Below are 144179 nucleotides of genomic sequence, written 5' to 3' on the forward strand. Positions count from 1 at the left end.
AGGCCCACGGTGGGCTCCCTGGGCACCTGGAGGAGGTTGTTCCAGGGTTAAATCAGGTAGGGCCAAGCTTGGGTAAAAGGGATTGAGACAGGCAAAGCCAGAGCCCAGGCTAGGAGTCAAGAGGTGCCCACACGTGGTGGTGAAGGGTTAACAGAGCCCAAGTGTGGCTTTTTGTGTGCGCTCGAGGGCAAGGTGGCGTGTGCGAAGGCGCACGTCTCCCCTCGTGTGTGTGGGAGCTACGGCCCAGGACGGCAGGCCAGCCTGGGAGAGAGGTGCCACCGTGTCCTGAGATGAATGGGCCTCTGTCTTCAAGGCTGTGTGAGCCTCTGTGTGTGCAGGTCCCATTAACTCGCCCTCGGCCACACGTGGAAGGAGGAGGAGAGGCCTGGAGAAGCCCAAACCACTCAGAGTCCTGATTTTAGAATGAAGCAGAAGATGCCGAAGAAAGAAAATTATACTGATCCTAACTCACATATTACTAGAGCTGCCGGGCGCACACACACACTCACATGCTCTGGTGCCCTGTCATAACCTCCTCTTCTCAACCCTATTGTCATCCTCCTGTTGCCCAGCTGAGTCCTTTGTCTGCTCATAACACTTTAAAACAGATTCTAGAGAGCTGACCCTATTTGCTTTTGTGGTGGTTTCAGTTTTGTATGGTGTGTGTCTGTCTTCTCCTTGTGAGTCTGGGCTTCTCTTTCCCCTGTCTCACCTGCAGCTCCCACGATGCACGCCCAGACCTCCAACCTAGCCCGCAGGCCTCACTTGCACCATTGTGCTTGTGATGGACAGGTTTGGTCCGAGTCCTGTCCTGAGCCCCATGTTCCCGCCCTCCCCCGCTTCCAGTCCTCCCTGGGCCCTTGTTGCCCTTGGCTGTGGTTTGTGCAATAGAGTGACTCCTGTCTGGGAGCAACCCAGAGCTCAGGACACAGGGAGACCCTTGTCAAAACTTGCTATTTTTTCACCAAAAGAGCCAGACCACAGTGATGGGCTCAGTGGCCTGGCTGGGAGCCTTCCTCATCCCTCCAACCACTAACCTGGCCTCCATTCCCCTTGCTGGCCCCGATTACCTTTGGTTCAGGACTTCTAGTTAGCCACTGGGACAACTCCTCAGTAGGTGTTTGGCTTCTTATGTGAGGGGAGGAGGGAGATCTGGGTTCCATGTGGAAACAGCTGAGGCTGAGAGAGATGCCCTGGGGACCAAGGAATAGGACCACAGAGACCAATGACCAGCCATATTCATCCCTCTCTCCCCAGTGCCTGGCCCAGAGTAGGTCCTAAAAGAATAAGTGAGTGAATGTTGGATGGATGAAGGGATAGATAAGCAGATGTGTAGATGGGTGAATGGGTAGAAAGATAAATAAACAAGTGAAGACTTTTAGATCCAAGTCGACATTCTGATAAAACTAACCAGGGTTTTTGGTCCAAATGTGGGAAAGAAGAAATCTGGGTCTAGAAGTTGCAGCCAACTTCTTCCTGAGTCTCAAGGAAATCTCTCCTCCCAGACCCTTTATAGCATGTCCTTGAGACACTCCTGGAGGGCTGGGTTGGGTGAAACTGGCCTTTTCTCCAACTTCATGTTTTTCTTCAGGCCCCTTCTTGCAGAGGCTTCTCTGCCCACCAGGAAAGGTGCTCTGCAGCTGGGTAAAGTGGCTTAGAGTCTGGGAGGAGGTGGATGGAGAGACGAGGCTCAGGCTGATCGGGCTGCCATGAAACAGGGCCCCAGGGACAAAATGTTTCTAGGCTGCGGCTAGAGAAGTATTACGTGCTGGGACCAGGAGTTGGACAAAATTTTCTAGAACCCAACACAGAGGTCTGATGTAGGTCACTTGTAATTTTTGAATGAATGAATAAAACATTTCTATGTCCTCTTTACTCTGGATAATACCCCCAAGTCCTTTCCCAAAATGTATACAGAATTCTCAAGAGTGCTAGACCACTAAGGACATCTCTGCCCCCATTTGAACTCTTCTCACCACCCCCTCCAATACCCATGGTCCCACTCCCTCATCTTCCTCCTCCAGTCCCACCACTAGCTACTGTGGTATTGATCCAGAAGCTGGGGGTGACAGGAGGGAGCTACACAAAGCCTCCAAGTGTACCTGTGTGCATGCATGAGTGACTGTGATGAGCTCAAGCTTCAGCAAAGGGCTTCCTCAGTCCACTCAGGACGGGGCTGAGGGTTGTGGGGGACGGGCGCCCTTGGTCCTCTGGTGGAGAGGGAGCTTGACTGATGAGATGGCCAGCTCCACACCACCAAAAGCTGGCGCTATGGGGCTCAGAGACACCTTTCAAGGGTTCTGCCCCTGGCCAGATCCAGTAGATCTCTGGTGCTGAGATCTCCATGAAAGGAAGTACTCCGAGCTCCTCAGGGGCTCTTGTGGCTGGAACAGACTCCTGAAGTTTAATCACTATTCCCTGCTGCAGTTTGCCTTGAGAGAGTCGAGTGGAGCCTTCCCTTAAAAGTTTATCCATGGTCAAATCTGTCCTCTGAATTAGACCTAGAAAGTCTGAGTTTTGAGGCCCGAGAGGGCTTGCCTCTGGCCTGTGCTAAGCCCATTTTCTGAGCAGACACAGAACTGTTGGTTCAGGGCTGGCGAGAAAAGGCCTAGTGCGCCAAGGGAAAACAATTAGGAGTAATTACCATCAAGAGCGGCCCCCAGTGAGGGGTGAGGGTGGGAAAGGCCGTCTGTTTTAAGAGGAAGCTGAAAGTGGCAGACAGATTTTGGGGAAAAAATCAGGGAGAGAGAGGGTGGGAGGAAGGTTTAAGTGTGTGTTGTCTTTCTTCTCCGGGAAGACAGGAGGGCCCCTCCCCCTCGGCCTCGACAGGGGCTCTGTGTCCGGAGGCTGGAGGGGAGAGCAGGAGGGCACCAGGCTCCACATTCCTGAGATTCTCAAACCAGTCGGGAGAGGAAACTCCATACTGAGGGGACAGAGCCTGAGACGCACTCAGGAGCGAAAAGATAAAATGGAGTGCCCTGTGCTGCGCTCAGTCATGTCCAACTCTTTGTGACATGTATTCTTGCCTCGACAATCCCTAAGGACAGAGGAGCCTGGCGAGGTACAGTCCATGGGGGTTCTCGAGGCAAGAATACTGGAGTGGGTTACCATGCCCTCCTCCAGGGGATCTTCCCAACCCAGGGATCAAACCCAGGTCTCCTGCATTGCAGGCGGATTCTTTACCATCTGAGCCACCAGGGAAGCCCAAGGATACTGGAGTGGGTAGATTATCTTCAGTGGGTCTTCCTGATGCAGGAATTGAACCAGGGTCTCCAGCGTTGCAGGTGGATTCTTTACCAGCTGAGCTACCAGGGAAGCACAGAGCACTCAGAATGCCTCCAAATGTCCCCCCACACATACCCCCTTGATCCCCAAGCCCTGGTAGGTATACATGGGGTCTGCTTGGTATCTCCCTACTTATTACCCTCCAATAATATGGGTGATCTAGGGTTGGGGATGAGAGTCGGGGTCAGAAAGAAGGGCAGGTGGGGAAAGAGCTATCAAAGGAGGGGTGAGGAAATTCCTTAGTACTTTTTCTAAAGAAGGGGAAATGAACCCCAGAAGAGAGGTGCCATTCCCCTTGACCCTCCTAAGGTGAGGAGACAAGTAAGGGCCTCAACCCTGCTCCTGAAGGAAACAAGGACGGATTGGCCTGAGCGGACCTCATCAATGGAGGCTCTCCTTGGCTTCACGCTGGTGGAGCCCGTGAACCCTCCTGAGATGGAGCAGTGGCAGGCCACAGGCTTCTGGAACTCAGGCTCTTGGCTTGGAGTCCCTGTTTCTGTCAGTGACAATCTGTGCGACTTTGGGCAAGCTATTCACTCTCTACACTCCTCATCTTCTCATCTGAGAAATGAGGATAACAGAACCTACATCATACACTTGTAAGGATTAAATGAGGTAATATATATAAAAATTTGGTGTATAAGGCTGGGGCCAGGCCTCAGTAAATGCTCACTCTTATTATTATCATTGGAAGAAGACAGCTCTAAGTACTAAGTGGATGATAAATTGGAAGCCAGAGGCCCTGGGGAGGGTGCACTGTTGACCACAAAGGAGGAAGTGAGTGAGGACTTGAATAGGGTGGAGGCTCTCAATACATAAGAGAAGCCCTGCCCTGAGATGCTCAATAACTGTAACTCATTCACTCCTTCAACAGTTCTCTCCTGCAGCTGTTCTAGGCACCTGGGATACAGCATAAACAGAAGAGACATTTTAGTGAGAGGCTGACAAAGCAAATGAGTAAACGATAGAGGCAGATATGCAATGCTACAGAGAAAAGATGAAGGGAGCTAGGGAGTGTGAGAACTGGGGTGCGGGGATGATGGAGGAAGTAGGGGAGTGATTCAAGGAGAAGGATGTCTGGGGACAAGCCCTCTAGCTATAGGAAGCTACAAGAAGAACCACCATGAGAGAGTAGCAAGGTGGGTTTGTTAGACAAACACCAAGGAGGCCGTGCAGCCTGTGTGGTAGGGGAAGCTGTAGGAGAGGTGGCGAGCTGAACACGCAGGCTTCATGAGCCGTGGCAGGCAGAGATAAATTGGCTGGTGACAGGCTGATGGGAAATGGGGCACAGGTGTACAAGGAAGTGAAACTTTTTTCTGGGGTTCAGAAGAGCATCTGGTACAAACACTATATATAAAATGAACAAGGTCCTACTACCTAGCACAGGGCATTTAATATCTTGTCATAAATTACAATGGAAAAGAGTTTGAAAAATAAAAAATAAAAAGAGCATCTGGAACACAAGTTCATTAAGGAATGTGACTCCCATTCCCACTTCCTTTTTTAACTTTTTGCAGTGCCCAAGACCAATCCCAGCACCTGCTGGCAGAGGCTGACTGACCACTGTCAGGCCCAGGTCCCCGCTGTGACGGAGTCTTCTCCCTATGTAGACCCAGGTAATCATCAGCTATCTTTAACCACACTGGGGAATCAGAAAACAAGAGTGGCTTGAAGGTTTTTCTTTTCTCACTCCAGTCATTTTCATATGGCTGAAAAATTTTAACCATGTCGGAAAACTGTTAGAACTCAAGAATGCCCTGAAGATGACAAGGGACTCTTTTAACTCAACGCAGATAAAACTATTTCTTGGTGGGAGGTGGCAGAGAGGGAGGGAACTTATGTATACCTATGGCTGATTCATGTTGATGTATGGCAGAAACCCACACTACATTGTAAAGCAATTATCCTTCAGTTAAAAATAAATTAAAACAAAACTAAAAAGAAAAAACTGTTTCCCCAGGATAGTGGAAGACTTTGTAGATGTTGGTGGATTCTTGTTTTATTCTTTGGAGCGTGAGTTTAACAGGTAGAGTAGTGGAAGCACTTCCTGCAGGTTGGGTTGTGAGGAGAAAGAGGTGTGGGAGGGGGCAGTGAGACAAGGGACACTGTCGGCAGGGTGGGTTGGAAGTCCCAACTGGTGTGCTTGGCTCAGGAGGGCTCTCTTGCCAACTGCACAGACAGGTCTGGTTTTAAAAAGTGCCAGGGAGCCACAGATTTGCATGTTATTTGTGTTTCAGGCTTCAATTCCAGGTACGTGGAATGAAATGAATGAATGAACAGTATTCAGACTCCTGGTTAAGGGGTGGACTTGGGAATCCAGACCACACTGAGGATCCAATCACTGGTCCAACTTGGATCAGGAGACACACAGACACAGACAGAGACAGAACAAACAGTCAAAGAGACAGAGAGACAGTCAGAGAGACAAACATCATCGAGTTCTTTTTACCAGGGAGTTTCCAGTCAAAGCAAGAAAACGAAATCTACAGAACTTATTTTCAATAAATCAGCCCATAAAAACTTGGGACAGAGTCACACATGGATAGTCAGATTAAGGCAACATCATCTTTGACCTCTCTCCACATCTGCCCTCCATCATCTACACCCAGCTTCAAACTGGACCGTATGCCTGTGTCTGCCTTCTTGATAATGTCCATTGCTTGGTACCTGCCTGGTTTTCTAAATTAGGTTCTAAGGTTCTTGAGGATGGGTGGCTTTTATTTCCTTGGTCAAACCATCTCTTTACTCCACGCTTCAGGGCCCCCCAAGCCTAGTGCTTTAAACACAGGCCTATTTAAACACCTAGCATAAGGGGCTCCCCAGAAGTGGATGAGGCAGATGCCCTCCAGGAACTTAGCTCCGGCCAACAGACAAGACACAGGCAGCATGTGAAACAGTCCATTTAAGGGACAAGGCTAACAGGAGGGGATCCACAGTCCACGATGGATGTACTGGAAATAAAAAGACGGAGAAAACTGTATATAATAGAAAGATGTGTGGTTAGGGAAAAAATACTTGATTAGCTTCCTGGCAGAGACTGAGACCCTGAAGGACATGCTGAACTGCTGAGGAAGTGGGTTTTGTTAAGTGTGGAGTGAGGCATTAGGTTTGGGGCCCCGAAGAGGTACAGCCTCACTGCAGGCTTCTGTGAATGGACCTTCTTCCCTGACTCTGCAATGTTGTCTAAGTAAATGTTTAGTCAGTTGCCCCTACTCCTCCCTAGCAGGCCAGAGAAGCAACTGGAACTCCTGGCTTGAAGGAAAAGCATCAAATTATTCACCTGCCTTCAACAGTTACACATTCTCAGGCCATTTGATGTAAAGGACAGATTACAATACACATGCCACATGGAGTTTTACTGTTTGCTGATTCTAAGGGCTGTGGCTGTCCAGGTAAGAGATTTTAAGATAAAGTGATCAGGGAAGGTTTCAAGGAGGCAGGCTTTGGGTGTGTGCGCTTTGAGTGTGTGGAAGCAGTGAGTATAAACTCGTAAGGGGTGCTCTGGACTCCCTGTGCACCTCTCACCACACGCTTTCCTTTCCCAGCACCAAAGTTCTGAGGATGGAACCGGACTCTCCAGAAGTCAAGCGGTTGATGGTTACCCCTCAGTTTAGAATGGAGAAAAGTCAGCAGCTACAAACTGTTCCATTAGGGAGGACTGACCTGGGCCTTACCTCTAAGATTAAGCCAGTGCTAATACTGGCCTTAAATTTGACTTTGGCATTATGGGCCTCAATATCATTTAAGAATCTTAGACCTTGACAAGACCCTGGACATCCGGTCCGACCGCTCCCAGTTGGAATTACCCCACCTCTGACAGGCCAGAGCAGCAGCCTGCACAAACATTTCAAGGCTTATCCTCCAGCTCAAAGTCCCTTAGTTTCACATTTCTCTCTCACATGGATGTCTAAGCACTCCCTTCTCTTAGTGTTGACCAGCATGACCCAACTCACCTCATGTTACATCTCTCCCTGCCTCCACAGCTGGGTATAGGAATTATGGGCTCTTAAAAGACTACTGTTAGAATTCAGCAAGGCAAAATTGGCCTGGGCTGTTAGGAAAGATACTGGGCTGAGCCCTACTCATCCCTTCCCAAATGTTAGGATGAATTTGAAGCTATGGAGATTTTTCCTGGGCAGAGAAATATGGCCACTTGGCCAGCTCAGCAGTAGTCTGTCAACAGGGCCCAGTAGTCTTACACATCCTTTTTTGATGCTCTTGGGTATGTGAGCCCCCAGGATGAAAGCATCAATATTCCACCCTCTCCTCCCCCACTACCTTAGCCCATCCAGGTGGAACAAGGGAGAAGACAAAGCCCAAGTATCAGCTGTCTCTTACTCCGGGTCAAAACACTCAAGAGCTGGAGGGATGGCATGGGAGAAGGACCAGAGGCTGAAACATTACAAACACTGGGGCTCTGAAGTGAACACTCTTGACTACCCACTGGAGCCTTTCATGGGCCACATAAAACCAGGTGCTGATGGACAGACTATGTAATATAGCTGCTGGCAGTGCTTTTCCAGGTTTCCTGTTTCTATCCCAGAACTTTGGGGCTAATATTATTAGAGGTAGTGGGTAGAAGATGCTAGGGCAATTACAGGGGCTAAACAAGAAAGAAGTTGACACCATAGAGAAGGATGAAGCACCTCATATATACAGAGGAGTTAATCTTCACAGCTGCCAGGTCAGATGACAAAGTACTCTTGCATTCAACCCTAAACAGGGCTCCAGGAAGCAACAGTGGGTCTCAGGGGGCCCGGTGACAAATGGGATGGAACTAGTCTTGAACCATGTATTCATTCTCAAATGCGCAGGAATGGTCTTTCTCCATAAAGGGTCCAGGAGTGATCGGTGAGACTGTTTCTACTGAAGGTTATGTATCTGGCATCTAGAGCTTGTCATCCATCACTATTCCTTTTTTTAGAGGAGGTAGGTAATTATGGGGCTTCCCTGGTGGCTCAGTGGTAAAGAACCTGCCCGCCAATGCAGAAGACACAGGTTCAATCCCTGGGTGGGAAGATCCCCTGGAGGAGGAAATTGGCAACTCACTCCAGTATTCTTGCCTGGGAATTCCGCTGGACAGAGGAGCCTGTGCAGTCCATGGGGTTGCAGAGTTGAACATGACTCAGCAAGGGAATAATGACAAACAACAAGGTAATTATGAGCACTGGGCACAGGAGAGAGGGGAAGACTGGAGAAAAGGAAAGTCATAGGCTTTAGTTTAAAGCAGGTTAAACAAGATGCTGATAACATGCCCTTGGCCATGGAAGGCAGGAACATCACATTCCTCCACCCTCCCACCCCAGTCATCAAGGCCCACCCTTAAAACGAAGAAGAAAGTTTCCAGATGCTAGTTCTGCTCTTCTTGGGCAGCTCTCTGGAAAGAATGGCCCCCACTACTGGTTCCCACTCTGGACCCCAGTCTGTGTCTCAGCCTGGCCCACTCATGGGGTGGTCTCAGGATCACTAACTTCACCTTGTATAAAACTATATTGGTCAGAAAGCGGGGCCAAATTCAGACAGGCTTAACAATTCCTTATATATTTTTCAAAGTGCTTTTGTTGCATGTTTCATTTTCTGCTATACATGGCAATAAATATTTGTTGCTTTGGTCTGTACAAAAAGTCTGTGAGAAGGTAAGACAGATGTTATCTAAATGGACAAACAATAAATACAGAGAACTATCTTGTTCTGAGTTCCCAGACAATAGCAAATGTGCCTGAAAAACTCAGGTCTTTTGATTCATGGTCCAAAATCTATACCATATTGCCACCTTTCAAGTTGTCACTTCAATACATTAAGTACCAAGAATCAATGTACAGGAGTCCCACAATGAGCCTGCATGCCATAGCTTTCTGAGAGAATGTGAAAAGTCCCAGCAACTCATATGTAGAAAGCTATTTATTACCTATAGAAAACACCAAAAAAAAAAAAAAAAAAGGAAAAAAAGGGAGGAAAAAAAATGAAGAAAGAAAAAAAAAGAAAACAAACAAAAGGTGGTCTTCCCCTCAAAGGCAGGCAGTATGAAAAAGGTAGGACATCTAGTTGCTGGAGTGGAAAGAGTAACATTCAGTTAACAATGGAATATTTAAAAAAAATAGTTTTCTTTTCAAATTGTAACCTGTGGTAACACATAGAAAAATGTACTAAACAAGCTTGATATAAAACAGAGTAAAATTTTCAAATAAGCCCAGGGAGAAAGCACAATGTTGGAAAGGATGAGGTACAAGGGAAGAGAAGAAAAGATCTCATACAAAACTACCTATTACAATACAGAAAAAAGTATAAAATGTTCCTATTTTGGAACTTAGGTACAAAATGACACTGGCATTGGATCATTTCACTATCTAGCCTGAGGAGCGCTCAAAAGGTGGGGGAGATGCTACAAGGAACAAAAAGAATAGCAGTTTTTCAATCTCAAGTTGATCAGTCCAAATTCCACCCGTTTTCCATTTGAAAATCTTGCCTTCCTCTGTAACCTCTACCCCAAGCCAAAATTCATCCAGGCCTCAAAATACTCTTAGGAAGTCCACAAACACCCTACACATAGGGGCTGGGATCTGTGTATGCTGGAGCTAAATTTGGAAAATGGTAATAAATCTACAGGCTAAAATGGTGAACACATTCAGCCTTAAAAAAAAAAAAAAAAGCATATCCCTGTGAAATATATATATATATTAAATTCTCTGTGGTTAGAAACATATTTAAACTAGCTAGCCACAGACCAAACTAGACCTGCATTCATCCAAAGCTGGAATTTTATGCTAAAGACTGAGGTCCTTCTTCTTCTTGGTCAGAAGTAGGTAGCAGTAAAAGTGGCGCCTTTGTTACTCCACTAAACCACTCCCTGGGTGGGTCTTCCCCATATCATGTGTTGTGAGCACATGCAAACCACTGCTTTTAAGGAAAGGACTGCCTGGGACTTTGGGGTCCACCCAGGGCTCACATGTGGTGCCTCAGGAGGGGAAGAAGCTACAGATAAAACAGCCTTGTACAGAAGCAGATGGACTTCACAAGGGGCATGTAAAAAGGACAAGTCCTGGAGGACAGCCTTATGCAGGTGCCCCAAAGTCCAGTTTACAGTCACTATCCTGGTGACACATTTTGAAAATCCTGTGTGTATGTACGTGTGCGTGTATATGCTGGTGGTTTTCATCCCTACGTTTTTACCCACATCCATTCCTACCTCTTAGTAAGGCCTAACAACAAGAGTTTATACGAAACCAAGAGTCCTTCCAAGCTTCTCTCAGGCCCCTAATTAAGAGACTGAGTGAGGCTGGAGCCCTTTGAAAACAAGATGGCAGAACTGAAGAAGTAAAAAGCAGTCTCTCTCTTCAGATTAGGGATGTCCCTCACCCCTTTCACAGCACCAAAGTTTCTTTGCAAAAATAGTATCTGAGATACAAAAGGAAAGGCAGATGTGCTTGTGAGTGCATCTCTCCAGGGCCTGGTCCAGGATCAAGGACTTTACAAGAAGAGAGGGTTGGGAGCAGCTGTCTCCAAGGTCTCTGGCTGTAGACAACAAAGAGCTGGTCCCCAACAAGTCCATGTCTGCTAACTGAGATGGTCTTCACAAGAGCTTTCGGTGGAGGATTTCCCAGACCATCCGCTTCCGGAAGTAGGGCATGTGTTGCTGTAGGGACACAGAGATACCTTTATTTTCATTTCTTGCATGCAGACCTAACATTCCTTTCCTTCTTGAGGTTTTCACCTAAAATAGTCTCAGCTGCATTTTTGGTCTTTCAAATTGCTCATTCTTCATTACGTGTGATTTTTTTTTTTCCTAATGCTTTTTCCGATTACTATTGCTATTGCTACTTTTCATTGTTGTAAACCTAGGAGTTTAATTAGGCATCACCAGGAATCCCCAGGCTATCCTCAAATGTCTCCAAGAATTTTAAGAATGGTGTCTAAAAAAGTCCTCTGTGTTGAACTTTTAAGAGGATATGAGATCTGAGGCTTGAAGATCAAAACTCATTTTGCCCCCAAATTAAATGAACTTCAAGAGTCAGCTCAACCCAAGGGCTGCAGTGGAAAATCTAGTATAAAGTCATTACTTTAAACAGAAGCAAAGGATTAAGTGGAGGACACCAAATAAACTATAATCTCTAGCCTCAATTCACTTTGGTTTCCAAAGGACCACGTGGACAGAAATTAACGATCACAAACTCTAAGGAAGACTGATCAGCTGCATAAAGCGAGGGGAAGAGGGCAGCGTAACAAACTACACTAGATCAAGGTGTGGCCTGTTCCAAAACTTCATTGCTACCAAAAAAAGGGAAACTGAGGAAACCTGCTCTGGTCCCAGTTTTCTGCTTCTTACAGGATTTTGGGTAGGCGGCGTATATGAGCAGAGAAGAAGGCTCTCCTATTGGCCGGGATTCCTTAACTACAATATATGATGTATCGTGACCCAGGATGTGGCCTATTATTATCCTTCCTTTTCCTACGGCGTAGCACAGGTAGCAACCACCCTGGGTTATGAGCCACAGAATGAAGCAGAGCCCCCTAAGTGGAGCAAATGGAGAGAACAACATCTATCAGGCAGCCCGGACACAGGGTGGTCACAGAGCCCCCTCCCGCAGGCTTGGCGTACCTGTGTGAAGTTGATTGGTCTGTCTTTGGTAATACAGTCAGCATATTTGCAGGCAAACATGCCACAGTCGCTTCCATTCATCTGCTGTGGAATTTCCTAAAAGGCAAAAAATAACAAAAAGGTGACATCTTTCCAAGCTTCCTTCCTTCTTATTCAATTATAAATAAGAACCAAAGGATATAAATTTTCCAGGTTTCCCTGAATTCTAAAGAGATGGTCCTGGTCCCCCACTCAGAACAACATAGGCTCAGAGAGCAAAAAATTCAGCATCTCAGTCCAGCCTGTGTACTTCATGTTTATCACACAGGAGACTATCTGAGATTTCTATGATACCCAAGGGTGTAAAAGCTGGTCCCTCCCACAAGGGCCAACCAGTCTGCAAACATTTTCTCCCATAGATGAAAGTTTAGCAAAATAGCTGGACATTTAGAAAACCTAGTTCTTCATAAGAAATGTATTATTGATTTTCCCACAGATAGCTTACTCTACTCTATCTTCCCTGGCTGAGGTCAGGCCAGACACTTAGAAGGATGCCAGGGCCCAAGCAGTATACTCCTTTTCTAACCAATACTCTAATCTCAGGATTTCCATCTCACCAAGATGAAATGTACCTGGCTTTTCTTGCTGAAGAGCTGCCAGCCATTGGCGTCAAACTCTTTTCTTTTCTTGTCAATGCTTTCTTGCTTCAGATATTGCCTAAGGTATTGGGAGAGAATGAGATGAGCTTGGGGAGCTGCCACTGCAAAAATGGGGCTGACAATCCTCAGGAAGAATTTTCTTCTGCCATGTCTAAGGAAAACAGTATATATTGCTGGACAAGGAATATTTAGAACTCCCACAATTCATGCCCACTCTGTCAGCTCCAGAGAAGCAAGACCTCTGCCTTCAATACCCAGGGTCCTTCTTCCTACTGTCCCCACTGAGGAACGAGTTTTGATCTTTTCCTTGGTTTATATGGTCCTTTAGAATTCAATCTAATGGAAGGAAAATGTTTCTCTAGCAATGCTGAGGTATATATTTATTTATAGTCTTGATTCTTTTGTATAAAAATTCAATCCAAATCAATTAATCCACCTCATAGAACCCACCCTCTCCTGGCCACAGACGTTTTAGAAAAAGAAACAGGTAGAATGTAAACCAGATTTGCATTCTGGTTCCCAGCTGAGCCATTAACTAGTAGGACCTGAGCAAATCAAAGTTATCTCTGTGGGTCTTGGTTCCTTTATCTGAAAAATTAGGAGGTTGGGATAGATGACTTCTAAGTAGTTTCTGTATCTATATGTCTATATCCACTCTTTATTTTCATGCACTGGGACAGTAATTATGCCCATCAGGATGTATTTTTGGTATTATTATATTATTATTAAACTTTACTTAGATGGAAAATATCCATCTTAATCAATATGAACATTTCCTTTATTAACCACTCCATTGAAGGTATCAGAGAATTGAGTTCAACAACTAGAAAAACATATATCCAACACCAAACTCTTCGTCTTCAACTCCCTACTTACATGAGGATTCTGCAGGCTTCATTGTTTATCCCACCCATAGAGTCATAATAGGTAATATTCTTCTTTCTAAAGTCCACAACCTGGGAATAAAAAAAATTCTCTGTGTTTATGAACTGAAGAAAATCTCAGCTTTTCCCTTCCCTGGAACTTGGAACCTTCTGCCAGATTTCCTATGAAATCATGACAAGTTTGATGGATACTTAGCATTATACCATGCTTCATCTGCAGAGGAAAGAAGAACAGGGTGATTATTTACTCAGAACTATGCTGGGGGCTGACTGACTAAGTGGCCCAGTAATTGCCCTGAAACCTTTTTCTAGTTTTTAGGGTCTCCATTTGCAATGGAGGCAACAGTGAAGACACGACGTGCTCTTCAGAGAATGTAAACTAAGTGAGATCATTTCCACACATTTTCAGAAAGATGGTAAAAGATTCTAGGTTTTGTTTCTTGGAGAATTTCCTTTTGACTTAATACTTTTCAAATATAATTCAAGACAGGCTTTAACTTGTATACTTTTATTAATATATTAAGCTAATGTATCCATGTTCTCAGAGTCATGTTTGCGTTAGTTGCTCAGTCATGTCTGACTCTTTGCAGCCCCACAGACTGTAGCCTGCCAGGCTCTGCTGTCCATGGAATTCTCCAGGCAAGAATACTGGAGTGTGTAGCCATTCCCTTCTCTAGGGGATCTTCCTCACCCAGGGATCAAACCTGGGTCTCCCGCATTACAGGCAGATTCCTTACTGTCTGAGCTACCAGGGAAGCCATAATAAATTATCAAGTATGCAAGGCAAATCATGATTAGGCAGAAAATAATGGTCACAGAATCAGAGTTGGCAGCATCATTAAGAAATCACTTTTTCTCCCCATGTGTTCCTTGCCTGTAGGTTGCTTTGACTATAACTCCATTTTTAAGTATTTCCAGAAAAGAAAATTTCAGAGCTTTTTTCAAAGTCTAAGTATCTCCCACTCTTGACAGGGAGTTTGCTAATCTATCCAGTTTTTAGATAATTAAATGCTACTCTTTCAATCATCTATGTAGAACTAGTATTCATTGCTCTCTGTGTATTATTATATAGACTTCTTTCGAATTTTATCAGTAATAAAAGAGGCACTCACAGCAAGACACCAGTGCACTCCTAGGTGAATAGGCACCAAAAGAATGTCAACAGAAAAGACATCCACTTTCTTTGTCCAACGTTTCACTGCTTGATAACCAGCCGTTTTTAACTTAGTGAAAAAAAAGGTATTAAATGCATGTACACTTGGCAATCCCTTCTCTTTACTTCGCTCCATCAGCATATTCATGTAGAAATTGATGATCTGTGGAAAGAAAGTATATGTATTAAATTAGATACTCCAGCCTTTTAAAACAGTTGTGTTGTAAGAAGGAAACACAGTTGCTATACTGCACAGCATAGGCTAGTTCCCTAATCAATTCAGTTATGACCTCAACACCCAACAGCCTAATATCCCTATATCAAATTCTGACTAGAAAAGAGGGGGCCAACGTGGTTATAAACAGTGAAAACATAAAAGGCTGATACACATATATATGGTTCAGGATACATATGGGAAGATGTTGGCCAGACGTGTAGAAGGCTGAAGATTAGGTTAAAAAAAACTGGAAAATGAGGAGGAAGAAGTACTACAAGATCAGAGTCAGAAAAAAGGAAAGGAAGGAGTATGTGCAGGTATACATTACAAGCAGGAGTTCAGCAAGGCAAACATTAGCAGTTCCTTTAGTCTGCTGGGACTGTGCGAGCAACTTAAACTCTGAGCTCAGAGTCTAGTGTTAATAAAAACTAAGATTAGTAGTTCAATCCTTCTATGTAGGTCTCCTGATTTTGCACAAAGACAGAAAACTCTGCCCCATGACTTAAGACTGTATTTTCAGCCTAACAAGTTACTTAGCAGAAGCAAACTGTTTTGGTCTCAAGTAGAACTGAGTGACAGAATAAACCATCAACTATATTGGAACAACATCTCTAAACTTGTAGTAGCTTGGCAACAACACCTTTATCCAGGCAGACATGGATATTCTATAACCTACATTACGTAAGACCTGAAAGTAAAACCACAAACATGAAGAGTCAAGTTTTCTCCTAGAATCTATAAGGCTAGCTGCCTTATATTTGTTGATTCCACTTATTTCTTCAATATCAAGTATGAGTGAAAGAAATTAAAACGCTTGACATGGGAGATATGTTAATGAAACGATGTGTTCTCTAATAGTGACTACATTGTCCACAGTTCCTTTAGGTCTAGGACTCCTTGGTATTAAAGCCTCAAAGTTACTGTGCCGGAAGTTACTGCATACTTATGTGGCCAGCTGAGGTCAGGCCAGTGTCCGTCAACTGCAAGGAATGAATGGGCTAACTGATCCAAAGCTTGGAAATATGACTAAGAAAACAGGCACATTTTTCAGAATGCTTTTTGGGGAATGGGAAAACACCCCCGTCCTTTGACAAATATTTACACACTAAGATGCCAGAGCGGTGAGCTACTGCCCAACAGTAGGCAACTACATACTGGGTATGTAGCCAGGAACACACTGGAGCGTGGTCTAGACTGGAGAAAGGGCCTACAGATGAGGATGCCTAGGCAGCTGCAGGGAAACCACATTCACCAAGAAGTAGCACTCTGAGGGTGGTGGGAAGGAAAGTCAGGACCGAAGAAAGACACTGTTCTTCCTGCATTGAAGACAGAGCAATAGGCTCAGGTGGCAGCTTATTCTCTCCCTAGTGTGATGCCCAATAGGTAACTAGAGCTCAGTTACCTATTTATCATATTAAAACAATGATAATGAATTAGGACACAATTAGGATTGTAGGTTTCTCCAATTCAGGTTTTTAATCTCACTCTATCCTTGAGGTTAATGGTGCTAAAGGATGCTTGTAGGCTTGTGAAGGCAGCCAGGAATGCAGGAGGATCTACCTGCTCAGCAAGCACAGATGTCTTGGCTATAATCTACATCCTCCGGTGAGAGAAAATTAGCAAAAAGGGATTGATTCCTCTGGTATTCTATCCCATGACATTATTACCCATGCCATGAGGCGAAACCCTTCAATTCAAGGGGTGAAGCAAACAGGCAGACAACCTGTCAATCACTATAAGCCAAACCCTCCATGGGGGCAGACAAGTTAAATATTGCAACAGGCAATAAGGACTTAAGATGGAGGTGGAAGGAACAAGAGAGATAAGGACAGCCAAGCACATGAAATGGAGAAGGCAATGGCACCCCACTCCAATACTCTTGCTTGGAAATTCCCATGGACAGAGGAGCCTGGTAGGCTGCAGTCCAGGGGGTCGCTAAGAGTCAGACATGACTGAGTAACTTCACTTTCACTTTTCATTTTCATGCATTGGAGAAGGAAATGGCAACACTCCAGTGTTCTTGCCTGGAGAATCCCAGGGACGGGGGAGCCTGGTGGGCTGCCATCTATGGGGTCAGACAGAGTCAGACATGACTGAAGCGACTTAGCAGCACCAAGCACGTGAAAGCCACAGAGATCTATCTTCCCCAGGTGCCCATCAGAGGGGTATATCTGGGATCATTACCCTGAAGTGAAAAGGGTGACATAAATGAGCGTCATGCTACATACGACTATCCTATTTTTCAGGGGGAAAGAGTGCCAGAAACCAATTAAGCTCAGCTGGGCTTACACAGCCTGAGTTGTTTGGTTTCTTATGTTACTTTGTTATTTTGACAGAGTGGACCTATAAAGTTAAAGACCAAGCCAGTTGAACAGGAACAGAGACCTAGTGATCAGGGCACCACACTGAGAACCCCTCTTCTCTGCTTTACTTCTCCCTCCCACCAAGGTTTCTCCACTGTGAGGGAAACGGCCTCCTCCAAAGTCAGCTCATTACTTAGCTCTAGGGAGTGATCTCGGCTCTTTTTCATTTGCCCTGCATCCTAGGAGGAGGGGACTTGGTGGCCTCACTGTTCCCTCCTATTAGCTGAGGATGTGTAATCTGACATCTGAAGCAGAATTTAGATCCAAGTTTCTCTCCTCAGTTTTTCAGCTATTACTCAGTCCAAATAAGGAAAATTGCCATAGTTCAGCCAAGGCACAATCACACCAAAAAAAAAAAAAAAAAAAAGCTAGAAGTTAGAAGAACAAAAAGAATCTTACACATCATCTCACAGAGGATGGCTAAAGATGAAGGAAAAAGAAATGAGAAAAGGGATCACAGTGTCAAAGATAAAAGAGAAGCAATGATGGTCAGAGTAGTTGCTTATATTTTGTGACGGCAAGGGTCCCTCCCCTCCTGTGGTAGAGTCTTTCTCTACATGGGACTCTTCTTAGCTCCAAAAGATCTTGAATTCCCTTTGGAATTGGGGATGAAGAGTAACAAGTCTGTCTGTCTGTACCTACTGTTTGTCTTGCACTTGCCACTCTTTCAGGGGCCCACACTGCCTCTGCCTGCTGCAGTCCCTGGTGCCTAAAGTACTGCCTTTCCTGCCTCCTTCACAGCCTTCGCCGTGAGAGTCTACTTGTCTATGCAATCTTGTTTGGGGGTGGAATGATTGTTTATGGTGTCTTGTTCCTTTGTGATTTTATGTGAAGAGCTGCCAGGCTAAGTTGAAAAGAGTGTTTCTTTAAAAGAAAAGTCTACAATGTTTTCAAACTCAGTACTCAATCCCTTGCCTGTATGTTACCACAATGACACAAATGACCACTGCTATTTGTATCTTCCTTCTCAAGCAGTAAACCAGCCAAACTATTTTCTCATGCATTTAGAAGTAAAATGCATCACTAACAGTAAAGTCTAACTTTTAACCCTTCCCAATTTCACACACTGAAGCCTTAGAACAGACTTTGGAAAAAAGTGTTCTAAAAGTCCTGAGCATGACAGTGTTCTGAAGCAGAGATCAAGATAACTTTTAGAAAAGAAAAAGCTGTTTTCCTACTCTATCCCTCCAGACTTTCCCCTCTACCTCCTCATTCTTATTTTTAAATTAGACTTATCCTTGTCAACCACAAAACCCAAAAGACTAAGCAACAACCTCTGAATGTTATAAATCAGAAGGTCACTCACTCCTAAGACCTAAACCTAATAATACTATAGAAACCACGATAGCAGACTTAAGGGAAGCTCTGAGTTACGGCATCCCTCACTGTGCCCAGGACTTTTCTCAGACGCAAATTAAAGTAACAAACGATTAAAATTACTGCAAAAGTTTTAGAGAAAGACAGGCAGCATCCACTTTTATGGAGTTATGACAACTGTAATTACTATTCTCCCTGTGACCTGACATAAATCCCTAGTTTATCAAAAGGACTAGTTCTATTAGAAACACTTTAAAGAGGTAATCTATAATGATGTGGAACTGTCCAATGAGTCATGTTAGAAAGACTACATTGTAACTTCCATTCTGATCATTAGCATATGGGAGACACCATCATATTCACTAAACTACTTTATTTCATGTTGTCTCATTTTCTTACCTTTTGATTCAATCAGTTTTTTTTTCCTAAGAAAAATCTATTTCCTGTGCTAGGTTTGTCTAGTCGAGTTTAATGTTTTATAGGCTGCTTCTTCTCTTACTGAGCATCACTTAGATTTAACATCTGCTGAAGGCCCTGCTTCCCTGGTGGCTCAGACGGTAAAGCATCTGCCTGCAATGCGGGAGACCAGGGTTCGATTCCTGGGTCAGGAAGATTCCCTGGAGAAGGAAATGGCAATCTGCTCTAGCACTCTTGTCTGGAAAATCCCAAGGACAGAGAAGCCTGGTAGGCTACAGTCCATGGGGTTGCAAAGAGTCGGACACGACTGAGTGACTTCACTTTCACTTCACTTGGAAGCAATTAATAATTGAGACAGAGGTGCTGAAATCCTCAACATTCATACTTACGTATGAATTTGTCTATTTCCCCTTCCAGTTTTTTCAGTTTTTAGTTTGTGTATTTTGAAGTTCTGTTATTAGGTGCATACATACTTACGTTGTTACTCCTTTTGATGAATTTCCCCCTTTACCATTATGAAATGTCTATCACTGGTAATATTCCTTGCTCTGAAATCTACCAGTGTGATATTAATATAGTTACTTCACCTTTCCTTTGTTTACTGTTTATATGGTATGTTTTCTCCACCCTTTTACTTTTAACCTGTATGTGTCTTCACATTTAAAATGTTTTTTAAATGTCATATTTTTAAATCTAATCTGTAATTTCTGCCTTTTAACTGGATGCTTATACTGTCCAGTACGGTAGCCAATAGCCAGATATAACTCTTGAGCACTTGAAATTTGACTAATTCAAACTGTGTTGTAAGTGTAAATGTGTTCTAAGTGTAAAATACGTATATTTTAGAGAAGGCAAAATAGACCATTAATAATATTTTAATATGTATTACATGCCAAAATAAACATATTTTAGATTTATTGGGTTAAATAAAATATATTATAAAAATTAGTTTTACTTGTTTCTTTTCCTTTTTTAAAATGTAACTATTAGAAAACTTTAAATTACATATATGGCTCACATTATATTTCTACTGGGTATGCTGAGTTTGGTCATTTACATTTAATGTATTGAGATTGTTGTTGTTTAGTCACTAAGTCACGTCCATCTCTTTGTGACCCCATGGACTGCAGCCCACCAGGCTCCTCTATCCATGGGGTTTCCTAGGCAAGAATACCAGAGTGGGTTGCTATGCCCTCCTTCAGGGGATGTTCCAGACCCAGGGATTGAACTTGAGTCTCCTGCACTGACAGGCAGGTTCTTTACCACTGAGCAACCAGAATACTGACATGGCTGGTTTTAAATCTACCGTCATGTTCTTTTCTTTTTTCTGTGTCTCATCTGTTCTTTGTATCCTTTCTTTGTCTTCCTTTGGATTGAATATCTTTTAATTGCATCTTATCTCCATTACCAGCTTCTTAAAATACCTCTGTTTTTACTGGTTGCTCTAGGATTTACGTCTGTAACTTACTGTAGTCCATCTTCATAAAACATCATACAACTTCATACCTTGTGCAGGAATCTTACACAAGTACATACTTTCGTTTCCCCCTTTTGTGTTATGATTATCATATATTTTACTTTAACATGTTATAAACCCTACATTGTTGTTTTATTTGACTAGTCCCTTGTCTTCCAGAGATAATAAAGGATGAGAGTGTTTCCACTGCTCTTCATTCCTTGTGTAGACTGAAACTGTCAACTGAAATTTTTCCTCTGTCTAAAATATCCTTTAATATTTCTTAAAGAAGTCTGTTGGTGATGAATTCTTCAGCATTTGCTTGCCTAAAAAAGTATAGCCTTATTTCTTCAAAGATATATTTGCTGGTATAGAATTTAGGTTGACGATTTTCTTTTTCCTTCAGTATTTTAAAGATGTAGCTACACTGTTCTCTGGCCTACATGGTTTCTGACAGATCTCTGTTCCTCTGTATATAATATGTCTTTCTTCTGGTTGCTTTTTTCATTATTTTTCTCTTTATCAGTGGTCTTTAGCAATTTGATTACTATACATTTCAGTATGGTATTTCTCTTTCTTGGGGTATGCTGAATTTCTTGAATCTGTCAGTATGCTTCCAAATCTGGAAAATCTTCTACCATTATTTCCTTAAACACTTTTTTGATACCACTTACACCCCATCTTCCCTTCTGGGACTTCAATTACATGCTTAGACTTGATATTGTCCCTGAGCTCACTAAGCTCCAGTCATCTTTTTTCAGCCTTTTTTTCTATTTCACTTGGATGATTCATACTGCTCTATTTTCAAGGTTACTAATTTTTCCTTCCACAGTATCTAAACTGTTAATCTCATTTCATGTATTTTTAATATCAGATACTAAATTTTTCATCTCTAGAAATTCAATTTGGATCTTTTTTATATTCTCAATTTTTCTCCTCATAATGTCCACTTTCCTCTACTTACCTGAACATGTGGAATATTATTTATGGTATCTGTTTTAATATCTTTGTTGGCTAATTTTAACATATTTTTCTTTTCTGGGTATTTCTGTAGTGATTGTTTTTTTCCCTTTGTTATAGTTTTCTTCTATTTCATGCCTGGGAATTTTTAATTAGATGCTAGACTTTGTAAATTTCAATGTTGTTGGGTTCTGTTGTTACCAGAATTTGTTGTATTCCTTTAAATATTGTTGGGTTTTGTTCTGTGATACACTTCAGTTACTTAGATCAGTTTCAAGCTTTAAAGACTTGTATTTAAGCTTGTTACCATGGGTCCAGAGCAGCCTTTACTCTAGGGCCTGCCTTTCTGGCCCCACTCTTGAGGCAATGCCCTTTTGAGGACTCGCTGTTCAATGTCCCACAACTCTTCTACTCCCGTTAGTGGGGACATAAACTGTTCTTGGCACCTGTGTTAGCTCTCAGGCTTATGATGATTCCTTCTTCCTGGTGGTTCTTTCCACAGCCACTGGTAGTTTCTTGCCATATATGTACAGATCAGCACTCAGCCAAAGATTCCAGGGGGGCCCTCTGCACATCTCTGGAGCTTTCTCTTTGTTCAGCAACTTCCCCACCAGTATTTATCTCACAAACCTTAGCCACTTTGGCCTCCATGAACAGTGTCTCCTCTACTCAGCAAGACTGCCAGGCACTGCCAGGTTTTTACCAACTCTCTTCCTTTAGCACACCACCCCAGGAAGCTGTGGGAATCACAGGCTCATGCTTTTCACTTCCGTCCTCTCAGGAATCACTGTTATCCAGTGTCTGAAAATTGCTGCTTCAGGTGTTTTATCTACTGTTCTATTTGAGAGAATAAATCTGATCTACTTTATTCTATCATGACCAGAAGATGTCAGACTTATTTGTATGCCTAAATAATTTTCACGTATTTCTAAATTTATCTGATGCTTTATAAAACAACTATTAGGCCCTCTAAGAGCAGAATTAGCAGGCCATAAAGAGAAACACAAAGCCTAAAGTAGTCCTCACTTCAGGATCATTAACCTGAAATCTTAGAGTTGGATTCCATAAGTTATTCAACTCTATCTTCAGGAAATAATACACAATTTCTATTTGCTATTTCAATTGACATTTACTTAAAAATACTTCCTTTTGTTTCTTTTTTTTAAATTTTATTTTATTTTTAAACTTTACAATATTGTATTAGTTTTGCCCAACATCGAAATGAATCCGCCACAGGTATACCGGTGCTCCCCATCCTGAACCCTCCTCCCTCCTCCCTCCCCATACCCTCCCTCTGGGCTGTCCCAGTGCACCAGCCCCAAGCATCCAGCATCGTGCATTGAACCTGGACTGGCGACTCGTCTCATACATGATATTACACATTTGTGACTTTCAATCTACTTTTGCAACTAATTCCTCCTCTCTTTAACCCTGTCTTCCTTCCCTTAATTAGATATTTCTATCACTAATCACCAGACCTGCTACAGAAATCTCCATCTATATGTTCTCACCTTTCCAGTCTCATTTTGTAACTCTTTGCAAGGCAGCCAGTTCCCACATTCCAATTTTGAGAAGTTTCATTTTCTTACAGTGAGGTACAATGTTAATCCTTTCATTAGTCCTTTGAATTTGCATAGAATTTAGCTATTCACTTATATACAAATCCATTCTTACAAATACCTTGGAAAGCTTATTGCAAGAACAGGCACTGTGGCCTACTCTTCTTTTGGAAAAATGACTTGAGAAAGAGTAGCCTAATGGCTATTTGTACATATCTCAAATATAGGACTTCTTGATTTTATTTTCCTTGTAAGCTAAATCTGATCCCTTTCATTTCTAGGATCTTATATTCTTTGTCTGTAAAATGTCAATCACCTTTCTTGGGAGAAAATTTTAATGAAGTCTATAAAACTGACATGAGAAACAAAAATAAAAGAAAGGCTATTAATGAAAATATCTATTTGAGGGAAGGAGAACAGGATTGAAGAGAGAGAAAATTACTTGCAAAATACTGAAGGTTCACAATTGAGAAACAATTAAATATTTCAAAATGAGTATGAATACATAAGGATATCTACTAACTCCCCTTCAGAATGTTATCAGCTTTTTAAGGGCAGTAACTCTGAAAGTGTGAGAAGTGTGGTACTTTGAAAATGATGCTTTTTAAAACAATTATTAAAGTACTTATTAAAACAGTTCTCATCATCATCACGGACATGTGAACTGGCACCTGCTTTCACAGTTAACATTATTCTCCACTCAGAAGACAAGGACTCCTTACAAACGGGTAAGTGTGGTAGAGATAAAGTAGACAAGGGATCTTTCCTTCCCCTTTTCTCTTCTAAATAATGTAATTTCCATTAACTTTGCTTGCTAAAAATCCTCTGATGGACCCAGGGAATGGAAAATATGTTCTGATGAACGCTGCCTCTGTAAGGGAGCTCACTGAGGTAACTACCACAGTATGTATAACAAGAACTCAGCTCATGTCCTGCTCACTGCTGCCCCCTAGAAGTTTTTGGGTAATTTACAACAAACAAGCTGCAATCCCAATAGAATAACTAGGTCCCATTTAAAAGCAGCAGGTAAAAATTGCCAAGAGACCTCACATTAACATCTTCAAAGAAAAATACTTAATTGGTGGATACTTTTGACTGTTCTCGATTTTTATTTTGCTCTTTGATTTGGTGAGCTCTTTTTTTTCCTGTTATTTTGACCCAATGTTCTAATACCACTATTCTGGGCCACAAGAAGCAAGAGCTGTTTCTTGTAAAGCAAGACGGTATCTCAAACCATGCCTTCTTTACTATTCTTTGTCAAAGATACTATTCAAGGAGTGATGAACTTCTGAAATTTTATCTTATAAACTCACCAAAGGCAAAGAGAATGGGCTAGTTCAACAAATCCCACAGAAAATCAACCTACTGGACATGATATATGGCTCTAAAATTCCCTATAGCTAATCCTGAAACAGGATCCAACTTAAGATTCTAAGGCAGTATGATATAACAGATAAGACCCAATGCTTGAGTCTGAATCCTGGCTTGCTATTACAAAGTCATGTATCTTTGCAAGTTTCTTAATCTTTTTATGTCTTATTTCTTCATCTCTTAAATGGAGATGATAAAACTATAGCATCCATCTCCAAGAGTTGTGGTGACTATGACATGAGCAGAACACATAAAACACTTAGATTAGTGCCTAACATGAGGTAAATGTCCAACTGATGTTGGCCAAATATTAATATTTGGAAGGTAATACACATACAAGGCCAGGATACTGGTATCTAGAATATTTGGTTTTTGTTCAGTTGCTAAGTCAGGTCCGACTCTTCTGTGACCCCATGGACTGTGGCCTGCCAGTACATGGGATTTCTCAGGCAAGAATACTGCAGTGGGTTGCCATTTCCTTCTCCAGGGGATCTTGCTGACCCAGGGATCGAACCCATATCTCCTACATTAGCAGAAGGATTCTTTACTGCTGAGCCACTTGGGAAGCCCCCTAGAATATCTAGTGCTTACTATATTGAGTATCTAAAAAGTTTCCATAGCAATGAAACTTGAGTACACCCAAGATTTTAGGCAGGAATGCTCCTAGTAAGGAGGCAGGTACTTAGGGGAAAACCCCAACCCATTTCTCTTCTTTTGCTGTGAAAATATCCTTGTGAAATAAAACAGGCTCCTACAGGTTTAGGAATAGGACAGATCAGTTTGAAGATTCTAACACAAATAATCTACATAAAATAATTAGAACATTTGGGAGCCAAGAGCCGTAACATTTTTAAACTCAACACCTCAAATATTTAATAAAACTTCTTCAATGTCAGTTTAAAACATATCATGTACAAATATAGGCTATTTTAGGAAGCTTACCACTCATAACCTAAGTGACCTAAATACAGAGAGAAAGGGTAACAGAAATGGATCTCTATATGGAAATCCCAAAGTATTCCTTCATGTGCTGCAACATGGTCAGCTATTAAATATTTGCTTAACAAAAGATGTGAACTGCATGGCAGGTGGCTTAAAGAGTAAAAATACCAATGAGTAAACGTCCTCTCTATCAGTATCCAAATCTTCGATACACAAAAAGGTAAATCAGCAGGACAGAATCAGCTGTCATAGCTTTCTCCATTTTCCTGACTAAGTGTGAGGCAGTATGGTAGAGATACATATTTTAAACAAACATCTCAGGTGATTTTTTTTTTTTTATGTACCTTAATATCTGGGAACTGCCTTTAGTCTGCACTTGATGTTCACGTTCTATTTGAATATAAAAACAAGTGTGAGATTACCTCATCGTTGAGCCAGTTAAGGTGATTTAGAGTTTGAATATCTTTGCGTGTAATGGTCAAGCGGAATGCTTCACTCAAAACTTCATCCTGGTTCCCATTACGAAATACATTCTTTATTTCTTTCTCCATTTCCTAAGGAATCAAGAAGTGTCAGAGATTAGGCATACATGGTCTCGGACGTACCAATTTCTCATCAAGCGCCATGCAATCCCCAGACTTAAATCAACCATTTACTCCTAACATTTTGGTTTCTATTCCTTCCAGTAATCTCCTGATTACTTCCTTCCATCCTAGCTCTTTCTCCCTTCTCTTTTTCAGCACATTTCAGACCCTTATTTCATATTATTTCTTGAGTCTGAAATAACCTTCTGCTATCAAATTTCCTAAGCCCATTAAAAGACCTAATTATATATCTTCAGAGCAAACAATTTCCTGAGAAACAGACTCTTTCTCAAAGGTAATAAGGAAGTAAAAGTAGTGATGTCTTTTAGACACATTTTCCCAGAAAAATTTGTTTTTTTAAATGTAAAAATGTAGAATTCAGCACAACTTTAGTGTTAATAAATGTGTTATACTCACCAGCTATATGATAGGTTTTCAAACAGAAGAGTGAACTAAGAAACAGATTATTTTTAAATGTATGCAGACTTTTATGTATTTTCCAAATTTTTATACTGAGTTTTTATTACTTAAAAAAAATGGTAAGGCTCAACTTATTATTTGATGTAAAAGTACTATACATATGCATTAAGTATAAATGCACAGGAAATGAAACAAATTTACTGAATGCTTTTTCACTGAAATCACTACAAGTCACCCATAATTCTTTCCTGCATTTTCAGTAATCTTTCAAAAACAAAGCCAATATTGTTACACAATACAAATGAAAGCAGGAGTATGGAATACAAATTAAATACCAGGTGTTCTACTACTGTTTTTTTCCTGTCTGTTTTTTGGCTGCACCGCTCAGCATTTGTGATCTTAATTCCCTGACCATGGATCAAAAACACCCTGCAGGTGGAAGCACTGAGTCTTAACCACTGGACCGCCAGGGGAGTCCCTGATCTATTACTTTTATGTTTGAAATTTGTCCAAAGAATTCTCTCTAAACACAACACTTGCCAGTGTAGGAATTTATATTATATAATTTACCTCTGTAATTTCAGGAAATTCATCTTCGCTGTCAGTCAATTTATGACCTTTTTTCCCTGTTTCTTGGGCGATCGTGACCGGGATCTCCTTTTCAAGAGGCACACGAAGATGCAGTTCTACTGAATCATGTACTGAATGTTCCTGTTCCTGCAGTCTCTGAAAGATAGACCTTCAAAATAAGTGGAGTACAGAAATCTACTGCTTGTCTACGTACAATGAGTAGGACTAGCTGGACAGACCAAGAACACAGAGCATAGCAAGGCTATGCTACCATACTATCTTGCAATTCAACAGCTTTGATTCCAAATTCAGGTAACCTTCCAAAATTAGTTTCAACTTGGATGTGCTATTCATTTATATCTCAAAAAAACTTTTTTACCTGGTTTTGAAGCTGTAATGCCAGTGCTTTCTGCTCTTCAATCTGGCGCAATCTTTCCCGTGCTCGAGAATCATAAACACTAGTTCTAGGAAACAAAAAATGCAGACCACTCACTTAGCATCAAGAACACTGCTGATGCACAATTAGCATTAAATATAAAACTCTCAAGAGAAAAAGCCTAGAACCCTTATACTAACTTATAAGGTATACTAACTTATACTAAGTACACTTGCTTTAAGACAAAGTGAAACTACATGGTGTTACTGAAATTACTAGTTTTTTGAAATGATGAAAATTATTAGTTTGTTGTTAAACATGAACAATTGAGTTTGTGGATATTTATAAATGTGTAGTCTTTTTTTTTTTTTTTTTTTTAAACCATGCTTCTAAAATTAAGGAGAAAGTAAAGCTTCATTCTGGAAATCCAAAAATGAGATTGAATCCCAAAGATGAAAATAATACAAAAGATGTGGGTTCCATTGCTGGTTGGGGAACTACGATCCCACATGTCACAGCTACTAAGCCCACCTGCTCTGGAGTCTCATGTCAAGGGTAGAGAGCCTTCATGCCACAATGAAAGATCCCATATGACATGACAAAGATCTTGCATGCTATAACTTAGACCCGACGCAGACAAATAAATAAATATTAAAAAAAATCTACCAGACCAAGGGATTTAGAATAACCAAAGTGAGTCCCTGAAACTAGAAACTAAATGTTCAGTGATTCTGCAAACTCCAGAAATAATATTATCCAATAAATTAGTTTTATTGATATGAAAATAAAGGCATTTATTTTCCTTTCTGTTTAACAGCTAACTGAAACATTTTTCCAATTCAATTAGGTTTCAACAATTGTTACAGATATAATAAACCTGAGCATAGAAATGTTCCAACTCCAAAAAACTTTTAAAACTCAGTAACTTAGAAGTTATTTTATAAATAAATAGGAAATTTTTACTGACTAAAAATAGGTAGCAAGATTGGCTAATTGATTTCTTCTAACTGAAAAGAAAGTGATGAAGAGGCAAAATGATACTAAAAATAATTACTTACAATTCTTTGATCCACAGCTCTGCCTGGAAAAAAGTAGGACTATGGGCAGGAAAAGAAAAATGTGACAAATGAACAGGAGACTTAAAAGAATATCAAATATTTTCATCAAAAAAACCAATCATTTAATAGTTTATACAAATGCTTTATAAGTATGGGATAAATAAAAGGACCTAAATTACATAAAACAATTCTACCTGGGAAGCAAAGGAAAACAAATATGAGTCATTTGCACACATATAGTTAAAAAGATGACCCAACATTCAGCAAAGAAATTAAGTTTAGCATGCTCCTTACTTCCAAGAAAGACCAACATGACATGAAAAATACATCATTTATCAAGGTAATATATTAAAACTAGAATGTTCCTCTTTCCAAATGGCTCAGATTGACAGATTTATTAATGGTTTAATAAAATATTATGGGTTGTTGGACTTCTTGTAGGTCTGCTTGAGTCAAAATACATTCAACCACATCACAGTAGATACTGAAAATCCCCACTCACAGAGTAGTCCATATCAAATGGCTAATGAACCAATGAACCAACATGGATAATCAGCAATATGACTCCCTTCCAAAGATAAGAGACCAGTTTTATTCCACGCAGCTCTTGCTGACAACCCAAGGGAATAATGCTAGCAGAGTCACAGGTATGCTATTTGTTCTAGAGCCTTTTTGCTCTTCTCAAACTTTCTTATCTCATTGCTCATCTCCCCTCTAACTGAAGGAGTTCTCACAAAACCAAAAGAAAGGCAAGTGAGCACTTTTCCAAAGAAAACTTTCAGATATGCAGAACAAGTTAACAGAGTGTCAAACTGAAAGTTAAGAGACTGGAATCTCTTAGAGCTGCCCCTGATTAGCTTTGTGACTTTGAGCAAGTCACTTCCCTTTACATGGACCTCAATTTCTGGGTTTGTAAATATGGAGATGAGAGTCCCTTTCAGTTTTTAAACTTCTACAATCTGTCCTGTAAAGGCAAAAATAAGGGCTCAGAGGTAATCCTTTGCTCCTAAGCCTAACTTCTGAGAATCAGTATTCCCAGTAACCCTTAGTTTTGGGCTTTAGTGATAAAAATGCTGTTCTATTACCTATTCACTGTCACTGAGGTCAGTAAGAGGAGAACACAGAGAAGGGAGCCTATCTCCTTAATGCAGTGAACAACTGATGTAACAGCCAAGAAAGAAAGTCACAGAGATCAGTGGAAGCACTGAGAGAGACTACTTAGTGTATGATACTAAAGATAAATGAACGTGAGAACACATCTATTGCACAATATGACGATGTGACAAGCAATCACGCAGAATTTCACGGTACTGGATCATGCTACTCAAATCTGCTCCCCATGAAAGAGAAAAAAAAAAACAAAGTCACTCAGTCGTGTCTGACTCTTTGTGACTCCATGGACTACACAGTCCATGGAATTCTCCAGGTCAGAATATTGGAGCGGTAGCCTTTCCCTTTTCCAGGGGATCTTCTCAACCCAGGGATTGAACCCAGGTCTCCTGCATTGCAGTCAGATTCTTTACCAGCTGAGCCACCAGAGAAGCTCAAGAATACTGGAGCGGGTAGACTGTCCCTTCTCCAGCAGATTTTGCCGACCCAGGAATCGAATCAAGGTCTCCTGCATTGCAGGCAGATTCTTTACCAACTGAGCTATCAGGGAAGCCCAATGCTCCCCATATTAGAATATAAACTTGATGAGGATAGGAATTTTTGTCTTTTGTATTTACTACTGTATCCTCTGTACCAAGAATAGTGCCTGACATCTAGCAGACACTCAATATTTGTTGAATAAATAAATAATGTAAAGGACAAGCACTTCTCTTTAATGCATCAAGGTATCTATTGGTGTAGGAAAGTAACACACAGAAGGAAAGGAAAAGCAAAATCCCTTTGCTTTTCAGAGATTACATATTACTTCTCATATAACTGATGCAATAAGCACCTACTTAGTACTTTATGTACAAAACTCTCCTTGGGAGGTTTTACATATTGGCAAAGCCTTATGATAATCCTCAAATTATTAAGCCTCAATATAATGTGTAATAGAGAAACATTACTTATACTGTACAGAAAAGGAAACTAAGTTCAAAAGAATAATTTGCCCTGGAAGAGTCATGATTAGAAACTACCACAGTCCAATTCCAGACTGTGTTCTATTATTGTAAAGTGTCTTCTAATAAACCAAAGCATTAAGCCACAATGGAGATGATGAGTATTTGGACTACTCGAGAGAGTATTTCAGGCTTTTTAGGAAATTTGTTATTTAACCAAGATTTATTTAAGTACTTTTAATGCGCCACGTGCTATTATTGAAAGCAGGAGGTGGTGCAAAGACATTAGTAACACAAGGGACAGAGACAGAAGTACTGGAAGAAAAGACTAATGATATCTGGAGAAGCCAGAGAAATGTCCTGAGGAAAAAACCAACACCTGAGTCAGAGTTTAAAAAGCAAGATAAGAGTATAACAAGTGGACAAGGAGAGAAAGCAAACTCCAGGCAGAAGGGGGAGGGGTTGGAATGTATAACAACACAAAGGCATAAAATGCATGGCATATTCTGGGAAATAAGGGCAGATCTTCATTGCTGGAACTTAACTGAGAGGCAGTGGTGGGAGATTAAGGAGCCAATCAACCAAGCCTTGAGAGAGCAGGCTCCAACTCTGATAGACAGCATTATCCAGTGAGCCTCACCCAAGACTACTTCTCATCCATCTCATGTTCAGTCATCAGTAAAAGAAATTCTCCATAAAGGAAAGACAGACTCAGTAAAGAAGAACTCAGAGCACTCATTATATGAAATCAACTTTTTCCCAAGAAAGAACACCTATTTTTGTGCATACATATAAAACACTTTTTACCTTCACAACAATTCAATAGTAAGGTATTAACACTGGCATTTTATTGATAAGGAAACTGAGGTTTAGAAGAGTAACTTGTTCAAAGTTACATGAAGCCTGGAAAAGGCAAGATCAGAACCCAGATCCAACTCAGAAAAACCCCAAAACTATAAAGAATCTAAACTGTAAAGTCTCCTTGAGAAACTATACTAACTAGAGAATACTTTTTTTTTTTTTGAGAATACTTTTAAAATATCTAAAAAGCTTACCACATACTGGGAAATTGCAAAGATGTAGGGGAATTGAGATAAGAAAGAATATCTTATTATCCCTAATCATCTCAATGGAAAATTGATAATAGTATTATTCTAGCAATTCATTGCCAAGGCCCGATATGGCAGACATAGCAATCTAAGTATTAACAGTAACCTACTGGATTACCATACTGGTTCAGCAATACGTGAACTGTGAACTTCCTGATGTTCAAGCTGGTTTTAGAAAAGGCAGAGGAATCAGAGATCAAATTGCCAACATCTGCTGGATCATGGAAAAAGGAAGAGAGTTCCAGAAAAACATCTATTTCTGCTTTATTGACTATGCCAAAGCCTTTGACTGTGTGGATCACAATAAACTGTGGAAAATTCTGAGAGATGGGAATACCAGACCACCTGACCTGCTTCTTGAGAAACCTGTATGAGGTCAGGAAGCAACAGTTAGAACTGGACATAGAACAACAGACTGGTTCCAAATAGGAAAAGGAGTACGTCAAGGCTGTATACTGTCACCCTGCTTATTTAACTTCTATGCAGAGTACATCATGAGAAACGCTGGACTGGAAGAAGCACAAGCTGGAATCAAGATTGCCAGGAGAAATATCAATAACCTCAGATATGCAGATGACACCACCCTTATGGCAGAAAGGGAAGAAGAACTAAAAAGCCTCTTGATGAAAGTGAAAGAGGAGAGTGAAAAAGTTGGCTTAAAGCTCAACGTTCAGAAAACTAAGATCATGGCATCTGGTCCCATCACTTCATGGCAAATAGATGGGGAAACAGTGGAAACAGTGTCAGCCTTTATTTTTTGGGGCTCCAAAATCACTGCAGATGGTGATTGCAGCCATGAAAATTAAAAGACACTTACTCCTTGGAAGGAAAGTTATGACCAACCTAGATAGCATATTCAAAAGCAGAGACATTACTTTGCCAACAAAGGTTCGTCTAGTCAAGGCTATGGTTTTTCCAGTGGTCATGTATAGATGTGAAAGTTGGACTGTGAAGAAAGCTGAGTGCCAAAGAATTGATGCTTTTGAACTGTGGTGTTGGAGAAGACTCTTGAGAGTCCCTTGGACTGCAAGGAGATCCAACCAGTCCATTCTAAAGGAGATCAGTCCTGAGTGTTCTTTGCAAGGACTGATGCTAAAGCTGAAACTCCAGTACTTTGGCCACCTCATGTGAGGAGCTGACTCATTGGAAAAGACTCTGATGCTGGGAGGGATTGAGGGCAGGAGGAGAAGGGGACTACAGAGGATAAGATGGCTGGATGGTATCACCAACTCAATGCACATGAGTTTGGGTGAACTCTGGGAGTTGGTGATGGACAGGGAGGCCTGGGGTGCTGCAATTCATGGGGTTGCAAAGAGTTGGACACGAATGAGCGACTGAACTGAACTGAACTGGATTACAGAGGAAGAAATACTTGGTACCTCTCAGTGGGGTGAAGTTTCATACAGAAGATCATATCTAAACTGAGACTTAAAAGATAAGAAAAAGACTACTGCCTGATACACAAGTTGAAGGGGGAAAGGGGGAATATACCAGGCAGAAGAAACACTTCACATATTCATGTGAAAGTATGAAAATACCTATCATCTTGTAAGTCAGCATATAATAAACACATGAAAGAATCCAGTATTTTGCACATGGCTGCTTCTCTCACCTCCACTATGTCTCTCAAATGTCATCTTAGCAGAAACGTGCCATGACCATCTAGATAAATAGCACTCCCAATCCCGAGTCTATATATTACCCTGCTTTATCTTTCTTCATGGTACTTATCACCAACAGGTATATGTATATTTAATTATTTGTTATTATTTGTCCCCCATCCCTCTCCTTTGTTGTTGTTTAGTCACTAAGTCACGGCCAACTCTTTGCAAGTCCATGGACTGCAGCGCGCCAGGCTTCCCTGTCCTTCACTATCTCCCAGAGTTAGGTCAAATTCATATCTATTGATTAGGTGATGCTATCCAACCATTTCACCCTCTGTCACCCCCTTCTCTTCTTGCGCTCAACCTTTTCCAGCATCAAGGTCTTTTTGGTACAATTAGGATGTACACTTCTTGAGAGTAGGAACTTCATTTTGTTAACTGCTATTACCTCCAGTGTCTGTACCAGTACCAGCACCCCTAGGCTATCAATAAATATTTGTTAAAGAAAAAATGTATGAGAGGAAGCAAGGCATGTGGAGGAAGAGTGCTGAATACTGTACTAGGAGTTCAGGCTTGATTCCACATCTTATCAGCCACTCTTGAGGGAGTTTAATGAATGATTAGATAAGCACTTTAGAAAGTTCACCCAGCAGAACTGAAGATGGACTAATGAACAAGGCAAAGAATGGGTTAGAGAACACGGTGGAAAATGGCATGAAGAACACAATGGAGGTTTGAGGAAAAGAGATCAATTAAGAAGGTACTGAAATAATTCAAACAACACATAAGAGTGGTCTGAGTTGAGGCTGTTTTACATTACTTAACTCTTAGTGAAGAAATTGTGATTAAAGAGAGGGAAAACAATGTTAAGAATGTCCTTTAATCAAAGTTTACCTGGGAGTTGGAATCTGGGAGTCTTTCACTTTGAGTAAAATCACAGAGTCTGATCCTAAAGAAAAAACACAAGGGCCTATCATTAACAAAATTCCACATGGCTGTACCTTCTAGATGTCTGTAGCTTAGGTTCCCATACTTTGCTATATTCTATTTCCATAAAAATAACACAGCATAAGGATAAAGGCAAGATGGAAGAGAAAGACAGGCAGGTCCATTTTCATTGAGCCACAAACAGGGCTTAGTGAAGAGCCTGTCTCACAAATAAAGCCAAAGAAAAGTATATATGCCCTTCAGCATCTTCTCCTGGGCTGTGCTTGTTCCCTGTGCTTCTTTCTTCTATTCCTGAGAAATAAGAACATGCCAAGATCTCTCAAAAGTCTTTAGTTCATGAACCAGTATGAGACTGATCAAGGTGCAAGAGGGAAGGGAAGGAGGAAGGGAAGAGGGGGAAGGCAGAAAGAAAGCAACAGCTATGTGAGAAGCAGCAGAGTCCAAACAGTACAAATTCTAGCACTTATTTTCTATTGATAAAGGTAGGAATCATATCCTTTTAAAGCACTATGATTAGAACCTCATTTAGAATATTTAAAAAATGGTATAAGGAAGTAACTAAACCATTCCATATTGTATATTTGTTCCAGTTTAGTTGTATCTAAGCATCTGACATAAAACAAATGCTTCTGAGATTAAAGGCTTTTAATAATAATTCTCAGTAAATCACCTCACAAAATTTTAAGTTTCTGTGAATTTGTGTAGCCATATAATGATGGCACCAACAATTTTTATCCCCAAGTCAGGAACAGATTAAAAACCTTGCTTTAAGTTACATGCCTAAATACATACCATAAATACACACATAATACATACCTAAAGGAGAGGAAAACTAAGCAAACACACAAACAACTACCATAGTAAAACCTTTAATTAACTGGAATTCCAAGAGACTAAATATTTTGGTTAGCTGAAAGTTAGACAGAAAATTCTGTTTTCAAAACTTGCTGACAACCATTCCAAAATGCATAAACCTACTACACAGGTTTTATAAGTACTACTTATTTAAGAACTTTTACTTCAATTCCTAATTGATATTTCAAAACTCCTAGAACTTCAGAGTACTTAATTTTCATTGTAAAGTACTAGAAACGGAGAAAGTACTAAAGTAAGTGGGCTTAATATACTCTGACAGAAGACTGTTCAGGAAGTTAACCTTTTAAATATTATATGAAATCATTTGCCTCTCAATCATTTGTAAGAAAAAAGTAAGCTACTTATATGTTTCATTTACTCATGGCATGGCTAACTGAATTAAATGTATTTAAGGTATCTTATATCTTAATTAAGTTACATGTGTATTACTACCTTGCCTATAATTCATACAATTCTCACAGATCCAATAAACCGTTCACTGGTTACTGAAACTATAGCTGTACAATTCCATTTTTACCTTCAGATTCTGTATTTGAAGCTGATAAGTTATCTGCCTGATATGAAAGAGAGTGGTCATGTTCGGGTTGATGGACAGGATCAGAATCTTTGGATCCAAATGTACCAGCATCTGGGGTGTAAGACGGTAAGGAAAACACACTGTGGGACAACTGTTCCTGGGCAGTTAAAATGCTGGCAGATCCAGATGAAGAAGTATCAGAGCCAATGATCTGAGTTGCACAAGAGTTTCCATTTTTAAACAGTGGGTCTTTCAAAGTATTCTTACTGGAACTAAGACATCGAGACCTAGCAAGAAAAGAAAACAATTTCAACATTCAATAACAAAATGCAGAATAAAATTCATTTGAAATATGTTTCTGTGACTCACAGGTGTAAAGGAAAATGTGTGGTGGGTTTGGCTATAGAGAACTGCTTCCCTGTGACTATCTGTAGCAGCTGTCTGTAAATCTCTCGTTCTTCCTCTTGAACTGTCTGTAAAAGAAGAAAAAAAATCTTAAATACATTCAATGAGGCAATGTTTCTCTAAGAAATATCTAGACTCCCAGAGCTCTGTTAAAGCTCTGGCAGTGTCTTGATGATAATTAAGACTTATGGTTCATTAATAATATTCTACAAAATTATAAAGCACACATAAGAAAAGTGAGTGAAGCAAATACTCAACAGTATATTTTGGAAAATTACAGCAGCACACAGAAACTGTAGGATATGAAACTAGGAGGCCATTTTTGCATCACTGATTGTCCCAGAAATAAAACATTAAAAAAAAAAAAGAGGACTCTAAACAGGACTCCAACAAAGTCCTTGACTCCCGATACCTGTTAGAAAAATCACAAGGAAGTAATTGGAACAGTCAAGATCAGAGCTATTTCCTATTCTACCCAATTTTTAAGAGTTTAAGTATTTTCCAGAGATGGTTTTCATTGTCAACTTTTATTTAGGCTTTTTTTTTTCCGTAAAGTTCCAATACTGAATTTAGGGAAAAGCATATGTTCCACAGCATAGTTCACTTACTGACCTAAACACCTACTACGCTCCAGGCACTAGAGATGCTGTGCTGAATAAAATAGTCTGTGCCTTGGGGAGCTTACATTAAAGCTGAAGGACTGACAAACAAAAGATTAGTCAAGTAGCATGAAGAAAACTGAAGAGAACACAAAGTGATGGAGGAAGAACAGCAAGAACAGATAAGACTTCTCTAAAAAGGTGGTATTTCTACAGAAACCTAAATCAAAGGAATAAATCAGTCATAGAAATTTATAGAGTATTCCAGGTATTGGCAGAACAAATGCAAAGGGCCTCAGACAAATATGCTTGATGTGTTCAAGGAATAGTAAGGTCAGTGTGAATCAGGAGAAAAACAGTGAGAAATGAGGCCATTTAGCAGAGAACCAGTTTACGTGAGAACTTGTAACTGTAATCATGTACCTACCCTGCATAGATCCCCTGAAGTAATGGGCTGCATTCATTAAATAACATGCCCCAGGATTTAAAAAAATCTTATATACTGTTTAATACACACATCAACTTTCATAAAATAATCACACTTCGTGCCAGTGCTAGCAACATCCTACACTGCAACATTTCAGTATGCACATAAGCATTTCATTCGATTACAAAAGTTTGTTAAAAGCACAATGAATAAAGCAATGATAGAGGCAAAGGTAAGAGACACTAAATTTTTTCTTCTTCAATCTTTTTTTTCAGTTCAGTTCAGTCACGTCCAATTCTTTGTGACCCCATGAACCACAGCACGCCAGGCCTCCCTGTCCATCACCAACTCCCGGAGTCCACCCAAACCCGTGTCCATCGAGTCGGTGATGCCATCCAACCACCTCATCTTCTGTTGTCCCCTTCTCCTCCTGCCCTCAATGTTTCCCAGCATCAGGGTCTTTTCCAATGAGTCAGCTCTTCGCATCAGGTGGCCAAAGTATTGGAGTTTCAGCTTCAGCATCAGTCCTTCGAATGAACACCAGGACTGAGCTCCTTTAGGATAGACTGGTTGGATCTCCTTGCAGTCCAAGGGGTACACAGTAAATTTCAGTTACATTGTCAGTATAATGTTACCAATCTAACAAGATACACCTTGCACTGTGCAACTTGACAACCCCTTATGAGAAAGAGCTATCCTTAAATCTGAATAGTTGAGTGATCACAAAAGAAAGAAGTAGTTGAGCATTTATTTGGTGGCAAAATAGAACCAAGAGAAGAAAAAAATTTGCAATGTTCTCTATGAAGAAAATAAATACCATTATCTTATCCCTTAGACCTTAATATATTCAAGACAATGGTGGTCCTCTTTTTTTAGTGTTTGTGAAGAGACTGTCTATATATTTTTATAATTAAAAATCATAATTAAAATAAATGTCTCTTTATCCAACTCCTTGCAACCCCACGGACTGTAGCCTGCCAGGCTCCTCCGTCCATGGAATTCTCTAAGCCAGAATACTGGAGTGGGTAGCTGTTCCCTTCTCCAGGATCTTTCCAACCCAGGGATCAAACCCAGGTCTCCTGCATTGCAGGATTCTTAACCATCTGAGCCACCGGGTAAGCCTTTATTAAAACACAAATTTGCTATTATGAAAATTCTTCAAGTACATAATCAAAAGAAAGCAGCATCATTACAGATTATTAGGGTGTAAGAGAGATCTTTGCCAACTAACTCCACTGTGATCTATATACTGGAAAGCTGTACCATCTGGCACTTTAATGACTGAAATTCTGAATACCTCAATATAAATCTTGATTCCACTTTCCCACTATACCAAATAACCTAATCCACAATACTGTGGGGTTAACAGTATGTTGTTTTCAAGGGTGGTAAAATGGAGGGAGGGAAGGGAAATCAGAAGTGAAGTACTACACCTGGGTCATAGATATTAACTCTAAATTGTAGTTCATTTCCACTATCTCAACAAATTACATCTTAAAAAGCTTTGACTGTATTATCTTATCACAGGAAGAAAAGTAAAGCAGATATACTGGTGTAAGAGGCTACTCTGCATATGAAGGGAAGGCAAAGAAATACCCCCATCACTTAAAGACCTCAAGAGAACACCAAGAATAGATGAGATAGAAAGGATCTTTGTGGTACCCTAAATACTACAAACAAAAGGGGAAAAGTAGGGGAGGGATAAATCAGCTTGAGATTAACACATACGCACTACGATTACAAGACACACAACAAGCAAGGACCTACTGTATAGCACAGGGAATGCTACTCAATATTCTGTGATAACCTATATGAGAAAAAAATCTGAAAAAAGAATAAATATATGTATAACTGAATCACTTTGCTGTACACCTGAAACTAACACAATATTATAAATCACAATTCAATATAATTTTTTAAGAATTAAACCATAAAAAGTTAGAAACATTTCCCTCCTCCCTCCTATCACATAAGAAATGTTTTCTTGGAATAAATTTTTATACTTATAAATAAAACATGAAGAACCAATATGCCATTAAGTGACTCATCTAATGCAAATTACAATGAATCTAGATTAATTCAACACAAAGTTAACTTTTAAAAATAATTTAACACACACACAAGTCCCCAACAAATCATTTTCTTCAATAAATATATCTTCAAAGAAAAGCTTCTGTCTGAGCCTGAACAACCTCACAGTCATTAAGACAACAAAAAATGAACAGAAAAAAATGTCCAATACTCCAAATTATTTGAGGTCTCTTCAAGCCCCATTGGAGAAGGCAATGGCACCCCACTCCAGTACTCTTGCCTGGCAAATCCCATGGGCGGAGGAGCCTGGTAAGCTACAGTCCATGGGGTCACAAAGAGTCGGACATGACTGAGCGACTTCACTTTCACTTTCAAGCCCCATACTTTCAGTTTAAACTGATTATGGTTTAACAGACACTTGCCCCTTAGAAGAAAAGCTATGACAAACCTAAACAACATATTAAAAAAAAAGTCCTCTACTTCAAATAATTATCTGAGATCTCTTCAAGCCCCATACTTTCAGTTTAAACTTATTTATGATTTAACAGACGCTTGCTCCTTGGAAGAAAAGCTATGACAAACCTAAATAGTGCATTAAAAAGCAGAGACATCACTTTGCCAACAATGGTTCATACAGTCAAAACTATATTTTTTCCAGTATTCATGTCCGGGTGTGAGAGCTGGACCATAAAGAAGGCTGAATGTCAAAGAACTAAAGCTTTGGAATGGTGGTGCTGGAGAAGACTCTTGAGAGTCCCTTGGACAGCAAGGAGATCAAACCAGTCAATCCTACAGGAAATCAAGCCTGAATATTCACTGGAATGCCTAATGCTGAAGCACCAATACTTTGGCCACCTGATGCGAGGAACTGACTCATTAGAAAAGACCCTGATGCTGGGAAAAACTGAGGGCAAGAGGAGAAGGAGGCAATAAAGGATTAGATGGTTGGATGGCATCACTGACTCAATGGACATGAGTCTGAGCAAACTCAAGGAGGTAGTGATGGACAGAGAAGCCTGGTGTGCTGCAGTTCACAGGGCTGCAAAGAGTTGGACACAACTTAGCGACTGAACAACAGTACTTGTTAAACCATTTTCTATTGAGTGAGCAAATTAAGAAATTAAGAGGAAAGGAAGCTATAATTGGGTAAAATATTAGAGCAAAGGAGGTTTGCTAATATTATGTTATAAATCTAATAAATGACCATAGAAAGTTTAATAAGTTTAAGGATAATTAGTAAAGTATGTTTTTCTTAAAAAAAAAAAAAAAAGAATAAACCCACCAGTGTCATCTGTAAGGCAGCCCACCATCTTAAAATGCTGCTTAATATGTAGCACAGAAGCATGTCTGGAAGCAATATATAACTGAAAAGAAACTACCTGTGTTATTGCCATTTAACATTTCTATTTTTTTCTTAGTATTTTTTCTTTCCCAAACAGAAACTCACATCCTCTGTAACAGTACTAAGAGAACATTCTGTGATCATGGAAATGTTCCTAATCTGCACTATCCAATATTGTAGCCACTAGCCATGTATAGCTACTGAGTGCCTGAAATGTGGCTAATGTGACTGAGAAACTACATTTTTATTTTATTTAAATTAACTTGAACAGCGCATGTGGCTAGAGGTTACTATTAATTAGATACTATTGTTCTTTAATGTTGCCCTTGAATCAGCCATCAGCCAAGTGGTAGTACAGCCACCACATGCGTATTTCCAAATTCCTCTTCCTCATATATATCTTCAAATCTCTGTTGTAAAACTGAACAGTTCAGTGGTGACACGTTAATTCTATAGATGGCTTCATATTCCTGAAGATGTTAGACAGCTCCAGACGTAAGATTATACACTTCTCCTTCTTTAAACATAAGCAACAGCACCTCCCTTGGAGATCCCAATATTTCCATGGAATATAACTTTTCCTCCAGTTTATAAGTTTTCAGCAAGGAGATGCAACCAGTCCATCCTAAAGGAAATCAGTCCTGAATATTCACTGGTAGGACTGATGCTGAAGCTGAAACTCTAATACTTTGGCCACCTGATGTGAAGAATTGACTCATCTGAAAAGACTCTGGTCTGGGAAAGATTGAAGGCAGGAGGAAAAGGGGACGACAGAGGATGAGATGGTTGGATGGCATCACCGACTCAATGGACATGAGTTTGAGTAGGTTCTGGGAGTTGGTGATGGACAGGGAAGCCTGGCGTGCTGCGGTCCACGGGGTCAGAGAGTCGGACATGACTGAGTGACTGAACTGAACTGAACTGATAAGCTCCCATCAATAATCTTACTTCAGTGGGAAAAAAGTAATATTTTAATATGTATTATCTGTAACACCTAAGATTAAACATCTAAATAATCTGTTGAGAGTTTCATTTAATAAAGTTTGGTCCAATATTTTTACAGACTACTTCATAGTTCTATACTACAAGTACCCTGCTTTTCACAGCAGATTAAAGGCCTAAAAACAACTGAGGTAAAATTTTCTGCAACTTGTATTCCATAGGACAGGTTCAATCCTTGGCATCTTCTTGACACTGCAGAAGGAAAGAGAAACCAGCCTCCCATTCTCCACTGACCCAGCCTGTGGCCTGGAGGGTAGACTGGAAGAACGAAAGTATTTGGTCAGCCCAAGTCCTCAGGTTGGAAGTGAAGGTGAAAGAAGGAGGGGGGGCTGAGTTGTCCCAAATACTGGTTGGCTAATGAGTGAATGGTGTGGGCTTACAATGTACATGGTTTGAAGGATACTCGTGATCCCAGCAGCTGCCACAAGAGGCAAGGAGGGGTCTGGGAGGCCTGCGTCCTGCTGCCATGCCGTCACTCTTTCCCCACAAGTCTCTCTGTAATCTGCAGACTGCCTAGGCTCTATAAGAAGCACAACTCCTACAACTCCAGTAATTAAAAAAAAATTACATATGCAGTAACTGATGGTACTAAATTCAGTGTTACAAATGGTACAGTGAAAAAGAAATAGCATTGCTCAGCTATCACTAAAGGCAACTGTTGCCAGTTTTGTCTATCCTTCTCCCTGATGATTCACTAGTTTTGTCACCCTCTGTGAATACTGTAGATTCAATACAAATTTAAAACCAAAAAACATACAGCATTTTTAACTAACCATGTCACAAATAATCAAGTTTTGCCACCTAAGAGATCTTCACCACCAAATTACGTTAACTGTTTAGTACGTAACACTGTATTTTTGACTTCAGGCTCTGGAAGCTCTTAATGGGCAGGAACCACATCACCATGTTGTGTAGCAGAAATCATACCACACTGGACTCATGCAAAAGAACTGGGTTGCAGGCTGACCGTTTATAGTTGTGTGACTTCTGACCTTTACTTTCCAACCTTGTAAATGTGGTTATTACCTCATCTCTATCTATTTCATAGATTAAAAGAATTCAAAACAGTAATATATGTGGAAAGCACATTGGAAAATCTAATGCTATCTAAGTGTGAGATCATTATTCATTTGTATCTCCACAGCAACCAGTCCAAAGCTGACTAGATGGATAATAAATATTTAATTGAACAGGTTTAAGTACATTTCCTTACTGTATAAATTATACATTATATTTACAGAAATGATTTTTTTCCTTTAGGTTTACTGAATGAATATTACAACCCAGTGTCAACACATCTTTCTTGTGGAGAAAGTTTATGATCTCAAAGATTTTACTCATAATGAAAAGATGTAAATTGTTTAAGTGCCTTCTTGATTTTTCTTTTATATTGAGGAAAAATTATCCTGGTAAGAAGGGCGGGCAGGTATGTTATCAAATCCAGCAAGGTTAACAGTTTTGCCACATGAAGCTAGAGTTTTAGGAAGGGTCCAAAAAAGAAAAGAGATAGTTTGATGTATGAGAAGCCACTCAGACAATACTGAAGATTAAGTCTGCTATCCAACAGGAATACAAGATGGTAAGAAAAATACTGCTAAATTATCTCCTTCATTTTTTTAGAACAGATGACAGCACTCAAAGAGTAATCAAGAAAAAAAAAAAACCACATAAAGGGTTAAGTAAATGCAATGGTTAATAAACATCTAAGTCAGAGGGAACAAACAGCTGAATGTAGGGCAAGTTTAACCTTTAGCAGCTTTTCCTTACCTCTTCTGCTGTGCTAATATGTCGTCTCTGAGTTTTCTTGGGGCTCAAAAGATTTCGACGACATGCACCACTCCAAGATGGACTTGAAACAGGCTTAATAGGAAAAGATTTTTCATATGCAGACATGTGGCAGTGATGGTTTGACTTTCCTGTAAAATTGTTTGATAATCCACTAAAAAAAAAAAAAAAAATAGAGTTTGTAAGAAAAGACATGAAAATCTCAGCAAGTGATTATTTCCACTTTCAAGAAATAATAGAAACAAAAAATTAACAGGTAGAATGACAGATGTACCTTGTGAGGGAAATGATACATAAGTTGCTGTTTCAAGTTCTGCCATTTATGAAGTCTTACACTGCCAAACTATGTAATTATCAAACATCTAAAATTTTATTTCTTAGTTTCACCATCTATGACAGAAAGCACATTGGATCAAATTTCTTCAGAAAATCTGGGTTCAAGGTACATTAATAGGCACACATTTTCTATTTATTCCCTGCAGGCCCTCTTCCAGCCTTTTGGAGGAAAATACTTTAAGACTAAATATGCAAAGATGAATAAAGCTGAAGCTCAAATGAGTCTTTCAATTGAATTTTAAAGTTTCCTAAAAGGCCAACAGAGGGCTCCCATCTATCACTAAAAACAACTAGAAGGCTTATTATGAGGCTGCATCACTGTGACTTCTTCTGGCCTCTCTGCTTACCTCTTTTGAAGAATTGTTTCTTTATACCATATCTGCTTCAAATAATGCAGAAAATTGACAATAAAAATATTTTTGTGGACTCAAAATCCAGTTTTATCTCTAAGGTTAGGTTAATAATTTATAGTTATTTCCTATATGTTCTTCTTTATTATCACTCAGCTACTTACACTCATAATTTTCTTTCTGCTGAGGATGAAGAATAATGTACATAGCTAACTAAGCTGAATTTATTGAAATGAACTTTTTAAATCAATACATGTGGTCTGAATCCAAATGAAATCAGATTAGATCTAAAGAAAATAAAAATGTACATATACTCTAACTCTTTCAAACTCTGATGATTTTTATGTGTGATGGAGTGGGGAAAGGAGCGAGAACTTAGAATCTCAGAAACAGGCTTCTTTTCTTAGATGGGTAGATGCAGCCAGAAAAAGATGGGAAGGCCAATACAATTTGCTTGGTAAGGATATAATGGATTCCCCACAGTGTCTTTTGTATTTATTCTTCCTAGAGTGTGTGTGTGTGTTTTAACGCAAAGATTCTTTTACCTAAAGAAACAGCATGAGGGCATCCTGCAATGCCAGAAAGCAAGGGAGCTACCAACAGCCAACGAGGTTGAATCAGACACTGATGGAAGACTGAAGGAACTCCCACTGGCCAACGCTGTGAGAATGGAAGCATTAGAAGAGTAACGACTATCATAGCTTGAATTCATCTGAATTGATCTGAACCACATGAAGTGGCTAAAACTTACTTTGAAAATTGGTAATGAAAAAGAAAGATTTATTATCACATAATCTGCCTTTCCAGAGGGTAACCAAACAGCTCTGCTGCTGCTGCTAAGTCGCTTCAGTCGTGTCCGACTCTGTGCGACCCCATAGACGGCAGCCCACCAGGCTCCCCTGTCCCTGGGATTCTCCAGGCAAGAACACTGGAGTGGGTTGCCATTTCCTTCTCCAATGCATGAAAGTGAAAAGTGAAAGTGAAGTTGCTCAGTCGTGTCCGACTCTTTGTGACCCCATGGACTGCAGCCTACCAGGCTCCTCCATCCATGGGATTTTCCAGGCATGAGTACTGGAGTGGGGTGCCATTGCCTTCTCTGACCAAACAGCTCTAACTAATGACAAAAAAAGCTCTCCCTTATAGCAGAGTGCCAATTAATTAGTACAAAAGAAATGATAAAATCAGAAAAATACTATTTCATTAACTCTAATAAAATTATTATCAGGTCAAAGGGGGCCAAAAGGTACAAGCTTTCAGTGACAAAATAAGTTACGGGGATGTAATATAGAGCATGGTGACTACAGTTAGTAATGCCGTATTTGAAGGCTACTGAGAGAGTAGATCTTTCTGTATGATGATGGGTGTTAACTTATTGTGGTGATCATTTTTCATAATATATACAAATATTACATCATTATGCTGCACAACTGACACTAATACAATGTTATATATTACACCTCAATTAAAAAATTATCAGATAAGGATTATCATTTAATATTAATAACTTAGGTTGATTTGAAACTGGTCATTCGTATAATGCCAAAGTAACATCATTTAGGTGACATTTTAGTCAAAAGGGGGAAGAAAACCTAACAACTCAGGACCAGAGTGTTATCACTCTAATCCAGAGGTCAGCCCAGCATCACTAACAATATGGTTGTAGGTTTTCTAATGTGATGTAACACAGTATCAGCTTTTATTCAAGCAAAAAATCTAGTTTATAAAATACATGCAGGAGAGAGGACAAAATAATGATACTATGAGGAAGCAAGGTGCCAAATCCAAAAGGTAAAAATTATGTAGAAAAACATCATGTCATAAAAAAGGGGGTGCTATTCTGTAGAAAAGCTTTTGTATACATATATATATATATATATATACACACACACACAGTATGTGTAATATGTATATTTTAGAAGATTTATGAGTTTTTGGCTAACCAAAAGAATTTATGACATTTTGATTCCATAATTGTTTGACTTAGAATGAACAGAATGCTAGATTTCTAACTTACAGTCACTGAAAACTTTGATATAGTTCCATGTATTTTAGGATCTGATATTACTGCTGAAAGTCTAGAAAATTTATTATCTTACTGATTTTTTTTTAAAAAGTTATATTAAAAAAAATTGAATGAGGCTTGAAACTTCTAATCCAATTCTGATAATATAAAGAAATACTATTTTGTAAAAAAAAAAACAACCAAGAAATTAACAAGTGATAGAGTATTAACTACAGATTTTGTTCAAATTTCACAAAATGTTATGCTATTTTTCACTATCTTATTCAAGACTCCACGTTGTATTCAACTGCATCGAGCAGCTTCAGCTGCATGCAACAATTTCTAGTAAATTCTCTTTTCATTTTTACGCTATTACAAATATTTTCTAATTTTCCTTGTTATGGCTTCTTAGATACACTCATCATTTAAAAGTGGACATTTAATGTCCAAATACATGGGATTTTGTTTAAAGTATCTTTAATATTAATCCCTCATTTTGATACTAATTTCTCATTTAAATGCTTTCTTCTCTGCAATCACCCTTTAACTTTATTGAGGCTTTCAATGGCTAAGTTGAAGAACTCTCTTGATAAATGTCACATTGCACCTGAGAATATGTGGGTTATTTTCAAATATCTTTTGATATTGACTTCTAACATAATTCCACAGTGATAAGAGAGCAGACTCTATGATTTCAGTACTTTTAGACCATGAGACTTTTGCTCCTAGCCTCATGTCCCTGGATGCACACACAGAGCCTCCTGGTTCACAGTCCACGGGGCTTGAGTAGAGTTTGTATCCTACCACCGTGTGAAAACTGTATAAATCTTAATCATGTTGAACTGGTTCATGGCGCTTTTCAGGTCTGCTATATCCTTCTACTTTTCAGTATATTCATTCTATTAATTTTTGAGAGTTTGATACTGAAACTCCAACAAAAATCTTAATTTATCTACTTAAAAAATAATTATAACACATGATGGAACTATACAGAAAAGCAAGTGCTATTCAAGACTGTAAGAAACTGAAGGGGGATAACTACCGATACAATTCTAGATTGTACAAACTAGCTGTAAAAGGATAAGGTTTGGATAAACTAGCTGTAAAGGATACTTTTGGGTCAACTAGGAAAATTTAAATATAATTTATTCAGTGTACAAGATAAAATGTACTGAATGAAAAAAGAGAAGATGATTGACTGAAAAAGATTACAGAGGAGTATGCACACTATGAACTCATTTTTGGAAAAAAATGAGTGTAAACAGGAAAATATCTGGAAGGATATATATATTAATGTAAGACATTACAAAGGTGATCTCTGGTGGGAATATGAAGTTTTTATTGCTTATTTTGTGCTTATCTGTATTTTCTAACTTTGTACAAAGCATGTGCCCTGTTTCTATAATAACATTATATTAAAAAATAGCAGTATGGCATTATTGGGTAAAAAGAAGCAACTTGCCAAATGATGCATACAGAATATCTTTAATGAAGTCAACATATTATACATTCTATAGTATTACATAGCATACATATCATTCGATATATATAAGTAAGAGAGAGTGAAAGAGAAATGAACACAGGAAAAGATTTGGAAGCAAACACAAGAAGAGGAAGGGAGTAAGACTGTGAGTAGGGGTCAAGGGATTTTTGGCTTTATTGGCAATGTTTTAATTTTTACAATGCAACTGTATTAATGAATTTTTTTATATTAATGAATTCTTTTATAATTTTTTTAAATATTAAGAAGTAGGGAAGACAATTCCTAGGGGTACATGTTTCCAGAGGTCATGTGCTAATAATCATAAAATAAAAATTATCTGGTTGGTTTCAACCAACACCAGAAAGCTTAGCTTTGACTAAGCAAAAAACTAAATGACCATACATGTCTAAAATCTATCACCAGAGTAATATTTAAAAATCATAAATACCATATAAAAAATTTATTAACATAAAGTATTTGAGGGGAAAGTTTCTAAGCCAAACTTCATCTGCCTTTAATAATCAGAATAAATTTGGTGAGGGAATAAGCAGGGCTTGTAAGTTAGGCTAACTACGATGGAAGTTCTTTATGCATCTATTATCTAATAGAAATAGTGGACCCAAGTAAAAGGCTGCTTTGGATGAAGTCAGGTCTCTGCTCATGTCAAAAGTCTGCAAAATGTGGTTTCTTTGCTATTAAAGTTGCAGAAATTGATCCATTTTCACTTTGGCTGTCATCAAAATTCAGCACCAAATACATTAAAAGTTGAAAGTACAAAATGAATTTGTCCACATATTTGTACGAGTAGTAAAGAACCCGCTTGCCAATGCAGAAGATGTAGGAGATTCAGGTTCAATCCCTGGGTTGGAAAGATCCTCTGAAGGATGGCATGGCAACCCAGTCCAGAATTCTTGCCTGGCGAATCCCAGAGACAGAGAAGCCTGGCAGGCTATAGTTCATAGGGTCGCAAAGAGTCAGACATGATTGAAGTGATTTAGCATGCACACGTATGCACTATGGTTTAAAGTTCAAAAATTGTGTTACTTCTTAAAAGTGCCAAAGTAACAACTGTCCTATGGCCATTTTCCCTTATAATGGAGAAAGGGCTTGTGAACTAAGCAGCCAGAATACTTACCTTGAGGTCTTTCGGGTTTCGAGGTAAAGACTTCGGCTGTTTCTTGATTTTTGTAAAGTTGAACCTGATACCGGAGTGGAATTTCTCCACTGGCCATTTGCACTCTGGCCAAAGGTTCTTAGGTCTCCTGAGCCAATAAAACTGTCTGAGGAAGTGTTGTCTAGAAGAATAAAAGTTTGAATAAATTAAACAAATACCTACAGTGGTTCTCCATATGACTGCAACCATGTCCAATATTGTATTCCAAAGTAATGTGGCATATCACCATGTCTCTCATGGAAGAAAGATACCAGTCTCAACTGCCAGCAAAGTCTGCAGTAAGGGAACTTCTACAAACTATAAGTGATTCAGCCATACTAACCTGAAAATTGATGAAGGAGCTGAATCCTGCCACAGCCATGTGCCTTATCTGCATCAATGTGACTCCGTGGTGTCCACCAAAAGTCAACATTTTACCCCAACTATATCTTGCAAGCACTCCCAGGCCTGGGCCTGAAAGAAGGTAGGCCAGACCAGTAAGAAAGCAGGTGGAGGGCCAAGGAGAATTGTAATTCAAATGAACAACAGTTATTGCTTAATAAGCAGCTGGTGTCACTCTGTTTTTAATTACCGTGTTCACAACTCAGGGGCTCTGTCTAAGAGCAGAGATAACCTAATTGCTGCTTATTCTGGCCGGCTTATGGCAGGAATGACCCATCATGTGCATCTGGTTCTGGTATGATAACGTCAGTCATTGAATGTTATGATCAAACATATCAATACTCCGATACTTGTTACTGCAGTCAGACTAAGTGAGGATTACTTATTATTTCAGTTTTATGACTTGTGGCTTACAAACTGGGGTGATAAAAATCTTTCAGGTTCAGCTAGGAGTAGGATAATTTTTATATTCTCCTCTGTCCATCAGCAGGATGGGACAATTTAAAACAACACCTTCAAAATAAGTTCAGATGTTAGCTTATGTGACTGAGGAGCACCAGTGGAAAGATGAAAATGTTAATTCTCTACTTTCAGAATTTTTGTCTAATGCCCACATCACTTTGAAGATCCTCTTTCAAAGCATATTACTATAGAATTTTGCACAATATTATGTATTTGCTGTTTAAATTACTTAATGTAGCTTTTGATACTCTTATCTAAAAAGTAAGGCAACTGACAAAAATACTAGTTTTGTAATGTGGATTTTTTTGATCAGGATTATCAGAATTTAGGGTAAATAAGAGAAATAAAAGAAATAGTCAAGGGTGGTATTAAGTACCACCATTACAGTACCAGTGTATGACGTAATAATTAAATTTATTTTCATAATGAATTACAACTTTTTTCCTCTGCAGCCAACAACTATGCTTGCCTTGACATCTATTACTATTACTGTAAAAACAGAGACATGAGGCTAATGAAAATGAGTTTCATTAAAGGACCAGAAAATCATTATCTTTAAGCAAAGTAATAATGATAGAAATCTGTTTCTCATACTTTTTGCTAAAATTTGATTAGGGAATGATCTAACTTGAGCTGTCTACTTGAAGAATAAGTCTACTAAAAAATGCAAATTTGAGACTAAGGATAAACCAGAGTAGCCTCTTTGATGGTATCTGACAGATGTCACAGGTTTTTTTGGCTTTAAAATTAAAAGGAAAAAGCACAGGATCAAGCAATCTATTTCACCAAAATCACTCAGTGATATTACTGAACAATGCTCTACTGCTGATGTGATCAAGCAAAGCTACAGAGGGACCACCAACAGGAGGCTGCACTCTCTTTTAGTATTGTCATCATTAAGAAGTCAGATTGCAAATGCCATAAATAAGATTACCTATGTATGTGTGTACACACACATTATTATAGGGGAATACACCAAAATTTTAATTTGGTGATGGAATTACAGGTATTTTTCTACTTTTCTATACACATTTTCTATAGAGACAGGCAATATTTTTATGGACACAGTGAAATTTCACATTAAAAAAAAGTGTGTCAGGCAATCACTTACTATGAAAGTAACCATCAGTTGCTCCTGTTAAGTTTCAGGTTTATTTAGTTCTTATGAATACAGGATGCTTCAATTCATCTTACCTACTAAATGTCAGTTTGGCAACCTAATTTAACATATTTTACAAAGATAAGACATTGATAATGATTCTAAGCATGAGCAAAATCATTTCTTTTCATCTTAAGCTACTTTTATTTAAGGTTTAGAATGTTTTAAATTTTTTTCCAATTGTGCTCTTAATAAAATCAAGAGGTCTTGAAGTCTGGTCAATAGTAAGTTATTAAAGTGAAAATGATACATTTCTGCTTTCTAAATTTTTCTTTTAAAATCAGCTTTTAAAAAAAAAATCAGCATTTTACATGGTCTGATCTTGGAAATATTTTAAAAGCTTGATACAGAGAGGCAGATCCAGTAAAGTGTAAATGGGAAGCTGTAGACTCTAGATTCTAGTTTGAGGCTTTCCTGTGTTTGTTTTCACCTTAGTGGAGGAGCAGATGATAAGAGAGGAGACAAAATCCAATATGGTCATGATGAGGAGACTAAGGCAAGTAAACTGAGGACCCATGTCTCACCCAATCAAATCAAGGTGAATGACCACAGAAATTAACGTGAAAATTATCAGAAAAGAAAAGGAGATAGCAGAAACAATATTCTACAGGACTTGCAATAAACAAGAATGGGTGTAGCAAGGCAACAAAGTAAAAAAAAAAAAAGTACACAGTAAAAAGATTTGAATTACAGTTTTCAGTATTCAAAAAAAAGGATACAGATCTTTGGCATTCACAGATTTAAATTTCTAATTGTCAGAGAGCAACCTTAGCGGTCTGTGAAACACCATAAATTTGTTTGGTCACAGACTAGATTATATTTGGCAGAGGCATAAATCTGAATCCTCTGCTTCAGGTTTTAATTTAGAAAATGGATGTAATGGCTCAGCATCTCCATTTAATATGGTTTTATTACTCATTGTTGATATTCTCTAGTCATCATCACATTTAAAGTAACTGTTACAAATTTTTTTCTTTTCCTAAAAGAAAAAAAAATGGCCTTTCAAGTGAGAGACAAAAACTCTGACATAAGATTTTGATACAGGGATCAACTTGTGGTATGAGGACAAACAGAAAAATAACCCTCAAGAATCATGTAACTGTGTACAAAGCCAGCAATTTGTTAAATACCACCACAGTCAAGAATATAGGGACCTGAGATGATCTCAGAAATATCCTTTGTGAATATCAAGGGTCTACCGAAATTTAAAAGAAAAAAGCTAAAAACAAATGTTTTTAAGTTATGTATTTATAATAGCTAAAAACAATGAAGGTGAAGGGACCTAAACCATAAAGAAAATAAAGGAAATGAAGATACATGCCCGTTATCCTAAATCACAGCCCCTTGGATTCAGTTGTATTTCTACATTAAAAAATTTTTTTGAAATTTTACAAAGATAATCTGGCATATATTATGTAGTGCTTCTAAGTATAACCTGAAGCAGCACCTTGTTATTATTAAACACATTGATATATCTATAGTGACATTTATAAATATTCGTATTTACAGAGATTTTTTTAAAAAGCAAAACATAAATAGTTAAATATCAATTCATGTAGTTCTTTGCCAAGAAAAGAATACAGCTCAGTCTTGATGTCAAACAAATTACGATAAAAATTTTTGGTTTTCAGAGGCTTTTGAATTTTGGGATTGGACATAAAGGACTGTGAATGTGTATATAAATCCCATGGGTTATTAGAAATCAACAGAAAAAGGTAAATATGAAGAGTAATAGGTAAGCAGAATACTTTTTTTTAAAAACTAGGTTAACAAAAGATGGTATGTTTTGAATCATACGATGTGTACATGGATATATACTGACAAAAAAACAGAAATGACCACAGAATTAAGTAAGAGTTGAGTTAGCCAGGAGATAGTGAATATAATTTGAGTATAATTTTCTATATATGATTGTTTATTATTAAATGTAATTAATATTAAAGGAAATTACTTTAAACTGAAACCAAATATTCTGTCCAATGGTAAACCAGCAAACAAAATTACAAGCATATATAGCTTGAGTTCAAATGAAAATATTAATGATCTGATTTCATTATCCACTCAACTGTCCTATTTGTAGTATTAATACTAATGACCTATGAAGCCAGATTTCAGGCTCTCTGCTTATCAGAAAGGACTTTTCAACAACAATGATGGCAGAGTTACTTTCTGAAAAAATTAACTGATTTTTCTATACAATTAAGCACATACTATGTGGAGACCATTTCCCACCCTGGGAGAGGAAATCCAGTGCCCAAGGTAAAGAACCACCCACTAAACGATATTTAAATATAATATAAATCTCAAAGAACATCATACTAACGTCTTTTTAGGGGAGGAGATCTCATCTTGCTGAATCCTGAGGAAGCCAAATAACAATAATTATTATTTGCATTTCATATTTATTATCTCAATTTATCCTTATAAAAATCCCACTGAAACAAGTTCAATGGTATGGCTAATATTCCCATACTTGTGGTCAGGTGAGGAGATGAAAGCATGAGGAGTGAAAAACTTTGGAAGACCACTACAATCTTCCTGGGTCATGCTGCCAGGAGGCTAACCAATAAAAAAACTCTTAAGTTTCCCCAAGACAGAGCCAGATCATTGCAAATCCAAACCTTAAGAAGGGGGCAGATGAAAAGTAAGGCAGGCCAGGGGCCAGGAGTAGCCTAGAGAATGCTGATTTCTGTTATGGATCACAAGTTGAAAAGGCAAGCCCTTGAATATGCAAGCATGGCTGTGGCAGGTGCTAGACAGAAACACGTAGTGAACATTTCCTGCCCTAAAGGAGGGACAAGCTTGGGTAGAAATAAGTTTTCAGAATTTATGGTTTTAAGCCAAATACAAATAGGCTAGCTCTGTGCTTTAAATCAGTACAAAACAAGTATCCTTCACATTACATACACATATCTTAAAAAAAAAAAACCAAAACCAGAGTTGTACTGCTTTTTACAATGGCATAATAAGCAAGTAGGAGAACTGATTCCAAAAAAAATACTTTCTCTTTAAAAAATGTTCGGTTGAGACTAGATTAGTGAAGTATTATAGCAACCACAAATAGCTTACTAAAATGATGTTTTAGTGGAAAAAATACCATTTTGCTTTTGACAATGTTTTCACTTTTAGAGACAGTAAACACAAACGATTTGCTAAGAAGACTGAAAGGTAGGAATGCCTTGACTTCAAGTAATGTGTCATACCTGAAAAATAGTTTGGACTATAAGCTGCACTTCTTGTAGAACAAGTGTAAGACCGGTCCAAATTTCCTCGCCTGGAAGGTAAAATCTAAACAAAACAAAAGATTTTTAAGCCATATTTTTTAACAATAAAATGCAATAAAGATTGACACTAGGAAAAACACACAATTAGACAAGATTATGACACATTTCAGAACAATTAAATATACGTATATATATAATAAACTGCATGCTAGTAAGAAAGGAAGACACATAGACAATCTGATGAAATGACTAAGGCTTCAAGGGGAAAAAATGGGAAAATATTTGTTAAACAACTTAGTTCATAGAATGCTCATTACAAGGTAATATGTATCTAGTATATCCTATTCTCAAAGCCAGCTGTATCACACAACAAAGCAGCTGACAAAATCAACCTGGTTTTGACTCTTTTGATGACAGGACAGTTCTTAATCAGGGGTGCTCCTGTACCCTAGTACAAATCTATAAATGTGGAGATATGTATTCAGTTATCAAAATGATTAATGGGGTCAGATGCTACAGGTATTAAGTGCCCAGGGGTTTGGGATGCTAAACATTCTGAACACAGCAAAGCTGTGTTCCTAATGGCTTCCTACTGAGAAAGATTGCTTTATTAACAGTGATCCTCAAATCTTAATGTGTATATAGATCAGCTGGAGACTTTTTAAACTATAGATTGTGATTCAGTAGGTATGGAATAAAGCTTGAGATTCTGTATTTCTCATAAGCTCTCAGATGATGCTGATGCTCCTGATCCCTGAGAAACTAAGCTTTATAGAACAGAGAAATCTGAGAGCTGTTGTATATTTTCAACTTCCTCCCATTTAACGCTCAGACCCATTTAACGCTCAGAGATTTCAAGACATCAGTTTAAAAGATCACTGATCTGTGTATTGATAAATAAAATATTGAGGAATAAAGAGTTTTCTAAAAGGTACCATTCTCCAAGAATTCATACATAGCCTGGTTCTTATCTTAACTTTAACATATCAAACAAAATTCCAAATACTAGTATGCAAAAGTTTCTCAGTCGTGTCCAACTTTTTGTGACCCCATGGACCATACAGTCCATGGAATTCTCCAGACCAGAATACTGGAGTTGGTAGCCTTTCCCTTCTTCAGGGGATGTTCCCAACCCAGGGATCAAACCCAGGTCTCCCGCATTGCAGGCGGATTCTTTACCAGCTGAGCCACCAGGGAAGCCCAAGAATACTGGAGTGGGTAGCCTATCCCTTCTCCAGCAGATCTTCCCAACCCAGGAATCAAACCAGGGTCTCCTGCATTGCAGGCAGATTTTTTACCAGCTGAGCTACCAGAGAAACACTAGTTACCGATTCTAAAAAGTTTACATATTTGCCTGTGTTTTCAAGTGTGGCATTTAAACCCTATCAGATGAAAACTTAAGCCTAAATAATACATTAATTAAGGAAAGAAAATTATTACTAACCTGATGGTCAGAAAGTGAAAGCTGGTCCTCTGAAAAACCTGTTTGTGACAGGAGATGGGTTTTGAATATGGAGTTGTGGTTCACTAAGGTTACTTCTCCAGCATCCATCCTCATCCTATCAGCAATATCATCTGGGGAGAGTCCAGATTAGTTCAAGTCACATAATGCTTCAATATTTATTTTTCCATGAACCAATCTTTTCACCTAATAAAAATGAATTCTCCCAAACACCTCTACAATCAAATAAAACCTCTCTCCTTCACAACTATTGGCAATCTCAAAATGTCCCTGTCAAAAAAAAAAAGAGGCCCACGTGCAGAAATTGGTTAATTTGGAATTGAGATCATCTACTAAACAGTTCAAGACTTGTACAAGAATAAAAATAGCTTAATTCAAAGTTTTAAAAACAATGAAATCTTTCCAAAAGAAAATTTTGATTTTTTTAACTGTAGAAAAAATTTTAAATATTAAAAAAATAGGGAAAAATTTTACCATTCAAAACAAATACTCTTAACCCAGTTTATTTCCTATTTCAACTCAAAAAGGTACTGTAAAATTTAATCCATGTGAAAATTTTTTCTGCAAAAAGCATAATTTATTCATATAGCTCTTAACAGACATCAGCTCAATTACTGTAATACTGTGGCAGAACCTTACTTTTATAACCATTTTTGAGGGGTTTATTACTATAAAAGAGCTAGAACAGAAAAAAATGAGAGGAAGGGAATTCAGTGATTCACACTGTTAACAGCAATGAGAGAAAAGGGAAACAAATGACCAGGAGAAAGAAGAGAGACTAAGCAAAAGGAGAAAACAGTAGAGAGAAGACTAATGTGGACTTTAAAGAAACACATGCGATGTTATAAGACCTAACTGTACAGGTTTTCCACCCTATTCTTAAACTGACTACTAGTCTTGACCTTATTTATATTGGTCTCATTACAGACATAAACTACTATGGACAAAGGGAAATGTTTCAATCACAATTACTTCTCAATGCTACTAGCTAAATGAAATTAAAATTTTACCTTTATCAAATTATTTATCATATAATAAGCAGTATGAAGTGAAGTGAAAGTCACTTAGTCGTGTCCAACTCTTTGGGACCCCAAGGACTATATAGTCCATGGAATTCTCTAGGTCAGAATACTGGAGTGGGTAGCCTTTCCCTCTTACAGGGGATCTTCCCAACCCAAGGATCAAACCCAGGTCTCCCGCAATGCAGGCAGATTCTTTATCAGTTGAACCACAAAGGAAGCCCAAGAATACTGGAGTGGGTAGCCTATCCCTTCTCCAGCAGATCTTCCCAACCCAGGAATAGAACCAGGGTCTCTTGGACTACAGGCGGATTCTTTACCAACTGAGTTATCAGGGAAGCCCATAACACACAGTATAACACAATATTAAAGAACCAGTCTGCCTGAGCTTAAATCCTGGCTTCACTAATTATAGTTGTGTGATCCTAGGCATGTTTCTTAAATCTCTGTGTCTTAGATAATAACAGCAGCTACTAGATGCTACTGCTCTTTAGTGGCTAAGTCGTTTCTGACTCTGCGACCCCATGGACTGTAGCCCACCAGGCTCCTCTATTCATGGGATTTCCCAGGCAAGAATACTAGAGTGGATTGCCATTTCCTTCTCCAGGGGATCTTCCTGATCCAGGGATCTAACCCTTGTCTCCTGCATTGGCAGATGGATTTCTTTACCACTGAGTCACCAGTGAAGCCCACCTACTAGATACTATTAAGTATTTTAAGTACTTAAAAAGCCTTGCACATAGTAATACTTGGTAATATGTATTTGGCTTTTTAATACAATGAATGAGAAAATGCTTTAAAATGTTACTATAAAGAACAGCCCAACCAAAAGAAAATTGTTTGATATACTGTATTATATAATTAGGACGAGATCTCCTTTAAAATTATTATTAACACAAAAATCCAAATATTGAAAATATTATTAAGCATAGATGCAAATATTCTTTCATTCCAGCTTAACTAATTAGAGTAAAAGGACTGAACACTACTTCATAATCAGTCTTACCCATGTCAGGTGTTTTCACATCACTGACTTCAGCAAAGATACAAAGCCCTATAAAAGAAGACAGAAAACAGAAAGATTACATTCTGAAACATCTCTTTCATATAATTATAGAACATGAAGCCACTCAGAAGTGGTGCTTTTATTCTTAGTGAAGGAAAAAATAAGATGGTAAGGCAAGTTGATGGGAAGAGAATGGAAACTAAAACTAGCCTAAGGTAGTTCCAAACATTTCTGCAACCTGTGCTATACTAAAGAGCGATTATGGGCTACCCACAGAATACTACAGCACAAAGCGGGTCAGGAGAGCCAACACTGGAGGTTAATTTGCATAGGATCATAAAGTTAGTGACAGCACTGAAATTACAACCTAAACGTTCTTCCCAATCCATTGCTCTATCACCTCATGCTAAACCATTTTATAAACAAGTAACAGATCTTACAGCAGTCCTATTAACACTTCTCTTCCCCATGTCTTACAGGCCAAACAAAAAGCAATAAGACATTCTGAGGACAATCAAAGAACTCATCACAATTGTATTAAATACCCCCCCCATCATTAATCAAATGGTTACAAATCAAAGCCCTTTTGCCTATATGAAATTTTCTCCTCGATATGTCTAATTTGCCCAGAAAAAGAAGTTAAAAGCCTAGCTGGTGGAACTAGCACATCCTTGGACCAAGGCTTCTTGGAAGATTTACAAGGAGATGACTAGGGGTGGTACACGTATTTATTCATAATCTTATCACATATTTTTTAAAAGACTGAGCACTTCACCAGCCACATAGCACTATCAGAGCTTCAACCAAAGAGACTGAATGACAATACCAGGAACCCTTTATGGTCCCAACACTGAAGTGCACACGTTAAGGAAGGCTGCTTGAGCTTTTCTTGGCATAGGTATAGACTAACTAATTATCTGATTGCCTAGTCTTGCCAGGGGAGTTTCCCAAAGAATTTAAGTCTTAGATTAAGGCTTCAAATATATTTCCAAATGCTCAACTTACTATAAGGTTTCTATCTGGTAATTCTCCAGATTATTCTTTCCCCTTCTTTCTTTTTTAATAAAGCCAAATTCCCTGGGTCCCCTATTAAGGGGAAAAAAATCCTATCAACCAATAAACTAGCAGTGACTTTCTCACATTTCACTCTTTCAAGCCATTCCGTAATTGTGACCACTAGTTTTTTTTGGAAAAAAAAAAAACAAAACACAAAACCCACAAAGCTGTATTTTCAATATTTATCGTATTTAAAGTTTCAAAACACACCTGTTTGGCTTGGGTGGGAAGGGGTGAGGGGACATTTATTTCAGGGTTAGTTTTAAAATATTTCCTCATTTTCTACTGTCTAATCATTTCAGCACTTCCAAAGATCTCTAGGACACTCTGCCTCTCTTTTCTTCCTGTCCACCAGTTGCCCCCAGTTCTGAGGGCCCACAGGTCAGGAGTTACCGCTAATCTTTTTGTTATATTAAAAGGAATGCCAATTTAAAAGCCTGGTGCCCATTAGAACAATCCCATGTTAACTTCCTTTGCACTGGTGAGATAGAGGTGAAAGGGAAGCAAGCAAGAAATCAAAGAACATTGGAAATTATGTCCAGAGAGGTTTAGTAACTTGCCTGAAATCACAAAGATGGGACAAAGGAAAGACAAAAATCCAGGCATCCTCACTTATAAGCAGATGCTCTTTCAACAAACATCACAATATTTCACATCCTTCAACATATCCTTATTGAAGGATTCATACACTTTGGCAAGATAAAGGTAATCCCTAGCTAAATCTGGGGAATCCACACTTTTTTAATGCTGCTGCTACTATTTGGTCACCAAGTCCTGACTCTTTCGACCCTGCAGATTGTAGCCCACCAGGCTCCTCTGTCCATGGCATTTCCCAGGCACGTCCAGCTTCTTTGGTGTACTTATGCTACTTTCTTTTTGCCACTGTGCAAATATAATGGGAGAAAGGATATTTTACCCCAAGATCCAACATGAAATGTGGTCCCTGGAAGTTCTGATGCCACCAAATTCTTTCAAGCATGAGACATTTTTCCTTCTAAGAGTATTCTAGTACTTAATTTTCTACTTCACATCAGTCATTTAATTAACGAAAAAAATATAAGTAATTACAGGTATTCAGTTGAGTCAGATAAGTGGCTGAGCACAAGATAACAAAAAATCTGAAAGAAAAAAAAATGATGGCAAAGTCCTGACAATAACAAAACGTAATGAGTATAGTAAGACATACATGCAAAGAGGTGATTATAAAAGTGAACGTTTAGAGCTACCATGAAGCTATTTGAAAGTATATACTGAGGAGAGGCCCTATACAATTAGCTTTTTGCAGGACCGAGATGTAGTAAGAATAATTTCTGATATGACAAGGGTGTGGAAGTGATCATGTGAATCATCCTATTACAAACTCTGGAAAATTATGTATATGAAACAGTCTGCACTATATCATTATGCAATTTTTGGTTGTCTTTCACATTTCAAAAGGCATCACTCAAATTAGACTCTAACACCTTAAAATCCTTAAAAAAAGGATTCACTTTCTTTCACACACACAAACATTTACTGTGCACCTATAACACAGAGTGGACTGGGGATACAAGGATGAGTATGAACTGGTCCCTGCTGCTGAGAATCTCACTGTCAGAGGGAGGAAACCAGATTCATCAACAGATACTTAAAACAAGATAATAAAGCTGGTGCAACTGGTAGAAGGTGTAGGAGTCAGGTATAGAAAAGGAAAAGACTTCCAAAGCAGTAGTCAAGAATTACATCACCTTAGCTTGAGGTAGAAGAACCTGTTTTTTAATTCATTTGCTGCCTCTAGATCTGTCATCAGATGGGTGATAGGAAGACCATCTTTGCAGCTGGGATAATTAATTGGAATTAAGTAAGAGTGAGTGAGGCTTCTCCACAACAAATGAGACTTCCAACATGAGACTGAAGGAGAAAAGGGAATCTCTAAACTAGCAGGTTAAGGGATCATTCTTAAAGATATGCTTGAAGTTTCACTGTAACTGTAATTTCAAGTTCAGTGTAATCTATCTCTCAACAGGAGCCCTTAACACAAATTATCTTTATAAAGATTTAGGAGATGATACGATCTAAAATCATCCAAAACCATCCACTTGGAAGAAGAACTCTAAGTCAATTAGTTGGGGGCCTCGAAAAGGCATAAATTTCACAAGAATCACCACCACCCCAAACATAAAAAGCAAACAAACGTGAGGTGAAACGACTTTAACAAGGCTGACGAGAAAGTGATAAAGCAGAGAGTTATTGCCAACAAGATAGTGGAAATACTGCAAAGGCACCGATAAACAGAAATCACCAAGCTCGAGAGAAACTGGGTATATATCCAGAGATCACGTTATAGGGGACACCAAGAAAGAGACGGTTCAAGGGAATTACCAGGAGGCGATAAGCCAGGTAAGCAAACGGCGGCAGTTTAAGGGGATTTTCATAACCTGGGCAGGAGAGTCCAGACGTTTCTTTCTGGTGGTGGCACTAGCGGTATCACATCTCTGGGAGATACCACAGAGTAAAAGAGTTGGAGAAATGTTTACATGAGACGCAGAAGTAGTCGAGAAATATCTTTCAAGCCTCAAGGAAGGCGGGAGGTGAAGCACGTATAACAGAAAAGCTGAGCTTCCCGATGAAAACAGCTTTCCCCTGAGAGAAGACCTGCTCTGGCGGGAAAGCCCCTAAATCCCAACCGGCCTTTTCCTCACGAGTAGGACTAGGCGCTGAGATGGGGCCGGCCGTGACCGTAGGGAGACGGCCTCTCCTCGACCCCGGAGAAAGAGGCCTCAAGGAACGGCCTCGGGAAAGCTAACTAACGGCCACCCGCCAGATCGCGGCCTCGGACAGCAGGGGGGAGAGGTGGTCCCAGGGGGCGGGGCAGAGGAAAAAGCGCACTCCCCACAGCTGTTCCCGCTTCCGTCCAGCCCAGCCTAGGCTGCAGGGCCCGGGCCCGCTCTGCCTCCCGGTCAAGGCTCCCTCCATCCTCACCCCTCCCCCAGCTTCCCGCCGCCACTCACCGAACCGGAACCGGCTGCTATGCGAAGGGGTTTCCGGCCGGGCGCGGAACGCAAAACCCGGGAACCGCCGCGAACCGGAACCGCCTCCACAACACCGGAAGAGCTGTTCCGAGGCTGCGGAGGAGGGGGGGGTGGGGCGAGAGGTCAAAGAGCAGAGTTGAGGACCCGCGGAACGCCTGCGCAGTGTGGCGAGGCCTGAGACGCCAAGGGAATCATCTAAGACTGTAGTCATAATTTCCTCTTTCAGTCTGGGCTTTTTCTCCCTCTCCTTGTTAGAATACTGTTAGTGTGCCCATCGTCCTTCGATTTTCTGTGTTCCCTCGGCCCCCTTACCGCCGCCTTCTGGTTCCGCTCCGCGATTTCTGCTCACGCTTTGGTTTCCATGGCAGCTTTTCTCTCTGGCCCTTGAACTGCAGGAACCGGTAGCCACCTTGACAGATGTAGACCTGAGCTAAATCTAGCTCTGGCAAGATTCATGTTTTAGCGAGAATCACAAAACGTTAGTGCTTGTAGAGGTTATTGGCCATCATTTAGTCTACGAGTTTCAGAGAAGTGGAATCATTTCCCAAAGTTACGAAGTACATGGCAGATCTGGGACTAGGAAACAAGTTTCTTAACTTGCAGTTCTGTACTCTTTGCAGCCTATCATGCATGATTGGCTATTGGGGAAAAGGTGGGGCGGGGGACAGCTTGGGATTGGCTTAGGCTAGACTCTGGAAAAGTGGAGAAACTTCCAGAACGATGGACGAGTTTGAAACGCTCCACAGGAGGTGTGAGGAAAGTTATCCCGAGATCCATCCCAGGATTCTGCTCTCTGAAGAACTAGATGACCATGTTGTTGTTCGTGGGACTGAATTGATTAACATTTATTCTCTATTTCTAAAAGAAAATAATGAGAAGGCATACGTTTGTTCACTTAGACTCGTCACCGAGTCCCCCAGCTTGGTGGGCCTCAGGACCCAGGCCCATCTAGAAGTCTTGGAGAAATGCTTCTGAGTAAGCACTCTAGACCCAGATGACAGCCACAGTCTGAGGTCAGACTTGGCTGAACTGGAGGCCTCCAGCCTTTAGCTCCTCTCAGCTGGTGGAGAAAATACTTGCTGAGTTCAGGATATCTTGCCCTGTCGAATATATAAAAGTGCATAGTATGTATCACTTCATATGCTGACATTTTATAGTATCAGGACCTAAGGCCTATTAGTATTGAACATACCTGGTCCATGTCATTTTTGTCCATCTTAATTATTCCATAGATCTGTTGATTTGCATTATATTCTGTCTCTATTTCTAGGAGGCAACCATGCGTAAAGTGGAATTGCATCTGAAATTTTTCATGTGTGTAACTCAGTCTCGCCAGTTAGTCAGGACTCCTCAGAGAACAGGTATCATTGTCTCCTGATCATATTCCAGTAACAGAATGGATTCTCTTGCCAGGAATCTCAGTACAGGATATGAGACTTACTAGTGGGAAAAGGCAATGGCACCCCACTCCAGTACTCTTGCCTGGAAAATCCCATGGATGGAGGAGCCTGATGGGCTACAGTCCATGGGGTTGCTAAGAGTCAGACGTGACTGAACGACTTCACTTTCACTTTTCACTTTCATGCATTGGAGAAGGAAATGGCAACCTACTCCAGTGTTCTTGCCTTGAGCATCCCAGGGATGGGGGAGCCTGGTGGGCTGCTGTCTATGGGGTCGCACAGAGTCGAATACGACTGAAGCGACTTAGCAGCAGCAGCAGCAGTGCAGAGGCAGTCTTTAGCAGTCAATTGATCTTGTTTATTCCATTCTCACTATGATAAAATGTTTATGACTGAGTCCTGTCTTTTCCCTTCACAAGTGTTAGGTGAGATTTTGGTCTGTTATGCGAGGATAGTCCCCAGGCGGATAAGAAGGACTTGGGAGTTGAGAGAGAACAAGATTTATAGCACATGTGCTGGTAGTAGGTGTATTAAATGTATGAACACTCCACAACCTATAAGATAAATGTAATCCTGAAGGAAAATGGCTTTCTCTTCCACCCCAGTCTTAAAGTTCCTACGTATGTGTTCTGCTTTCACCTCTTTTATGTCACCTCTTTTACCACCTTTTGGAGGTAAGATAATTATTGATAAGAGCCATCACTTCTCTAATTTTTTTCACTAGATTTATGCATAAAATGCCCTGGACAGCTAGCTGAGAGCCATAGAGAAAGTGAAAGAGAATAAAGAGCACTCTCCCCTGAATCCCACCTTGAGGATAACCTAGAAATGTTTTTTTCTCAGCTGAAGAAGCTTCAACTTCCAGCATGCTCATGCAAAAGCCACCATCTAGGACAGATGTCCTGAAGAGTCTAGATACCGTGGATGATCCAGACACTGTGGAAGGCATACCCATTTTTGCAAATGGTGAGGCATGTGGTTAAGCATGGGGGAGGAATGTGGAAAGGGAACATTGGAAAGTGAAAAAATTGTGAATATCATAAATATGGGTAGACACACTGAATTTGAAAAATTAGTTAAGACACAAGAGAGACAATTGTGTAGGGTGGGTGGGGAGTGGAATCTGTGAAACTGTAGAAAGAGGGACAGTTCCCTCTATGAAGAATAGCTTAATTTAATCAATAGTAAGTCATTTGGCTTCCCCGTAACTGTAAGCTGCTAATCTGGTTTATCTTATTATTAGGAACTTTGACATATAAAAATGTGAAAGACATTTAAGAAAAAGATTAAATTAAGGAGTTATTATATCACAAAGTTATTCCAAATATTGTAAAAAATATTCACCTTCAGACTCCATTTAATAACACATTTCTTGTGAATATTTTAAGTAGTGTACAACTCTTAAGCAATTTATATGAAACACATTTCTGAATGTGTTTCTGTGTTTCTTCTCAGCTTAAATATATCTGTAGTGGAGTCAGTTCATTGCAAACATTTATTGAGTTCCCACTATGTGCCCAATAATATACTAGAAGTGATAGAGAGGTTGTAAATGTATATTTTTACATAAATGACAAGGACATGACCTTGTCACTCTCTCAGTAGTTTACAGTTTGGAAATGTTTTAGAGATTAATTAGTCTAATTCCTTATATTTTTCAAAAAGAATTCAGGTCTAAAAAGGTTTTCCTCAAGAAGTTAAAAAATTCTTTGGTGTAATCACTACCAGCATCTATGAAATATATAGCAATATTTATTCAATAATTTTTTAGCACTTACTGTTTGAAGTAATTGTATTAATACTAGTCTCAATAGGAGATGAGAAAATGAACTAGATGCTTTCCCTCTCGCCCAGAAACTGATGATCAAGAAGGGAGATAATATGAGACAGTGTGTAACTCAAAGAGCTTGATAACTTTGGTTCAAAATGTTGAATTTCAAAAGAGGATGCCTTGGAGATGTAGACAAGGGAGGGGCCAGCTGACTGCTTTGGCAGAGCTTCACTGAGCTCCAGTATGTTGGCAGGGCATCATGGGGCAGGATCCAGTCCTAGGCTTTGAAATGGCTTACACTGTAACCCAATTCAGTCTCCTCAGTGTTCTGAGAGCTAACCAGACTCACAGGCAAATGGTTTGTATACAATAGTCCCAATTTATTAGGCTACTGGAACAATATGTATCCATATATGGCAACTGTGTGTGGTCTGTGTCCCTTTAATCAGACTTGCATTACCCATACATAAAAAGCTGCTAGGTCAAGACATAAGCCTGGCTGGTGGACTTGTCCTACAGTTTCCTGAATTTGTATAGATTATTTCTTATTTGCCTTCTTCTTCCCTGCTTTTCCTATTCTCATTTTGCTCTATACCTAATACTCACCTCAGACCCCCTTTGCTCTGATGACCCATTTGGACCTGCCTCTGTGGTTTGAACTCAGCATTATCCCATGGACAATATTTTGCTGTTCAACTTCTGCCTTTGAGCCTTGAGGCCTCAGGTAAGAGCTACATTTAACCCTTCCAGCTCTCCCATTAGAGACTGAGAATCAAATATCTTCCCAGTTTGCCCCATTGGGACCTCCATTCCTCCTTTTCTGCCTTTCTCCCTGCCTGCCTCCCTCCTTCATCCCCTGCTTCTTTCCTTCCTTATTCCTTCCCTGCTTTCTTCTTTCCTCTCTACCTCCCTCATTCTGTCCCTCCTTCTTTTTGTTCCTTCCAAAAAAACTTGTTTAGGATATACTATGTCAGGCACTGTACTTGGCACTGGGCATAAAGTAAACAAAGTTAGTACATTGCCTGCCCTCATGAAGTTTTGGGTCTTGTGAGTGTAAGGCAGTAATTACATAATCACACACATGCTTAGATAATTAGAATGATGCTAGTACAGTGAAGGAAAATAATACTCTATAATCAGAGTGCAAAACATGGGATCTAACCTGGCCCAAGAAATCAGAAAGACCCTTTCTTACGAAGACTCGAGAGATGAGTATACATTAGTCAGGGAAAGGGGGAAGAAGAGTTTTTAGAAAAAGGGACTGTAGGCTCTAAAATGAGAAGGAGTTTGGCTCATTGCAGGAGTAGAGAGGCCAGCACAACTTGAGGGAGGGGAGGAGTAGCTGTAGCACCAACTCTGAAAATAGCGGAAGAGCCAAATCGTGCTCTCCTTCTAGGTCTTACCCCTCCAAAGCTATTGGAAGTCACTAAAGAGTGACAGGGTCATATTCATGTTTTAAAACAATAATTATTTTGTGGATGCATTGGAGGGGGCAAGAGTGGCTACCTGCTTTGGTGGGATGGGTAATGTCCCTGTCTTGCTCAGTTCCTCACATCTAGGCCATGCAGCCTTGTAGGGCATGAGTGAGGAAGTCAGCCATCAAATAGCATTGAGGTGAGCCCAGAGCTATTGATGCCCCCAAATCCCCAGACCCTGGCTTGATGTCCCTCTGTGGCTGCTGCTGCCAGCCTGAAAAATTCACAGGGACTCCATTCAGGATGTTTTGCTCCTTCCTTAAGTGAAGCTATATATGGAGGTGCTGTGCTCTGCTCCTCAAGAAAAATGGAATACATTTTGCTTCCAGTTTCACACCAGGCAGGCAGGCAACTCCCTGCCCATCAGTGTAGACAAATCAGCCTATACTATAATGAGGCAGGCTGAATGTGTATGTGTGTGCTTCTGGCCTATAGAGGACTAGTTCTCAGCATAAGGAAGTCATTTGATCCTGCACTGGGGCACAGCAAGGGAGTGAGTTTCCTAGGCCCCTGACCTTTGTAAAGAAAGGTGGTTAGTATTCACAGATAGCTGAGGTTGTGGGATGACTACTTCCATGACAAGTATGGAGAGGCAGTAGGCAGCTTGGTGGGCCAGACTACAGTTCAGCAGATCCAACTGCTCACTAGGCCTCAAGCTTAACTCTGAAATAGTGGAGCTGTTTCAAATCATAAAAGATTATGCTGTTAAAGTGCTGCACTTAATATGCCAGCAAATTTGGAAGACTCAGCAGTGGCCACAGGACTGGAAAAGGTCAGTTTTCATTCCAATCCCAAAGAAGGGCAATGCCAAAGAGTGTTCAACATACCGCTCAATTGCACTCATCTCACATGCTAGGAAAGTAATGCTCAAAATTCTCCAAGCTAGGCTTCAACAGTACATAAAAGGTGAACTTCCAGATGTTCAAGCTGGATTTAGAAAAGGCAGAGGAACCAGAGATTAAATTGCCAACATCTGTTGAATCATAGAAAAAGCAAGAGAATTCCTGAAAAACATATGCTTCTGCTTTATTGATTATACCAAAGCCTTTGACTGTGTAGATCACAACACACGGTGGGAAATTCTTAAAGAGATGGGAATACCAGACCACCTTACACCTGAGAAATCTGTATGCGGGTCAAGAAGCAACAGTTAGAACTGGACATGGAACAACAGACTGGTTCCAAATCGGGAAAGGAGTACGTCAAGGCTGTATATTGTCACCCTGCTTGTTTAACTTCTACGCAGAGTACATCATGAGAAATGCTGGACTGGATGAAGCACAAGCTGAAATCAAGATTGCCAGGAGAAATATCAATAATCTCAGATATGCGGATGATACCACCCTTATGGCATAAAGCGAAGAAGGACTGAAGAGCCTCTTGATGAAAGTGAAAGAGGAGAGTGAAAAAGTTGGCTTAAAACTCAACATTCAAAAAACTAAGATCATGACATCCAGTCCCATCACTTCATGGCAAATAGATGGGGAAACAATGGAAACAGTGACAGACTTTATTTTAGGGGGCTCCAAAATCACTGCAGATGGTGACTGCAGGAGTGAAATTAAAAAAGATGCTTGCTCCTTGGAAGAAAAACTGTGACCAACCTAGACAGCATATTAAAAAGCAGAGATATTAGTATGCTGACAAAGGTCCATCTAGTCAAAGCTATGGTTTTTCCAGTAGTCACATTAAGATGTGAGAGTTGGACTATGAAGAAGGCTGAGTGCCGAAGAACTGATGCTTTTGAACTGTGGTGTTGGAGAAGACTCTTGAGAGTCCCTTGGACTGCAAGGAGATCCAACCAGTCCATTCTGAAGGAGATCAGCCCTGGGATTTGTTTGGAAGAAATGATGCTAAAGCTGAAACTCCAGTACTTTGGCCACCTCATGTGAAGAGTTGACTCATTGGAAAAGACTGATGCTGGGAGGGATTGGGGGCAAGAGAAGAAGGGGACAACAGAGGATGAGATGGCTGGATGGCATCACTGACTCGATGGACATGAGTTTGAGTGAACTCCGGGAGTTGGTGATGGACAGGGAGGCCTGGCGTGCTGCGATTCATGGGGTTGCAAAGAATTGGACACGACTGAGCAACTGATCTGATCTGATCAGAGCGCCAAAGAATTGATGCTCTTGAACTGTGGTGTTGGAGAAGACTCTTGAGAGTCCCTTGGACTGCAAGGAGATCCTACCAGTCAATCCTAAAGGAAATCAGTCCTGAATATTCATTGGAGGGATTGATGCTGAAGCGGAAACTCCAATACTTGGGCCATCTGACGCGAAGAACAGACTCATTGGAAAAGACCGTGATGTTGGGAAAGATTGAAGTCAGGAGGAGAAGGGGATGAGAGTATGAGATGGTTGGATGGCATCACCGATTGGATGGATGTGAATTTGAGCAAGCTCCGGGAGTTGGTGATGGACAGGGAGGCCTTGCCTGCTACAGTCCATGGGGTCACAAAGAGTCGGACACGACTGAATGACTGAATTGAAGTGAACTGTGCATAAGCCTCTTTTCTGTTCACTGATGGGCAAAAAGCCTTGGTAACCTGTGACTACTGAGCCCACTTCTTACTGGGCTGCAAATGGGGGAGAATGCCAGGAGAGCAGTGTTTCCACCATCTGCCTCTTCTGCCTCTTCCACCATCTGCCTCTTCCACCTGCTCCCCCAACCCCCAACCTAGAAGCATAAGACTTACCTATCATATTCTTTGCTTTGTCTAAGCTATCTGTCACCAACATTGCCTATGCCCCCACCTTCAGTTCCTTTGATAATACACTTAAACCTTGGCAGTTTATGCAGGCCAGGACATGAAGTTACCCCAACACTGTGAGCACAACTGATTTATACAAGTGTTTGCTGCCCACAACCTAAGTTCCTTCCAAACAGGCATACTTGCTTCCTACATCAGAGACAGGATTCTCCACATATAGATGCTATGCTTTCATGATCCCAGAACCTGTATTCTTGCTAAAGGAAAATCAGTGGGAGCTCTGCCTCTATCAAGATTACCTTCATCTCAACCTAGTCACCATTCAACATTGACCTCCCAAGGAACAACTCCAGAGAACTTGTGTTTTTTTTGCAAAGCTAAAATTCTCAGAGCTTTTATAGTGTCAACTAAATTGGAAAGATCACTGAGTAGGAAAATAGCCTTACAGATGCTTTTCTTTGAGTCAAATATTCAAGGATACCAGTAGACTCGAGGAACACTTTTGTTCATCTTCCACTGATTAATAGAAATAATTTTATTTATTCTCTTGGAGCACCCTATTCTGAATGGTTCCTTATTAAACTACCTCTCAGTTAACCGTCTCATTTCCCTTTGAGGGAAATGTATTTAAGAGTCTAAAGATATATCCCTTGGACTTGGTAAACTGCTCGGCCTTTCATGTTATGCTCCATGAGGTGTCAGCAGATTTGAAGTAGAAGATTCACACCCAGTATTGTCTTATATAATGATTATTTGTCATCTCTTCCTTGATAACCCTCAAAATTTGCTTCTTTAAGAAAAGAAAAAGTATGTCTGGTTCAAGCTTGAGTCTTCATACCTCAGCTAAAGACTTCATTTACCTCTGTGCTTATCAAGACTTGAAAGTGGTGCTTCAACTGTGGTGGGGGTCATCTTGTTACTGTGACCTCTGCTTGAGCTGACTTTCTTGAGAAGTTGATCCTCATTGGCAGAAATGACTGCATAGGAACCACCCAGGCCTTTGAGACATGCAGCTTTATTCTTCAAGTGTTGGTGTTCCTAGACCTCCACAACTTAGAACAATAGTTCTCAAACTTTATTGCACATCTGAATCACTTGGAGGGATTGTTAAAGTGCAACGGTGTGCCTCAGCCCCAGAGTTTCTCATTCAGTAGATTCCAAGTCGGGCGCAAGAATTTTCATCTCTGACAAGGATCCAGGCGATGCTGAATCTGCTAGACTGGAACCAAGAACCTTTAATTAGTGCACTGGGTCAGAAACTTTAATACTCATTGCTAGTAGAGGCTGCAGTGTGTCCAGCGGTCATCCTATTCCAACTCAAGCTCCAGTGTAGACAGTGGTTTCTTGTTTACACCCAGGATCTGTCCTCAGGGAGCTTCCATTCTAGTGGAGGAAAACAGAGAAATAGCATGTTAGTCAGGTAATAACCAGATGAGACCCAGGGCTTGTGTAGAAGTGAGAGGAACAGGTAGATACTTGTTTTAACCCAGAGAGAGATGTTTCACAGTATGAATCCACCAAATCATAGTAACTCATTTTCAGTTCTGGTTCTAGTCCAAAGGACGTCTTGGTGATCCTCTGGTATGATACTCCTAACTTCTTCCAGCCTCTGACCCTTTGCATTTGCTATTCTCCCCCATCCAAACAACAGCATGGTTTTCTCTCTCGTTTATTCAGACTTCTTCCTGGAATGTCATTTCAGCAAGATCTTCCCAGAATACCCTACTTAAGATGGCACCCTTGTTGCTCCCCTTCTTTGCCCTGCTTTATTTTTCTTCAAAGCACTTGTCATCACTACTTGACTAATTTGTTCATTATCTGCTTTCCTCCCTATTATGTAGGCTCCATAAGGACAAATGGGATGTGTTTTTCCAATCCTGGATCCCTTTGAGTCTAGAATGGTGTCTAACATGTAATAGGTACTCAATATTTGTTGACTGAGCACATGAAACCTATAGTATGCTATTTCCTGTTCTCCAGGGCTAGAATCACACCCGGATAACTGGCATACCTACTTCTCATTCCTAGATGTCTTGGGATACTGTCACTAGCTATCTTCTCATCACAGTGGTCTAAATATAGATATGTATCCTTTCCATAGTCATGACACCATCCTAGTGGAAGTGAATGGACTCAGGAGTATGCCATACAACATCCTCTTTATTGTCTTTAATCTATACTGGCCTTTAGTAATCAGTGTTCAAGCGATCTGTCCTCAAGAACTGCTCAACTTCCTCGCAGTACTGTCTAATGTTATCCCAGTTTGAAGGGTCCTCTCCAAAGCTGTCTATCTCTTCATTTCCTACCATTACTTAACAGGGTTAATGCATAGAGTATATGAACCAAGGTACTTTAGAATACCTCAGCTGGTTTACTCAAGTGCTCTTCCTGTCTAAGTACTATAGAATTCTCCTTAAACATCTTATACTTCTCTCCCCTAGAATGCCTTCTTTTGTAATAATTATGACTTTTTGCCCCTACTGTTTGCCTGGACTTCATGCCAACACCCCAATAGCTGTCTGATACCCAGAGAGCTCTGAGAAGTCTAAGAGGACCTTTTGGATGCCTCCCTGTACTTTGAGGATCTGTGTAAAGAATATGTCTTTGATTGCTTAATAACAAGATATGACATATAAGGGGAGCTCTCATATAAGATAGTTCTCTTTTGTGCACATTAGCTTTACCTGATGTGCTGAAAACAAGAAGACCACCACTAGATAGGACACAGTATAAGAAATAGTAGATTTTAACCACGTGGCATTCTATGTCCAAATGACTTTCTTCTTATGGGTTTACCTCTTATTTTCCCCTTACTCTGTGCCAAGTTCTCTAAAGCCTGAATTCTAGCTACCAATCCGAACAACTGAAAAAAGCTGATTATATTTTGGAAAAAATTCTAGACTTCCAGCAGAACCCTAACTAATTCCTCTCCTTAAGTCATTAGAATGGACATAACCCCCCACCCTTCACCCCTTGAGAAGTTTGTTTGAGAACCCCAGGTTCTTTTTGAGTGCAAACTCAGGAAATTTCAGTGTTCTCTGGAGGAGGGATCCACAGTGTCCTTTCCAGCCGCCTTACACTATACCAGAAATGAAAATAATCTTATGATGAAAGCAAATTCAGCTACTGGCTTAGTTTAGTCGCTTTGAGATGTGTTTTGGCACCAGCTCTTGTTTGACTGCCTAACATGCTGCTTTGTTTTATGACTCCTGGTCCTTACGCTGCTAAGCTGTGCACTTTATTCCTTACTCTTTCCTTAGGCACCCTAAGGTATGACAATGTTTAGACCCCTTTCACAAAGTCTTCTTCCTCAGTTACCATATTGTGTTTACCCATAAGCTCCACACACCGGCACCCTGCCCGGAAGGATGCTTCTCAGCCTCGCCATTAGAGGCCTGAGGATTAGGTATAAGATATATAAGTATTTTCAAGAATTTCCCAGATCTCAAAATTCTCTTATGTCATCAGTCTACCATCAAATTATACGTCCAAATTTTGAATCATTAGTCAACCAAAGCTCACTAACGTGCCCCTTCCAAGTCGTTAAGGTTCCTGAGAAACTATATTTGAAATTTAAAAGTTGTTTGATAAACAGAAAATTATGAAAAAATAAAATGTGTGGTCTTGGAGTTTAAGATTAAGGAAAATCCATTTATAAGGAGCTATCATGGTTTTATCATATCGTCCATCTCTCTAATGCTGGAATATATGTCCTCTGGTGTTCTCTCAAACAGCTTTATTTGGAAATAAATAAATACTACTAGAGTCTTAGTATCCAGGCCCCATTTTTTTTTTTTTACTCCATGTGCCCTCAATTAATATATTTTTGTCATAAAAATTTGATATATTACAATTTGTGATGGAATTATTGATTTCTCAATTATCTCCCAGGTCCAATGAAATATAAACTTCTTTGAACCTTTGATAGTCCCTCTAGAGGATAAGCCTCATGAGAGCTTATTATACCTCAGTACCTGGCACAATGACTGGCACATAATGAGTCCTCAATAAATATTTGTTGAGTATATGAATAAATTAATAATAAATTGGGTTTCTCAAAATTCTTATCAGGAAGACATTTATAGCCATTTCTTAACACGATGCATTTCTTCCATTAGCTACTCTCTATATTGTGTTGGCTTTTTACTAATTTAGTGCTCAGAAAGGAACATCTTCAGTTTTGGAGATTGCACTAGGATGACAATAGGCAAGGCCTAGTACTTCTGAGAAAATTCTTTTCTGTGACTCCCACCTCCAGCTGACCTGAAGTTTCCCCAGGTGCCTTTTGAGATGATATTTCTTTGAGTGGTCCTCATGGGGGTGATTGCTCCCTGGACAGAAAAAGGGATCTAAAGGATCAAGTATCTGGGGATAAGGCTAGGAGTAAATGACATTTCCTTGTCTTCACCTAAGTAAGGTAGACTCAGAAATGCAGTGATTCATTAAGAACTCCTACATTAAGATGTAGAAGTTAGTAGTGGGTAGAAAGAGGAAGGGGTGGACTGACTTAAATTTCAGCCTTTATATTCCCTTTTGGAATTAAAAAGCCCAGAATGTATGGGCAGCTCTTCCAGCTTCTCCTTTTTCAAATTTTAAATGCAGATTTATCAAGATATAAATCACATATCATAAAATTTATCCATTTAAAATGTGTAATTTGGATTTCTATCTACCAGTTCCCCATTCCAGTCCCCCAGCTCCAGTACAAGGAGCTTGAAAGTCACACTCCATGCTAACAACAAGTAATAGTAAAAAAAAGACTGAAAAGCCAGTAACTCTTCTTGAATCCATAAGAGCGGGGAGGACACGGGGCAAACTGCTAACTCCAAAATTGGAGAGACAAGCAAGTGAATACAGTTCATCACAGCTTCCTGGAGCAGAGACCCATGAGTGGAAACCTTGGGAAACACCGAAGGGTAGGAAAGCCTGAACTGTAATTGACAAATTGCTGGAGTCTCAGTGCAGACAACTCTAGGAGTTAAAAACTATAGGAAGATCCAGTCAAAGGGGTGCCCTCACAATATTGTGAGATTTACTCCCAGGAGTTTGACCAGATTCACACAGTAAGTATCAGAGAAAAATCTGGTTGGGCTTCCAGCAGGGGGAAGAGAAGAGGAACCATTCTGAACTAAACCAGAGTATTACGAGTTTTAGCTTGTATTTCTCACCTCAAGACAAGCCAATAAATTGAGAGGCGAGTTGATGTGGCAAGGAGTAACAGCTTTATTTGGAAAGCCAGAAGACTGAGAAGATGGTGAATTAGTGTCCCCAAGAAAACATCTTCCCTTAGTTAGAATTCTGGCTTCTTTCTATAGTAAAAGGAGGGTAAATTCCAGTTTCCTACATACATTAGTTTCTACCTTGCTGTAACCATTCACAAGTGGGCCTGGTCAGGAGGTTTCATGTGAGCTAAACAAAGGTATATTGGCGTAACATTTATTACACAGGAGGCAGAGTTTTCAGAGATGGGCCATTATGTATGCTAAGTCTCTTCAGTCGTGTCCGACTCTGTGCGACCCCATAGACGGCAGCCCACTAGGCTCCCCCGTCCCTGGGATTCTCCAGGCAAGAACACTGGAGTGGGTTGCCATTTCCTTCTCCAATGCATGAAAGTGAAAAGTGAAAGTGAAGTCTGTGTCTGACTCTTTGAGACCCCATGGACTGCAGCCCACCAGGCTCCTCTGTCCATGGGATTTTCCAGGCAAGAGTACTGGAGTGGGGTGCCATTGCCTTCTGTATAATTTAAGCCTATAGACAACATCCCTATAGTGAGTAACTTGTAGCAAAAGCAATAGAATACAAAAGTTAAAAGTAAAAGAAACATCCAATATGGAGTCAGATTTGTTCTTCCCTGTTACAAGAACATTTTGTTCTTAACAAGGCCTGCCTTCAGGAGAAACTAGTTAACCAAAGCCTAACTTACCAGAGTAAGTTATCAGAGTCTAACTGATCCGAGGAAGGGTAATACCGAAATCCAGCCCACTCTAGCTGTCCTATTCCATCTAAGGCGGGCAGGGAGGAAAAAAAAAAATCTGAGAAACACTTGTGAAATTCGTAGTCCAGAGGCATAGGCACCGTAAAAGGCTGAAATCTAATCACAGGACTATAGAATGCTTTCCCTCCCCAACACCTCACCACTGCATTATTAAGGCCTATTTACAGCACTTTCTTTTACCCAGTATGTCATGTCTGGCTACCAAGAAAAAATTATAAGGCATATAAAAAGGAAAAAAACCGTGTGAAGAGACAGCAAACATCGGCACCAAACATGGCAGGGATGTTAGAATCATCAGACCAGGAATTTTAAACACCTATGATTAATGTGCTAAGGGTCCTAGTGGATAAAATATCAATAGACGGCAAGTAGGAACAGACAAGCAATACAAGCAGAGAGATGGAAATCTTAAGAAAGGGACAAAAAGAAATGCTAGAAATGAAAACCCCTGTAATGGAAGTGGAAAATGCCTTTGATGGACTTCTTAGTAGACTGGGCATGGCTAAAGGAAGGTCTCTGGGCCAGAGGATATATCAATATAATCCTCAAAAATTGAAAAACAAAGAAAGTAGGAATCAACCTACCTGACTTCAGGCTCTACTACAAAGCCACAGTTATCAAGACAGTATGGTACTGGCACAAAGACAGAAATATAGATCAATGGAACAAAATAGAAAGCCCAGAGATAAATCCACGCACCTATGGACACCTTATCTTTGACAAAGGAGGCAAGAATATACAATGGATTAAAGACAATCTCTTTAACAAGTGGGGCTGGGAAATCTGGTCAACCACTTGTAAAAGAATGAAACTAGAACACTTTCTAACACCATATACAAAAATAAACTCAAAATGGATTAAAGATCTCAACGTAAGACCAGAAACTATAAAACTCCTAGAGGAGAACATAGGCAAAACACTGTCTGACATACATCACAGCAGGATCCTCTATGACCCACCTCCCAGAATATTGGAAATAAAAGCAAAAATAAACAAATGGGACCTAATTAAACTTAAAAGCTTCTGCACATCAAAGGAAACTATTAGCAAGGTGAAAAGACAGCCTTCAGAATGGGAGAAAATAATAGCAAATGAAGCAACGGACAAACAACTAATCTCAAAAATATACAAGCAACTCCTACAGCTCAACTCCAGAAAAATAAATGGCCCAATCAAAAAATGGGCCAAAGATCTAAATAGACATTTCTCCAAAGAAGACATACAGATGGCTAACAAACACATGAGAAGATGCTCAACATCACTCATTATCAGAGAAATGCAAATCAAAACCACTATGAGATACCATTTCACACCAGTCAGAATGGCTGCGATCCAAAAGTCTACAAATAATAAATGCTGGAGAGGGTGTGGAGAAAAGGGAACCCTCTTACACTGTTGGTGGGAATGCAAACTAGTACAGCCACTATGGAGAACAGTGTGGAGATTCCTTAAAAAACTGGAAATAGAACTGCCTTATGATCCAGCAATCCCACTGCTGGGCATACACACTGAGGAAACCAGAAGGGAAAGAGACACGTGTACCCCAATGTTCATCGCAGCACTGTTTATAATAGCCAGGACATGGAAGCAACCTAGATGTCCATCAGCAGATGAATGGATAAGAAAGCTGTGGTATATATACACAATGGAGTATTACTAAGCCATTAAAAAGAATACATTTGAATCAGTTCTAATGAGGTGGATGAAACTGGAGCCTATTATACAGAGTGAAGTAAGCCAGAAGGAAAAACACCAATACAGTATACTAACGCATATATATGGAATTTAGAAAGATGGTAACGATAACCCTGTATACGAGACAGCAAAAGAGACACTGATGTATAGAACAGGCTTATGGACTCTGTGGGAGAGGGAGAGGGTGGGAAGATTTGGGAGAATGGCATTGAAACATGTGAAATGTCATGTATGAAACGAGATGCCAGTCCAGGTTCAATGCACGATGCTGGATGCTTGGGGCTGGTGCACTGGGACGACCCAGAGGGATGGTATGGGGAGGGAGGAGGGAGGAGGGTTAAAAAGAAAAAAAAAAAAACAAAAACCGAAAAACAAAGAAAGTAAGACTGGAAAAAAACCAACAGAATATTGAAGGACTGTGGTACAACTACACCAGATGTAACATATACATAATAGGAATACCAAAAGAAAAGGAAGGAAGAGAAGAATTATTTGAAACATTAAAGACTGAGGATTTTCCCAAACTAATGTCAGACATTAAAGTACATACCTGGGAAGCTCATAGAACACCAAACAAGCTAAAGGCCAAACAAAAACACCCCTATACCTAGGCATATCATTTTCAATTACAGAAAATTGAAAATAAAATTCCTGAAAGGGGGAAAAAGCACCATACTTATAGAAGAACAAAGATAAGAATTATATCTGACTTCTCCACAGAGACCATACAAATAAGAGAGTGGCATGCATGCTCAGTCACTTCAGTCATGTCCAACTCCTTGCGACCCCATGGACTGTAGCCTGCCAGGCTGCTCTGTCCATTGGATTCTCCAGGCAAGAATACTGTAGTGGGTTGCCATGCCCTCCTAACCCAGGGATTGAATCTGTGTCTTTTAAGTCTCCTGCATTGGCAGGCGGGTTCTTTGCCACTACTGCCACCTAGTGGAGTAAATATTTTAAATGTTAAGAGAGACACCCTCCCCTCCTCCCGCCCCCACCACCAATCTACAATTCTGTACCCTGTGAAATTATCCTTCAAAAGTGAAGGAGATATATGTGAGACAGCAAAAGAGACACATATGTGAAGAACAGACTTTTGGACTCTGTGGGAGAAGGCAAGGGTGGGATGATTTGAGAGAATAGCATTGAAACATGTATATTACCACATGTGAAATAGATCGCCAGTCCAGGTTTGATGCATGAGACAGGGTGCTCAGGGCTGGTGCTCTGGGATGACCCTGAGGGATGGGATGGGGAGGGAGGTGGGTGGGGGTTTCAGGATGGGGAACACATGTACACCCATGGCTGATCCGTGTCAGTGTATGGCAGAAACCACTACAATATTGTAATTAGCCTCCAATTAAAATAAATTAATTTTTAAAAAGTAAAGGAGAAATAAAGATTTTAAGGGGATGAGATGATTGGATAGCGTCACCAACTCAATGGACATGAGTTTGAGCAAGCTCTGGGAGATGGTGAAGGACAGAGAAGCCTGGTGTGCTGCAGTCCATGAGGTTGCAGAGTCAGACATGACTGACAGGACAGTCATGACAGACATGACTGAGTGACTGAACAACAGCAACAGTAAAACCAAATTGAGGGAATTTTTTTGCCCATAGACCTGCCTTGCCAGAAATGTTAAAAGCAGTTCTTCAGAGAGAAGAAAAATAATATAGGTCAGAAACTCAGATCTGTTTAAAGAAGAGCATCAAAGAAGGAATAAGTGAAGATAGAACAAAACCTTTCATTTTTCTTAATGGATCTAACAGCAATTTGTTCAAAATAATAGCCACAGTATATTCACTTATGTACGCTTATGTGTTTATCATGGGCTTCCCAGGTGGCGCTAGTGGTAAAGAACCCGCCTGCGCCTGCCAATGCAGGAGACATAAGGGACAAGGGTTCAGTCTCTGGATTGGGAAGATCCCCTGGAGAAGGGCATGGCAACCCACTCCAGTACTCTTGCCTGGGGAATCCCATGGACAGAGGAGCCTGGCAGGCTACAGTCCATGGGGTTGCGAAGAGTTGGACACAACTGAAGTGACTTAGCATGCATGCACCCATGTGTTTATCATACATATGCTTATTTATGTTTATATATAAGTAAAATAAATGACAGAAATGATACAAGGGATGGGAGGAAGGAATTAGGCTTATTTTGTTGTTATAGGTATTCATATGACTTGTGAAATGACATCGTGTTATTTGAAAGTGGACTAGAATTAGTTGCAAATGTATGTTGCAAATTCTAGGGCAACCACTAAAAAAAAGTAGAAAGGTATTACTGCTATGCTAAGAAAGGAGGGAAAAATAGAGTCACATAAAATACTTCATTAAAACCACAAAAGGCAGAAAAAGAGTGGAAGACAAAATAGAAACAAAAAACAAGGACAACAAATAGAAAATTGTAATGAATATGGTATATATTAATCCAATACTCATTTTGAATGTCAGTGGTCTAAATGTACCAGTTGAAAGATACATTGTCAAAAGTTGATCTGAAAACGTGACCCAACTGTGTTGTCCACAAAAAACCCACTTTAAATATAAAGCTATTTATAGATAAAAAGTAAATGGATGAGAAGAATATTCCATGCTAGCACTAATCAAAAGAAAGCAGGGATGGTTGTATTAATTTTAGACATGGCAGAGTTCAAAGAAAAGTTAACAGGGATGAAGATGGGCATTACCTAATGATAAAGGGGTCAATTCTCCAAGAAGATCCAATTCTTAATGTGTATGTGCCTAACAACACAACATCAAACTACGTGGGGCAAAGACTGATAGAACTAAAAGGAGAAATAGATGAATTAACTATCACAATTAGAGACTTCAACATCTTTCTCTCAGAAGTGGACAGATACAGCATACAGAAAATATGGACATCAGTGATCTCAACGCCATCAGTGAACTGAATAGTATTGATTTCAGCAATTCGTCCAACAATAGCTGAATATAAATTTTTCTCAAGGTGACTTGATTCACCCATGCATTCATTCATACATACATGATAACATATTCATCATGACAGACCACATTCTGGGCTATAAAAAACATCTTAACTAATTTAAAAGAACAGAAATTATATAATTGCTGCTTTCAGATCACAGTGGAATTAAACTAGAAATCAGTAACAGAAAGATAACTGGAAAATGCCCCAATACTTAGAGGTTAAACAACACAAATCTAAGTAACACTTTAGTCAAAGAAGAAATCCCATGATAAATTTAAATATATTTTAAACTAAATAAAATTAAAAGCACAATTTATTAAAATTTGTCAGATGCAGAGAAAGCAGTGCTTAGAAGGAAATTTATAACATTGTGTGGATATATCAGAAAAGCAAGTGATCTAAATCTCATAGTATCCTAAGTTTCCATCTTATGAAATTAGGAGAAGAACAAATTAAATCCAAAGTACTCAGACAAAAAAAAAAATTAGAACAGAAATCAATAAAATTGAAGACAAAAAAATCAATAGAGAAAATGTAACTAAAGCTAGTTTTTAAAAAAGGTCAATAAAGTTAATAAATCTCTGGATAGGTTAACTAAGAAAAAAAAAAAAGAACACAAATTGCTAATGGCCAAAATGAAGGAGGGGACATTGCTACAGATCCCGTGAAAATTAAAAGGATGATAAAGGAATACTACGAACAATTCTGTGCCCACAAATTTGGTAACCTATGTCAAATGGACCAATCCCTTGAAAGATACAATCTGCCAACATTCACACAAGGAGAAATAGATGATTTGAATAGGTCTGTATTAAAGAAATGGAATTAATAATAACCTTTTCATGTACTTATCGGTTGTATATTTTCTTTAGATATATGTCTTTTCAAATGCTTGCCCATTTTTCTTTGTTACTATCACAACTTTATTTGATATTTCATTGAACAGAATATATTTTTTGAAATTAATAGACTTTGTTAGAGCAGTTTTAGACTTACAGAAAATTGAGCAGATTGCACAGTTCCCATATATCCTGGCTGTTTTCTGCTCAGTTTCCCCTATTATTAACATCCTGCATTGGTGTGGTACATTTGTTACAATAGATGAACCAGTATTGATGCATTATTATTGACTAAAGTCCATACTTGACATTAGGGTTTACACTTTGTGTTTTATGATTCTGTAACTTTTGACAAATGCGTAATGTCATGTATCCTCCATTATAGCATCATACAGAATAGTTTCACTGCCAAAAACATCCCTTGAGTTCCGCCTATCTATTGCTCCATCTCTACTCTGAACCCTCGGCAACCACTGATCTTTTCACTGTCTTTATAGTTTCACCTTGTCCAGAATGTCATATAGTTGGAATCACATAGTATGCAGTATTTTCAGACTAGTTTCTTTCACTAAGCAGTATGTTTTAAGATTCCTCCATGTCTTTTTCTTGGCTTTGTAGGTCATTTTGTTTTATTGCCTTATTTGATGGATGAACCACAGTTTGTTGGAGAAGGCAATGGCACCCCACTCCAGTACTCTTGCCTGGAAAATCCCATGGATGGAGGAGCCTGGTGGGCTGCAGTCCATGGGGTCTCAAAGAGTCAGACACAGACTTCACTTTCACTTTTCACTTTCATGCATTGGAGAAGGAAATGGCAACCCACTCCAGTGTTCTTGCCTGGAGAATCCCAGAGACAGGGGAGCCTGGTGGGCTGCCGTTTATGGGGTCGCACAGAGTCGGACACGACTGAAGCGACTTAGCAGCAGCAGCAGCAGCAGCCACAGTTTGTTTATCCATTTACCTTTGGAGGGACATTTTGGTTGCTTCCAGTTCCTGGCAATTTTGAACAAAGTTGCTATTAAACATTTATGTGCGGGGTTTTATATAGGTATAGTTTTCAACTCACTTAAATACCTCAGAATATGATTGCTGGATCATATGGTAATGCTATATTTAGCTTTGTAAGAAACTGCCAAAGTATCTTTAAAAGTGACTATACCATTTTACATTTGTATCAACAAAGAGTTCTTGTTGCTTCACATTCTTGTCAGTATTTGGTACTATCAAGTTTTCGTTCTAATAGATGGTAGTGGTCTCTCTGTTTTAATTTGCAGTGCCTAATGACATGATTTTGAGCATCATTTCATATGCTTATTTGCCATCCGTCATCTTTGGTGAGGTATCTGTTAAGATCTTTTGCCCATTTTTAAATTGGTTTATTATCTTTTTATGGTTGGGTTACAAGAGTTATATATTCTCTTATATATATATCTTTATCAGATATATGATTTGCAAATATTTTGTCCCATTCTATGGGTTGTCTTTTCACTTTTTTGATGGCAACATTTGCAGAAAGTTAATTTTGTGTAGTCATGTGTTTTTATCCTATGACTTGCATTGGCACTTGCACTGTTATTGTTTGCAGTATGTGCAGATGCAGAAACAAAAGTAAGCAAGAGGTGGGGTGGTAAAAACAGCAAGGAGATGAGAGATGGCTGTGGAGAGGGGTTGAAACAAGGCATGGGTGGAGCAGTGGAAAGAGTAAAGAGGAACTGGGTAAAAGGATGCACCTCTTCCTCAAGTAGTACTTGATCCATGTTCCCAGGATGGATTCTTCTTGCTTTGTAGCCCAACAGATACGATTGCCTCACTCTCAGAATCCTGCATCCCCTTCTATTGCAGGCTTGAGAATGAGGCTGTCAAGGCAGGGTTCTTGCCTCTTAGTTTAGCGACTAAACAACGAAAACAACTCTCATTCCTCGCTAGGTTCCCTGTATTTTCTCTGAGAAAGGTATGTAAATACAAAAGGGGTTTTTGACGTCCCTCATGAGTTTGAGGAAGCTCCGGGAGATAGTGAAGGACAGGGAAGCCTAACGGGCTGCGGTCCATGGCGTCGCAGAGTCAGACCCGACTGAGCGACTGAACAACTACATAGAATATGTCAATACCAGTGATCAATGTTCCTCAAGGGCAGGGATTCGGCTCAGACGGTAATGAATCTGACTGCAGTGCAGGAGACTCGGGTTCAATCCCTGGGTCGGGAAGATCCCCTGGAGGAAATGGCAACCCACTCCAGTATTCTTGCCTGGAGAAGTTCATGGACAGAGGCTACAGTCCATGGGGTCGCAAAAAGTCGGACACGACTGGACGACTAACACTTAACAAAGTGACAGAGGTGGGAGACAGTCGACAGGGCCAGAGAGGGAGGCTTATTTTTAGTTGCGGAGGATGTTTGAATGCAGAAAAGCCCCAGCTAGGAAAACTGTCTCTGAGGACAACAAGGGGAGGAACTAAATAAAACCTGGCTCCCACTGTGTACCGGAGCTGATGGCTCCCGAGCTGGATGTGGGAACCCTTTGGGGAGCGGAGAAACTAAGCCCCTGTCACGTTTGTGCTGTGTTCTTAAGGGGGAGGGGGAAGGGGGAAGGGGAGGAGAAAGGCGAGCAGAAGCGGGAGGAGCCTTGCGGCCCGCATCAGCTTAGTGGAGGATGAAAAGCCTCTCCTCTTTCCCCTCCCCGGCTGCCTCCACCTGGCTCCTCCCAGTGTTCGCCAAGCTCCCCTCCCCCTTTCCCCAAGGACAATCTGCAAAGAAGCCCTGGCGGAGGAGAGCTAAGACTCTAAGGCAAGAGGGGCCCTTGGGTAAAGAGCGAGGGGGATAGCCGAGAGCGAGCGAGGTGGGAATGAACGTGCTGGGAGTTGGCGGTGGGAGAGCAGAAGGGAGCAGACAGGGAAAGAAGAGGTGGTGCGGCATCAGAAGGAGGAGCTGAGGGGGGATGGGTGACGAATCCTAGCCCCTGGACTCGTCTCCCTGACTCGTCTCCCTGGCGTGCACACCCTGTCTCTGCCTGGGAATCAGGGATGGGTGGGTGGTGCTCCGACCTAGTAGCTCTCGGCAGCCTGACTCCTGCCCTGGCACTCATCCAATTCAAGTCAGCGCTCCTAGGATGCTGCCTCTCCTGTATTTCTACCTCCCTCGTGCTTTTCTGCGCACCTGAGATTTTATATATAGGTTTCAACATGTCTGTTTCTACATGTGTGTCACTGTTGATCCATTTATTTATGACTCTGCTTGTATATCTGTGTCTTGTGCCTCTATAACAATTTTAGAGATGCAACAGAAGAATTTGAGCTGTTTTTTTTTGCAGGTCAGCACTCCCCACCTTCCCCCCGTTTATGATGCATTCTCTCCGTCACTGAAGCCTCTGTGGGTGGAAGATCCCTGTATGGATTTCTATCAGGGATGAGCTCCCAGAGTGAATAAGCAGAGGAAAACTCAGGGAAAAAGGGATTGGCACAGTACTCAAACGTTTTGTTCTTTTCTTTCCAAAATTTTGCCTTCCTATTTGCAGCAACCACTTAGGCTTTCTATTCTTGAGAACTGCAGAAATTTGCACATGAACACTCATTCAATAGGAGAGTGTCTCTATTCTTGTGTGTTTGTGTTCCTCTCACTATTTGTTGCTATGTGCTTTCTTAAGTCCTGTTTGTATCTGTATGTGTTAGAAGTAGAAGGAATATGTATCCAAGCATATTTAAATTTTTTTCTATATTTGTGTGCCTCTCCAGTTGTCAGTTCACTGATGTGCACAGGCTTCGGTAGGCTGTGGGAAGCTTTAACAAATGAAAATGATCCCCCCAACCCCCAGGAGCTTTCAGTCTAGTTAGGGAAAATGACTTTAGCAATCTTTAGCCCAGGTATCTGCAAACTTTTTCTTTTGAAGGCCAGATAGTAAATGTTTTAGGGTCTCTGTTGCAATAATCTACTCTGCTCTTGTAGCACAAAAGCAGCCATAGATAATTACCAAAAGAATGTGAGTGGTATGAGCACTGAAAACTGAATTTCATATAAGTTTTATATGTGATGAAATTGCTTTTTCAACCACTCAAAATGTAAAAACTTTTCTTAGTTTGCTGCCTTACAAAGACATTGGAAGGGTTCAATTTGGCTCCTGGGCTGTAGTTTGCTGACTCCTTATTTAGCCCAACTTTTTCAACACATAAGAAGCAACTAAAATATCACATAAAGCAATAATTCAGTGCTAAGCGGGTGATCTGGTTTCAGAAACACTATGTGATTTGAGGAGGTTCAGAAAGAAGTACTCCTTGACCTGTGGTAATCAGTGAAGGCTTAATAGGTTTAACAGGAATGTGACTAGGACAGGCCTTAAATAATGGAGTAGGATATTGATCTGTGGAAAGAGCCAGGATAGCCTTCCACACAAGTGATGCAATGTGCACAGGCACAGAAGTGGGGAGGAACAAAGTGATGTTTAGATGTTAATGGAGCAGAAAATTTGCAGGAGCCAAGGTTGGAGCTCCAGGCAAGAGTTAGGTCATGGAAGCTTTGAATGCAACCCAAGAAGTTTGGGTTTATCTGTCAGTACTGATTATATGCAGCATATTTGTGAACCTGTGTTTGTTAACAACACTACGTATGTTTGTGTATGTTTTCTTCATGAGTGTCTCATTGCATGTATTTTCTTGGCTTGTGTATGGATTTATATGTGGATGTGACCTGTGTATTTATCAGCAGCTACCCTGATTGTCCCAGGGTTCACATCTGAAACATGAGCTGTACTTAAAGGTCATCAGCTTCTGATCGTGTGAATGAATCCTCTCTCCACTGAGGCCTCAGAGGCCTATGACCTTCCCTTGGAGGTTTATTTGGTGTCTGAAATAGAGTGGAGAAGGGAAGCACAAGCAGAGGGAGACCAGCTATTGAAGAAAACAATTCAGATGGAAAGAGGCCATGAGGACAGAAAAGGAGGATAAAGGAAGATAATAAGAAGGAGAATAATAGGGTTTGGTAACTGTTTTGATTCTTGAGATTAAAGAGGAGATAAATTTTAAAAATAACAGCGGTTGGTTAGCCTGGATAACTGGGAAAGTGATGATTCAGTTGGCATTTTTATGGATGCGAAAGTATGTCTTGTATTTTCCTTTGAGAGAGATAAGTCCTAAAGACAAAAATATGAAGGTGTTCACATGTTATGTGTACATATTCATGTCTCTGTGGCAGTGATTTTGTGTTACTCTTCACATTTGGTAGTGTTTAGTGTGAGGGGCAAGGCCTGAAGATAAAGGATCAAGAGATGCATAGGAGGCAGAGACCCTGAGAGGGATGGGAAAAGCCAGAGAAAGTCCCTCACCATTCCGAAGCCTGAACCATTATTTTGCCCAAGCTCCAGTGTGCCTGTATAACCTGGAACTCCCGTTCCAACTTAGCCCATTTCCATAACACCCAACTCAAATCTTAACCAAAACCCAACCTACTGTTGTTTTTCTGTTTCTGTTTTGTTGGTTCGAAGTGCCCTAAGCCTCATTTGATTCCTGTCCTCTGCAATAGCCCTTCCCTTCATTAAAAGAGAGGATTCTGTGAAGCTAACTTAACTTTTCTCCTTTCTCATTTCTGTTCAGTCACCCACCCTTCTCCTTGACCTTAGCTTCTTCTCCAAATAGGCTCCAGTTGGGGTGGGAGGGATTAGCTAGGACTTTTGCGGTCTTAGGCTTGATTTCTGTGACATTTCAGCCTGTCATTCTGCGAGGGTGTGGTTCTTTTCTGGAAGAAGTCCAAAGATCCTAGGCTGCAAACCTCAGACTCAGTATAGTGGGACAGCCTGACTGTGAGGTGGCTCTAGCCAGTCTAACAGAGCCATCTTCCAAGCTCATAGCAGCCTCGATCCCGTTGTATCCTAACTGGCCATTCTTTTGAATTCTAGAGTGGATCATGACCCATGAGCACCATGCAGCCAAAACCCTGGGAATCGGCAAAGCCATCGCCGTGTTAACCTCTGGTGGCGATGCCCAAGGTAAGGAAGAGGGCCCAGCTTGGGGAGAGGGCCTGGCTGGGAGGCCCTGCAAAACCCACAAAAACCATAGTTGGGAGGCCCCCTTGAATTTCTTGACTCCCTCAGCCTTAGCCTGTAGAACAGAACTATCCTCCTTAAGATCCTCCTGCTGTGCATTTACACAGGGACCTGGGGCTTCCCCAAAATCTCTGTTAGGTCTAAGTCCTCACGTGCTTTTGGATTTCACTTGCTCTACTTTTTTTTTTTGAACTGTTTATTTTATATTGGGTTATAGCCAATTCACAATGTTGTGATAGTTTTGGGCAGGGAACAGAGGCACTCAGCCATACATATACATGTATCCATTCCCCCCTGAACTTACTTAGGTCTTCATAAAGCTTCTTTCCAAGTTTCTCTGAAGATCTGGGACAATTTGGGTCCTTCGGTACTCAGAAAACTGGTGTTTTCTCAAGCAGGATTGGAAAGGAGACTAAAAAGAGATAAAATTGTTGAGAAGGCAGTAGGTGGATTCACTTCAAGTACATTGGAAATGTTGGGAAAAGGAGGGGATTTGGAACTGGTATTTGATGGGCTCTAGCAAATCTTCAGGAGCCAACTCTGGTGTCAGGGCTCCTGTGTGGACCAGGGTCAGGCGCCTCACTCTCACAACACATTTCCTTCTCCTAGGCGCACGCACGTCCACGTCATTCTGCCGTTCTGTTTTCTCTGACCTCTCCTGCTCTTCCATTCTTTTAACCCTTAAACAAACAGGAAAAGCAGCAGTTAATCAGTACATACCAAAGGTTGTGGAGGGTGGGTGGGGGGCGGCAGGCGGAAGAAAGCTAAGTCCTTTGGCTTGAGTCCAGGAGACCTGGGAGTCAGAACTGTCAGGTATATGGAAAGATGAAGAGAGAAAGAAGGGGATCTCAGCTGGCCTCCCCTTCCCTCTGCACCTCTCTTCCCTTGGGTTTTTAAACACCCACTTTGTATAGAGCCCTGTCTTGTGTGTTGTGGAGACGCTGATTTCCTTTGGGAACTGTAATTTAATGAGGAAAGATGTCATATGTTATTAAAATTCTTAATAAATAACAATAACATAAATAACAATAATCAAGTGTGTCTTAGCCCACTTATCCTACTTAGCCCACTCTATCCTTATTCTTAGGATAGAATCCACTTATGTATTGAAATGGTAGGTCTTGGTTGGACTAACCAGGGAAGGCTTCGTGGAAAAGATAGATTTCGAGAAACTGAATTCTTCATTCAAGTAAAGTGCGTAAATCGGTGCATGATGCAGTAAATACAACACCAATTCAATAAAAAGTGAATTGTTGAGCATCTGCTGTGTGCCAGACAGGATGGGAGATGCTACGCCTTCATCAGTGAAAGATTCACCCATCGTCTTTGTTCTTATGACTCTTCTAACTAGTATGTTAGTAAAGCTAGACTTTAAGTATATTTTAAACTAATGTTTAATTATAATTGTGATATCTGTTATGAACAGGAAAACAGAGGAAGGAGGCAAGAGGCCTGAGTTTAGGAATAGTAGCCAGATTAGGAACACAGACCTGGTTTCTGTTGCTTCTCTCTCCTCTCCTGGAAAGAATCTCATATTAGTACTGAGTTCCTCAACATAAACTCTGAATATTGGTCCTAAAACCTTGGTAGGGTGGCCTGTGGAACTGGATTGTCAGATTAGGGGAAGCAAGAGCCTGCTAAAAATCCAGATGAGGTCCACAGAGTTATGAACTTATGAAGAAGCAGAGCTTTCTGGAGAGGGAAGGAGGTTTAAAAAAAAGAAGTCTAGGGTTTAACATGGATCCAAGAGCAGCAGAGCCCTTACAGCTTCTGATCCTGAGCAGAGAGACCCTCATTCTAGAGACAGGCACAGTGTACCCAGGGACATATCCCACTGCAAAGCCGTATAACATCTCAGGTGCGTGTTAGTAGGGACAGAGAGTGGTAGGATAGAATTCTTGGGAGGAAGGAAGCGAAACAGCAAACTCAAAGTAGATTTGAGAGGTCCCAACTGAAAGGTCCCAAGTGAAACATTTTGAACAAATGTTTAATTATAATTGCTCAAACGTTTAATTATAACAGCTCAAATGCAGAAGTGGCCTGCCTGGAGATAGGTTTGTGGGGCCCTCATTCTCCCAGGGAGAGGCACAGGAAGGTTTTTCCCTAGAGGCTGTAGGCCACATGGCAGAGAGAGGTCAGCTCTATAAGATCCAGAGGCGCCTCAGCTCTGTTGTTCCCTGACCTTAGCAAGGTTGCTGCTGCTGAGTTGCTTCAGTTGCGTCTGACTCTTTGTGACTCTATGGACTGTAGCTCACCAGACTCCTCTGTCCATGGGATTCTCCAGGCAAGAATACTGGAGTGGGTTGCCTTGCCCTTCTCCAGGGGATCTTCCCAACACAGGGATCAAACCCACGTCTCTTAGGTCTCCTGCATTGGCAGCCAGGTTCTTTACCACTAGCGCCACTATTAGCAAGGCTAATAGCATCTTAAAATAGAAGAGTGGCCAAGAATCAGACATCCTGAACTCAGAAACTGGGCTGATTAGATGCCAGATCCTAACCCCCTTTCCAGCCCAGAAGTGGTCCCAATCTGCCTGAAACCACACTACATTTGGGCTAATGAAATGGGCATATTCTGCTGGAAAGGACCTTAGTCACCTGCTCTATCCCTCTGTCCTCAGACAGGCAGTCTATTCCAAAAGCATATTTATCCTATTTTTAAAGGTTCGTTGGAATAGGATTCTATTTCCTCTCCATAGCTGTTCTAGGATTTACAACTTTTAATTATGTAGCCGTCAGAAAGTATAATTATATCTAACAAACGTTTGCTCCTCATGTCCTTTTTTTTCTTATTCAAAGTTCAGTTAAGGTGGAAAGAAAAATTTTAGCAAAAAGGTAGTGACCAAGTCATTTATTTGTTTTCTCCTATCTCATGTCATAGACCCATCCCCTGTAGTCCTCCCTACAGCCTCTTCCCAACAGGCTGTAATTGGAGACTCCAAAGTACGTGCTTCTGATGCTCTCCAGAGTCCCTCGTGGCTGTGCCCAGAGTACCCCTGAGTGGTGCCTGTAATCTTATCCTTCGTCTTGCTTCTAATAAGGTAGACAGCTGCTCATGGAGGGTTATTTAGGGCAACATGGAACAGCCAAGGACTGGCCTGGGACCAGAACAGGCCGGTGACATTAAGTAGGAGAGCCCAAAGCATTACTGGAACTTTCTAGTATAATCTATACAGCCCAGTCTGTGACTTCTAGGGAACTAAGGGTACAGAGGCACAAAAGTGGTCTTAAAACTTGATTTCTAGGAAACACTCAGATATCCAGTTCTGAGGCAGGGAGGATGACCTCTGAAAGTTGGTATGGTAAAAAGGCAGAGGGAGGAGAAAGGAGAATCTTCTTCTCTTGTGGGATTTTTCTTCTGCCCAAGAGACTTAGATGTTTCTTGCCCACCATCTATTGTTTGTTTTACACTTAAAACCTTTGAAGTGATTTGTTTTCCTTTAATTTTTTTCTCCCCTACCCTTCCTCAGCTCAGGAGCAGGAAAGAGCATTCCAACCTATACATTTCAGAAAAATATTTTTTCCTTCTTTTGTAAGATTACAGATTTATACTCCTCCAGGTATCCAAAAGAGAATCCCACAGGCCTTGGGAAAGTCTAGAAAATAAACAGTAGTTTCGTATTTGTCCTGATTTTTAAAAATTGGATTTATTCATTTTTCCTAAAGCACTGATGGCTTTCCCTTGACTCTGACTTTATGTTTTTTTAATACACACAGGCTTTTCCTAAAGCTTCTGGGAAGGCCTCTCCCTTCATAGATTTTTTCACTTTTGATTCCTTCAAGTCCATCAGATAGATGTCTAGACTTTGCCTTGGTGATGTAATAAGTATGTTTTGACATCAGTGCTATCCAGTGACCTCTTGTTGGCAAGCCCAACCTTCCAGTTCTCATCTCGGATCAATTATCAGACACCTACGTCAGAGTTCCCACTTTTGAAACTGTCCCCTTTGGCTTCTAAGATGTTGCTGAGTCCTGGTTCTCCTCCTGTCTTTCTTGCTGCTCCTTATTCCTTCAACACTGGTGTCCCTCAGGGTTCCATTCTTTGCCTCTTTCCCTTCTAATTTTACCTGTTTTCTCGAGACGGTCTTCCAGGTCTGCATGGATGACCCACAAGAACTTCAAACTCAGTACATCCAGATATGACTATATCATCCCCACCCTGATCTTCCCAAACCCAAACCCACCTCCGCTCAGCTAACTGCACAGTTTTCCCTGGGGCCTAAGGCAGTCATGGAGCATATCCTCCTTCCTTTCCAACACCTTGAAATCTAATCATGTACTGATTAGATGGAAGTCCCATTGCTTCTGTTTCCTAGGTTCTCCTGCCCAGTCTCTGTTCCGTCCCAAATGCCCAGGCGAGGCCCGATTGTTCTTGTCACTGCAGCTAGGCAGCCATCTAATTCTAGTGTTCCCTCTTTCCAGTCTGTCTTCCGCATCGCTGCTAGGGTGATCTTTCTGATCCACAGAGCTCATTATGTCCCTCCGCTCTTCAAAGATTCCCCATTGACTATAACTTTTATGTTTTTTAAGTTACAGACCTCTTTAAGAATCAATGAATGCTGTGGATCTTCTCTCCGAAGAAATGCCCTTGCCCACAAAGCTTTTCATACAGGTTCTTGGGATTCATGGATTCCCTGAAACCATCACCCATGGATCCCCAGTCAAACCCCAGCTTCCAGAATAAAAATTAGCCTTCCCTCAATGGGCACACAGGCCCCTGCCCCGCTGCACAGCTTCATCTCTCTATAGTTTTCCAGTTTATTCTTTATAATACAGAGTTATGTAAGGCTACTCCTTGACCCTCAATGTTATTTGTGCTATTCCTCCCGCCTATAACACTGTCCCCAGACTCGTCCATCTGACCAAAAGATTTGAAAGGAAATTATCCTTTAGGTCTCAGGACAAATGCGGTCTTTTCTGTATCACCTTCCCTGACTTCCTCCTGGTGTCATAGATGCTTCTTCTCCTCATCCCCATTGCACTTTGTACAAATCCCCTCCATATGGATCCAAATTAGAACCACACTATAATTCCTCCCGTGTTTTTTTTTTTTTTAATTTTTAATTTTTGGGCCTTGCTAAGCAGCTGTGAAATCTTAGTTTCACAACTAGGATTCATGCCCCCTGCAGTGTGAGTACAGAATCTTAACCCCTGGGCCACCAGGCAAGTCCCTCTTCCCTTGTCTTGAGGACCATTCCCAAGTCCTTTATCTTTGTATCCCTAGACACTCTGTCATACCCTGATGCATCTTTCCCAGTGCCTGCATAGAGTTAGGAACATGAGAGGTATTTAATAAATATTTGTTAAGTAAGTAGATAGTAAGGCATTAAGTTTGATTTGGAGCTTAAAGCCATGTAAAACCAACTTTTGTCGACCTGCAAACAAACAAACCTGAAAAATAGATATTCTGGCCTTTTTGATTCTATTCAGTTCCAGATAGCTTTGGATTATGCAATAGTTCATGATGGGTTTTAGCCTGCTGCTGCAGATTTTTCCAATTACTGGCTTCTCGAGTGCTTACTGGTATTTCTCCAGGCAGGTTAAGGACCACATGAATAGATTTTAGGTTGAAACAAAAATGTGTAATGTGTACAGGGCTACCTGAGGGAGGGTGATTAAGTGGTTCACAAGAAGTTGATCTGTCATGGCATCACTCTAAGCCCTTCCTTACATTATAAGGTACGACAGGGTAACCAAGATGAAGATCCAGGAATGTCTCACCAGTGAGACTGCTGGGCACTAGCAATGGCATTGTTTCTACTGTGGTTGTCTGCACCACCCTGCGTTGTATGTTGTGACAGGTCAGCTCCCCCTGTACTCTTGGAAGACAGGGTTCTTGTCATTGAGCAGCTGCTAGGAGAAGGATGGTACTCACAGACGAGGATGCGGGAAAGGCTCTCCCCTCTGTTTCAGGCCTAGTTGCTTCTCCCAGTGGAAACAGTAATTTACAGCGTGCTGTTTGGGTTCGTCATACACATGCCACACACACGTCACAGGAGAAGATCAGCACGGGAGAAGGAGAGCATAGAGTCTCCACTAATTGTGCCTGCACACTTGGTCACAGCCTCTTCTGGTAGTTTGGGAGCCAGAGGATCTCATTGCGTGGTGCACACTGGAACACACACCAACGCAACAACACTAAAAAGCTGTGTATGTGTGGGGACTGGGAGGATCCACCAGCCAGTAATGGACATGCTCATGAATAACTTGCAAAGGGTCAGGTCACTGAGCCCAGAGTCATGTCTTTGTCCTGAGAAGCCTATACAAGCCAGATGCCAGATTCACTGCAGAAGACAAGGAAAAGCCTGGTGTAGCCATTGGGATTAGCATGGAGGTCAGCAGTGTTGGTTTAGACATTTCAGATTTGGATTAAAAGCTGACCTCATCCTCACTCTGTAACCTCGACCTATTTGAGCTTCAGTTTCCAAGTCTAAAATGGAGGCAACTCCCAGGTTGTGGGAAGGATTAAATGAGTTGATGATTGACAAGCATCTAGCAGCATCTAACCCCACAAAAAGCATGCAAGATGCTTATTCCCCAGGTTGCCCTGGCATGGAAACGTTTTAGGAAAGATGGAATTTTGGGAGGTTGGGGAGGTGAATGGAGGTAAGTTGTGTAATGTTAACATTGAGTGAAGTAATTCAGGGTTAATGGGGACCACAGAAGACTTGGATGAGGGGATTATAAATTCAGAGAAAAGCCTTGGAAAAAGACTGACTCAGGTCTTAGAGCCCAGGGCTACTTTTCTTAGGAGTAACTTCTCTCTGACTCTTTCCTCCTCGCAGGTATGAATGCTGCTGTCAGGGCTGTGGTTCGTGTTGGCATCTATACTGGTGCCCGTGTCTTCTTTGTCCATGAGGTTGGTTCTCTGCTCTGATCCCCATCACTCTTTGTTTTTCACTCCCTCTCCCCACCCTCTCTGCTTATCGCCTGGTTACGTGTCTAATTGCTCTTGATTCTGTGTCCCCAAGAATCACTCCTTCCCACTCTGGGCTCCAGTAATGATGGTGGGGCCCAGAGATTTGCAGACCAGATCCTCGTCTTGCCTGCTCAATTTAAAGTAAGAAGTAATTCCGCCTTCCCTTCAGCTCCCCCCAAACAGAGAGGGAAGCTGAAACAACTTAGTATTTCACATCCAGAGTCAGAGCCTCAGGAGGATGAGTCTGTTTCTGCGGTTGTCTTACTTTCCAGGGTTCTAACTCCTCCTTGCTTCCCTCTTCTCCTTTTGCACTCATCCTTTGCCCACTCTTCTTTTCTTAACGTCTGTCTCCCTTTCTTCTCTCTCGCCCTTTCTCTGAAGTGTTATCGTCTCTTTTCAAGTCACGTTTCTCTCCTTTCTCCTTCTAACATCCCCTTCTTTTTTTCCTCTTTTGCTGGTTATCAAAACCATCTGTCATCTAGTTCCCCTGGGAGGAAATGGGATGAGCCATAAATAAGAGAAATTGAGATTAAATGTTAGGAAGGGCATCCTGATGTTTCAAGAATGAGAGAAACTAGAAGAGTGTATTGGAACAACTGATGTCTCCTGCCTTGGACTGTGTTTTTCTCAGGAGCACCCAGGCATCAGTAATGGGAGGTGACTTGATTCTCAGGGAACCTCTTCCCAGGGACCCTGTCTTAATCCTGGGGGTTTGGGGGAAGCCTAGCAGAGGCTGAATGGATGTAATGTATCCTACAGGGTTATCAAGGCCTGGTAGATGGTGGAGATAACATCCGGGAAGCCACATGGGAGAGTGTCTCGATGATGCTTCAGCTGGTATGTTCCAGAGGGCTCTGTCCCCTGTTTGTGCTGTCCTTGTCTCACCCCATTTGGGTGGGGCTCATGGTTTCCTGAATTCCCTGCGATGTGGCTTAGTAGGAAGGGTTTCTATGACCAAAGAGGGGCTACATTTACCCTTTACTCTTTGCATTTAAAAACATCACCCTGGTTTCCTAGGGCAGGATGTAGGGTTCGGATGTGATCACAGGACGCTTTGTTCTTTATAGAAAGGTCATAGGTAAGATTTGAGGAGCTGGCATGTAATGGGTCCTGCTCTGGGGTCATGGGGAAGGTCAGGCCCTGAAAATAACCTCATCAGGGGACTGGAGCCAGAGCCAGAAGTAGAGCTGAAGTTTGCCAGTGCTCATGTTATGATGATGAGGTGACCTGAAACCAAACCTTTTAAGGAAGGAAGGAACTGGGATAGCCTTTTAGAGTTAAAAAAAAAAACCCTAAGATGATCTTGATTGTATCCAGAGCCCCTTTTGCTACTTTCTCTAAGTCATTCTATACCCATTTTCTGATTTACTGAAAAATCTACACATTACATTTGTGTTCTCATTCTTTACCTCAATCCCCTAAAAAAAATCCATGAGGAGAAACAATGAACAGCACTTAGTGAAGATTTAAACAGGCAATGGCACCTCCCTAAAGTAGTCTGAGAATGAGCCAAAATTCTGCATCAATACCCACGAAGGCATGGATGCCCAGAGTTCATATGATTTGTGAAAACCCTGGGTGTGCTCTCCTCTCTTGGGGTGTGTACAAGCTCCTGGGAGTTTAGGGCTTTCCCTACTCAGAGCTGTTTTTTCTGTGAACTCCTGGGTCTTGGGGGTCCTCCCACTGGCACACAGATCTCCAGGCGCAAAGGGGAAAGGACTGGCAGTGCTTGGCCCCTGCTGAAGTCACTGCTGCTGCTGCTTACATGTCTAAGATGAGAAAGATGGATATCATTTTAGAAGCCTACATATATGTGTGTATTCCCTAGGTCTCTTTAGGACGGTCACCATGACAAAGCCTTCAGTGGCATAGGCCCATCTTAACCATCTTCTAAGAGGTGTAGCAGAACGTGGGAATGTGGGAATGACCCCGCAATGCCTCAGCCAGCACCATCTCACCTTTCTTTAGAAGGGACTAGTGGGGGAAAAAAAATCTCAGTGAACTACAGGGAGGTGAAAAACAGGGAAAGTTCCATGTAGGCTCATGCAAATCAAGCTGAAAATCAAGATAAAGTGAATAACTTTGAATGCAGTCAAGCTAGCTAGGCAAATGAAATAGAAACGTATCAAAGGCAATTGAGACTCACATGTCTTCCACTAATGGCTAAGCTTGTACAATTATATGCCCTTAGACAACAGACTTAAACATCAGTATTCATGATTCTGGAGTTTGAAACTCATGTGAGTTTCATTGACCCTTTTCGTGAAGAATAAAACTTTAAAACCACACACACACACACACACACACACACACACACACACACACATACACATACATGAAGGGGCCAGTGACTCTTCAGGATGTCAGGGAACTTCCTAGGGAGCCATGTGGTGATGTTGGGATGGGGGAATCCTAGCCTGTTGAGCCCAAATTTGGCCTTGTCACCTGGGGAGCTGACTCCCACCTCTTCCCCAAAGGGAGGCACGGTGATTGGAAGCGCCCGGTGCAAGGACTTTCGGGAACGGGAAGGCCGGCTCCGAGCTGCCCACAACCTGGTGAAACGTGGGATCACCAACCTGTGTGTCATTGGGGGAGACGGCAGCCTGACTGGGGCCGACACCTTCCGCTCTGAGTGGAGTGACTTGTTGAGTGACCTCCAGAAATCAGGTGAGCGCTGCTCTGTCAGTGTGGTTTCTGCGCATGTGCACACCACGCCCCTCCTCTCACGGGAGAAAGTTGTTGCCCAGACCCAGAGGCAGTCTTTGCCCTCCTCTTTCTGCCATTGTTGACAATTGTCATGGACTGCAGCCCCTGCCCTCTCCAGGCACCTGCTCCCTGGCACTGGGGGCCTCACCCAGGGCCCCCTGCTTTGCTTCCCCTCATCAGGCAAGATTACAGCAGAGGAGGCTACCAAGTCCAGCTACCTGAACATCGTGGGGCTGGTTGGCTCAATTGACAATGACTTCTGTGGCACTGATATGACCATTGGCACCGACTCTGCCCTGCACCGGATCATAGAGATTGTAGATGCCATCACTACTACCGCTCAGAGGTGGGGGCCCAGGAGGAAGCAGCGTGGGAGGATGGAGCTGGAATAGATCAGCTGGCTGAGTACTAGAAAAGATGAAAGTGCTTGAGCTGTGATACTATTGTGATCAGTTTTCTGGGGACTAGAACACTGTTTTTAACTAAGAATTATCCCTGGAGCACTGAATTTTACTGCTCCATACCATAAGACTCGCCTCTGGCCACTGTCTACCCACACGTGTTGCTCTGCAGGCTTTAACACCTGTGGGATCTCCTAAATGACTAAGACAATTTCAGGGCCCCCCCAAACCTTTCCAGCCATATCACAGAGATCGTAGAGGCCATCATGCCACAGGTCAGATGGGAGGGACTCAGGGGAGGCAGTGCAGGAGAATGGGGATACAGAGGGGTGGCAGTCTCCCAAGGGCAATCCTGGAGGATTCCAGGTCAGTCGAGTCCTCTCTCCACTTCTTTTCCCTTTGCCCCCTCCCTTCCTGGTCCCTCCTTCCCAGACACAGTGCCTCAGTACTGACACCAGTACTGACACCATCAGGCCTGGGAAGGACACCCTGTGGCTAAAGCGATTCCCCTGGGTCTTCCAGGTCTCTCAAAAGAAGGCCCACAGCATAAACATACATTGAGGATAGGTTCCTGGGCCGCGATGTGGGTGGTGGCCCGCAGGTCTGGCCATAGGAACATCTGGACTGTGTGAGCCCTGTGTCTCTCTTGCAGCCACCAGAGGACCTTTGTGTTGGAGGTGATGGGCCGGCACTGTGGGTAAGACTGCCCCACCATCTTAACTCGTTTATTCCGTGTACAAGCAGTAGCCCTTTCCTCTTCTCCGGGGACCCGGGGGGCTCCCCGTGGGGGCGGATCAGGAGGTGTACACACTTCCCTCGGTGTGGCCACCTTTCCTCATCCGCACCCACTTCCCTTACACACTGTACACATACAGTGTGAAAGAGCAGACAGTGCTCTGAGATTGGGAGCCACTGGGGCAGGTGAGTGTGAATAGAAGGGCCTCTTGAGGGGCAGAAGCTCACTGAGCAGCTGTCTCACCCCAGGAGTGAAACAGGAGCTCCGCAGACCTTCCACCTCCAATGGCACTAGGTGGCCTTGTCGGGAATGGGGTCGTCTGGCTGCGATCTGTAGCTCCTGCCATGACACTACTGGCTCTCATCTCAGATACCTGGCCCTTGTCACTTCCCTCTCCTGTGGGGCCGACTGGGTCTTTATTCCCGAGTGTCCACCAGATGACGACTGGGAGGAACACCTTTGTCGCCGGCTCAGCGAGGTACTGGCACTTTGTCTTGCCCTTTGAAAATCCCCTTGCCCTGTTCTGCTGCAGATGGCTTTCCTGTCCATCAGTTTTATGACACTGACCGTTTTGCACTTTTTTCTCAACCAGACAAGGAACCGTGGTTCTCGTCTCAACATCATCATCGTAGCTGAGGGTGCGATTGACAAGAATGGGAAACCAATCACCTCTGAAGACATCAAAAACGTTAGTATGGATGGAGCCAGAGGGGCCGTGACACCTTACCGGCCCCAGGCCCGTTCCCCAGTAGTTTCCGAGTCTCCCCTTAGTTCTTGTGCACATCTCTCCCCAGGTGTCCGGCCCCCTGGTTTCCTCCCACCCAGGAATCATTACAAGATAAGAGGCTGAGTCATCCTTGATTTATTTGGGTCCCTGCTTGATTCCTCTCCTTGACTCTGCATCTCTCTCTGTCCCTTCAGCTGGTGGTTAAGCGTCTGGGATATGACACCCGAGTCACCGTCTTGGGGCACGTGCAGCGGGGTGGGACACCGTCGGCCTTTGACAGAATCCTGGTAAGTCATGGGGCTCTGTGGAACCCTCAACTTGCTGTCCTTCCCAGCACAGGGGCTTCAACCATTGCTCACACCGCTCCGTCACCAGCCACTGGACCGCAGTGGGCCTTGACTCATTGCCATATGCTCAAGAGTTCTCTTTTGTTGCAAAAAATGATGGGAGACGCTAGGCTTCACTAGGGTCGAATATCTTACAGCCTGAGTGAAAGATTAAGATCTAACCTTAGACACTGTTTGTACCCCCATCCTACTTTCATCAAGAAGGGACTCTTACTCAGCCCCAGTAATTCTCTTGATAACTATAGTGGATATGATTCCCTGGAACCAGGAAGAATCCTTGGGGGCTCTTCTGGCAAAAGGAGGAAGCATCATCAAGCTTTAGATGAAATGTGGGTCAGAAGGTAAAGCCCAATGAGTTCTTGGCTATAGTCCTTAAATGTGGAACTCAGCTCGTGATTTGGAAAGGGCCTTGGATGACCAGGTCCTCCAGGCTGAGACCAGAGGGGAGGCTTGGACCAGAACGGCTTTGCTTCCTGCAGGGCAGCAGGATGGGTGTGGAAGCAGTAATGGCACTTTTGGAGGGGACCCCGGACACCCCAGCCTGTGTGGTGAGCCTCTCTGGTAACCAGGCTGTGCGCCTGCCCCTCATGGAGTGTGTCCAGGTGGTGAGTAGTGACCCCAACCCACCTTCCTACTAGCCCCAGCCCCTATCCGTGTGAGATCTGAGTGGGAGAGAGAGCAGCTCCTGGGGCTGCCAAGGAGGGTGCAGGTGGGGAGGCTGTGTGCCACAGGAAGGAACATGAGGGAAAGGCACTCAGGGGGCTCTGTGCAGGAGCTGTCCCCTCTCCAAGCCTCAGTTTCCCCATCTGACAGATGTTCCTAAAGAAGATGCAGCCTGCTACATCCTACCTAATGAGACCCAATATCTCCTACAACCCACTCGCAGGAGACATGCTTCTCTCTCCAAACCTATTAAAAGCAGGGAAATATTATCAAGGTCTGGCTGGATAGCTCATCCCTCACTCTGATTTCTCTCTTGAACCATCACGAGGTTACTGATAAGTATTCACCTTGAGCATGAGTGTAAGGATTGGAGAGAAGATGTGTAAGTGGTCTGGAGGATGCTGAGTGCTCAGGAAATATGGCTCTAATTATAGAGGAATCGCTCCTTTGATACCACAGAGCAGATGCAGTGGCTGGGAGCTGAGGTGTCAGGTTGCCTCTCAGGCCTGGCTCCCCAGCTCCTGGATGCTTCTCTCTGAGACTCCGAAGTCCTAATGACTTACAGGCCAGACAAGCTCCAGCCTCGCCTGGAACTGTATCTCTGAAAGCCCCCCCAGCTAAAGCACTGGCTCACAGAGCAGAAAGCGGTGGAAGCATGGGGCAGGGATCAGACTTTCTTCCTAAGTGGTCATCTGCAGATGACCAGTCTTAATTTTCTTATTAACTTAGAGGCCACCGTGAGGCTGGAGCCCTGGGTGTAGAATGGAGGGAGATGCTGTGTTATTTGTGTGTGCTCTGCCATCCTGCACATCTTCTAGTAAATAGAGCCTAGATTTAGCCCTTTTCTTCTGCTGCTCGTTACTCAGAAAATTAAGGAAAAACACTGACGTTTCTCCTTCTGTGAAAGTGTGTCGGGGCGGGGGTGGGTGGGTCCTGGATGGGCAGGGTCCAGTCACCAGCCCAGAGCCGGGCAGAATCTCAGTGTGGGATGGGAAGGAACCCAGCTGTGTGCGGAACCCTGGCCTGAGTGTTGCCCTTCTCCCTCAGACCAAGGACGTGACCAGGGCCATGGATGAAAGGAGATTCGATGAGGCCTTGAAGCTGAGGGGCCGGTGAGGAGATGACCAGGAATTCACTAGCCACAGAAATCAGACATCAGAATGAAGCCAGAAATCGATGTAGCACAGACCCAAAATAGGAGCTTCTGTTTTCTTCTCTTCTTATTGTCTGTGCAACAGTTTCTTCCCAAAGAGAACTAATTGTGAGATGGCCAGGGGGTTTGGTTCACTCCCAGGATTCTTTCCCTGGCCTTAGCTTTTCACAGTTTGTTATTGCTGTATGTGGACCCAGCTAGATCATGAGGGTCTCTAGGCAAGGTGAGGGTGGTGCTCAGGGGTGTTTGGTAAGTTTATGGCCTCTTTATACCCACCTGCTCCCACGCCCCACCAATCCTTGCTCAGGCTCCGCTTCTGTCCTCGGAGGCTTGCCCTGTGGAACTTCAAGCTGGTTTATACCCACCCGCCCCCCGCCCCCAATCCCTGCTCAGGCTCCACTCATGTCCTTGGAAGCTTGCCCTGTGGAAGTTCATGCTGGGAACAGAACTTCAGACCAGATCCCCTTGGCTGCGGGCCTTGGGGAATGGCCTGAAAACGCCGCTGTCTCTCTCTCTCCTTTTTTAGGAGCTTCATGAACAACTGGGAGGTATACAAGCTTCTGGCTCACGTCAGACCCCCAAAGTCTAAGGTACTGGCAAGCTGCTGTCTCCCCTTGGCCCTCTTTCTCCCTCATCCTCCCATTATGAAGCGCGCCCCTCAGTCCACTCAGCCTTCAGCCTTGCTAACTTCTTTGCCTGCCTGTGTCTTCAGTGCTGAGACTCGGACACCACTAAGTTAATTTTCTCTCACCCCAGATACAAGTCTGTGTTCTTAGTGTGCCCTGGATGTCTTGAACCCAAGACCCACATCCACTTCAGGGCTGACAAGATAGCATGCAAGGAAGGGAAAAGAAGCTCACGTGTTATTTCTCTGGGCAAATCTGGAGTAATCGCATCTAAGTGCATTTGAACCATCTCTTCCATTGGTGTAGTGGTTCTTAATATTTTATCTACACTAGCATGATCTGGATTACTTATTAAACATGCATATTCCCTCCCTCCGAGGGAGATCAGATCAGGGGTGGGGCCAGGAATATGCAGGTTTAATAAGCTCCCTGGGTGGATCTGATACAACAGGTGGTCCAAGGATCCTACTTTGAGCAACACTGCTCTGGAGGGTCTCGTGTTCATTGTGCAGTGATGTCTGGGATCAGGAATCGCAGCTTTATTGATCTGTGGTGAAGACTTCTGCTTCCCTGCTGTGGGGGAGGGGCAGACTGTGCTGGCATTCCCTGGGGGAGGGATGTGCCCTCAGGACCGTGAGGGACTCGGAGGCCAGCTCCCCTCACTGACCTGTCCCCCTCCCTCTCCACTTCCTTCCGCAGAGTGGCTCCCACACCGTGGCCGTGATGAACGTGGGAGCGCCGGCCGCAGGCATGAATGCAGCCGTTCGCTCCACTGTGAGAATCGGCCTCATCCAGGGCAACCGAATGCTGGTGGTGCACGATGGCTTCGAGGGCCTGGCCAAGGGTCAGGTAGGGGGGCGCTGGCTGCAGGGCCGGGAGCAGCCGTGCAGAGGAGACGGGCAGCAGCTGGCCTGTCTGTTCCCCTGTGTTCCCCCGTCCCTCATAACCTTTTTCTTGGGGTTCAAGCAGAAGTAGATACAGGGGTCCCCCGTTTTCTGCGGGGGACACATCCCCAGTGGATACCTGAAATTGTGAGAGCACCAAACCCTATGTATAGTTGATCTTGAACAACTTGGGTTTCAACTGCGTGAGCCCACTTAAATGCAGAATTTTTCTTTTTTTAATTTGGCTGTGCCACACATCTTCCCATGATCTTAGTTCCCCATCCAGGGATTGAATCTGGGCCCATGACAGTGAAGGCGCTAAGTCCTAACTGGACCCCTAGGCAACTCCCCAGAACTTTTCAATAGCAAGCACTGTGGTACTATATGATCCAGGGTTGGTTGAACCCATGGATTCAGAGCAGTGCATGAGAGCCGGCTGTAAATTTACATGTGCATTTTTGACTTTGGAGTGTGGGCACCCACACCCCCGTGTGCTCAGGGGTCAGCTGTGTACTACATGTTTTCCCTGTACTAACAGGCAGGTCGTGTACACAGTGTGGGCCCACTGGACAAAGGGATGAGTCACGTCTTGGGTGGGATGAAGCAGAATGGTGCAAAATTTCATCACGCCACTCAGAACACACCATTTAAAACTTAGGAATTGTTTATTTCTGGAATTTTCCACTTAGGATTTTTGGGCCAAGGTTGATGATGGGTAACTGAGAGCTTGGAAAGTGGGATCACAGATAAAGGGGGAGCTACTGTATTTAATTTTAGGGCAGTGGGAAGAGGCAGGAGGCACTGAAATGAGCCCTTTGCAAACAACGTGTCTGATATAATTCTCTATCCCAGAGTTCAGCACAGGGCCCGGTGTAAGATTTGTGAGTGAGCTGTAAGGGTGGAGGACGTTCAGTGAGGTGGGAGAAGCCGGTGCCTGGCACAGCTCTGCCAAGGGGATGGGCTCAGGGCTCGGGCAGTGGTGGCAGACCATGATGCAGACCTGTGTGACCTCCCGCCGCAGATCGAGGAAGCTGGATGGAGCTACGTCGGGGGCTGGACTGGCCAAGGTGGTTCTAAACTTGGGACTAAAAGGTGAGTGGCATACCAGGATTACCTCCACCTAGTCACCCTAAAGGCAGCCCTTGCACGTGGGCATCCGTTCATTTGGTTGGGGTCCGCTGAGACCAGTGCTGTCGTCTGGGTCCTCAGAGGGCAGACGTGTCCATGCAGACATCCATTAGCAGCTCTGGCGACTCAGAGCCCCAGCATGTGTCCTTGGACAGGGTGAGAGTGGGGTATGAAGGGGGCGCAAGTTAAGAAATTATAAACACAGTGCCTTCTAACGCTCGCTTTTCTCTCCCTTGATTTTGCTGTCTCTTCCCCAAATTCTATTCCCCTCCCCTCACCCCAATCAACTAGGACTCTACCCAAGAAGAGCTTTGAACAGATCAGTGCCAACATCACGAAGTTTAATATTCAGGGCCTTGTCATTATCGGGGGCTTTGAGGTGAGCATCCCTGCCATTTCTTCCTCTCCTCCTGCCCCCGTTCCCGCCTTCTCCCCCTCATTCCTGCCCCCGTGGCTTTGTCTTTTCAGGCTTACACGGGGGGCCTGGAGCTGATGGAAGGCAGGAAGCAGTATGATGAGCTCTGCATCCCCTTCGTGGTCATCCCTGCCACGGTCTCCAACAATGTGCCCGGCTCGGACTTCAGCGTGGGGGCTGACACTGCCCTCAACACCATCTGCATGGTGAGGGTCCCCGCGGCTTCCCAGCCCCTGGCTTGGGGCTCCAGTCCCTGGACCGAGTCTGGGCTAGGAAGTGAGCACTTGATTTGTACCAGCCAAGTGACGGTGTGAGAAGAATACTTCTCAAGCTCTGAGTTTGCCCACACGCACTTAACACGTTGTGTCCATCCTCCTCGCTGTGAGTCCTCTAGCCTGGAGATGCATCTGTACTCCGCACTCCAAGTGATTTTTCATTTCTGAGGCCCTAGATCATAGTTCCCCTAGTCCAAGCACAGGAAGGGTAGGAATAGCTTCCTTCTGGGGGAGGAGGTCCACACTGCACTTGCCAGATGTGCCTGCCATCCTTGTTGGCGAGAACTGGAGGGGGCTCTGGGGCCCTGCTGGCCTAGGGGGACATAGCTCCAGAGTCGGGTGATGGTGGGGCCCAGAGAAGTGACAAGAGTCACATCCCTGACCCTGTCTTTCTCTGACGTGTTGTCTCTGCAGACGTGTGACCGCATCAAGCAGTCAGCGGCAGGCACCAAGCGCCGTGTGTTTATCATTGAAACGATGGGCGGCTACTGTGGCTACCTGGCCACCATGGCAGGCCTGGCAGCCGGGGCTGATGCTGCGTATATTTTTGAGGACCCCTTCACCATTCGAGACCTGCAGGTAGACGGCTACCCAGAGCTTGTTAGGAGGCTCTCCCTTGCCCCATTGGTCCCCATGTCCCCGTGGCGACCTAAGCTGTGAGAGCTTAAGGCAAGGACAGAGCTGATGGTCTGTGGAGTCCTCGGAAGAGCGCCAGGCAGGCGTGCTGTGGTGTGACATTCTGTATGTGGTGCCCCTCCTGTTGGAGCATTCATTTGAAGGGTGGCTGCAGCTAAGCCCTTTATGTGCCTTTTTGCATTTTATTTTCACAACAGCCATGCACGGGAGGGGTTATCTCCATATTACAGATGAGCAAGGTTCAGTGAGGTTATAAAACTTTTCTAAACTTTGAGTAGGCGGTTTAACTGATTGAAAAAGTCACATCCCCCCTACTTCAGATTTTCCTTGCTACCAAACGGACCACTAACTCCATTTTTGAGGGGATTCCCTTATGATCCTCATTTCTAAGATCTTCGTTCACTCGAACCACACAGAGGAGGTTGGCAGGTTGCGGGAACTCACTACTCCAAGGGCCCAGCCATCAGTGGAGGGTGACCCTCTCCCTCCTTCACCCCTGACTCAAAGCCTAGATGGGGGTGTTTTCTCCGCAGTGAGTCACTGCTGTCCACGAACGCCACCCATTTAGAGACCGACACCGAGGGCAGGGCTGGCTCTCTCAGGGTGGAAGAACTGAAACCCCTAGAAAGGGAGATTGGGAAGGGATGGAAAGGAGCTTCAGATTGACAGTTCCCACACTCTCTCCAGCTTTCCCTCTGCCTGCTCTGCCCAGCTCAGCTGGGTCTTCGCTTGTCTGTCTGTCGTGACCTTCTTAAAGGGATTAGGTGCAGGCCAGCCCTGAGCTGTCAGCAGCCTGCCCTCCTCGTGTGCCTCTCCCTCCTGTAGAGGCCTGCTCAGCCGGGTTTAGGATTTTCCATTTCATTTTCAGGTGAATGTGGAGCATCTGGTGCAGAAGATGAAAACGACTGTGAAGAGGGGCCTGGTGTTAAGGTACCTCGTCCCTGGCCTGCTCCTGAGTGAGGAGTAGCCTCGTCCCTGGCCTGCTCCTGAGTGCGGAGGAGCAGCAGTCAGGCTTCGGCCCTGGCCAGACCGCAGCCCTGGCTGGCGCACCCCGTGGAGTCTGTGAATACAGTGTGGGAGAGCCCGGACCCCGGGAGGAGATGGAACTGGGAGGGACAAAGCCCACAGAGCTTGGAGAAGGCAGGGGGAGGGAGAGGGCCAGCGCCAGGCACAGGCTGCCGTCTCTTCTGCAGGAACGAGAAGTGCAATGAGAACTACACCACTGACTTCATCTTCAACTTGTACTCTGAGGAGGGGAAGGGCATCTTCGACAGCAGGAAGAACGTGCTGGGCCACATGCAGCAGGTGGGGCAGACGCACCATGCTGTCACCAGAGGCCACAGAAAACCCCCACCCAGCAGCCAGAGCCTCCCAGTGGCCTCCCACCTGCTGGTGGCTGTTGGGGCCGCCACAGCACAGGCCTGCAGGCTCCGCAGTCACAGAATCACAAGTCTTTACCTTGGAAATGGCCTGAGAGATTCTGTGGTTCAGCCTCTTTATTTAGGGCAGAGTTTCTCCACCTTGGCACTCTTGCCATTTTGAGCTGGAAACTTTTTTGTGGTGGTTGTGTGGGTCGTAGGATGGCTTAGCAACACCCCAGACTCTACTCACTAGATGAGCCCTCACTGGTAGCACACCCTCCCCACTTGTGTGACTGAAAAAAGTCTCCAGATATTACCAAATGTCCCCTGGGGGGCCAGGTCATCTCCAGTTGAGAACCACTGCTTCAATGAAGGAAATGAGGCTCAGAGAGAAGTAATTTTCCCAGAGCTGCTAATCAGGCTTGAGTGAGGCCAAAATGAGCTGGCCCAGTGCTTTCCCCACACACCATGCTGCCTTCGTGGGCACCCTGTGAGATGAGTGTGGGCACCTTGCCAGAGTTGGGCTCTGTCTCCACTCACTAGGGTTTCCAGGGGAAAGTAATCTGCATCCAAGACTCACTCACAGATGCTGCTAGTGGTCTGAGACCTGCCCCATTCCAAACCTTCCCCGCTGATGCTGCATAAGTATTGACCTTTGACCTTTCTGTACCCACAGATGAATTCACATTATCTCAGTTTGAATGGGCTTATCAGCTCCTGAAGGAATGGGGTACTATTGGATAAAGTATGAAGACCTCTTTTCTGTTTTTCCTTCCTTCCCATTTTCCCACTTACTTTTGCTTTGTTCAGAGAAACCGCATCATGTTTTATATTATTCTGAGGTGCTACCAAGGCACCCAGATTAGGTCACAAGGAACACTTGTTCATCGATGGTGAGTGACAAAAGCTGCTAGGCTAGTGAAGGGCAGGGAGCTGACCGAGAGGCCAGAAAGATTAGGAGTAAATGAACAGGGTCATGCAGCCAGGGAGCTAGAAGAGGCAACTGGGAGACCAAGCATCCCCTCGTACTAATTACTCCTAGAGCTGATAAACCGCCAGACCTGCCAGCCCAGCTCGCCCTGGTGCCCTGCCCGGTTTCAGGATTTCCTTTCATAGTTAAGACTTCTGGATTCCTGTTTCTGGTTATAAACCTGAGACCCATCCTTTCATTTTTCTCTGTGTATTAGCATGTCTTTGCCACTTCATTAGAGTCCTGCCCCTTGAACTTTTATCACTCTTTTTCCAGGGTGGGAGCCCAACTCCATTCGACAGGAATTTTGCCACTAAGATGGGTGCAAAGGCTATGAACTGGATGTCAGGGAAAATCAAAGAGAGTTACCGTAATGGTAGGTGGGGTAAGAGGGTGAGCCGCTTTCCTAGAGGCCGGTTCCCAGCATAGAAGCTGACTGACTATCCCTGTTGCAGGGCGGATCTTTGCCAATTCCCCAGACTCGGGCTGTGTTCTGGGGATGCGTAAGAGGGCCCTGGTCTTCCAACCAGTGACTGAGTTGAAGGAACAGACGGATTTTGAGTGAGTACATCTGCCTCCTGGGGTGGTTCCCTCCCCAGCAGTTGCTGAGATCTGCTCTTCCCAGGCTGTTCACGTCTTCAGTCCTTTTTCCTTAGGATTAACATCTGTAGTCATACCTATTTCAGATCTGGTGCTTAGGTCCCAAATTCAGCCTCTGCTGCTCCACTTCTTCCCATAGCCTCAGATAGAAGTTGATTGGGGTGCTGAAGATTAAATCATCATCTACCTCGTTCCTCTGTAGGCACCGCATCCCCAAGGAGCAGTGGTGGCTGAAGCTGAGGCCCATCCTCAAGATCCTCGCCAAGTACGAGATTGACTTGGATACCTCAGAGCACGCCCACCTGGAGCACATCTCTCGGAAGCGGTCCGGAGAAGCTAACGTCTAGGCCTCTTTGCAAAGAGAAGAATGGATTGTCTGCTATGGTCAGCTCACCCCAACAGATCCAAGTCCGTGTATTCTCACGTGTTTCAGTGCATTTTCCATTAGGTTTCCTTTTATTCTGTAACTGCAGCCATGGTCAGCTCTAGCCAGGGAGCTGGGGCAGGGGCCGTAAGTGGAAGCTCCCTGTATGTAGAATTTCTCCTGACTTCTACCCCAGCTTCCTGTGTCACACAAGGCTGGACTCCTCTAGTACCACTGCTCGATTTCAGTTACTCGGTTAGAATTTTCCTAAAAATAAGCTTTATTTATTTGTGATAATAGAGTCATGGTTCCTCTACTACTATTATGACAGTGACACACCATAACTACACTAATAAATGCCAACTGGTCACTGTGCTTTGGCTTCTCCTCTTACCATCTTCACAAGTGCATTCTTGTCAGCCCCAAGCAATGGACTCTGCCCAGACGGACACCCGGGAAAAGGCAGCCCATGTGCTAACTCCGTGTACTTCGATTCTTGGGTTCTCTTGACTCTGTACGCAGGGTCCCAGAACACAGGACACCATCCTCACCCTCATCCCACAAGCAGTCCCTCCCTCATCCTCTGTAGCCAAGGACACTCCCATCTTCCCTAAGCATAAAGTTATGTTCTACCTCTTGGTCATACACCCATTACCCAGCTTTGCTTTTTTTCCAGCCATTCCCTAATCTCTACTCCGACAACCCAGGGTTCTTCCTTCTCAACTTTTCCCCCTGTGCTCCTTTCTGGATGAAAGCCAGACTCCATCTCGGTGGGGTGACATGCCTGGAAAACAGAGACATTCAATTCTGGACCTAGTTTGGTGGGTTGGTTGAAATGCTGCTTTGGAAAACCATGAGTTCTTGGTCAGCTCAGTTTGTTTTCTGTTCCCACACTTCCTCATTAGCAAGCACCCATGTAATACAGCTGTAATTGCATCTGCATACTGTGCCCTGAACTGATGGGATGCTGCCCTGTCAATGAGAGGCTTGAGATTAGAGTCCAAGAATCAGATCCTGGCTCTTGGCACAAGCATACATATCTCTCCCACTAACACAGCTTCCTCACTTGCTTGCTGAAGCAGGAAGGAGGTTTGGGGTTTTCCAAGGAACAGAGGAAAGGACTGTCTGCTACTGCTGCTGCTAAGTCGCTTTAGTCGTGTCCGACTCTATGCGACCCCATAGACGGCAGCCCACCAGGCTCCCCTGTCCCTGGGATTCTCCAGGCAAGAACACTGGAGTGGGTAAAGGACTGTCTAGTACTTCAGTTTTGCTGGCTATCCAAAGTATATAACTGCTACCCCCTAGAAACAGTTCTAAAAAATGACCGAGAAGTCTTGTCAGAGTCCAACATTAATTAAAGCAGCCAAATGTTCTCTGTACAGTTCTTTAAGGGGAAGAGAAATTAATAAATATCAAGCACCATTATCACTGATTCTTCAAAACAGCCTATGCAGGTGGTGTGACAGCCTCAGAGATGACACTGGGACTCGGGACGATGATGTAACGAAAAGTAGGAACAGTCGAAATTTCCAAACTTGCTTTTAGACCTTTTTATTTCCTTTTTTTTCCGTACGTGAGCAAAAAACACCAATAACAAAAGGACAAAAGCAGACATACTTTTTCAAATTAGCTGTGTCAGCAGATTCTGTTCATTTTTATTTATAGTTCCCAATCAGTTAAAAAAAAAAAAGTCTTTCACATTTGCATAAGGTCATCTAGAATCAACAACTTGATCTAGCTTAGGAACATGAAGAGTACCTAGACTAAGTATTGTTCACAAAAAAAGATCTCTTTTGGGAAGGTGGGTCATCTCAGAGGAAGCTCTTAAGAGTGCTCTTCCCCCACTCCCTAACTCCACCTACACCACCAATGTCTTTTTGTGTAGATCAGTAAAAAGCAAAGTTTCCAAAACAACTGAAAACAAACTCCAAACTCTTAGCAGAGTGAATGAAAGACGCATGAGAAAAGGCAGCCCAGCCCACGTCCTCCCCTGCTAGAGCAGACACCTCCCTCTATGGTGGGCGCAGCAAGAGCCGGCCAAGCCCACTGGCTGTCAGGAAGAGAAAGAACTGCATTCGAAGAAAAGTTCTTAGGACTGCTTAGAACCTCCTATCTCCTACTATATGGACAGCAGCAAGATAATCTTTCTAAAATAACATTGCTGAACTACTGTAAGCCTTGGGCACACTCATGGAAAAGGAGCAAAAACTGCCCTTCCCTTTAGTGGTAAGAAGGGGCCAGTCCCTTTTGAATGCCCAGGGATAATTCTAGGGACATCTGGCCCAGTTCTGAACCTGTGCACCATCTGAGGCGGTAGTATCTTCATCTTTGGGCTGCAGCTGTTAGCTGGAATTTTCTTAAACTTCTTCACAGATCAATTAAAATGTTTCTAGAGGGATTCTTCCGAAAGTTAATCATGTTCCCAAAGGCAAACCAAACGCACATGCTAAAAGTACTCTTCATCTGCCCAGAGAAATTCAGTCTCACTGTTGATTTCTTTCCCTAATGAGGGTTGGGGAGACCTCTTCCTTTGCAGGGTGCAATATAAAAGGCCCAGTAAGCAAGAAACAGAAACAAAAGTGAGGGACATTTTTTTGTTTGTTTGCTTGGTTTGGGGAGGGGAGGTGATGTGAAGGTTACTGTTGTGACATGTTGCCTTGAAATATAAACCACACAACAGGAACAACTGCTTTTCCTGTTTTCCAAGACAGACGGTGCTACAGGGCAAAACCTTACGCAGAGTTGCCGGCCTGACGTCTCCTCCAGGCTATTCTATGAGTAACAGGTATTCCTTCAGAGAAGCTGGCAGAGGCAGGCCCTTGACGGCATCTGGCAGATACTGGAGTCCCAGGCTCCGGCGCACAGCATAGCGAGAAAGTGTTTTTAGAGTCCCTGGGGCTGAGCATAGAACAGTCAGCTTTTCACACAGCTGCTGGTCTTTGGCCACTTCTCGTGGCATGGTGCCATTTTTCCTTAATTCAAAGTGTCCAACAGCTCTGTGGAGGAGCTCAAAGCAAGAGTCCTCTTTCTCTGTCCCAAGTCCCCTGACTAGCAGAGCCACCAGGCGGGAGATGGGCGTCTGGCCTTTTAAGTTGATGACTCTGACCTCTGCACCATAATCAAGAAGGATGCTGACGCTCTCAAGATTTCCCTTCATGGCAGCCCAGCTAAGCGGGGTGTCATTGTTGTAATCCAGGGCGTTGACAGAGGCCCCGCTCTCTAGGAGGGCCCGCACACACTCAGCATTGTTCTTAAAGGCTGCCCAGTGAAGTGGGGTGTCTCGGTTACCATCCAGTGCATTGGGGTTTGCACCATACTCCAACAGGACCTCCACACAAGCCTCATCTTTCTCAGCTGCATAGTGGAGGGCTGTTCGGTTGTAACCATCCAGGGCATTCACCTGTGAAGAGGGAGTGACTATATTACAGTGTATGGACGATGGGCGGGCAAAGAGGCTTGCATGTGCCTAGCCACTGTCTTTGCTATGTAATTTTCTGAACATGCAGGTCAACAAGCAATTCCCAGGGAGTTGTGCTCAGGATGGAGCTGAGGGGCAAGTAGGAAAACAATAGTCCCCAGACAACCAACACTCTTTATTATGTCCACTGGTTAACTGGCCTGTATCATCTAGGATTTTGCTGCCACATTCTTATTTATTGTTCCCTAGGACCTCTACCACACAGTAAGGGAGAAGAAACAGAAGAAGTCTAAGTACTTGTAACTACTCTGAAAGACATTTATTGGAAGGCAGCTTGAACATACTGGCCAGAGTAAAGGTTCTGGATTATTCTACTTATCCTGACTCACTCTGTATCCTGTGGCTAATGGCAACCAGACTGAAAAATAATGAAGTCAAGTTTCTGTCCATGTAGCTCTGCTGTGTTTTTTAACCACACAGAGCAGCTCAGAACTATTTATCCAAGTCAGCCCCCTGCAAACGTATTTTGTGGGGCCATGAGAGAATCTGGAGGAAAGCATGCCAAGGAAAGAGCACAAATCCTCTGATGCTGAAAAGCTGCTGGCTTGCTACTCAGCATCTCCTATAATATTTGGAGGCTACAAAGATTTCATTTAAATCCTAGGTTTAAATAGTGAATTTTCTCCCCCATAAAATGCACTTAAAAAACCCCACCCCTGAAATATTTAATCTTCAATCTTCTATTTAGCTAAAAACTGCCCCCTCACCCTGGGGATAGTCTCACTTTCATCATTGCTATTAATCACTGCCTTTCACTTCAGGGTCACTCACAAAAGTTACAGGATAGTTCATGACAGGCAGAGAACAGCATGGTTGTGTGGAGGTGGGGACCTAGAGCAGGCTTACCCACCAGCATGTCTGGGGCCTGCACACCTGCTTCATGGCATCTTTAATCAAATGACTGCCTCAACCTGTGCACCCTGAAGATGCCACAAAAGTTGTCAAAACTGCTACTTTATTTATTTAACAGGCACTCGTTTAGTATAATAATTACTACATGCCAGTGTTCTAAACAGTTTCAACCTTATGAAGAATACACCATTTATCATCCTTATTTTATAGATGGGGAAGCTGATGCAAAGAAAGGTTAAGTAACCTGTTCAACATCACAAAGCTGGAAATGACAGCTGGAATTCAAATCCATGAAGTCTGGGTTCAGACTCTCTCTTCTTTTATTCATTATACTACGCTGCTTCTTGCTAATGCCAATAAAAGTTAATCTATGTTTTTTTGTTTTTTTTTTTTTAATGTTAAGATACATTAGAAAGACGGTAACAAGATATGGTAAAACAGAAAAAAATGAATGGGCAGAAAGAGCACAAGTAGCTCAATCCTGAGGAAGGGACTGACCCACTGACTTATTTTCCAGTGACAGGCATGTGAGAAGTGCACGCTGGTGGCAAGTCTCAAGTGGTTTAGATTGAATCAGGGTTGAGGGGACTGAACAATCAAAAGAGGATTAAATAGAAATATAAACAATCCCAGAAGGAAGGCTGGGAGATTAACGGGAGATAAAAATTACCTCTTCCCAGAGCCATGGTCAGTGTATGAAAGAAAGGCAACGGAATGAAGTACTTTGGATGATTTACCATTACATTTTGTTTGAATATTGGCCACACCAAAGTTACCTAGAAGGTGGGAGCAAGAAGGTGGGAAGAGATAGGAAAAGAGACAAAACATTTTAAGGAAGTGTGAAGCCCAAGTTTTAGTGAATCACTGATGTGACAGTGTTAAAAAACATTACCTCAGCTCCCTTTTCCAGCAGTAACTCCACACAGTCCGCATCGGACACCATGCAGGCACAGTGCAAGGGCTTCAGCGTGCCGTGGGTACAGTTCACATCTGCTCCCTAGGGACAGAAGGAAACTTCAACTGGTGTGCTCAGCTCTGGCTCACCATGCAGGACAAGACTCAGATCAATGTCTGGGGTGGGGGTGGGGAAGGGCTCTAGCTCTGACTGTATTGTAAATATACGGCCAGCCCCAGTGCCTATTCCTATTAATTAAATGAAATTACAATGCCAATATCCAAACCAATACACTGAATGCGACCAATACACTGAATGCACTGAAGATGAATGAAAGGAACTGTCGATGCCTTAGATCAAGTCATTGAGTTTCTCCACAAGTTAGCCTGAAAGATGGCCACGGGGATGGACATCACTAAGGACATAACCTTGCATGTAAAAGCAGTAGAACCTTATCACCAGGCAGGAAAGCTGGAAAAGCAATAGACTTTCTCTGGCTACCGTGCTCTGAAAAAGTCAGGAATGCATCTTTCAGAGAGAAGCCAGGAGAACTGGCATGCTCTTCTTGCCATCTGACAGATGACCGTCACTAACAGTAAGGTCATCTTAATGTTATGTCTTTGTTTATAAACGTATATAGCATATACTTATAAACTAAGTGGCCCCTTGGTATCAGCATTCTCTGCCACCTAGCCCCCACTGGTACTTCTGTTTCATATCTGATGAAGGAGCTGGAGATACGACGGTCTGACCAAAGTCACAGAATGACTCAGCAGCAGAGCTGGAATTAGAATGTGAGAAAGTTTCTACTGCTGAGTCTTCTGATACCACTTTTGCTAAGAACAAGCTAATGCTGTCTGACTTTTCTTCTCACAGCTGTGCCACACAACTCTGAAGTAGCTACAGAGCTCTAGGCTGTAACCAGGATTCTAGAGCTGTTCAAAAGAATGTATAGAAGTAGCCATCTGGATACATTCTCTAGAGATAAAAAACAATTACCCTGTAACTTCTCTTCAACAGGAATAATATACAGAAAAGCATCAACGCCCTTCCAGGATACTAGCTATTTAAGAGAAGTACAGAATAGTACTGGTTAGATAGCAGACAGTTAAAGTGTTTCCTTAAGTCAAAAATTACCATGCATTTTAGGGATTAATAATCTCTATAGAACTGTAAGTGGTAGCTGTTGTTAGGATAGAAGGCCAGTGATATCCCTCCATGTAATTATTATTATAAACTACAACGGTTTGAAAACCACTAATGCTTTGCTTTCCTCCTTCTTCCCTTAGCGTAACATGTGTAGAAGAGTTTGAGCTTGCTGAATCCCATATGCCCATACCCAGAGAGAGATTTCACAAAGAGCATGAAACTAGGGTTATCTAGAACATAATTCCCAAAGAAAAATATCATTTGCACAAAGTGAAAGGCAGAAGAGGGAGAAGCAAAACATATGTTAATGGTTAATACACTTTAGAATATTGTAAAAACTGTAAAAACTCCATGATCTTGTGTTGAGTCAGAGCTGCAAATCTGTAATCCATTAGGATTCCCCAGGAACTTTCCCACCTCACCTCCCCAAGGACTCCTGCGTCAGCCCAGTACACTCACCCCTCTGATGAGGTCCTCTACATTGTCGTGTGGGAAGGAGCGAATGGCAGCGATTGTTCGGATTAAGCGCTCTGAGAGAGAGTATTTGCTCTGAATGCTCTGCATAATATACCACATACTGGAACTCATCAAGGCTCAGAGTACGTTCACATGCTCCAAACTGCCTGAAACAAAGATGTTTTAGGCATACACAATACCACTGAGCACACCTGTCCTTAGGGTTACGGGGTTCTCCAAGGCCTTCCCACTAGTAAAACCAGATTTCAAAGAGTCAGTGACTCATTAATCCCATTTTTCCTAATCACAAGAAGGAGAATATGATAGTTGCTGAGGGAGCTGGGTAAACTGGACTAAAGGATTCTGACCCTGGGAACCCCGGCTCTACTCTCTGACCTCATCTAGCACAGGACTTCCCCAAATGCTCCAAGCTCCCCATGGAGCTCCTTATGGTTTAAAAAAGACCAAGCCAGGAAAGGGATTCCTGTAAAGGCCAAGGATTTCACAAAACATCTGTTTTCCTCCTCTGAACTATGTGGTCTTTATTATCAGCACCCCCTTTAGGTTACTTGTTACATTTGACCTTGCAGTATAGTTATGTTCATACTGTTTTTCCATCTAAACTGTAATCAATTGGGAGGCAAGGTTCTCCTCTTCTACTTCTTTAGACCATCTCAGGCCAGCCAGAGTCTCACAAAAAGTAGCTATTTAATAAATACTGGTTGATTGACTAAAGGGTATAGGAGTGATTATTACCTGTGAGAAGAAACAGAACAAATGCATTTATGTTAATGGTGACAAGCCATCTGTGAAATAGTTTAAAATGGCAAAGAAAAAATGAGAAGTTTTTGAGGTGAAATTCTAAAATAAGGAAGGAATGCCAAAGTATAATTACTCTGGGGTCATCTATATAAAATTAGGAAAAAAGTTTAAAAGTTCTGACTAATGATATATGTTTGCAGTTGCAGGAAAACAAGCAGATTTAAGAGTGAAAAAATGAATTAAAAAATTTAATAATTGGCCATTTGTGACAACTGAGAAGTAGACCTGAGTTCTGTGTTGGAAGAAGAAAATAAAGCAATATTGGCTCAGACAATAAAGAATTTGCAGGTCTGGAACATCCCCTGGAGAAGGGAGCGGCAACCCACTCCAGTATTCTTGTCTAGAGAATTCCATGGACCTGGTGGGCTACAGTCCATGGGGTCATAAAGAGTCAGACACAATTGAGTGACTAAACACAACACAATCAAAACAATACTTAAATTCAACTATAATAAAAAGTTTTGGCTCTCTAAGAGCCATATACCAGTTGGGGAACATTTAAGATTACAGCAAAGAAGGCAGAGCATTTCTATGAAAAAGCGTATATCAAAAACTGTAAAGAAAGCATGGTATGCTCTCTAGGTGTAACCATTTAGGAATCCAGGATCCTATCAAACCACAAGCTCCCTGCCAGTAAATACAGTGTTATTTTTAATAGTGCCTGGCACACAGCAGGTTCTCAATATTTGTTGAATCAATGTAAAGCTTATTACTTAGGACCCTAGAAAAATTTAAGACTTACAGTAATTAGACATCTTATGCACATGATGATTACTAAGGGAAAAACACTAAAATTATTTTGGTCATTTCAAATGATGTAACTTTTGTGATGGACTCTCCCCTTATACATTATGTAGTAATACTATAAACTCTTCCATTTTGCTACTGGGTAGCCATTTATCTGTTTAAAATATATATAGTATTAATTAATGGAAGTTAAAAATCAACCTTTGGCCACCTCATGTGAAGAGTTGACTCACTGGAAAAGACTCTGATGCTGGGAGGGATTGGGGGCAGGAGGAGAAGGGGACGACAGAGGATGAGCTGGCTGGATGGCATCACTGACTCGATGGACGTGAGTCTGAGTGAACTCTGGGAGTTGGTGATGGACAGGGAGGCCTGGCCTGCTACAGTCAATGGGGTCACAAAGAGTCGGACACAACTGAGCGACTGAACTGAACTGAAAAATCAATTCATAGGTATCAATGATTCAAATTAGGGTATTCTCCCTACTTTATTAAGAACAAAGCTTATTTATTCTTAATAAGCTTACACACTTGTTTATATGCCTCTGAAAATTTCCAAATAGTTTAGACTTGGAATACGTTTTAATCTTTGCAACAGCCACGAAACTCCTCGAGACAAGAGTCTGTATCTTACACTTCATTGTTGCAAGGAAAAAGGGGAAAAGGTACAGACACATTTGAGTCAGCGATTCCAAGAACAAAAAGAGCATCCAAAGTGGAAGGCTTAGCCCAAAGTGGTTCTGTTAACCATTTCTGGGTCAAGATAATCTGAAAAAAAAAAAAAAAAAGACTAGACCCTTGCAATCATTTTCGGAGCTTTCTTGGACTCCAGGCTAAGAAATCCTAACTGAGAATACAACCACTAGTCCTCTGCGGCTGCCTCAAAGCTCCTGCTGAAGAGTGAAACTTCGGGGCACATTGACAACATTCACTGTCAGGAAGGATCACGAAATCTAGACTCGACATATCGCCAGACAGCAGCCTGTCCACGGTTTGACCCTCTGTGGCCCCTTTCCTCTGCTGGAGCAGAAAGCTCCCTCTCTCCCATTTTCTTCCACTTCGGATCCGAAGAAAACACCAAGGGGTTTTTCTTAATGCGAAGCTAGAAGCAAAGGAGGGGAGAGGCGACATTCAGCAGCTCTGGTGCTAGGGAGGCCGGGCTTTCGCCCACAGGCTGGGACGCCCGCGACCCGGCCAGGCGCGCCCCCGCCCCACCGCACCAGCTGAGGGGGCTCGCGGCAGCTAGGTCTAGCCGAGTCTAGGGGACGGAGGGCGAAGACGTGTGGTGTCACTTTCCGCACGGGCTCCGCAAAGACCACAGCAATCCCAGGAGGTCTCGCGGGGCCGGTACTGAAATGGGGGGTCACGAAATCTCCCGGGGAGCCCCAAAGGCGTACCAATCCTCGCCCCGATCTCCTTAAAGCCCGGGACGAGATCCCAGCCTCGAAGGCTGGCAGATCGTGAGCGGGGAGTGGAAGTGCTACTGGGCGTGGTGCCCGAGGTTAGGTACCAGACTGCAGATATTCCTGCCGCGGGGCGACACTCACCGAACCGTGGAGCTGACCTGGGTGGTGAAAGCGGCTGTCAAGGCGTGACCCGGAAGCAGAAGTTGTCTCCCGCGGGCTGCTCTGTTTACAGGTTGGACGACTGGGATGCGCGCCTGCGCACCGACCACCGTCCGAAGGCGGAACGCGCCTGCGTAGACGTGCGAAGCCGCTTCCGTCTAACCGGGGTTTAATCAGTTTACTTTCTAGCCGCGGCAAAGGCTTTTGCGCAGGCGCAATGTGGCGCTTTCGGCAGCAGCTGCGGGGCTCGGTCTGTGGCGGTGGTGGGCAAGGAGCTCATCGGCTGCTGGCTGTTGGCCCGACTCTGGCGGGTGTTGTGCCTACGTGGACCAGGCTTGCAACAAGTTCATCCGAACCCTCCTCTGCGTCCTACTGTCCCCATCTGATAATCGGACCTGAACACCCCTTTTCCAGATTATTCCCAAACTTGGGACACTGATTCTATTGGTTTGGAGACTAAGCTGTTAGTGAGAAGTATCTTTGGCAAATAAGAGACTTCCAGCATTTTTCATAAAATATTGGAACGCATTTATGCTTCTGCGAGCATTGTCCACTCTCTATATTAAAGATAAACAAGCACTCGAGGAGTACTAGTCCAAATGTTGAGGGCTGAAAAAAGATGTACATGCTTAACATTAACCTTTCCCAACCAGAGATGCTGACACCTCCGAGTGAAGAATTTTCCGTGCAAAACAAACATTTCAAAGCCAGCGGCACGTAGTGGTCCATGCACAGAGTGAAGCAGACCACACAGGCAGACTAAGTGCTATATCTACCCTTCAGCCACTCCCCAAAGCTTGCTCAGAGAAACAGTACTTTACCAGTTTGAGAGTGAAGTAGGGCCCAGAAAGTTCTGTTTATCGGTGAGGAAATGGCGAACTGGAAAGGTTCAGCGAGGCTCCTGAGTTCCAAACTCAAAAATAATTTTTCTGGGCAGGAATGTGTCCCCCACCTCCTACCACTCTGCTATGGTGAGACAGTTAAGTTTTTCAAAAGGAGATGAAACCTAGATTTAAAAAATGTGAATTGCAAATGTTGGCAATATTTGTTTTAAAGAAAAGTTTTAGAGGGAACATTCAACTTGCAAGCCACCAATTCCAGACTCTGGGACTAAAGGCTGCTTTGGTCATGGGGTCGCAAAGAGTCAGACATGACTGAGCGACTCAACTGAACTGAAGCAACTTAACATGGACTGTAGCCCACCAGGCTCCTCTGTCCATGGAGATTCTCCAGGAGAGAATACTGGAGAAGGAGAGTGTTGCCATGCCCTGCTCCAGGGGATCTTCCCAACCCAGAGATCAAACCCGAGTCTCTTATGTCTCCTGCATTGGCAGGTGTGTATTAATCTGACCCGTGAAACCTTAATTATAAGATGGCAAAATCTATATAGTTTCTGTTCCATTTTTGTCTTTTTTTTAAAAATAGTTTTACCTACTTTCCAAAACAGGATAAAGTCTGCTGTTTCCAAGCTTTCATTTTTAAATGTTATTTGTATTATGAAAATGATCAAGCATACAAAAAAGCTAAGTCGAATAGAATGATGAACTCTTTATAGCATTACCTATGTTTAAGAACCTCTAAAAGCATCTTACAAGAAAGACAGTACCCATCTGCCAGGACACATTAACGTTTTTGCTAGGTATTTTAAATCTATTTTTTATGTTTCTTTGTTGTTTTGTCCAGCTTTAGGGTTTTGAAATAAACCACTCAAACAATATCCATAGTACCCACAGCTTTAGGAGAAATCTTTTCTGAGGTTTGACTTGACACCCCATAAGTTTTCTAAAAACCTGAACAATCTCATTTATGTATCCATTTCTTCCTTAAAAAAAGATGAAAATTTCCTCTGGTCATTATCTCATTCATTAAAATTTCTTGGTTGCTAAATGCTAAAGTATACAGATTCTGGGAAACACCAAGCATCATATAAATTAGGGATGCTTAGTATTCAAGGGAGTGAAAAATAGCCTATCCATATGTATTATTTTATAGATGTATGAAATACATGTACAAAAGACTCTATGTTATAGAGTCTCTGAGAATCCACTGCAAAATCAAAGGTGGGTTTCAGACCCTTTCATTCATATATTCAGCAAACATTTATCGGGCACCTACTTTGTTCCAGGCTCTGAGCTCAGCAATGCAGGGAGGACAGAGATACAAAGACACATTTCCTTATTATCAAGGATTGAGAATAGTCAGTGGCAATTAAAGATCACCATATTTCAACTAAAATTTTATGTACAAAGTTGATGTTGAAGGACAGTTCTACTTCGTGGTAAGATCAAGACAGCATAGAGAAAGAGGGTCTGTGGAGAGGTTTCTTGTGTTTGTTTTGTTCAAATCCTGCTCCTATTGCACCCAGAATGAGGTAGTGCTGGTGCTACATCTTCTCAAGCCTAAAGAGGCGCTCTGTGGAACCCAAGAGTTTGGGAATTGTTTTTCCTAGTTGTAAAACACAGAGAATTGCACTGACTCTTGTATATAAATTAAAGAAGGCAGTGGCCATAAACTAGAGGTGACTGCCCTGGGATTCACCAGCACTCCCAGATTAGGTAGGGATGACAAATGTGCACATGTTGTCCTGGACCTGATGTGGGCCACGCAGAGGACAGTCAGCATTAGGCCTGCTGGCCCATTCAAAAGACTTGACTAGAGGTGTAGAGGTACCCAGTGAGCAGAAGCTAGAGATGAACACAGGAATCCTAGAATCTACAGAGGTTGTTGTAGGCAAACACTTATGTCTGTCTAGACCAAAGGCACTCAAGGAAGAGGTCTCTAATGATGGGAATCTCCAAAGAACCTCTAAAAGCACAAAAACACCCATCTGTCAGACCCAGTTGTATAGACCAATCCTGTCAAAACAGAACTTCCCTATCCCCTTAGCTGTCCTGCCTCCTTCCACTTTCACACAGCAGATCAAATAGCAGTTAGCTAGTGGAGAACGTCTATGGGGTCGCACAGAGTCGGACACGACTGAAGCGATTTAGCAGCAGCAGCAGCAGCAGTGGAGAAGGAGGCAAGTTGAGGAGAAAGCTGAAGGCAGGACTTACATGGGAGAGGGGGGAAGAGGGCTTACACTAGCATCTTAGAATGAAGACTGAAAGATTTGATTGCCATCTTGGACTAGAAACATTCTAATTACTAAATCGACTCTCTCTTTCTCTCTCTTTTTTTAACTTAAAGTGGCCATTACTTAAAATACTGTACATTATTAAAGAATAAGCCAAAAAGTCAGAGAATCTGCTCAATTTTTCATTTAGGGGCATGAGAAAATTATCCCCTCCAAATAAATCTTTTTAAAAGATAGCAAAAGTAAAAAAATTAGACTGGTATATGTATATGTATAGCTGATTCACTTTGGTGTACAGCAGAAACTAATGCAACATTGTAAATCAACTAACTTTAATAAAAATTAATTTTAAAAATTAAAAAATTAAACTGGCATTTGGATAATATCCCATGAATCTTGCATTCAATATCCCAACTCTATCTCTATAAATTTCAGTTTGTTATTTCTGATCTTCATGCTTTGATGACAAGTGATTCCCTGAGTTTTTTTAAAAAAATATTTTGTATCTCTCATAAGACTTTTATTTTTTCTTCTCACCTTTGCTAGTTCTAGTTCTGTTTTGAAGAACTCTTCATTAGATGATGTTGACTGACAGTACAACCAGTGATCCTATTTTCAGACCTTGGCATAAACTTGAACTTGAAATTTGATAATGATGTTTTGCTTGTAGTAATTGCTGCTATCACCGTTCAGCATGTATCAGCATCCAGTCTCCATGGATAGATGCCATTAAGCTTGCAGATCTTGATGTCTTGCTCCTTGAGCACTGCATCAACTTAACAGCCACGAGCTTTTTGTGCAGTTTATTTTTGGAGTGAAAAACTCCTTTTTTTTCACCAGCTGGCTCCAAACCCTTTCCTTCTGAGTGCAGTCCTCTAGAGTGGCAATTCTTGGAGGAGAGGAATTCTGCCCTGCCACTTCTCTAAGTGGTAACATGAAGCCTTTCACAACAGTTTTCTGGCTTCTGGCCAGAACGCATCAATAACTCTTTTGTCTAAAAAGGCCTCATCCTTTTTCAGGGGCTGTTTCGCAAATATTGAGACAAAAGTTTTCCTGACACCCTTCCTAGAGAAAGGTGAGTTAAGTAAGAAGAGATTCCTTCCAAAGAAGCTTTTTCATATCACCAAAGGAAAAGAACCAAAAGGAAGTTTGAGAGACCCTAAGAGTAAAAGAAAGAGAGGGGATCTGTCAAAATTAACAATGTAGAGTGAAAAAGTAAGATCCAAAGGTCAGACTACTTGGGAAAAATAGCTGTCTTTCATTAGTATAATAGTGCATTTTTCTCTATTTTGAATTTCTTTAATTTTAGGGGTTATCACTTGTAGTGTATTCCTTAATTTAGAAATAATGAAATATCCATGCAAATACCATAGGGACCAGGGTTCCAGTTCTAACAGTAGCTCTATTTACCTTATTTGTCTAAGCAAGTTACACACCTAAGCCTCAATTTATTGATGATTGAACAATAGGATGAGGGTAACAACACCTACCCCAACAGTTAATTTTATAAAACTTAGGTCATATTTGTGAAAAGTGGTTTTGTAAACTATATAAATATTGGTCCTTATCTATGTCACCTTTGTATTTGTTCAAGGAGGTTACCAAATGTCTGGTTCCCACAGTTACACTGTAAGCACCTCTACTGCAGGCAGTTAGACTTCCTGCACTCACCTCTCCCCACAGCACAGCCCCAAACGTGCAGTGGTTTGGGGTAGTGGATAAATGCAAACAGAATTGAACTAAGTGAACCAATTTATCAAAGCCTGGGGTAGCAGAATGCCTCTATGTACTGGTCCCTGACCTTGAGAAAGAAGTCAGTGGTGCATTTACAAGGAAAGTTGAAAGATTTTCGAAATAGAAAAAAAAAGTTTGGGGAGGTATAATGTAAACCTCATGAAACTTTTTACAAACCTTGTCCTAGAGAAAGTAGTTCAGGGAGGAAAAGAACAGCATTAATGTGCAGCAGGGGTAGTTCCCCAAGACATGTCATCAGGATTAAACAAGGCTTCTTTCAGGATTGCTCAAAGGCAGACGTGCTCTCAGTATTCAAACTTTGTTTCTCCTTTTTCCTTTTAAATTTCTCCAAGGCTTAGGGAAATTTATGAATCACTGTTTTTTAAATCAGCTTTTCGTCAATATTTTATTATTTTTTTGAACCTACAGATTACCAATATTTTCCAGTATCGGAATGATTTTGCTAATTTTGAGACTTTATAAAGAAAGACTGCCTGAGGGATTTTGAAAAAATGCTAAAGTAAAAATACAAGTCACAATTTTAATGATAATATTCAAATTACAAAGGTGCTGTGTTTAGTCACTCATTTGTGTCCGACTCTTAGTGACTCCATGAACTGTAACCCGCCAGGTTCCTCTGTCCATAGGATTTCCCAGGCAAGAATACTGGAGTGGGTTATCATTTCCTCCTCCAGGGAGAAGATTTTTCAAGATTGTGCGCAGGTAGATTTCCTAGCAAACCAAGACAGGAGTAGACAAACTCCAGCAGGAGAATTTTTAAAATCCTTCAGGGGAAGGAAGTTAACAGAGGAAGTGCCCACTTGCTTGGTTTCAGTGGGTGGTTCATACTGATCTGGAGAATCCAACTAGCAAGGAAATGACTGGACTCTCTGAATCAGTTTTAGGGGGTTGCGAAACAACTTATGGTTAATCTCATACTTTTGAGCCGTCTTCAGGCCTGTGCTACTTCTAGTAGGAGTATGTCTCCCCCTGGAGGGAAAATAGAGCATTTGTTCCTTCAGGCTTCTTAACTCAGAGTTCAGTAATTAATAGGTTTTCCCCCCTTCCTTCCTTCCTTCATCTGTTCATTCAACAAATACTTATTTAATCCTATTACTTTGCTGTTTGTTATAATAGATGCTGAAGATACAACTGAAAATAAGGTCAACATGTTCATTGTCTCTATGGGAATTATAGCCTAGTGTGAGAAATGAATGTTAAAAAATCACCTGAATGCCTAAATAATGACAATAGTAATGAGTTACATAGAGGAAAAGTGTGGAGGATAATATGACTTTCAATAGAAGACCTCAGTCATACAGGGAGAGTAAGGAAAAGTTCTCTGTGACCTGGAAGATAGATGGATATAGCCAGATGAAAAGTGGGGAGGAGGTGTAGGGAGTGGGCCTTCCAGCAAATGGAAAAGAGAATTCAAAGATTTAGAAGAGGGAAAGAGCTTAGGAAGTTGGAAGAAACCAAAGAGGTCATAATAAGTAGGCTGGGGCACAAGTTGAGGCTAGAAAGGTGCAAATGCTGCAGACCAGGCAGGGTTTGTGGGACATGTGAAGGAGTCTAAACTTTATCCCCAAAGAATAGGAGGCTATGGATAGATTTTGCGCAAGTGACATGATCACAGCTGTGCTTCTAAAGAATTACTTTGATTTTATAATGAAGAATGGATTACAGAAGGAACAGAGTAGGGAGTAAGATAGAGAAAAGAACAATTAAGAGATGCAGGCAAGAAATGATGGGAAGTTGAACCAGAGTAGTGGCCACAGGAAGGGAGAGGAGTGGGTTCATTTGAAATATTTTAAGGTCAGAATTGATAGAACTTGGTGATTGACTACAAGCTGGATTGGAGTGGTTACAACTTGCCAAGAATGAGTCCTAGAGTTTCGCTATGAGCTCATGAATGAATTGAGGAGCTGTTTACAAAGATAGGAACTGAAGAATAAGCAGGTTATGTGTGGTGAGTGTGTATGGGAGTGTTGGGAGAATCTGATTAAAGATCAGTTTATCAAATATTTACTGAGACTCCTACTGTATATCAGCCACTGTGTTTAACACTAGACCCTGGAAGTGAAAAAGTTGAAGCCCATACAGGACCCTCATCTGCAAGAAACGTTCGGCTCACAGAAAATAATGATACCACTAATAGATTACTTCAATATAATGTAGCTTTGCAAGAAGGAACAATGTCCAGAAGAAACCCAGAAAAGAGGCAGCTTAGCATAACCCCGGGGTTGGGGGTATTCAGAGACTTCTTAAAGATGATAACTGAACACTCGTGAAAGATTAGAAGCAGTAGAATATGGTAAAGGCAGGTGGGAGTTTTTCCTCAGGAAAAAGAAGTAATCGCTTATTTAGACCAGTCATCCCTCTGAAAACAATTAAAATCCCAGATAGAATATTTTTTAAAAGACTTCCTAAAAGTATCCAAGATGGGTTAAAATGGGATTCTTTAAGCACCTGTATTTTATTTTTAATTGAATAATAGTTAATTTACAATATTATATGAGATTCAAGTGCACAACATTGTGACTCAATATTTTCACAGATTATATTCCATTTAAAGTGATTATATTGGCTATATTCCGTATGCTGTACAGTGTATCCTTGTAGCTTATTTATTTTATACATAGTAGCTCTTGATCTCCTACCACTATCTTGTCTCTACCAGCTTCCCTATCCTCACTGGTTTGTTCTCTATGTTTTTGAGTAAAAGACTTATAACCTCAATTCTATTCAAAACCACAGAAGGACAAACTTCAAAAATTCTTTAAAGAAATAAATGTAACATTGGAACCAGAATTTGATGAAGATTGTACAAAAGGGAAAACAACACACTGATATCATTTATGAATATCAATGCAAATAGCCTAAGTAAAACATTACCAAATGGAATCAAACAGCATGGAATGTCATGACCAAGGGTCAACTGCTTTAGGAATATAAATAGGGTTCAATGTTAGGAAATATATTAATATGTTTTAAAATGTTATTATATATATGAAGAAAAGGTCTTGCAATTATCACCAAAGTGCTGGAAAAATATTTGAGAAAATTCAAGATGTATTCCTAGTAAAAGTAACTTTCAAACGAGAAGTAAAAGACTATTTTCTTAGCATCACAAAGTCTCGTGCTTACCAACTGCTGCTTATCTTGCTCATCTCTTGCTTATCTTACTATTTTCATGGGAAAACACCAGCAGCATTCATACTAATGTCTAAAACAAAACGAGGCTATCCACAACTACTATAACATCAAACATGGTATTAAAGGTATTTGCCGCAGCCTTGTTACAAAGAAAGCAATTAAATGTATGAGAGTTGTAGATAATCTGATGATGTGTCTAGAAAATGAAATGGAAAAGCTGCTGCAAACCAAAAGATGATTCAGTAAGATAGCAGGACATAAAGGCAGTTTGCACAAGTCAGTAAGCTTCATGGAAACAGGGAAGAACCAGTTAGCCAGTTAGAAGGTACCATAGCAGAGAATATTCACATCCCATTTAATAGCAACCATAGTTACAAAACTCGTAGGAATGAAGTTAAGAAGAAATATGTAAAAATATATGAGAAAAATTTTATAATACTCCCCAAAGACACAAAAGTGGACTCAAGCCAATGAAAGACACACCTTAAGTGAATTCGTAAATTTAATATAATGTCAATAAAAATTTCAACAAGATTTTTGTTTTTTAGTTAGCAAAATGGATGCTTACGCTCCTGTGAAAAAATAAACAAGAACTGCCAGGGAAACCTTGAAAAGAAGAGCAATGAGGAGGGGCCAGTCTTACTAGACATGTAAAACACTGTAAAGCCTTCATACTTAAAAGGATGTAGAACTGGTGCATAAATAGACAGACACCAGGGGAACATGATATAAAGTCTAGGCACCAATCCAAGAATAAATGTATTATATGCTTCAAAATAATGAAAAATGGATTCAAATAAGTGTTGCTGAGACAATTCTGTATCATTTGGGAAAAGATAAACTTGTATCTGTAGCTTATACTGCACACCAAGATAAACTCCACATGGATCACTTAATTAAACACAACAAAATTGGAAACTGTACAAGTTATAGAAGAAAACGTGTAGATTTCCGTATATATACCCATGGGGGTAGTGGGGAAAGCATTCATATGACTCAAAATCTAGAATCAATAAAATACTTGATATATTCCCTTACACACAGTTTTTTAAAATTTCATGGCCCAAATACTGTAAGATCAAAAACAAAGAATTCACCGGACAAAATATTCACAACTCTATTATAGAAAAAATTAATCTCCCTAATATATAAAGGTGTTCTAGAAATAAAAAGACATAGCGTAGTGTTAGTCGCTCAGTCGTGTCTGACTCTCTGCAATCCTACAGACTGTAGCCCGCCAGGCTCCTCTGTCCAGGAGATGCTCCAGGCAAGAGTATTGGAGTGGATTGCCATTCCCTTCTCCAGAGGATCTTCCTGACCCAGGGATCAAACCTGGGTCTCCTGCATTGCAGGCAGATTCTTTACCATTTGAGCTACAGGGAAGACCTAAAAAAGAGACATAAGTCCAGTAGAAAAATGAGCACAAGACATAAACTGATAGTTTAAAAAGATTCATGTAAGTGGCTCTTGAAATAGTAAAACACAGTCAACTCATTCAAAAAAGAAAAGCAAATTACATTGGGATAGAATTTCTTGCTGTGCTAGCAAAAATCCAAAAATTTGAGAGAACAATTTGTTGCCAAAGCTTTAGGGAAAAAGACACTGACATGCTACTGGTGAAAAGTGTAGACTGTACAGCCCTTAAGGAGGGGAATTTCCTATTTTTCATAACTTTTTTATTGGAGTATAGCTGATTTACAATGTTATGTTAGTTTCTGCTGTATGGCAATCAGATATATATATACATATATATATATATATACATACACACTCTTTTTTAAAAAAAATTCTTTTCCTATATAGGTCATTTACTGAGTGTTGAGAAGAGTTCCCCGTGCTGTAGAGCAGGTCATTATTAGTTATCTATTTTATAGGGAGTTTTGTATTATCTACCAAAATTGCAAATAGATGCATTCACCCTTTAACCTAGCAATCACGTTTTTAAGAAATCCATCCTGAAAGTGGCACAGTGGTAAGAATCTGCCTGCCAATGCAGGAGACGTGAGAGACAGGAGTTTGATCCCTGGGTTAGGAAGATCCCCTGGAGTACGAAATGGCAACCCACTCCAGTATTCTTGCCTGGAAAATTCCATGGACAGAGGAGCCTGGCAGGCTACAGTCCATGGGGTCACAAAGAGCTGGACACAACTGAGTATACTCGCACACATAGTGCTCATACTAAAAGTACCTCTGCACAAACTTGAAATAATACATGCACAAGGTTAGTCATTGTGGCATTATTTTTAATGGTAAAAATCCTAGAAATGTCACAAATACTATCAATAGTGGGGATCTGAATAAGCTATGGTACACAATGGAATACTATGAAGCTGTAAACATTATACACATATATTTATGTATGCATTATATATAATGTATATATATAATACATTATATAATAATTATACATATATAGTACACATATATGTATAATGTACATTATATATGTTATGTATACAACAAATATTTTTATATGTTGCTATAGAATAATCATCTCATGTTTTATGTGAGATGAAGGGCAGAACAATGTGTATAGTAACTATCCTTTGAATAAAATGAAACTTTGGAAAGATTAACCAGAAACTAATGAAAATATTTATTCATAGAAGGTGATGGGGGAACTAGGATAAGGGGATAGGGGTGGAAGGGGGACTCCTCTGAGTGTATTTTTAATGTAGTTTTGACTTTAGAATCATGTAATTATTTAACATATTCAAAAAGTAAATTAAACAAAACAGAAAAAAAGGGCAAGCCCTAAAACTGAAAACAAACAAAAGAGACCTAAATGTTGTATAATATTGGTAACATAACCAAAAACAAAGATTTCAATTGACCTTCGAACATAGGAATTTGTCCTTCTTCAGTGGGTCATATTCTAAGAACTAAACAACTCTTAAACTTCATTTTGCAGTTTTTTTGTTAGTACTAATATTGGCATTGTGAGACACTTTTGTGTATGCTATAGGATAAAGCAAATAAGTTCAATATAAGAAGTAATACAAATGTTAAATTAAACATTAAAATTTAGTGTTTTAATTAAGGTTAAATTAAATCCACAAGATACAGGTATTCTGAAGAAGCCAATAAGCTCACTCAAGATATGAACACGCTGAGTAACACGGAGTTTGGGGTGAATCTCTACATGAGGAAACACAGAAAACTATTCTTCAGTGGGTCAAGTATGATGATTCCTCAGACAGCCTCTGTGAAGCTGATGACATATCAGCTGACTATGATAGGTTGGCACTGAATGTGTAGATTGTTCTTAGTCCTAAACATTACACAGTGAAAAGGGACCAGGTGCTTGAAAGGTAGGGAATATCATTGTTTATGAAGAAAATAAAGTCACAGACAATGAAAGATACTTAAATATTTTGGCTTCTAGGCAAGGGAAACGTGAAGAGAACATTTTTCACAGATGGCTAGAAGGTCTTTGTGTAAAATAGTGGTGTACTTCAGACATATCTGGACTACATGCAAGCAATAATGTGTGTTTGAGTGTGAGAGAGCTTTTACAAGATAGCTGTTTGGAAAATGGGGACACACTGCAGAATTTCACCAGTGGGTGTGATGGAATTTTGACTGAAGGACAAGAAAGCCTAAGAACATGTATTTTCCTTACTTAAAAGAATTAAGGCCATTATCTAAAATGCTACTATCCACTGGGCACCCAGATTTCCAACTGTTCACTGAAAATGAAGTTTAAGTTTCTGACAACAAGATTCAAAAATTAGTCTTGGAAATATTTAATAAAGTAAAAACATTTTTTTTTTAAATTTTATGGAATTCATTTTTTTTAAGAGGCAAGCTAATTATAGGCACATTTTAGGAGATGTTTCCAAAATTATGGATTGTGTTGGCTGGTTTAAATGTTGACTGTGGAGAATATTCAGACTCAGGGTTTGGGCACTGCCTTAAAGGTCTTGTTTTGAGAGACATTGATAGCAAATACACCAGAAAGTGGGCCCATGTATGAAATTCATCCAAATTAACAGGAAATAGTATCATTGTCTAATGCATTTGGAAGAATTTCTACAAATATGAAAGAATTGGAAAACTTCAGAAAGTTGTTGCAAAATATCCATTAAAGAAATGAGTTGAAATGTACCTGTTTCTGGATAATGGAGGCCAAAGAGTGAAACAGTAACAAAAGTTTGAGGTTGACCTTTTATTTAAAGTTATTTTTATTAGAGGAGAATCCTATTGTTTAAGTAAACAGTTTTATTTTGTAACTGTGCTGAGTTTAAATATGTATAATATTATTGTGAGTCAAAGTAATATTTTGATAATTTAGCACACATTTTAAAGTTTAATATTGAGTAAAATGAAGATTATAAAATTCTAAAAATGAAAAAAATTTTAAAATTTCACGAGGGAAATACAACAATTTTGGGCTACAGAAGAAAAGATTAGAGAACTTAAAGACATAGAAATAGAAACTATTCAAAATGAAGCAGAGGGAAAAAAATATTGAAAAAGAAAGGATCAGAGCAAAAGTGATCTGTGAGATATAGCAAGCAGTTTAACATACATGTAACTGAAGTTTCAGAAGAGCTGTGCCTGCATGTTGTCACTTCAGTCATGTTTGACTCTTTGCAACACTGTGGACCATGGCCTGCCAGGCTCCTCTGTCCCTGGGATTCTCCAGGCAAGAATACATGGAGTTGCCATGCTTTCCTCCAGGGGATCTTCCCAACCCAGGGACTGAACTCACTCACCTCACTCACTCTTATGTCTCCTGCATTGGCAGCTGGGTTCTTTATCACTAGCACCACCTGGGAAGCCCCAGAAGAGCTAGGAACTATACAAGTATATAAAGAAATGATGACTAAAAAATTCAAAATTTGAAAGGTCAGTGAAAGCCAGGCATAAAAAGCTTTAAAGAAAACAAGGCCAAGGTACATCATAATCAAACTGCTAAAAACCAAGGATAAAGATATGCCAGAGACCAAATTACATACTGAGCAGGATAGGCAAACCATGGCCATGAGTCAAATTTGATTCACCTCTTGTTTCTGTAAACAAAGTTTAGTTGGAATACAGCCCCAGTGCACTCATTTATATATTCACTATGGTTGCTTCTGTTCTACAAAGACAGAGTTGAGTAGTTTCAAGAGAGACTATAGGGCTTGCAAAAACCTAAAAGACTACCTGAAACTTTACATGAAAGTTTGCCAATCCCCAACTACAGAAGAACAAAGGAAATAGCAACCACAGAGTTCTTAAAAAAGCTACACAAGGTGAAGACAAGGGTCAACCCAGAATTTTTTACCCAAAGAAAATCTCTTTCACACATAAAGATGAAATAAAGACCATTTTAAACAAGCCTTTAGATGAAATGCTAAATGAAGTTCTTCAGGCAGAAAAAAAAATAACATGAAAATTTGGATCAATACAAAGGAATAGACCATGCAAAAATTGATAAATACTAGGTAAAATATTTTAAAATATTTTTCTCAAATTTTATTTATTTTAAGAAGGTAAATGATTAAAGTAAAAATAAAGTGCATTCAGGTTTTTAACTTATTTAGAAGTAATATGTGTGACAACAAAACCAAAAAGGAGAAAATGAAAGTATGTTATTGTAAGGTTCTTACATTGTGACAAGTTAAGGATGTATATTGTAAACTCTTGAATGACACAGTCTAATACAACAGCCGCTTGCCACACGTGGCTATTAAAATTAATAAAAATTTAAAACTCAGTTCCTTAGTCATACTAACTATACTTCAAGTCTTGAATAGTTATATGTGGCTAGTGGTTACCATACCAAACAATGCAGATATAGAATTCCATCTTCACAGAAAATTCTATTGGAAAAGAACTGCTCTAAAGCATTAACAACAAAACAAAACAAAGAGAAAAGCAAGAACTAAAAAGCCAAAACCCAAGGTAAAAAAAATAATTTTAAGGTTTGCTTAAACATTGGAATGGAAATAAGGAAAAAGAAACCAAGAAAAGATAAGACAAATAGAAAACAAAACAGCAAATGATAGACTGAAACTCATTCTATTAACAGTTGTAGTAAGTATAAATGATCTAAACATTCCAATTAAAGGGTAGAGATGGTAGGGTTGGATAAAAAGTAAAACTCAAGTACTTTCTGTCTATAAGAAAGCTACAAAAGGCACAGACATGACAAAAGAAAAGAAATGGAAAGTATATAGCATGCAAACACTAAAAAGAAAAACTGAAGTGGCTCCCTGAATATTGAACTAAGTAAAGAGCGATGAATTTTACTAGAAATAAAGAAAGCCCATTTTGTAATGATTTTAGTGGTCAATTCAGCAAAAGGACATAACAATCCTAAACTGTTATATATCTAATAAAATAACTTCAAAATATAGGAAGCAAAACCCAACAGAAATGAGAAATAGATAAATCCACAAATTTGGTTTAAATCCAAATTATTAATACTAAGTATAACTGCACTAAATGAGCTAGATAAAAGAAAAGGCTGACAAAATGGACAAAAAGCAAAATGAAACAAAATATGCTAGCTATTAGAAATACGCTTAAAACTTTGAAAGTTGAAAGTAATGAAAAAGGAGAAATCATGCACCCAATTCAAAAGAAAGCTGATATGGCTATATTCATATCAGTTATTTTAAGGCAAAAGCATTAGTGGTGAATAAGAAAACTGCCCAATAATGAAAACTGTTCAAGTCACCAGGAAAATACGATAAATTTTTTAATTACAGCACAGCACTAGAATATATAAAGCAAAAATTATCAGAACTACAAAACATTTATCAGAAAGATAAATTCACAAATGTAGTAGAAGATTATAAAAGCCTCTTTTTAGTAATTTGTAGTATGTATAGAAAAATCACTTAGGGTATAAAAATTTTAATAAACATTTTATAAATTTGTTCTAAATTTTGTAATAATGGATGTCTTTAAACTTTGCATCCAACAAACACAAAACATATATTCTTCCTTGATGCATATATATAACAATTACAAACAACTTGTCAATTAGACAAATTCCAACAAATTTCCAAAGATTGATATTGAACAGGAAAGTTTCTTTAACTACAATGGAGTTAAGCTATTAATATAAAGATAACCACAAAATTCCTATGTTTGGAAATTAAGAAATACTAGTTTATTCAACAAATATTTAATGCATGCATACTATGAGCCAGGCACTGTCTAGACACTTGGGATTACTATATTAGAGAGAAATTTATAATTAAAAGTCTGACAATACCTAATGTTGGAGAGATTGTGGAGTAATGAGATCTTTCATCCTGCTAGTGGAGTGTAAACTATTAAAACTGCTTTTGAAAACAATTTGATATTTTCTAATAGAGTGAAGCTCATATCTTGTGATTCAGCAAGTCCATCTGTATGCATACACTTTACAAAAAAAATTTTATATGCACCATAAGATATGTACTAAAATATTCAGCCAATAATAGCCTAAATTTTAAAACAATGGAAATGTCCACCAATAGTAGAACATGCTGCTGCTGCTGCTGCTGCTAAGTCGCTTCAGTCGTGTCCGACTCTGTGAGACCCCATAGATGGCAGTCCACCAGGCTCCCCTGTCCCTGGGATTCTCCAGGCAAGAACACTGGAGTGGGTTGCCATTTCCTTCTCCAGTAGTAGAACACAGCAGTAGAATATAGATAAATACATCGCAGCATATTCATGCGGTGGAACACAGTAGAACAACAAATATGAACAAAGCACAGGTATCCCCAAAATGCTGATGACTTTGACAAATGTTGTGAAAAAGAAGCAAGACACAAAACAATAAAATGTATGGTTCCATTCATATAAAGTTCAAGTGAATGAATAAATTCATCGTGATTCCATCCATATAATGTTCAAAATCAGGCAGAATTACACTATATTGTTTAGCAATGTATAAATATGTGAGAAACTATAGAGAAAAGCAAGACAATTATTATCATGGCAATCAAGATAGTGGTTTCTCACAGGAGGGAGAGTTTTGACTTCAGCATAGCAATGAGGTACACTGGGATGGGGAGGAAAGATGACTGCAATACTCTTATTTCCTGACCTGGAGAGAATGATTGTGCATTTATTGCCTTTATTCACTAAATTTTATGTGTTAGGTTTATTTACTTTTATATATTTGCAATATATTTTCACAATTAATAAAGGCCCAAAGGGAAAGGAAAGAGAAAAAAGGATGAGGAAACTTAGAGAGCAGCATGAATGCGGTAGGGAGGAATGAAAGCGTGCTAGGCGTATGTGCTTCGAGAAGGCAAGCTGTGAGGCAGAAAGGGTGGGAAAGAGGCTGGAAGCTATGGGAAATCTAGGGAATATTTAAGCTGTGAAAAAAAGGCTCAAACCTGAATTTAAGGTAGATTTCTCTAAATGCTGTGATGTGCAGGAAGAAATGAAGGGAGGGCCAGAGGAAAGGCTGAAAGTGGAACTCTCACATTCCTCCAGGAGTGAGATGACCAGGGCCTGAACGATGGCCCTGCCTATTGAAAAGGGGAGGAGGAAATGGACTAGAGAAGGGTCTATGGGATCAGCGACTACTGAACATCTTATTTTGAAATATACACAGTCACTTCAGCATTCTTTAAGCTTTGGGTTTGTGGTTCAAATGTGGGCAGTGGGGTGCCAAAATATCATAGAACTGGTCTTAAGGGTAAATAAACCAATTTCTTTCCAAGCTAAACTCAGACAAGTAAGACTCTCCCAGTTTTAAAGTCCTCCTAGAAAGGAAATTCAAGCTCCTTTCTCTCACTTATCTGGCACTCTCAAAAAAGTGCTCTAAAAATTTTGCTTAAATACTTCATTTTGCTTCTTGTTCTCATAGTAGAATCAGGGGGTGATGCTGCCCTCTATCCACTGTGCTGGTTTCAGAGTTTAAAATTTGTTGAGGCTCTCCTAGCTTTTCCTTGTCTCTCATCTCTGTTGATTATTTCCTTTATTCCCTTAGACCTTAGACTCAAATTATAGCCCTGGTATCATTCCATGCTCCATCTCCATCTCCTTAGAATCTGTCTCCTTAATTACTCTTTTTATGAAAAGAATGCCCCCGAAACACTAATAAAAATCCACAAGCATGAAGCAGAGAGACCTTATGTCCCAGAGATCTCATTACAATGGAAACACCAGTGATTTCAATGATCTAATAATGTAAAATTGTGGGCAGTTTATTGTCTTTCACACCTGCAAGTGTCTCAGATGGTACTCATTGTTCTGTTGAAAAGCAAAAGCCACTAATGTCCCTGGTAAGCTGGAATTGATTTTTAATAAAATATGAGGCACCTGGAAGTGTGTGTGATATGGTGATAGATGAGATGTGATGAACGGGAGATTAGATATGTGACTCAGGATCGCCCTCTGAGGGGAACTGAGTTCCAGATTAATGCATTTGATCTGGGCAATTACCAGTGAAACTGCCCTCTGCTTCTTAGAGACCTAGATAACACTGTTGAGAACAGCAAGTTGTTATTGAAATTGTCCTACTAATATTGATTGAAGACTAACCTCAATTCCTGGAATATTGCTTTTCTGATCTATGTTTGATGTTTGGTTTTTAATTTGATTTTACTATCCTGGAAAAACTGATCTTTATATGTCTTATATATTTGGTCAATGTGGAGAGTTTTTGCTTGTTTTGTTTTTATAACATAAGTAAGGATGGGATAAGGAGAGGACAAAAAGGCCTCAATTTTTTTTTATAGTATAAAGTACCCTGGGCTAACATTACACTAAATTACTAGTCTATCAGCTCAGGAACTCAAAGGGAAGAGAAACCCTAACTTTACAGCATAGTAATCTTTACAGCATAGTAATAATATCCTTTCTCAGTTAGCTACCAATCTTATAACCATTGGCAGGGTACTTTTTTGAAGGCTGTCTCTAATAGAATAAAAGTATAAATCAGGACTTCTCTGTGACATACAGGATGCAGGCTTGGCATCATTCCATTCTCAAACATTTGAGGGGAGGGGAGAGCATGCAATCCTCTGACCTTGACATTGGACTAAAACTTGGCCCCAACCTTTGAGACTCTGATGGGGATGGTGGCAGAATATGCCACTGGGGATTCCAGTGGGTGGCTGGCTATATGGTAATTCTTATTTCAAAGTTACAAGTACTTTTCTGTTTTGCAAGAGGTGGGGACTTCCATGTGTCTTATAGTAAGTATTCTTTATTCAAGGAAAGCCACTAAAAGAGCCATTGAATTGTGTGAACATAAGCCATAGATCATAGAAGTAGATGGCTGAAATCATAGATAACCTGCTCTCTAAGATAAGGCAGAGTTGGAGCTCTGCAGGCTAGGTGTCCTTAAGGGAGATGTTTATTTTTCTAGGTATGGATTCATTCATTCATCTATTCAACACATATTTATTGAGCACCTCCCAGGTACCAGGCCGTGAGCAAAACCAAACCTCTGCCCTAATGGCTCTTTAGGGATCTTTCACTTCACACCTAGTGGGAGGTGAAAGACAATAAATAAATATATAAATAAACAAACAAATAAAAATACAGTATCACGGATGTTAATGGCTGTGGAGACGTATAAAGCAGAGGGACTAGAGAGTTCTAGAATGAAGGGGATCCTTGTGCCTTGAAACAAACAAAACAGGCACTGCATCTATAAACTGAGTGTGTGGTTGACCACAGAAGATAGAGCTGGTTTCCTGTAAGACTTCTTAAACCAGAGGCTTCAGGGCCTCAGTGAAAAAGTTGGAGAAAGGGCCCTTCTCCTCACTTCTGCCTAAGGTGCAGCACCATTGTGGTCCTTTGAAGATGTGGATTACATTTAGGGGACCCTGTTCATGACACAATCACAAATACTAGTGTAGTTATGCGTGTTGAATAGAACCATAGTGCACCCTCTCAGTGGGTGCTCTACTAGTGCAGCTGGCAGTGCCTTGTTGGCCCTCAGAATACCACCTCAAAGCAAGAGGGAAGTGGTAGGAACCACTTTCAATTGTACTTTTAGGGCTTCTGAGAAATCTGGAGAGAGCATAAGTAGAGGCATTAGTAAGAGTGAGACCTGAACATTTTTGGATAAATTGTCTACAGACTTTCTCAAGATATGAGAGGTAAGAAGGGACCTGGAAGTTTGCATAAGTCAATTTATAAGAATTCTTTAAATGGAAGAGAAGTCAGAGGTAGAAAGATATGACAGGTGAGAAGGGAACTGGAAGTTTGCATAAGTCAATTTCTAAGAATTCTTTAAATGGAAGAGAAGTCAGAGGTAGAAAGATATGACAGGTGAGAAGGAACTGGAAGTTTGCATAAGTCAATTTCTAAGAATTCTTTAAATGGAAAAGAAGTCAGAAGTAGACATACCATAGTCCATACCCTGTCCAAACACTTGGACATAAGTTCCTCTAAATTTGACTGATATTCTGGGAGAGGCAATTTGCCAAGAAAAATTGCACCATGGTACCAGAAACTGTGGGTGTTCTCAGGTGATGCAACGCTATTCATGCCTGATAAGGATACTGACTCGGGGACAAACCAGGCCCTAAGCTATGGGCAACTTTCTGGGGGTAGAAGATACATGGAGAGGATGCATGAAGAGGGTACATGAGACCCTGCACCAGAGGTCATCTTGGAATGTCTGTATCTATGGCCAATTGCCTGGTGAAACCTGGACTAGAACTAGTCAGGTCTAGCATGGTACAGGATAAATAACTAAACATGCACCGAAAGTGAAAAAGCCTTTGCAAGTGTTGATACAAGAGAAGCTGTTGCAGTGGACAATGAAGAAAACCAGCCAAGCAGGGTTTAACTGAAATGACAGGTTATTTTCAGTGGTACTGCAAACTGTGTGAGAATTTAGAAAGTTCCCCTGGAATTTTTGCTCTGAGTAAAGTTAATACGGGTGAGAAAGAAATGGGGAGGGGTGACTTTTGGGATTCCTAAAATTAGGTTGAAGGCACAAAGCAAGCAACTGAAAGTCTAGCTCAGGCCTTTAGTGTGACTGTGTGTATCTGTGTATGTCACCTCATGACCATGTCTGTGACAGTAGGGACATCACAGTTGGACCCCTCTCCCTTCAGTCAGAGGCTCATATGGTTTAGGATTCTTGCAAATGATCATGCCCATTTCCTCTGTACAAGTGTGGAGGAGATGAGGAAAGCACGTTGGCTGTAACACCAGGCAAATGACTCTCTCATGCTGAGAAAATTTAGTCTATGTGACAGACAAAATCCACAACAATGTGAGTATTCTCAGTCTCTTGATCTTTCTTATCCTCTTGGAAGGAGACCCCTGTCATTGACAGCTGGGGCTCCTGGTACCTGTGCAGATCAGGGGATTGAGAGACAGAATCAAAAGAGCTGAAAAGGACAAGGAACTTCTTGCAGAAGAGAAAAGGAATACGCTCAAGAAGTAAAGGGGGCAGGGGAGTGAAAAAGCAAGGGCCGGGCTTGAGTGGAAGTTTGGAGGTGTTTGGGGAGAAAGGAGAGAGAAGGGTAGCAGCAGCTATGGTCATGTGAGCAAGACGAATAGAGCAGGAGGGAAGAGAAGTTTAAGATGTTTTTCTCTGTGCTAAGAATGTAAACCCCTTTAGAGTTTTTCCAGAGACCATAATAAAAATCTCAATTGCTTTTTAATTCTTTTTGGTTATTAGATGTGTTTCTTTTGAATGTGGTATCATGCTGAGATGGGCTGCAGGGCAACTCAGCTTCATAAAATTTACATTTGGGGAGCACTGTCTGGGATTGCAGAACTGTGGTGCAGGAGTCAGCTGTTCCTTGACTTTGACCATCATTCTAGATCTGAGTCAAGCTAGCAGCTTCATTATGACTGCTGGATTTATAGTACAAAAAGTACACAAGTTATATAAAATAAAGACTGGAGATATACAAGATAGCAGACAGAGGAAAATGGCAGAGACTACTAAGAATCACAGGTTTAGTGAGAATTCAAAGCTTGGAACTAGATGTACCTGATGGGGACTTTTTACTGATACAGCATGGAGTCTCTTCCCCCCATAGTCTGATGAGATTGGGATGAAGAAATAGAACAGCTAATTCTCAGCTGATTCCCAGCTGATTCTGGGAACAGCTGATTCCCAGAGGACAAGAAAAAGGCGGGAAGCAGAGAAGAGTGCACAAGGGTTTTTGTTTTCTTGCTGTGTGTGAATACTCCAGTGATGTGGCCAGAGTACCCATTCAGCTTGGGGATGGACCCACTCAACAAACCCCAGGCCACTGACTTCCAGAGAGCTCAGTTCCATAACCCAGCCAGCTGACTGAGGCTCTGCTCCACTCTCTGCATCTGCCCCCTTGCTTTTCTGAGACTAGACCCTTCTCCTATTTCCCTTTAGGTCAACTTCCCACAGAATTCCTAAAATTATCTGGTTCTGAATCTGAGGCACCAATTGTCTCCTTGTATGTTCAAGTCCTGTGACTAGTCCACACCCCCAGATCCCACCTACCCTTGGCTGTCAAATACCTGACCTGGAACTTGACTGGATCAGCCACACCCCTTGATCTCTGCACTGTTTCCCATGTTCTTTTGTGCTTCTCCAGTAATTTCCCCTCCCTCTAGGCTCAGACCCCCCGAACTCTCAGCAGACCTCATGCCAGCGTCTCTGAGCAGCATGATGTAATCTTATGCTGAAAGCCTTGACATACATGGTATCCTCAACAATAGTGGCAAAGGGCCTTGTATGATGGCATAACCCAGGTCCTATGTATGGGGACTGCATTTAATGTAAGGTTAAGGCTAATGTGCAAGGCCCTGTATTGGGGACAGGGTTAGTCTTTGTAGGTAGAAGGCAAGGACCTCTCTGAAGAGTGAGGGAGCTAGCAAGGTGAAATCATCCATATGAAGTGCTGGTCAAGAGATGTGAAGCAACAGATCTAGGCAAAAATTTGAAAATCATGCCAGTTTTTTTTTTTTTTTTTTCTGACTATAGCAAAGGCCTCCAGGGAGAGATGAACAGTAGGGTTGAACCCTGGAGAAGGAAATGGCAACCCATTCCAGTATTCTTGCTTGGAGAATTCCATAGACAGAGGAACCTTGCAGGCTACAGTCCATGGGGTCGAAAAGAGTTGGACATGACTGAGCAACTAACACACACACACAGGGTTGAACCCATAAGCCCTAAGAATATGGTTGCTATAGTATGATCAGAAACTCATGCTGTGTAAGCTCAGTTATTGTTGTTTTTTATGTCTTGTATATTTCTAGCTTTCTTACAGTTCCTTTTCGGTAAAGTCTGTTTTTGTGGATAACAGTGCACTTTGGCTGTGCTTTGGGAAACCAAAGAAAAGCATTTCTGTCTTCTCCTCAGCTTTAAGAATACCCTGTGGGGCACATGGTAGAGGTGGGGATGATAACCAAGGTGAGAGTCATAAGTTTGTGGAATGAAAGAAAGACAGAATGAGCAAGCAAATAAGATTGAATCATAGAAAATACAATATATAGAACATAAATAGGTTTTTAAAATTTGTTCATACATTTGTTTTGGAATATCAATTTTATAAGGGTTTTATAATACTTTATTATACTAACAATGCCTTAGATTAAACATTCTACTGTTTAGGATACTTACCTGCTTCTTCCTTTTTTTTTTTTTTTTTTTTTTTTTACTTATTTCTATTTTAATAGCAGTAAGACAAGGAATAAGTAAAAAGTTCTTTAGTGCCAGCAAAGTTTCTCTGGGCCAGCCCCACCCCTCATCACTAGAGTATGCAACAAAGGAAACCTCAAAGTAACCCATCTGCTATCACTGAACCACTAGTATACAAAACACTCACCCAAACCCAGCTCTTCCCCATCTTGAAGTGTTACATCATTTTTCTTCCCCAGATTTATTTCTTCTTGTGAACTTCATTTCTGGTTTCTGATCACTTGGCTTCTCCAATTTATTAAGGTCATTATTAGTATGCTGCTGCCCAGGTATTGTTTGCTTTTCAATCTGAAGTCATCTGTAAATATATTAAATTCAACTTTTCTTCCTCCTCCTCCTTTCCCACTCCACTCCTCAAAAAGAGAAAGGAGTTGTCACAAAGGTTGAGACACTCAGTGCATGTCTGTACCTGGACGCTGGGCCTGGGGACAGGGAATTACCCTTACATAATCCCCCCACACCGCCGGGCTTTCCCGCCATCCGTTCCCCACATTGTCTACAGTTTACCCTTTCAACTGTGAGCGGACGCAGTGTTACTCAGAGTTAGAAATAATATTACCAAATATTATCCAGTCCGATCCACTAACAGATGAGAAAAACGATTTATTCAAGGTCTCTGAACTAATAAATGGCCGAAACAAAATTGAATTCAGGCCTCCTAAAATCCACTACCTGTGAGCTGGAGAGTTCTGGACAAGGGAATGGGACACAGTGGTCCTTGTTAAAGCGATCATTTAACAAATGTACTGAGCATTTACTTACTATAAGCCAGGTTCTATTTTAAGTGCTGGGGATTCCGTGCTGGAGGACACGGAGGAGACAAAAATCTCTATTCTTACGGAGCTTTCTTTCTCAAAACTGAAGCACTTTGCCTCACCGTCCTGAAAGAGCCCCCAGTGCCCTGGGTAGGAGCGATTGGGTCTCATATGAGAGGGAATTCCATCTTTTCTCGGCTTCGATACCATCTCATCTACAGTGAGGGCTGATTTACTGCAAAAGCAGAAGGGAGTGACGGAAACCTCCGTAATGCCCTCCTGCGCATTTGCACCGCTAAGGCCGGGCGGGGCCGGCTCCAGGGCGCCGGCGCACCCCAGCTCAAGTCTGGGTAATAGCATCGGGCTCTCTACCCTCTCTGCTTTCCTGCAGGACAGAGAAGCAGGACTCGGCTGTAACGCCATTCTCAGGGAATGGATTGCGGGCAGGTGAAAATCTTCCAAGGTAGTCTCGCTCGGTGTCTACTACCCAGACTAGGGGAGGGACGTTGTCTCCCCGACCTGAGGATTTATGCAGCAAACTGCTCTCTCATGCTTCCCTATTAAACATTGCTGCCACACGCTCTTTCAGCCTCAGCTGAGGCCACTGCAGCGTCCCCTCCCCTCCCGCTCCACCCGCAAGCTCAGAATCCAGAGTCCCACTGCAGCTTCCCAGCAGTCCTCCCTTTTCTGCTCCACTTCCTGGTTGCCATGGAGACACACGTCTTTTACGTGCAGTGCGTCGCCTTGGAAACAGAGGAGCATCCGCGGCGCCGCTGGGAGACCCGCCTCTGTCACTTCCAACCACACTCGCGGGTGCTGCCCGTTAACGGCCAAGGGGAGTCCCGAGGTCGACCCGCTGCTGGCCTCGGCCTCAACCTGGCCCCCTGTGCGAGCGCTCCTGTGACCCAGAGAACCGGCGGGCCCTTGACGCTCTTGGCTCCCAGAGGGCGGCGCTGACACGGGTGCAATTCAGGAGTCTAGGCAGGGCAGGGCGCTTTCGCCCCGGGGCGAGCCGGAGAGACGCCGGCCCTGGGACTGTAGCCCGGTCCTTGTTCCGCCGTCTCTTCCCGGCCTCCCCAGATTCTGCCGGCACCCCCCGCCCGGGACTCACCTCTCCACCCCTGTCTGGAGCCTCCTCTTCCCTCGGCTCCTCCCACCCCCTCCGGGCACCTCTCCCCATCCCCGTACCTTCCCCCACCCCGAGGCCGGGCTGGACCGGACCCCGAGCCGCCACCGCCCGCTTCTGCCATTCAATGGAGGAAGGTCTGCTGGAGATCATGACCAAGGACGGCGGCGATATGCCGGCCCCTCTGGAGGTGTCCACCGTGCCGGCCGTGGGGGACGTGATCTCCGGGGAGTACAACGGCGGCATGAAGGAACTGATGGAGCACCTGAAGGCCCAGCTGCAGGCCCTGTTTGAGGACGTGAGGGCCATGCGGGGGGCACTGGACGAGCAGGCCTCGCACATCCAGGTGCTCTCGGACGACGTGTGCGCCAACCAGCGAGCCATCGTCTCCATGTGCCAGATTATGACCACCGCGCCCCGCCAGGGTGGCCTGGGCGTGGTCGGCAACAAGGGGAACTTCCCGGGCGCCCGCCGAGATCCGGAGACCCCTTCGCCTGGGATCGGGGACAGCGGTTTGCTGGGTCGCGATCCAGAGGACGAGGAGGACGACGATGAAGAAGAAAAGGAGATGCCCAGCTCCGCCACACCCACTAGTCACTGTGAGCTCCCGGAGAGCCCCTGTGCTGGCCTCCTAGGGGGGGACGGGCCACTTGTGGAGCCCCTCGATCTGCCCGACATTACCCTGCTGCAGCTGGAAGGCGAGGCCTCTCTGTGAGGGGACTCCGAGGGGGCACTACTTTCCCGGGCTGACTTTGGGTTTCCGAGTAAATAAGGGGACTGAACGGCGCGATGCAGCGTGCTTCACTCCGACCGCTGCTCTTGTGGGTCAGGCAGAAGAGACTTCCTTGAGGAAGCATTTATAGGGTGAAGGACTTTGGGAGCATCAAGAATTCTTTCTGCCTCACCAAGCAAGAAGTAGCAAACTGCGGAAAGGTGAGGTTCCGGGAGAGGAAGCGCCCACCTCTGGACTCCCATCCAATCCCCTACCCTGCCCTTTCCCCCGCCCCAGCCAACAGGAGAACCCCTGACTTGTGTAAATAAAATTCTGCTTTTTCTATTCTGAAAAAGGACTTATCTAGGACTATGGCAAATAATCTCTAACGATTTACCTAGAAATTAAGGAATTGGGGGTATTCTGTTCTGGCAACAGAAAATTTACCCTTCTGATGAAATCCAAGCTATTCAGCGTTCTGCAGAAGCCTCTCCCCCTCACAGACCTCTGCGGCTGCTGATTGGTAAAAGAAGCTTGAGGAGGGAACTGCAGCCCTAGGAATCTGGGTGAATGGGGTTCCGAGGGCCCCTGGGCTGGGAGGAGCTGGCTCTGAATGTGCATGAAGACATTATAGCTCAACCTCTAGGATTTTGCATGCAGAGCGGATCCTGCCTTGTCACTGACTTCATCTGGGATTGCTTTATCCACTCACTGGGGCTTAGAGAACAAAGAGCCCAGTTCACAGGCAGAGACTTGAGGTGGGGGGGGGGGATTGCTCAGCAACAGCCCAGATTTAGGGGGCATTTGAGGGACTCTTGGGGGCCGCAGCCGAAAACTCTCTCCTGGCTATACCTGCTTAACTTCAGTTCCTTTTCCTGTCAATACTTCCCTGCCCGCTGACTCTCGGTGTTGCCTCCATAATGTCTTGTGTGCATTATGTGTGTTGACCTGTGTAGTAGTGTGTGAGCCCTGAGGGGCAGGGCTTGTGGCTCTGGTGTTAAGTTCAGGGGGCTTCAGACCTTCTATGAGCCCCAGGCTCTCATGACGCTTTCCCCTCTCCTCTCCTCTTTTCCCCCACAACCAGGGCATGAAGCATGTGGCTGTCCTGGGGTTCCTAACTGATATGCCTCCCTCCCACCTCCTCAAGTGGTGACTTTGTGTGCCCTTCCTCTTCCTCTGTGTATTCCTTCTCAATGCTTTCCTTGGTGTTAACCTTAATAAAGAGGTGTCATCTCCCCTCCTTGCTGACTGGTACTAGGGCAATGGCAGGGTGGGGCTTCTGGACCCACTGCATGGACACAGGCTTAGTGGGAACTACAGGGACCATGCCTTCCCTCCTCTCTTCTTGCCTCTGGTTCCAAGGAGTTGACTGTCCCTACCCTGACTGGGATATGCATTGCCATCTTAACCTGCTGTCACTTCCGTCCTGGACCTTGACCTCAAGCTGGACTGAGGAAGGAGAGGGTACACGTTGAGATTCCCAAACAAGGGTTTTTTAGTAGCCAGAACTCCAGATGTGCAGGAGATTTCAGTGGGGCACCTGGTTCCCAGGAGATGATTTCCAAAGTGGAGTCCTAGAATGGTAGGCATGACACCTGTTTCATGGGAGGGGTAGGGAGGGGGCATTGTTCAGGAGGGATTGCCTGGGATCTCTGGCAGAGTGACACATCACAAAGGGAAGTGAAAGTGAAGTCTCTCAGTCGTGTCCGACTCTTTGCGACCCCGTGGACTGTAGCCCACCGGGCTCCCCTGTCCATGGGATTCTCCAGGCAAGAATACTGGAGTAGGTTGCCATTTCCTTCTCCAGGGGATCTTCCCAACCCAGGGATCAAACCCGGGTCTCCCGCATTGCGGGCAGACGCTTTATCCTCTGAGCCACCAGGGAAGGGTTGACACATCACAAAGGAAACCACAAAAACTGCCTCAGGCCTCTAGTGGAGAATGCTGGTAAGGTGTTCCCCTCGGAGCTTAGCCTGACATCAGCTCTAGTCTGCTCCCTTGGGCACTGGAGCCTTCCTAAGACTGCTTCAAACAAAATTTGGGAGAATAGTGAGCTGGGGTGCTGTGTGTGTGTGTGTGTGTGTGTGTATGCTTGCACCTACAAATGTGTATATGTATGCATGTAGGTATGTGTATATATGTATGTGTGTTTCTGCAGCTGTGATGCTGAGATGTGGAAATAGCACTGGCAATGAGCCTCAGATCCAATAGTAAATGACTGCTTGAGACTTGGTTCCTTGCTTGAGACTCAGTTTCTGTCTGTGTAAAATGGGGACAAAAATTTTTGAGAAAAATAATGA

General features: G+C 41.8%; 4 protein-coding genes and 1 pseudogene across 12 annotated transcripts; 3 read left to right on the top strand and 2 right to left on the bottom strand.

Moving 5' to 3' along the window:
- Positions 1–8799: 8799 nt before the first annotated feature.
- On the bottom strand, positions 8800–61207 carry SENP1 (SUMO specific peptidase 1). Of its 5 annotated transcripts, none has more exons than XM_027542692.1 (19): positions 60967–61207; positions 56921–56968; positions 54878–55008; positions 53413–53497; positions 52533–52568; positions 48169–48328; positions 42845–43016; positions 35641–35744; positions 35272–35558; positions 33825–33879; positions 28167–28205; positions 27112–27196; positions 26733–26888; positions 25581–25712; positions 14516–14719; positions 13396–13475; positions 12493–12577; positions 11882–11977; positions 8800–10918 (listed from the first exon to the last, which is right to left on the bottom strand). In XM_027542692.1, exons 1-19 carry the CDS (start codon positions 61196–61198, stop codon positions 10856–10858), a joined length of 2250 nt encoding a protein of 749 aa, XP_027398493.1. In that variant the 5' UTR covers positions 61199–61207; the 3' UTR covers positions 8800–10855. The 5 variants fall into 5 exon arrangements, with proteins under 5 accessions (XP_027398493.1, XP_027398497.1, XP_027398495.1 ...); XM_027542696.1 differs by lacking the exon at positions 60967–61207 and adding an exon at positions 60394–60951; XM_027542694.1 differs by lacking the exon at positions 60967–61207 and adding an exon at positions 60338–60951.
- Positions 61063–107155, top strand: PFKM (phosphofructokinase, muscle). 3 transcript variants are annotated; one of them, XM_027542691.1, is made up of 25 exons: positions 61063–62348; positions 63231–63353; positions 64770–64882; positions 85708–85797; positions 92639–92712; positions 93532–93609; positions 95250–95439; positions 95659–95824; positions 96532–96576; positions 96985–97093; positions 97208–97303; positions 97537–97629; positions 98169–98294; positions 99400–99464; positions 100032–100095; positions 100831–100980; positions 102037–102107; positions 102435–102522; positions 102612–102764; positions 103248–103412; positions 104338–104399; positions 104663–104774; positions 106077–106176; positions 106256–106361; positions 106603–107155. In XM_027542691.1, exons 4-25 carry the CDS (start codon positions 85716–85718, stop codon positions 106745–106747), a joined length of 2340 nt encoding a protein of 779 aa, XP_027398492.1. In that variant the 5' UTR covers positions 61063–62348; positions 63231–63353; positions 64770–64882; positions 85708–85715; the 3' UTR covers positions 106748–107155. The 3 variants fall into 3 exon arrangements, with proteins under 3 accessions (XP_027398492.1, XP_027398489.1, XP_027398491.1); XM_027542688.1 differs by lacking the exon at positions 64770–64882 and having other exon boundaries at positions 62252–62348; XM_027542690.1 differs by lacking the exons at positions 61063–62348; positions 63231–63353; positions 64770–64882 and adding an exon at positions 82470–82610.
- A 1135-nt stretch (positions 107156–108290) lies between these two features.
- Positions 108291–116817, bottom strand: ASB8 (ankyrin repeat and SOCS box containing 8). Of its 3 annotated transcripts, none has more exons than XM_027542699.1 (4): positions 116710–116817; positions 113598–113757; positions 111987–112091; positions 108291–110164 (listed from the first exon to the last, which is right to left on the bottom strand). In XM_027542699.1, exons 2-4 carry the CDS (start codon positions 113724–113726, stop codon positions 109532–109534), a joined length of 867 nt encoding a protein of 288 aa, XP_027398500.1. In that variant the 5' UTR covers positions 113727–113757; positions 116710–116817; the 3' UTR covers positions 108291–109531. The 3 variants fall into 3 exon arrangements, with proteins under 3 accessions (XP_027398500.1, XP_027398499.1, XP_027398502.1); XM_027542698.1 differs by having other exon boundaries at positions 113598–113761; positions 116710–116813; XM_027542701.1 differs by lacking the exon at positions 116710–116817 and adding an exon at positions 116560–116683.
- A 10925-nt stretch (positions 116818–127742) lies between these two features.
- On the top strand, positions 127743–128778 carry LOC113893756 (annotated as a pseudogene).
- An 11669-nt stretch (positions 128779–140447) lies between these two features.
- On the top strand, positions 140448–143119 carry CCDC184 (coiled-coil domain containing 184). Its single transcript, XM_027542702.1, has one exon. The coding sequence runs from the start codon at positions 141295–141297 to the stop codon at positions 141880–141882; it is 588 nt and encodes a 195-aa protein (XP_027398503.1). The 5' UTR covers positions 140448–141294; the 3' UTR covers positions 141883–143119.
- Positions 143120–144179: the final 1060 nt, after the last annotated feature.

This window comes from Bos indicus x Bos taurus, chromosome 5, assembly GCF_003369695.1.
Source record: "Bos indicus x Bos taurus breed Angus x Brahman F1 hybrid chromosome 5, Bos_hybrid_MaternalHap_v2.0, whole genome shotgun sequence".
Classification (NCBI taxonomy): domain Eukaryota; kingdom Metazoa; phylum Chordata; class Mammalia; order Artiodactyla; family Bovidae; genus Bos; species Bos indicus x Bos taurus.

Coding starts and splice junctions, on each gene's coding strand:
- CCDC184 (XM_027542702.1), top strand. CDS start 141,295: ATGGAGGAAGGTCTGCTGGAGATCATGACCAAGGACGGCGGCGATATG.
- PFKM (XM_027542688.1), top strand. CDS start 62,267: ATGCGTAAAGTGGAATTGCATCTGAAATTTTTCATGTGTGTAACTCAG. Junction 97,304..97,536: donor CCTCTGAAGACATCAAAAAC/GTTAGTATGGAT, acceptor CTGTCCCTTCAG/CTGGTGGTTAAGCGTCTGGG. Junction 102,108..102,434: donor TCTAAACTTGGGACTAAAAG/GTGAGTGGCATA, acceptor CCAATCAACTAG/GACTCTACCCAAGAAGAGCT.
- ASB8 (XM_027542699.1), bottom strand. CDS start 113,726: ATGAGTTCCAGTATGTGGTATATTATGCAGAGCATTCAGAGCAAATAC. Junction 112,092..113,597: donor TAGAGGACCTCATCAGAGGG/GTGAGTGTACTG, acceptor TTCTGTCCCTAG/GGAGCAGATGTGAACTGTAC. Junction 110,165..111,986: donor TGCTGGAAAAGGGAGCTGAG/GTAATGTTTTTT, acceptor CCCTCTTCACAG/GTGAATGCCCTGGATGGTTA.
- SENP1 (XM_027542692.1), bottom strand. CDS start 61,198: ATGACTACAGTCTTAGATGATTCCCTTGGCGTCTCAGGCCTCGCCACA. Junction 52,569..53,412: donor TAGTCCAAACTATTTTTCAG/GTATGACACATT, acceptor TGGCTTCCTCAG/GATTCAGCAAGATGAGATCT. Junction 10,919..11,881: donor GACCAATCAACTTCACACAG/GTACGCCAAGCC, acceptor GTGTCCCTACAG/CAACACATGCCCTACTTCCG.